Source organism: Coffea eugenioides, chromosome 1, assembly GCF_003713205.1.
Source record: "Coffea eugenioides isolate CCC68of chromosome 1, Ceug_1.0, whole genome shotgun sequence".
NCBI lineage: Eukaryota > Viridiplantae > Streptophyta > Magnoliopsida > Gentianales > Rubiaceae > Coffea > Coffea eugenioides.
In genome coordinates this window covers 41,505,584-41,630,161 of record NC_040035.1, presented here as the reverse complement: position 1 = coordinate 41,630,161, position 124,578 = coordinate 41,505,584, and the positions used below count along the sequence as shown (strand labels likewise).

Genomic DNA, 124,578 nt, shown 5'->3' with positions numbered 1-124,578 from the left:
AATGGTCAGCATTCTAGCAACTATTCTTGGCAGCAAGGGTTGCTCAAGCGGAGGGGCAAATTGGTGGTTGGCAATGATCAGTCTTTAAGGAACATGTTGATTGCCTTGTGGCATTCAAGTTCACAAAGGGGCATTCTGGAATGGAAGTCACTTACAGGAGACTTAAGTAGGTTTTGTATTGGCCGTGCATGTTCAAGGATGTGGCCCATTTTGTAGCAGTATGTGACGTTTTTCAAAGAAATAAGTCAGATAATACAGCTTATCTGGGCCTATTACAACCTTTACCCATACCTGAGAAGATTTGGTCTGACATCTCTATGGATTTTATTGAAGGCTTACCCCTCTCACATGGCAGGAAGGTGATCTTAGTGGTGGTGGACAGACTCAGCAAATATGCTCACTTCATGGCTGTGGCTCATCCCTATACCGCCATCTCAGTTGCCCAGCTATTCATGGACCAAGTTTACAGGTTACATGGTCTTCTTCAGACCATTGTCAGTGATAGAGATCCCATTTTCTTGAGCTCTTTCTGACAGGAAATTTTCAGGTTGCAGCGTGTCTAGTTGAACATGTCCACTTCCTACCATCCTCAGAGTGATGGCCAGACAGAGGTAGTTAACAGATGTTTAGAGAACAATTTGAGGTGTATGGCTGGTGATCATCCCAAGGATTAGAGTTTATGGCTGCCAATGGCCAAGTACTGCTATAATACGAATTTTCATTCCCCTACCAAATTCACTCCTTACGAGATAGTCTATGGCCAGCCTCCCCCACTTCACATTCCTTACCTACCTGAGACCACGGCAGTTGAATCTGTGGACAGGAGCCTACATGTAAGGGAGAAAGTCATTCACTCCCTGCGGCATAATCTGTCCAAGGCTCAACACAAGATGAAATAGTTAGCTAATAAACGCAGGTCAGAGAGGGAGTTTGATGTGGGTGATTGGGTTTATGTTAAACTTCAACCTTACAGGCAACAGATTCTACGCTCTCATCACTGTAGAAGTTATCTCCTCATTATTTTGGTCCATTTCAAGTGTTGGCAAGGATAGGAGCAGTGGCATAAAAATTAGCCTTACCATCACATGTTCGTATTCATGACACTTTCCATGTTTCCCTGCTCAAGAAGAAGGTCGGCACAGGGTCTATTCAAGCTTAGATTCCTGCTGGAATCACACACTAGGGACAGATACTGTTGGAACCCATTGCAGTTCTGGACCGACGTTTGGTCAAGCGTGGGAGAGTTGTTACTACCCAGGTGCTGGTTCAATAGAGTAACAGCTTTCCTGAAGATGCTACCTGGGAGTACTTGCAAGACTTACGGCTATAGTTCCCTCATTTCAATCCTTGAGGCCAAGGATTGTTTGAGGGGAGGGTATTGATACACGTGAAATGGATTATGCGTGAAATGGGTTGCATGTGCGTACATGGGGCTACATGTGGCTGTGCATGGAGTTAGTTACAGCTGGAGTTAGGTACGATAGGTTAGTCAGTGATTTGTAAAATCTTATGACATTAGTCGACGTCATAAGTTTGTTAGCCTACTTAAGATCACCGCCTGAGTCACTTATAAAAGGTGAAGTTGGAAATCTATGGCGGTAGTGGATTCCATTTGTAAAGTTGCTTTTTTCACATTTCCTGTAATCTCTTCTGTTCATCATTCAAGGTAAGAAATCTTCTCTGGTTTTCGAATTACTTCTCCATCATTTCTGTGGTCCTTAGACCAGAGATTAACGACCTCCACTGCTATTTGCATCAGACCAGTTTCACAATATCAACCCAATGTGGAAGTTCCATCCCTCCAAATCGCCTGAGATGGGCAGCACAAGCCTTGACAAAGTCAAGAGGAGAGACGCCTTTTCACAGTCCTTGCAGTCACCATTGTCGAATTTGTCTCTGCAGCAGCTCTGTTGGTGGCTACCATTGTCGAATTTATCTCTGTAGCAGCTCTGCTAGTGCGGCCTAGGATTTTGAGAGCAAAATCGAAGTAGATGTGCTAGGGTTTATTATTCGGGGAGTTGTTTATGAACATAAACTTCAGCCAAAAAGTTAAATCGATGATTTTGCCCCTCAAAAATTAAGCATGGAAGTCACGTGACAAGAATTCCGTTTGTCCTAACGATTCAATTACACGAAATGCTACAAAATATGCATTTTAATTAGTTCAGTGATATTTTTGACTAATATATTAGTTTAGTGACCTGAACAAGTACTAATGTATAGTTTAACGACATTTTCCGTGATTTGCTCCTACTTATTAAATCCTACACTTCCCTTGTTAGAAAAAAAAAAAGAGAAAGTATTAGTATACAATATATTATAAACAACTAGGCTTAGGGTATCAAAGCATTTCTTCGTTAATTGTGTACTCCTTGGTTAGAGTTGTGTATCGAGGGACACTTTTATATCTAGAAATACTGAACCTTTTTTTTAAAAAAAAATTGCAGCATTGACTTACATCTACGTAGAACCCCTTTAGGTCAGAATATTTTATGCTATAAAAAGTCATCACGTGAGCTAAATACTATGGACAATGAATTCCAGTACCATATACTTATCAATGACTGGATTGTATTCTCATCAGACAAGGGATCAAATTAGCCAAATCATATGGTTAAAAGTAACAGTGTTGAAATGATTTAACAAGAATGAAAAGAAAACAATAATAAATCCCAAAATTAAAATTTTTTTTCCCACAACCTTAACAGTGATTAGGAAATAACAAAGAGCTATGCCACTGAAGCAGCGGTTTCATCTTCACTATGAGCAAATTTTTGACTCATAAATTTGGCTAGCCTAATACAGCATTTTATATACAGATAATTTCTATGCCATGCTACAAGAAATTATAGACTCTTCATTTTGTATTAGAGTATTCATATCCATAGCTCGTCTATATCCGAGTCCAAGTGTCTAGGAATTGTATGAGTTTGGACACGTGCGGACTGTATTGTAACAACACTTTCTACAAATACCCTTCGAAGCAAAAAAAAAAAAACCACAAAAATAACAAAGACGTGATAGTGAGCATAACGCTTTCTACAAATGGCGGGAAAAAGATGGGAAGCAGGGTCAAGGCAGAGGCAGGCCGCCAGCTACTATATAAGTATCAATAATCAACGGGTATATATAAGAGAGCGCGCGTGTAATACGTTTATGTAGGAATGGCGGAAAAAGAGAAAGAGAAAGAGAAAGCGAAGGAGAATGGTGAAGTGACGACGGTGACGGAATCGGCGGCTGGGGAATTAGAGGAGTTGCCGAAGACAATTGTCCGGCGGCTGGTGAAAGATAAGCTCTCTCAGCTCTCTGCCGAGTCTGAAATCACCGTTTTCCGCGAAGCCCTGCAGGCCTTCTCCGAAAGCGGTCGCATCTTCATCCACTACCTCACCGCCACGTGAGTTCGATTTACAGATTCATACGAGTATTTCGATGTATGATAATTATTAGTTGACGGACAAGTATAAGAATTTGTGCTTTCCTAGGGTTTGAAGTTTTCTTTTTCGGCCAAAAATATTGTAATTCCGAGCAATTTCGGGGATTCACTTCTAAGATCTCCGATTAGTCGATGCAATTTCGAAAGTTTTTCAAATTAGAGAAAACTCAAGCTTGAAATAAACCAAGAGAATGCATTTGTTGTTCCGAGTTTGTACACTGTTAAATCTGTTTGTTAAGTGAAGTGTGAGTGGGTGATATGTTTTCAATGAACGGTTTGTAGTGCAAATGATATATGCAAGGAGTCGAATAGGCAGATAATAAATGCCGAGGATGTTTTGAAGGCGCTTGAGGAGATAGATTTTCCAGAGTTTGTTCAGCCTCTCAGGGCCTCTCTTGAAGGTCTGTACCTCTTTTATGTCAATGCAGTTGCTTAATTATGTTTTTGGTAGCAAAAGTCAGCATTGTCTATATCTGGAGTGGTTAAAAGCTGCCTTTCACTTGGGGACTTCTATGGCCTAACTTTATCCATTTGTCTGGAGGAGCATCTTTTTTTTTTTTTTTGATCGAAATGATAGATTGCATATATTGGTTAAAAGTATATACAGTTCGAGCAAAGGCTCGAATGTACTGTTGTGCATTTAGCACAGTAGGTTGGGGTTGACCCATTCTACATCATGATAATTGCTCAAGGCTTGAGCACTAAGATAATAACTAAGATCATTCTTGTTTACATCATTCAGACAAAAGGAGCATTTGTAAAACAAGTACTCAGCTCTTATATTAGATTGTGAAAAATATGAAAATTCGTGCTCTACAAGATCTCAAGGCAGCTAAGCTAATTTTTTTTTTTAAAGATGTCACTAATCTACCATGTTCCATCTCTTAGTGACCAAATTGCAGGAAATGCCCTGAAGTGGATGTATGGTTGCAGGTCCTGTAGGTATTATGCCTTTCAGCAGTTGACCATGTCCTAATACTGGCTTGAAACAAGCATATCCAGAGAGTTATGAGATGAAACAGACACAAAAATCCCTGCTTGTGCATTAGCTTTAGAAAGAGTCCCTAATATGTCTATATTTCTCTCATATTGAAGCCATTCTCCCTGATCATTCTTGCATTGCTTGCTCCGAAAAGTCATTGGAAGTGCTTAATAATAATTAAAAAATTTGACAAACTTGTCTTGAAAGTAATGTATCGATGTGCACTAAATCACTTGAGCATGAAGAAGAATTAGTTGGAGCATCTGTACTAGTTCGTTATCTTGCAACCAATTGAAATTCATTTAGTTTCATCAGTTGAGAAGTCAAAAGTCAATTATAAATCTATAAAGATGCTCGCTCTCAGGAATTGCAGTTGTTAACTTTGATTCAGTTTGTCTGACTTGTATCACTTTAGATATCCTTAAATCCTATGTAGCGGAGTCTATTTCTAGTAATGCATTCAATGGATAGAACATCAGACAACCAGTGTGTGCTTAAATTCATTAGGCAGTATTAGTCATTTGGTGCTTTGGCAGCAAAAGTCCTGTCCATTAGCTAGTTTTTTCCCCACTTTATTTTTTGTTTCAAAGTTTCTTCCTTGTAGAATTTGCAACCAAGATTTGGCCTTGCTCATGTCATATGAACTAGCTGTTTTGAGATTAACCTGAGCTCTGTATATGCATCCTATTTTTTTTTAACTGATCTGTGTTCTCTTTTTTTTTTTTTTGAGCCAATGCCATATGTGACTGTTGGAGATTGCCTTTGTTTTCTACCTTGGTTTTCCCTTTATTCAAGACATTCTGCAGGACAAATTAACTCTTTCAGCGCATGAAAAAGCATTAGCAAGACACTCGTTATTGGACTGAAGTTATGCTTCCACAGTAAATTGATCATGTAGGGATCACCATATTATTTTATTTTTTATTGTATCCCTCGATGCTGCCATTCTTCATACATATTTAGCTGAACAATTACACGTAACTGGATGGAGAAGTTGTGTTGCCTGGTAATTTTTCAGAGATTGGAAGAATTCGAAAATGAAGAAAGAAAGAGTAATAAATCTCTTTATAAGACAATTATTGGGTAGCTTGTGAGTGGTGAGCTTACTGGATTTCTTGCATTTTTTTTCCTTTTCCTTCATCAAACAGAATTTCGCCAAAGGAATGCTGGAAAGAGATCAGGATCTTCGAAGGCCAAGGAAGCTGATAGAAAGGGCAAAAGGAAAGAGCCACCTACAGCAGAAGCGGAAGATGAGCAAGATGCAACTAAAAGTGATGAAAGTGAAGATGGTGCTGATGACTGAGGAGATTTTTCCCCAAGTTAGCATAGCCACCCCCCCCCCCCCTTTCCTCCTCCTCTTCTCTCTTAAGAAGGTAGCCAAGCATAAATTATAGTAATACGGTCCAGATGGATATATTGGGTATGCTTGAGCGTGTGTAGCCTAAGCCTACTGAAAGTTGACGTGGTTTACAAAATTGGCATTTTTGGTGCAGTTTCACTTGCTATATTAGGCTTTTCTTTGGTCTTCTTGAAAGCTGATACTTGCGTTAACTGAGTCTACCTATTGGCCATCCCTTTTGCTTCTGTCCTCTAAAGACTGAATTGGAAGAAGGGAGAACATTCAGTTGCAAAAATATGCTATATGATGCTGAAAGCTACTACTATCTTTTAAATGCTGAAAGCTACTTGGAACAAAGAAAATTCCGTTCACTATAGAAGGCTATTTTCTCTGTAAATTCACCTTGGTTGATGTTTATGTTTCATATCAATATTTTCCAGTTAAATATGGTGATCTTTTACTGCCATTTTATTTGTGTGCGATTTTAATTGACCTTCTCTGTACCGAGTTGACAGATTAAACAAATTTAGCACTACTGCCTTGACCGATTATTTGCCTGGCGAATGCACCAACATTTCCGTCATTAACGTGGAACCTAGGGTGAGGCTAGTGCAATAGTCTGTCTAGTTTTGGCTTTTCGGTATGGAGGCCCTAGACGTGAAATTGAGCTTAATAGTATCCTCACAGTTTTTCATTTTTTATTTGTCCAATTCATTGTATAATTTTGGTGAACATTACAAATTTCATAGAAGCATTCGAAAGAATTTTGGCATATTCAGCTTTTCCCGAAGGCTCAAAGCCTCGAAGAACATCTTTGACCTAAGTAATTCAGCAATGTACTACAACACCAAAAAAAAAAAAGCTCAAAATGCTAGGACTTAGATGAGTAGAACAATTCGCCTAAACATCCAACATATTAAGTCCCAACTTTTAACTTAAAAAGCCCAAGAAGCACACGTCTGTAGGCTCCAAAAAAAAAAAAAGCAGCTAGTAAGGCCGATATCTACGCCCCTGGCTACTATTGTTACTCTGCCTACCCCTGCCTGAATTGCTGCCACTTTTGTTGCCACTACCACTGCTAATCCTGCTGTCAGCTTTCTGCTGTGGGGGTGTGTATGGCTGAGCTCCTGGCTGTTGCCTGCAAGACAAAGAAAGAATAGTTGACATCCTTCTGTGGATATACAGTTAATGCCTCGTGCAATAGAACAAAGGACCAGATTTACTTTATTCTTCATCTCATATCTGCTCCCCTAGGCTCCGACTTGCAATTCCATAAAAAACTCTGAGGAAATCAACCTTATGCACAACCAAATTTATGCTTCACCTACCCTCTTCCATTTTATACACCAGGTACCAGTTAATTTGCTTTTACAAGATTTCCAATGTATATAGCCTAGAATTGAACCCAAAGAGTACCCATTACCAAATTGTCGAACATCATATTATTAGTACTAGCACCCTTATTATCATGCCAATAATCACATATCTAGCGAAGCAAAACCAGAACTACTGGAACAAATGAAAAATAAAAAAAGAAAACCTCCAAAGTTTATGGGCCTAATTCTTAAAGTAACATATCAGAGTTAGTTCAGCATGCAATCTGTTTATCTACTGAGAATTACTCAAATCACATCTGATGGTCACATTTGCAAATTCAGAGGTTTCCCCAGATGAACATAGAAAACTAGCATTCTTTCCCAGGTTAATAAGGTCTATACAGGCCAGTTAAAAACTTGGCTTTCAACAATGATAGGAAGAAGTACTTGGTCCAGATAATCAGATTATGTTTTTACTACAAGTTATGGAAGTATGCATACTGCCATAGTGAATATACATACCAGAGCATGGCACATAAACACCAAAGAACCATAGAACCAAAAAAAAGTTAAATAAGAAGCTCACTCTAGCAACAAGTCAACTGAGTATAACTTTATAAAAAGACAAGAAACTTTCAGTAAAACACTTACAGAACATATCCTATCCGTCCATCAGGAAGAAGCATTGGCATCATGGCCATGCCAGCTGGTGATGGTCCCCTGCCATAGATGAAAGGCTGCACCATAGATACAGAAGAATGTTATAAGAAGGCCAAAAATGTGAAAATAACCAGGAAAGAGATTGAACAAAAAAGTCAACCCAACGTGTAGAATTTATGACTATTTAACCATACAATACCATAAATCAGTTTTCAGATACGATTATGTTCCACAAGATGATAGGCATAACAAGAAAGATGGGACATTACATATTTTAAACAATTCAAGTTTAATGTTCAACAAGGCACTTCTGTCTTCAGTTCACCAGCAAACACAGTGAATGAACAGGTTTTTTTTTGGGGGGTTTTTTTAGGGGGAGGGGGGGGAGGTTGGGGTGAAGATGTAGTAACATGGATAGCAAACGTTTCATAACTACAACCATAAATGGATTTCCTGATAAATTCCAATATGTCTAGAATTCTTAGAATTTCAAACCAGTAAAACAGACATATGAGAATACAGAAACTATAATTTGTTGGTTTTCATAGATCAGACACAGAAAACAATTCAGATGAAGTGGGACATGTCTATAAATATAAGAAAAGATCATGTTTGGTTTGCAACTGCACACATACTGTAAACAATCACAAAAAGTATTTCAATCATTGACCCAAATGACATAATCCTGACATAATCCAATCTCCTCCTAAATCCAACCAAGAAAGCAGTATACTTATCAGCGTACTGAGTACTTTCACATACAAATACAAAAACATAGAATCATTCACTTTCTTGGATTTTAAGAAACCAAAGCCTATCGGCTGCTCGGTCAGCTGACAGAAAATCTAAGTCTTTCTTTTGTCTATTTTATTTTACTAATCCATATTTCCAGCAACAATCTATTTAGTAAACCCTTTGGTTTACAAGATAATGTTAGGAACAGAAATTAATAACAGAAAAAATTAATGGTACTGAACAAACAATAAAGTGGAAAGTATAGATTAGGTAGCACCATCTTTCACGATCAGCAAGGGAGAGAAAGGGAATGAAGGAAACCATGGATACAAACATTCATACCTGAGCAAAGCCAGTCGTACCAAATCCTGCCCCTACTGCACCATATGCACCACCAACCAAACCAAAACTAACAGGGGGTGCATAACTAGGCAGCAAAGCAGACTTCTGTACATTTGGTCCTCCAGTAGGTTTTTGTTCTGCCTGTGGTTTTGCAAGAGAGCACTCGACCACTTGTCCTGGCATTCATCAACAAATGATGGTTTATCAGCATTTTTGCTGAGAATAAAATAGCAAGAAACTAGAAAAGCTGACACAGGCAATACCATTAATCTCATATTTCTCAGTGTTTTGAAGTGCTTTCATGGTGCTTGATCTCTCTGCAAAGTGCACAAAACCGATTCTGTTCTTTTCCTGTCCAGCCTTTGCTGGTGGCAGCACAATTTTTGTGATTTTCCCATGGTGTTCGAATAGCTTCTTTAACTGATCTTGGGTGATATCTTTAGGCAAGTTTTTCACATAAACTGCCTTCACCTGCTGAGAGAAACACGGACATATTACTCTTGTATCCGCAAAAACTTCTACATTAACAGAATTGATGTAACAACTTCAGAAACCAGAGAGGCTGACAAAGTAACCAGTTAATAAGAAGCCAAAAACACAAAATATTCCAGAAGCACTAGATATGTACTTTCTAAACTTTGATTGTCTAACTTTGTGGGTGTGTATGTGTGTTAATTGTCAACCATAAGAAGACAGATTTTGGCCGCAGCTCTGAGGGTCCAAGTCATTACCCTAAGGTTATACACTGCAGACAATGCATGCTTATGCAGATTTTCTGAAACCATATGTGAATCCACAGCACACATGCATATGCGTGCAGACTCCAATAATTTACTAGTAGCAATACCCTTACCCTTCTGTCTATCATGCAATACCCCTCCTTAAAGGTGGATAAATCCATATAATATTCTCAAACCTGTGAAGCAGCTGAAGACTCGGCATGTTTAGGATCAGCCCAACTGACAGTTGGAGCATTATTATCCAGCTTAAAATTTGGGTTGATCATCTTTTGCCTTGAATATTCAGCACATGCATGATTGTGATATTCTATAAATGCAAATCCCCTATTGTTTTGTGAATTTTTTATGTCCTGCATATAACAAAAAGAGGAGTAAATGATCATGGCTTGGGTAAGACTTACAAAAATTATATTACCTGCATTAAAATTTACATGCTGAAAAATAACATGAAATGAAGAATGAAGCCATATATGATACAAACCTTAACCAGTTCCACAGAAGTAACACCAGGTCCCACCTCCATCACAGCCTTCTTTAAATCTTCATCACCCCAGTTCCTTGGAACATTACCAATAAATAAACGATGCTTCGCTTGAGATGTAGAACATTTGACTTTTTTGCCCTATGAGTGAGAGAGAAATGGGAAGAGAAGAAGAATAAGTTAAAGAGCAATCAGTACTTCCAGCATATAGAACATTGTCAAGCATAAAACACAAACAGCACAGGAAAGAAGTAACAAAGTGTGTTGTGAGAGTAGAAGCAATAGCTACGAGTATTGCCATAGTACCCACGAAATCGGCTCAACAATATGTTAAAATTACCTTGAATTCAGTGTTATTAAGATCCCGAATTGCTTTGGTTGCAAGCTCAACACTTTTAAAGGTGACAAAAGCATAGCCCTTGTTCTCACTGGAATCTTTCCCTTTCATTATTCTTACCTAAATGCAACAAGAACAACAGAATTAGATGTCACGAGAACCAACATCAAAGTATACCTAAAAAGCACAAGAACCTTACCTCTGTGACTTCTCCTATTGATTCGCAAAATCCCCTTAATTCCTCTTCAGAAGCATCTCGAGAAATTCCGCCAATATATACTTCTGAACCATGAGGAGGAAGAGCAAGTAGCTCAGCATGCTTTTTATTGTCATCTTGTTCATTAACTCCTGAGACACCACTGATGGACCCATTAGCAGCTTCAATTTCCTCCTCTTCGTCCACCTCTACTTCTTCAACCTCTTCCTCTTCATCATCTTCTATCTCTTCCACTTCCTCTTCTTCTTCCACTTCTTCATACTCAACTTCTTCATCCATTAGGTCTTCATTGTCATTATCACCATCAAAGGCTAATCTCTCGTCAGAATCATTTGATTTCTCAGGTTCACCAAGCTTCTCAGCTTGTTCCAATGCATTTGCTTTCACCTTTGGCATCTTAGTATCTATTTAAGCTAGCGTTCAAGGCAACTGTGAAGAAGGTACAGAAGCCAGAAGAATTCATCGGAAGCACCATACAAATAATGACTGGTGGCAAGAAAATGAAATGCCAAGGAGAAGTGTAAGGTTGAAACCTCAATTTAACGTGACATTGACTCCAAAGAATTCAATGTGAATGATTTGTGCAGCGAAAATTTAGATATCATGGGACTAACAGTTTAGAGTAGAAAGAGAAGCCTGTATGATAACAGAAAGGAATATGAAGGAAATGCAAAAAACCAAGAAAGGTCTGTTTTGAGACAGGAATAAGGGTGATGCCAGAGAAATAATCAAACCTAAATTTGCAAATTGATGTCATTGAAAGGTACATGCAACGCGGACAATGTTGGGGTATAAGAGAAGTAGCATGTAGGAACCAAGAAGTAAACAGATAATTATAACAAAAACAGAGAATTTTAAAACGAAACATCATCAGTTATAGCATGAATCAGCCTGCTGCACAAGAAAGGAGCCAATCCACAAACTCTCCACTCTCACAAAAATAGTATCAGTACCAAATTACGTACCAAATTGTGCACCTTCCTGCAATTGGACAAAATAGAAATAGTTAAAAACATCAAAAAGGTTACAAAACATGGGGGATTAACAGGTGGGGGAGAGAGAGAGAGAGAGAGAGAGAGAGAGCGAGGGAGGGAGGGAGGGAGAGGGAGAGCACCAAAACAAGTAACTAAACAAATAATAAAACTTATTTAAAAAAAAAGGTAGAGCTTCTTAAAACAAAGAATAACAAAAAAGGCACTTAACCAAAAGGACTTGCAACCCAATTGGGAAACCTAAGTATAGAAATCACAGGGTTTTTGGCATGGGATCCTCATATCAGGAATGGGTACCAAACAAGTGACATCCATGCTGCTGTTCAGTGAACCACAATTGAGGCCAATCTACGGGAAGTGTTAAACTGGATGTTTTTACCATACCACACATGGGACTCGGGTTGCCATTTGATTATCCCCTTATTGGTAATAAAAAGCATTGCAGTTCTAGAACAAAACACAAGGAAAATGATATAAACCCATGCCAATCGTGGGGTTTATGATTCTCAATCCGATTCCTATTACCAAATCAGCTTTAAGATATTTATGCAAATTCTTGATCATGGGTGGATCTATCTCACAACAAATTCTCCAGTGACAGAACAACCACAAGGAAACAACACCAATCAATTAAGCATAGCGACTGACGAGGACTGCATGTTCCAGTGGTAAGTGGAAACTCCCACCTCACTCTCTCACTACACACAAAAACATGTACACTGACACAGATATGAGCCTTTTTATGAGCATGACTTGTTCTCAAACAAACCCCTACAAATAAATCATACATCTGTCTATTCTCCTGCTTGTGTTATCCGACCATGTCACTGAGGCACTATTATAAGACTATATCACTCAGATTCGATAACATGACTTTCTGAGTTTTTCTCAGCCTTATAAATGCTCTTCACTACTTCCCTTCTTCCCAATCCTCCTCATCCACCGCCATCTACCCAAATAATTCTTCAACACTCAACGGTACTGCCTAGGGAAATTAATGATGGATTGTAATGTGCTTACACTCCTTATCAGGCTCTGAAAGCTCCATTTCCCTCTTAGCAATGAATTCAACACAAACAATTTCAATCAGCCTCAGAATTTCTAGTTGATCTTCTCTCCAGCATCATCATTGTCCATTCATAGTACAGTTCCAGCACCGCCCTTCCATCAACCATCCTCAAACCCAATATCAAATATACAAAGCTCACTACGTATCTCAAAAAGAATCCATTACAGAGAACATAATGCATAAAAATTTATCAAAAACTTACCTAAATCTGCATCCTCAGCTAAATAAAGCTTTCTGAGGAGGTCAAATTTTCGTAATTCAATCATTTTCTATCCACACTACTAATTCCGCACAATTTAGTTTTTCAGAACATTTAAAAAGAAAGAAACCCACCTTCAGCTTATAAAAGGCCCACAGAATAATCAACAGAATATTTATAACTTTTCTACAACAGCAATAAAGCCGAAATCTGGTAAATTGATTGATTTTCCCAAACCCCCTAGAAAGATACCACCAAAATGCCAACACATTTAAACCTTTCAATGAACTACCTTCCCTTAAATTTCAATATAAAAAATTCCTATCACCTTTTACCTATTAGAAACAGAGAAGACGAAACCCTAGTTTTCAATTTGCTACTTAAACATACAGACCTAGAAACATACGGAAGCTAGCTTCATTGACGAAAATTACCTCATTGGAAACGTATGAAATCACGAAAGAAACGTTAAAAGCGTAGCATAAAACGATGCAGGTAGCAAAGAGAGAAAGTACCAATTCTTTGGAGCTCCGGCGACGTCCGAAGAGCTGTTCAAGGAGAAAGTGAAAGAAAGCAGAAAGGTCTCGTCTCCTTCGGGCAGTTGGCCACTTTATATAATTTGTGTGTTAAGTATAAAACTTGGGTCCCCCCTATTATCACTCGCTTGCACATAGACACATTTTCCAACCCACCTTTTTATATTTTTAATCACCTTTTTATCTCACATACATCACATCACAAAAAGTGTTACAGTAATTATTCCAAATAATATTTCAAATAATACACTATCCAAACACTCCCAAATACGAGAATGGCAAAATTATAAGGTTGGTGTAAAAAATACGAGAATGGCAAAATTATGCAGATAAATCCACACATGAATAATATAAGAAATATATTGGAAAGTTATGGAATAAAAAATGTATAGAATTAATAAAACATTTTTTTAAAGATTATGATATATTAATACCAATTTTAACTCTTATCCATGCATGTTAGACATTAAACTAGTTGAGATTTTATTGCCTTATTAGTATTATACACATTAATCTATAAAAACTGTGATGTATAATTATGATATACCTTGTTGCTATTTTGTGATAACTCAAAAAATATGTCATTGTCTTACATAATTTATAAAGCTTTTTAAAAATTAAAATATAATTCATGAACTTCAATAGTTTATTTCTACATGTTTTACACAATTAGATGAAAAGAACAAGTATTTTTTATACAATATTTTAAAAATACATAAAATACAAAAATTTGTTTGAGAATTTGGAAGGCAAATTTTGCCTAATTTTTCTTCTCCCAGTTTTTTTAACTACTTCAACTAAGAATATCAAAAAAAATTTCAAAATTTTTAAAATATACTTATCAAAATATCTAAATATACAACAAAAAAAATTCCTTCTTTCCTTTCTTCTCCTTCGTCCTCTTCCCACCTCAACTCACTACCAACAACTCCGTTGCCGACCATGGTTGCCCTGCACCTCCACCGATGTCTCCTTTTTTCTTTCTTTTTTTTTTCGTCTCCTCCTCCTCCGTTCTCCTTCTTTCTTCTTTCTCCCTTCTCCTCCACCTCCCCCTTCCCTCAATCCCTCTCCTGCCTCTCTCTGGTCATGCAATCAGAGGAAAGCGCAAGAGGGGAAGGGGGGTCGAAAGAAGGGAAAGCCAGAGAAGGAAAGGAGAGAGGAGAAAGAGAGAAGGAGAAGGAACAGAAACGGAGGAGGAGAGGGGGGGGGGGAAGAGGGCTAAGGTGGTGATGGCTGTTAGTGATACAACTCGAGATGTGGCGGGAGGGAAGAAAAACAAGAAAAAGAAAAAGAAAAAAAATTCCTCCAAACCTTCAAATCTAAAAAAGATATTCTATAATTTTTACAATAAATTACAGTAAAATTTCATACAAACATCCAAAAAAAAACTCACTATCTAAATGGACTCTCATTCGGATGATGCACATGAGCGCGATATCATACAAATGTGATCCGACTAATTTTAAGTTTTGGCATTACTAAACCTTGATCGTCGAAGGGTTCTCGCCTTAATGAAGACCAACCTTGGTCATCGAAGGGTTCAAGAGTCCAAGTATGAGCGGAAACATACAAGGAAATAATATAGAGATTTGATACGACTAAAATTTATGTCTCAAGCATTCAAACTTTAACATTGCAGAGATTATTGATTGCAGAATAAGACCGCATTCAAAACACTTAACTACAATCACAAAGAGGAATAGGCCACATGGACTATGTCAAAATAAATTGAACCAAAAAAAAAAAAAAAAAAAAACAATGGAGGCAATATAAACATGTGCAGACAAAATTCTAATTTTAGGAAAGGGAAAAATGGATTCCCTCCTTTTCGCGACTACAGCAAATACTTTGGATGGAACTAATTTAGTACAAGAAGACAGCCTCGTCTCTTCTGCTTCAAGACACGCACACACTCTGTCTCTCTCTCTCTCTCTCTCTTACTGCAGCTACAAAGCACATCAGTATACTCTTTGTTTGCCAAGTGATCCTGTCCTTAATTTTACATCTAACTGAGGTATGATGCGGCTCACTCATTTCAGATATTCCAACACGCCATGATTTATCTCCTCCAGGAAAGAAACGAAGCCCATGACACTAGTGAATCCGCTGCCTTCAACGTCTTGTTCCTCTATAAGATAGTTTTCAAAAATTGTGGAATCATCCTGCCCTCCTCTTATAAACATGAGTGTTGGTGTAATGCATCGCTCTTGCTTTAACTTGTTTATGGTAGTTCTTAATAAGCCTGGCAGTGAAAAGAAAAATGAAAGTGGGCAAAATCGAAGCCAACCTTAATTCATTGGATAAAGAAAAACCACAATTCTCATTGTTATAAAGAAACAGTTATGGTTATCGAAAAAGCATCAAAGCAAGGCAAGAAAACTTACAGTCTTGAGGTGGAGGAAAAGGAAGTGCAGGGTCTGCAGTAGAAGAATAGAATACAATGAGGGTAGTGAATGCATCGAGAAAAAATATTGGACTTCCACTTGTGATCAATGCAGCGCGACTCAAGGAATGGCGTGGGAAGGCTTGTTTATCCGGAGTGGCAAATGATGTCAAGATAGGATATATAGCTCGGTGAAGAGATGAAGGTCCTAAAGCACTGCATCCAAAGTTCAAAACAGTGAATTGTGACGTAATATCCAAAATTTTCAATCAACTCAACAACTGGCACAAGAGAATTAGAAGAGCTCCCTTGGCAGTTTCAGAGAACCAAAATTCCATCTCCATGTGTATCCTACCTTGACAAATGCTAAACTAGTCAACTAGATCATGGCAAATTGACTAGACTGAAGAAAACATTTACCTAGTGCTGGATAATCAACCATAAACATTTTCAGAACAAAAATAAGGCAAAATAATGTTGAGAGTTGATCAATCTTGAATCAGAAATCAGCTAAAGAATATTTGTGTCACCCTTAATCAACCCCATTACAACCTGAGATTAAAAACAATGATCCTATATTATGATGACCACACAGCAGACACGTGATTTAGGCACAAAAGCAATTTTAAGAATCACAGTCCATGCAATCTTGTGTGGGTTTCCCTCTTGATCTAACAGCACTTAAATCATGCAAGAAATTTTTCAACTGCTTTCTTCAATACCAAGGAGGGCAGATTAATATATGAAACATGGCACTTCAATCCAATCTTATACTTGATTAGCTGACCTCCTTACCTTAGTCTTTTACTGCAAGGAGAAACTAAAGAAGCATATACTTGCAACGCAACACAAAACAAGCTGCAGTTTTACGCCTACTTGCATCTGAAATGACTGATTATACCTCTGAGAAGTCTCAGTAACTAAACTCCTAACTTACCTGAATAGACACTGAAGATATATTCGGTAATCTGGATGAACACCTTCTTCATGCAGGCGGAGTAGAGGATTTCGCAACAAAGCAAAAACTAAGCGGGGCAAAGGGTGAAGCTGTGGGCACTGGGAGAATGCAACATCAACATGAGCTGTAGCTGAATTTCCACGCTCAAATTGCAGAAGTTTGCAAGCATCATTATATCGAGCTGTAAGGAGTACAAGCCAATCATTAAGTAAGACCCTGCCTTCTCTAACTCCTTGCTCCAATGAAATCAATATGACCTGAGTCAAAAATATATGAACAATCAGCTAGAAAAAATTAATGCCTCACTTCCTTTAATAATGACAACATCACCTTCTATTTATCAACAACAAGTTTCTACACTTGCTGGAACTGCAGGTGGTATTATATGTCTTCTATGTTCCATGTCATCGTATTACTGATTTTCAACTATGCGATATAGAAGGCAAGCAAAAAAAGATTATTTATTTTAACCACCGCATAGGTGCATATTTATGAATAAATTGAAGCTAAGCTGAACTACAATTGAGGGAGAGAAAAAAAAGGCAAACAGTTCTAAAGGAAAACAAACTGATCATTCAAAAGCAAACAGTTCTAAAGAAAAACAAAGTGATGATTCTAATTTATCATTTTCTTTGTGAAATGAAAGAGAGAGATATGTAAATGATGTACAAAGTTTGTAGTTTTCTCTTCAAATGTATAATCCTGCCAAGTGTGCACCAACACATCCTGACTATAATAAAGATGAGTGTCTAAGTATTAAACCGCAATAGCATTGGGCATCTTCCTTCCACCATCACTTCTTTTACAAACTAATAAACTTTACAAAATCTGGTCATAAAGCCATCCTCTGATTTATTATTCTTCACCCTTTTCGCCCATCTTGTATAGTCTTTTAAGAAGATGTACACAAAGAATTCCTTCCAAATATTGTAATGTATAAATAAATCACCATCGAAGTAAAATATAATTACCTTGTGCACAAGTATAGAAAGGACCACATCTGGATCAACACTATCGTACACTTCATTGATATTATGGGCAGTTGTAAATTGCAAAGTATGGATCCTTAGTCTCCTCTGAAGGGAATGCTTGTTTCTTCAGAGTAACAAGATTCAAGATTAAAATAAGATCTGTAAAGTATATTGGGAGCTGAACATTTCTTTAAAACTAAATGACAAGAAAACAAAAGACAGCACACAGCAATGTTGCTGTGACACCCGAAAAAAAAATATAGGATCAATCACTTCCAGTAAAAGGATAATAATTGTCAAAAATTGCTTATGAAACTTAAAAATTACTCTGATATGCAAGATGATATATGTTTATGGTTTAACAGATTTACTTAAAATTACAGATGATGCCACTGGATTTATCATTCTTCACAAATGGACATCTAAATGAAAGGGGGAAAGAGTGTCTTACCAGCAAATTACCTAATTGAAGTTTCATTCAGCAATTAGTTGGCATACCTGTTTGCAGAACTTGATGTTGATTTTGACAGTTCATCAGGGGGCACTACAATGGTGTACTGAAAAGCAATTTGCAACATAGGAAGTTCTGTAGTATGTCTGCATTGAGATTGAACAATACAGTATCAATTTTATATCTACTCCAGATTAGAAAAATACTCAAATAAAACCAGGAAAATAAACCAAAGAGGGGAAAACGAAAAAAAAAAGGGAAATATGAAGCAAGCCTACCCCCTAAAAATACTGAAGAATTAAAAATTCCAAAAGCTTTTACATCTCATGGATTCTAAAGGTAACAAAGTATTGAGACATGTTCGTCACCAGCTACATACTCATATAAGGTAGCAAGATGCATCATTTAGTGAAACAACAGACATGATCAAGCCGCACAGTAAGTAGGAACGACATGAACCTAAAAGTAGATATTTAAAAAAAATATATACGGAAAAGATTCTTTTTACCTGGAAAATCCAGAATCATTTGCAAAGTCAAAATCATAAGCATATGTGGCAAAGGAATCACAACAAATGATATGTTGTACATTCTCATATTGAGGATCTGGGAAAAAATGGCCATACTGTATGAAAACAAAATGCCAATGTTATATATAATCACCAATCACGGAAGTGAATAGAATTGCAAAGACAGATGAGCACTTACTGAATTACCAACTTTAAACTCAGAAGATGTTCTCAACCGGAGCACACAATTAAAAGCATAAGGACGACTTAACATGCGGTACCTGTAAAACATCATCATATCACCCAGACTCGTAAAAGATCCCCAAGAATTAGGTAGTTAAAATGTAGAGAAATTTGACAGAAAAAAAAATTAGTTCCATTTTTTATTAAAATTAGACCAGTACTCCTTTTCAGACTAAATATAGGCCTGGTATCACCTTCAAAATACAAATAAAGTCAAAAAATTCACTAGCACTCCTACTCACATGTCCTGTGGCAGTGTTGAGTTGTCAGTATTTGTATATAAAAACAGTGAGCCCCCACTCTCAATACTGAGAAATTTTAGAGATGCTAGATCTGTGTACTCATTTGTAACAGCAAATATGTCCACACAAACACCTGCTTGAACAGCGACAGTAGCCTGTGAAATATATGTCAATGCTTTTCCATAAGAATAATTAAACATCCATTTAAAACAACATGAATTCTATATACCAAATCTTTATAAAATGGTGTCTGTTCTGGAAGTAGAGCCAGGTCTGCATCCTCTCCTTTACTGGCATATTGCTCACCATACCTTCTAGTATCCAGCTCTCCAGCACCAAAATCAGGTGGACCGGATAGAAAAGCAAAAATTCTTCCTGCACTTCAATTAATGTGCAACAATGTCAAAGGATAAGATCAACGTCACATCTCTGATAAGCACATTCAGAGACATTAATGACCTGACATTTAAAAAAAAAAAAAAAAAACTCTTGGAGCACGATATATAAGAAATTCTGAGACCAAAAAATAATTGCAATTCAAGAATACTAAAAAATTAAAAGAACCCAAAGAAAAACAGATTGTACAAGTAGAAGAAATTATAAAATCAGTACTACCTAATGCAAAAGTATTTCCATATTCTGAACCAAGATAATTAAGAAGAGCTTCCATTGCCACCCCAAAGCCTCGCCCGCCCAACAGAACCCCATCTACTCCTTGACCGGCAGCTGTGGTCCTCTCCCACGAATTTGTGGGTTTTAGCGCTTCAAGTGCAGATGCAATACGGTCCTTACAGGTATCAACCTGCAAGAGAGATTAGAGAGACTCAGGCCCACAATTTCTTCAGTAGCGTAACAACCCTAATGGAAGATGTTCCAGATTCACCCTAAAGCTTGATATGATTTTGCTTTTACAAGAGAGAAAATCGCTAGAATGATTATGTTAACCAACGCACTGGAGCCAAAAATGAAGACAAAGGCATAACATCATCAAGCTCAATTGGGAGGCTGCCATCTGAATCTGGAGGAATGAAAACATTTTTCACCACTGGGATTGGACCTTGAACATCGAACAAACCAACTTTGTGGCTAAAAGTAGCAAGCCCAAAAAGTGATCCAGGTCCAAGGGCTGAAGAAAAGAAAAACAAAATATCAATGTCTAATAGGGATATGTTTCTCCAACAGATTGCAAAATTATGAGCAAATCATCCAAAAAAGTCAATCACCTTCTAAAGCAGCTAACAAAGCACTTTTAATAAGTTCCAGAAACTCTTCCGAGGCTGCAAAAGAGTTCAAGTAAGTAATTAAATCCATCACACATAACAATAGCTTGACAACAATTTCAATAACACAGAGGCCTTCCTACTAGTGTTAAACTACAAACAGGACAAAACCATAGGCATTACTAGGATCCACATATCAAAAGGTCAAAACCACTCTAAAGAAACACTATCTTATCATAAAGCCACCAACCAATTTCCATTGCCGGTTGTAAATTGTCCTCGACAAGAATTACTCATTTTATGAGAAAGTGCACCCAGAGAGGGAGAGCAAAAAGGTTAAGCAGTAAAAATAAGTCAAATTCAATACTGGCATTACCCCCATAACTTCAGCACAAAAAGTTACACAGTGAAGCCTAAATAAATGGCTGTTCTTTATTCTTAAACTGCATATAACTACCATCCTGTTTATTCTTTATTTGTCTTTCAACCTTAAAAATCATTATGACTGGTAAAACCATTTGTTAGTGAAAAAATGCAGTACAACACTGAATTAGAAACTTGAACTACGATCATGACAATTGCATAGGTTCCAGCTTGAAAACACAAAGGAACCCCAACGTTTCCAGTTCCTCTAGCAAAGGAAACAGTGCAGACAGAAACCTCAAAACAAGTCTAAATTGGAAAACTTTAGTGTTTCAATGAAGAAGATCTATTAAAACCTATTTCTACATGCACAAACCCAAAAACCTATGGAATCCTCCAATATTAAACTATTTTTTCCATGTTTCTGCTGACAGTAACTTTCAAATTGTTATTGCCAAGCAATTAAGTTCTTATGACCTATTCACTGAACCATATAGCAAAAGCTCAAGGTCTGTTAAACTTCTTATCATCAAGGATAGCAAATCCAATACCCGACCTTTAACTACTGTTTTACACATTACAACAACAGAAAAAAGGTAAAATTAACAATAAAAAAGAAGAAAGCACACAGGAGACTATTCTTACGACCAGTTAAATCTTACATGAAAGATCCACAGCCGCCACATAAACAAGTCGTGCTTGCATTTCCTCAGATTCATCTACTGCAAGAACAAGAAAACAACATAATTCAACAAACCATATTAAAAAAAGCATAGTAATGCAAACGAGATACCCATGTAGGATCTCATTTCTTGGTAACCGACTGGCAATGTATGAGATATCTCATTCAATATAATTGATAACACACATCCTACACTATCACCAAAAGCTTAAGTTGGAAAACAACTTTAGAACCTAAATTATGAGCAAAAGCTGAAACCGGGTGAATTAACATATACATAAGAACTTATACTCGCACGCTATTTAACAACAGAACAATTTCCACAGACAACTGACCATAGAAATGCAAAATTAACCTTTGCCCAGTACTGGAAAAAGGTCCAGTGAAATGCAAACCATAATCATGATTTAGCTCCAATCCACAATTTAATCAATATACACAATCCCAAATGGAAAAATCATATTGGGTGCTGTCCTGAATCCTAAAACCATCAGCAAAAACTTCAACCTAACAAATTAAAAAAAAAAAAAAAGAAGAAGAAGAAGAATACATGGCAATTCGAGGTCGATGAATGAGGAGAGATTCTCAGCACAAGAGTGGGGAAGAGAATAACGAGCGATGGCCTGAGAAGAAAGTCCATTGAGGGTTCCACAAAGCGCACAAGTCCAAGCCCACTGCTCTTGGTCGCAGAAAGTGTTGTAGTAAGCCCAGCAATTCTCGCATCGGGGCAAAAGGTTCCCGTCCGATCCGTACGCCGGTGGGCTCCCGTTCTCGTCCTTCCCGGCGAATGGCGTCACGGTTACTCCCCATGGTATCCCGCTTGATTCCAACGCTTCCTGGTTCTCCGGGAACCGGCCCACCGTTGCCCGCACCGCCATGGTGTGTCTCAGTCGCCGGAGCTGGAAATGGAGGAAGAAGATTGAAAGTTGCAAGGTTTTTTGGAGGGTTTTTTTTAATTTTTACACGTGAATCTAGCTAATAGTGGCTTGCCACCTCAGCTTTTGAGTTTTTTTTAATTACTGAAAATCATTCAAAACGTGCCTTCATTTTGTAAAATAACTTTATCGTCCCTCACTTTTAAAAGTATATTTTTACGTCCTTTACATGTTCACATTGATCAAATTTAATCTCTATCAAATTTCCGATTAGTTTTTTGTCGAAATCCATCACGTACCTTGCACATGATCATTTTTTAATGACAAAATTATCAAATCAAAATTTATATAATCCAATACATAGTTCCTTACATTTTACAAAATGATTTTTTTTCAAAGTTATTTGTACATATAATCCAATACATAGTTTTTTTTAACTCATGTATATATCTATTTTTTTCACTTGAATAATACGAACAGTATGTAATATATTTTTATTTGATTTCGCCTGAACATACTGTTCATATGAAATTAAATAGAGATATACAGAAGTTTAAAATAATTTGTTAGTTTTTCGCTCATGTTCATTTCCTTTTACTCGAAAATTGAAAATAAAGAAGATAATTAATCTTAAACATTATCAAGTGTTTATATCGAATTAAAATTAGACAGTGTCGCGCCCCACTTTTCGAATGAATGAAGTATGGTGTGTGGTGTGTAATGTGTGAACGTGTGCAAAGTGAAAAGTAAAAGGCCATGGGACTTAGAATGCGACGATTTGGCCAAGTGAAGTTCAAAAGGGTTTTTTTGTATCAAAAAATGGAGTCGCCACTTGGTATAGAGTTAGGGTGTACCAAGTCACCCAAAAATGATTTTGTTTTTGAATAAAAAAGTAAATAAACCCTTTTTGAAAACTTTTGGGTCTGCGTAACCAAAAGAGGGATCGGGGGTCACATTTGTCGAAGGGGAAGGCAAGGATAAAAAAATCCAAGGCACCCCTTCGACCTAGCCAAGGCTAGTTGCGTGACTTAAACCAATTTTTCCTAATTTTTCTACCCAAGGTATGTATCGCATATTGGATATGTCTATATGAATGCAAAACCCTAGACCTAGGGGGATTGGGGGGAAATTTCTCTTCAAAGGTTGAGTGGTGCCAATCACATTAATTGTGAAGCCCAATAATGATCCTTTTGGAGAGGTCACACCTAAACCTAAATGACGTGAAAAATGAGTGGAATGCATGCCATGTGAAAGTGTGTATGATTTCGTCCTCAGTCATTGGTGGCTCGACTTTGGCAGCTATTTTCCTCCATCTCTTGGCATAAGTCTTGTGATCCTCGGAGGGTTTTCTTTTTGTTCCTTCCAACGTGGTTCGTGTCGGAGCCAACTCGCAGTTATACTCATATTGCCTTACAAAAGCATTGGACAAGTCAATCCAGGTTTTTACTTCTTCGGACTTCAAATTTGAGTACCAATCGAGGGCATCCCCCTCCAGACTTTCCGGGAACAACCTTAGAGGCAGGTTCTCGTCGTCTACAGGCTTTCCTAACTTGTTAACAAATAGTCGGAGGTGTGTCTTGGGATTACCCGTCCCATCGTACTTGTTAAACTTAGGGGTTTTGAACCCCTCGGGCAATTGCACATTGGGAAAGAGACAAAGCTCGTCGTAGTCCAGGACTCCTTGCTTGTTCAACCCCTGACTCTTCCTCATAAACTCATCGAAACGATCAAGGCGTTTGAGCAGCTTTATATCAACGGGAGCAGAAGATTCCCCCATTTCTGCCTTGGTTTGAACAATATGGTCCGGCAGGAATGGCTCAGCAGCAGGGTAATAAAAGGTATGTGGCTCAGGTGGTATATTTGAAGTGATTTGGGGTTGTGGACCTCGCATGTGAGTAAGAGAAAATGAAGGATGAGGAGGGTAAGTGTATGGCAAATTTGTGGTGGGATAGGTGAAAGTTTCTTCGGGTGCAATAGGAAATGATGGAGTAACAGTGGCATGGGCCGAAGGTAGGACAAACGGCTCTTGCTCAGGCTGTCTGGCGGGTACAGGTTCGGGTTGAACTCCGCTGCTAATTAGCTCATCATTCAACTTCCTTTGGGCGGCCATCTCATACGCCATCTCTCCAAACTTGGTAAGCATCTCAGTCAACTGAATCCCCGAACTTGCAGTCTCGGGTTGAGCGGTAGTAGCAGACCTATCTGACTGTTCCGGTTGTGAACTCATGTTTACACGACTCCTCTGGGCTTGACTACGGGATCGCGTTATGATGGGGCTTCGACGAGAAGCTATATTTAAATATTACCTGAGAATTTTGAAAGGAATTGTCTTTAGATTCAACCCTTGCTTAGTTATTCCAATAAAAATAAAGAAAAGGAAAAGAAAAAGGCAAGAGTTAGTAACTATCCAAAAAATTCGGATGCATGTCCTATTGGGGAGCCCTTTTTATGCCAAGGGTAGGCCTAGCATGAAAATGCAATCCTCTAGGGTAAGCACTATACCATACCTGACGGATCTGATCAATTCATTGAGTGAAAAATAATTTGAAAAATTTGACCATTGTAGTGACGAGGGATTTGTCAAAATGAGGACAAGTCCGAATAGATTGATCACCTTTGATTTGCAAAACGCATGGGTTTGACCTTGACGAACTCCTATCGAAGAGATTGGAATTTGTCGACAAATTTCCTCAGTGAAGCATGAGTCAAAAACCCAACTGATTAAATAGTTGGATATGATGGATGGTTTTCTCAAAAATTGACTAGATTTCCCAATTTGGAATTTGATATCGAAACCCTAATTGGTCAATTGACAATTTATTAAAAATTGACTGGATTACCCTAAAAGGGAAACAGGTCAAATGAATTAAATGAAATTTAATTTATCCAAAATTAATCAAATCACCCTAACAAGGGTAAATCGATCAAATAGATTGAACGAAACTTGATCTATTCAAAAATCGGCTCGGTTGCCCTAAAAATGGGTAAATTGGCCAAAAGACCCTAAAAAGGGTAATTTGGTCAAATGAATTGATAATTTATTCAAAAGCGACCGAATGACCCTAAAAAGGGTAAATTGGTCAAAAAAAACCCTAAAAGGGTAAATTGGTCAAATGAATTGACGATTTATTCAAAATCGACCGAATGACCCTCAAAAGAAAAAAGGGTAAATTGGTCAAAAGAAAAAAGGGTAAATTGGTCAAATGAATTGGATGAAATGAATTTATTCAAAAATGATTAGATTGTACTAAAATTGAATGAATTGAAAAAAATGGATTGGATAAGATGGATGATTTGTTCAAAAATCGATTGAATTATTCGCCCACTGGGTGGTTTCAAGAAATCATTACAATGCCTTGGTCTATGAGCCTCTAAAATCAAAATTTGGCCTCTATATTTATCGTCTCAACAATGAGGAATCATTTGTGAATTTTCTTCGAATTAATGTCCTTTTACGCAAGGGAATTTTACCAATTTTGAGAAAATGGCCAAAAAGTGATTATTAGATGCTCATATTCCAAAAATTGCTTCATGAAAATGATCGGATCTTACCTTACCTTGTGCACTACCCCTTCGGATGGTACGAGAAAGGTAAACGTGCAAGTCTCATTTGGATTATATATCCGAGACATGGGGTGGTTTATTCCTAACACGGGATCCCCTAAATGGCATTCCCTTCCTAGGGTTTATGCGTGATGCCAGTTTATTAAAGCGATATAAATATGTGACAAATATGGCCTAAAGGATATAAATAATGCAACGGGGGAAAAGGTCTAAACATGAAATGTATTTATTGAAAGCTAACTGCAAAAAACTGGAGTTTAAACATGCGAGTTATCTAATAGGTAAGTCGCTAGAAGAGTGCCAAAGGGGCTTCTTATTACTAAGGTCACTAAAAGAGTGCCAAAAAGGCCTCTTATTGCTAAGGCATATGAATGCAAGCCAAGAAAACAAAAGAATGGTTAGTGCAATTGATAATACACATAACACATTGGGAGCAATTAAAAAAAGAAATACAATAAAAACAAGTAAAAGGGGTGGAACCCCTTCCCTCGTGCCTAATGTGCTTAAAAGAGGGTGAGGCTGACTCTATCCTAGGGAAATGCTAACATGGATGCATGAGGTTGGGGTTCACTAATGCGACTAGACTCGATAAGGCTTAAAAGGTCCCCAAGCCTTCAGACCTAAGGGAATGGGTCATCAATCCCAAGACCCTCGGTCGGTGGCTCGAGCGGTCCCCTAGGTATTGCTATGGGCGCAAAGCACACCATCCACATACCCAGAGAAACCATTCCTAGTCCTACAAGGTGGTGTGGGAAAGAGCCCACGAAAAATAAAATAAAATGGGATAAAAGCAAGTAAACGTGCACGTATGAAGTGTTTCCCCTATTTTGAGGGAAGGGGTTGAGAACCACGCGAGGCTCTAAAGGTGACACACACCCCCTCCCAAATGCAATGCAAGCGCGAGATAAAGAAGTAAATATACATCCAATCAACCAATCATACGTACGTGAGTGAAGGAATAGTTGAATACGCGCGCGAGGCAAAAGGCCCTAAAAATGGAAAATGCAACCCTAATATCCAAAATGCAATGCATAAAAAGGGTAGAAAAAGGAAACGAATGGCTAAGTCAAATGCTTGGACCCACTTAGGAATTCCCCAGTGGAGTCGCCAACTGTCGCGCCCCATTTTTCGATATGTGTGAAAGTGTGATGGTGTGTGAGTGTGTGTGATATACATGTGAACGTGTGCGGAATGAAAAGTAAAAGGCCATGGGACTTAGAATGCGACGATTTGGCCAAGTGAAGTTCAAAAGGGTTTTGGTATCAAAAAATGGAGTCGCCACTTGGTATAGAGTTAGGGTGTACCAAGTCACCCAAAAATGATTTTTGTTTTTGAATAAAAAAAGTAAATAAACCCTTTTTGAGAACTTTTGGGTCTGCGTAACCAAAAGAGGGATCGGGGGTCACATTTGACGAAGGGGAAGGCAAGGATAAAAAATCCAAGGCACCCCTTCGACCTAGCCAAGGCTAGTTGCGTGACTTAAACCAATTTTTCCTAATTTTTCTACCCAAGGTATGTATCGCATATTGGATATGTCTATATGAATGCAAAACCCTAGACCTAGGGGGATTGGGGGGGAAATTTCTCTTCAAAGGTTGAGTGGTGCCAATCACATTAATTGTGAAGCCCAATAATGATCCTTTTGGAGAGGTCACACCTAAACCTAAATGACGTGAAAAATGAGTGGAATGCATGCCATGTGAAAGTGTGAGTTTGTGTGAAGTGAGAAAAATGATAAAAGTAATAAGATAAGAGTGAAGGTGTGCAAATGAATAAAAATATAAATGCTCGTGTGCAAGTGAATGAAAATAGTAAATATATAAGTAAAATAGGTGCAATGTGTGAAGTGAAAAGTAAAGAAAGTGAATAAGTGTGTGAATATGACATGTGGATTTAAATTATATAATTAGTGAGGAAAATAGTGAGAAAATGATATGAAAATGCATGAACTTAGAGGAATGCATCAGGTCGGGTACGGGAATGACCTCTAGTTTTTGTGATTTTAATTTTCCCTTTGATTAGAAGGAAAAACTAGCGTGCTAAGGCTATTTTGAAGCCACACTCGCTCGTTTCCCTTACCCAAGGGGGTTTCTCAGGCAAATGGACCCTATAACTAGCATGAAATGCAAAGGCCTAAAATGAAAGGGAAAAGGTTAGAGGGACATGCCAAATGCCATAAAAACTAAAAAAAATGCATGAAATGTAGTGGAGCATGCGAATGTGAACTAGCGAGGAGGGTCCCTAAGGGTCTAGCGTTGGACTAGCCCATATCTAGGAATTCCTACTAACGTTTGGACTAGAGGAATACGGGACAATGAACCACCACTAGCGTTGGACTAGTGTGGTGACGTACATTCCATTCACCATATTCATTGATAAATATAGAAAGCAAGTAGACATGCAAAATCACTTATAACACGTAGCACATAACACTTAGCATGCTCGACTAGATGCAATAGCTTAATAAAGCAAATTAAACACATAGCAAACCAAATAATACCCCAAAAGCAAATGAAACTATTACATGGGCTAACTAAAACAAATGGGGGAAGGGAAAATGGACCAAATTACTTACTACGCCCTATCTATTACAAGCCAAGAGGTGTACACATACCCCATTAATAAAAATCAAAAGTAAATGAAATAAATGAAAAGAAATAAGGAGAGGCTAGGAAAGCAAGTAGACATGCAACTTCCAATTAGCACATTAGTCCACATAGGAGAGAAACAAAAGGGGTAAAAGAGATTATACCTCCCCGTTGGTGATACTAAGGAAGTAAACAAACTCAACTTGGCTAGATTCACCCAAGAAAAGACTAACTTAGGCTAAAATCACCAAAAACAAAAGATTAATGCACCAATTTAGTGATAAGATATAAACTAAATAATCTGAGCCCACCAAAACATCAAACTTTCTTCAATTGCAACTTAAAAATGGCCAAATAATGCATAATTCTCAAGCAAAAACGAATCATTGATCCAATTTCTAAAATAGCAAAACATCGAGGACCCAAATGCAACTATTACCAAACATCCAAATCCAATTGAAACATTTAAGCATTTCAAAGGTCCCAAAAATAATAAAAGCCAAATAATGGTTCAAATTGCAAATACCTTAGGACTCAATTGCAAGAAAACAATACATATTTGGGTCTTTGTAGAATAAAAGGGAATTTGATGGGTCAAAGTGCTATTATAAGAACTCTTTTCATGCAAAAACATGCAACCTACGAAGGAAACTTGTTTCTTTGGTATATAAAAATCCTCCAAACACACACTAAACCCCTTGGAATACAGATTTTCCATCAACAAGGGTGTCAAAAAAAAATGAAGAATCTTAACACCTCCTTAGGACCTTTTGAGAAGAAAATAGATGTAATAACATTAATAAAAGTAGACTGCAATAGATCCCTATTAAAATCAAGTTTGACCAATTCGCTACTGTGAGTCAAGTATCTTTCTCCACTACACTCAAAGGAAGCAGGTAATAACAGCAAAAACGAGAGACAAAGTGCAGCAAACATCTTTTCGGCAATTTCTGGTTCCAAATGCAGATTTCAGGAGTTCTTTGATCACAACTTCCCATCTAATCTCCAAAGAAACTTGAACTAAGCAACGAAGCACATATCTTTCACATCCCAACCAACACCACTTATAAGGAAATCATGCAAGTTCTATGCAGGTTCATGCAAGCTACGTGAGCAAACATTCTGCAACCAAAACAAATATTTCTGCAGCCAAGAAACCATCGCAACTTGCATTCTCATGAACAGATATCAACCTCAACACTCATTTTGATCAAAAATCTTTCAACCAAACATTCAAAGTTAATCTAAACATCATAACACACACATTCAGAATTCAAACAAACTCAAATATAGAAGAAAACTAATGCAAAGACAGAAGGCAGCTTATGCATTCAGCATATTTTTCCAACCGCATCTTTTCTTTCCATTTCAATTGTGCAAACCAGGTTTATAATTCAAATACAAAGCTTTGATTAGATATTTCTCAAAACAACATCTTAACTCTAACTAATTAACAAGCTGCTTAACTTAACTCCAAATCAACAAGAACAACGAAGGAGCTAATCATCCAAGGTAGAAAGAAAACTAAACAGCAAAAGAATGAAATAGAAAAAAAAACGCAGCAAACTTTCTGCAACTCGGCACTTTACAAAATCCAGCTTTCAAACACAATCAAATCCAAACACAAGGCTTTAAACTAGGCAGCAAGCCATCATCCAAACAAATAGAAAGAAAAACTGAGCAAAATCCAGTGCAAACACAAATAAAATACGTTCAGCAAGTTGAAAAATCTGGAACATATAAAACTGATTTGGCAAGTTGAAATGCATTTTCCAGCAAGTGCTTGGGCATGAATCTGAATTTACCTCGGTTGAATCATTATGTTAAGAGCTTTTTATTTTCATTTCATTTTCTGGTTTGGACATGCTTATAAACTCTTAAATTCCTTATGCACGTATCAAGCTAGCATATGAATATTTCCAGCTCAGAAATCAAGTTCAAATAATATCCATAACCATCAAAATTTCCAGAAATTTTTCTGTTTGGTCCGGATGATCTTGCCTTAAGGCAGATTGCACTTTTGAATTTTTATTCCTCTGTTTTATCAAACTGATTGGCTACATGCAGGGCCTAAGTACTCATTATTAGCTGCATATTTATGATTATAAGCCCAAATTACAAAAATCAAAACCAATTTAAGCTGCACTACTCCAAGCAAGCTCACGGCAAAATTTTCTAGCCAAGACAGAATTTTCCACAGCTTTGTTTTCACCATTTGATTGCGAAATTTAACACATGCAAGACTCTAATCCTGATAATCATCCAAAATCCAGTTAGATAAACATCTTTCATGCTCAGGTTGTCCAAATTCAGACCCATTCAGCAGCCAAAATAAAACAAGTGCATCAAGCTCACGGCAGGAGCTTTATATCTAACCAGAATTTCTGCAGGCTTTCACTATGCCATCCGAAGGTACAAATCAACATGCATGGTGGAAATCATCACATTTTCATTTGGCTAAATCCACTTAAGTGCTCAAGTCATCACAGGAATTCAGAAATAGAGTGCATTATCATCTCAGCTTTCGGATGGTACCTCAATATTCAAAACAGAATTTTCTAATGATTCAATTCAACATCCGACTGCTCTAACATCACATGCATATTACTAGATAACTCAAATTACCTCAGATTTATCCTAAAAATGATCCATAAATTACCTCACAACTAGTCAAGCTTTCACACGAAAATCTGGAAAATGTTTTCCTCCTCTCGGCTCACAAGCACGCGACAGGTTTTCTGTTTTGGGTTGGTGTGGCTGTGGTTGTCGGTGGAGATGGTTCTTTGGTTTCTCCCTCAGCTTACGGACAGGACAGGGACAAAGTGTGATGCAGTTCGCGGACAGCACCAGAATTGGAATTTGCAGATCTCAACTTCCTCCCTCACTCTCGGCTATATGGTGCAGCTCAAGCTTTTTTTCTTCACTCTCGGTCGATGATCACGAGGTGAGGAAAAATGGTGTCGAGTAGTTGTGGTAGAGGCTGGAATAATGAAGTCATTCGCGGTAGTGGAGGTTGAGTATATGTGTAGAGGAAAAAGATTGCACTTCGGCAGAAATGGAAATGTGTAATGAGCAATTGTATCCGAAGTGTTGTGGTGATTAGTAGTTGATATAATGGTGTGTGATAGTGGAGAAATAAACCGGCACTAAGGATAGAAAATACTAGAATGTGAAGTGGAAATGGATTCGGCAGAAATAGAATTGTGATTTTTTTGATTTTTTTGATTTTTTTTTTGATTTTTTTTTGAAATTAATTAAAAATAGATAACAAACAACAAAAACAACAAAAAAATTTAATTAACATTGGGTAGAAACTAAATAAACTAGAATCAACAAAACACAATTTTCCATTTTTCATCAATTTTCATCATTTTCCTTTTTTTCTTTTTCTCAACTTAATAATTTAACAAAAATAATAGTAAAACTAAATAAAAACAACAATTTTTAATTACAAACACATCAAAATAAACAAACTAAAAATAACAAAATTACCATTTCTTTCCATTTCCTATTTTCATCGTTTTTTTTTTCTTTTCTTTTCTTTTTTTTTTTCAAAATAACTTAACAAAAATAAACAAAATGCCAAAAGATTGAATTTAGAAGACATAAAACATATTTTGTGGGCAATTTTCTTCTTTTTTTCTTTTCTCTCCTCTTTTCTTTTTACTTTCTCATTTTCATTCATTTTCCAAGAGATTCTATGCTAACAGCTTAAAAATAAAAATAAAACTAGAAACTAAAACTAAAAATCGAATAAAACTAAAATGAAAAAATTAAAAATAAACAGCAAATGAAATTACACCAAAATTTGGTGTCTACAGACAGAAAAAATAAACAAATAAAAAGTATGACAAAAAGAAGTAAGTGATTGACACTTTCAAATTTTAAAACAATCATAAGGTAAGAAATTTAATTATTGGTCTTAAAAGTGACAAGTAAAAACTCTAGATTTAAACTGTAATTTGTTAGCATGACTATAAAATTCGAATTAGAACTGATTAATTAGATGATTTTATTACACAACTCGATAAAATGAATTATTACCAAAAAAAAAGTTACAAATATTGAATAGATTTACATTGTGAAATCAAATATATAGATATATATATATATATATTTTGGTTTAAAACAAAATTGTTAGATTTAAACACATTTATATATCTATTGAATAATATATGTACAACTACAATTAGTCTGTTTAGGTGAAATCAAATAGCATTATATTACATACTATTTGTACAATTCAAGTGAATTTAAATAGATATATACATGAATTTAAATAAAAACTATTCGTATACATGGTTAATGAGGGATGAAAAAATTCATTTTGTGAAATGTAAGAGATGAAACAATTCATTTTGTGAAATATAAGAGACTATAAATCAAATTATATAAATTTTGATTTGACAATTTTGCCCCTAAAAATTAATCACATGCAAGGCACACATTGAATTTTGACTAAAAACTAGTCAGAAACTTAGGTAATGATCAAATTTGATAAATGTGAATTTGTAAGGGATATAAAATTACATTTTTAAAAATGAATGACAAAAAAAAATCATTTTACAAATTGTGAGGGACGTTTTGAACGATTTTACCTTTTAAGTAACCATGTATCACAATTATATTTTGGATTATTATCATTTTACCCCCTTAATGTTTGGCTTTACTATCAATTTCTCCCTTAATGTTATTTTTAGTCATTTTATCCCAAAATTAATGGTTAAACTTAACGGAGTTTTTTATTAATTTAAGTGATGAGACATATTTAACATTTAAAATTATTATTACTTTATCCCCCATAAATTATAACTTTATTATCAGTTTACCCCATAAAGTAATTTTTTAAATAATTTATCCTATCATTAAACCAACTTAAAAAGTTAAAAAACTTTAGAAGATAGACACTCTTTTTTTGTATAATAAAAATAATAAAAAATTTAGAGTGGCTCTTCTCCTTTTTAGTATGAAGAAAAAAAAAGTCAAAATATTAATCTATTTCTTATTGGCAATCTTATTTATATTCAAAAAAAAGTAGAAAAATGGGTGACGGAGAGAGAGAATTCAATTCTTTTTTTTTTAAATACAAACAAGAAAGGATTCAATATTTTTATTATTTTAAAATTATTTTATTTTTCTGTTTATTACCCAATTTCAATTCTAATTTAGAGAATATTAAAGTAATACGATAATATTAGATTCTTCCTTATTTTTCCCTTTTTTTGCAAAATCTAATTTTCCATTTCCTTCTGTCCTATCTCCTTTTCTTTTCCAAGTATTAATAAGTGTGAAAGAAGAAATTTGAGAAAACCCTTTTATTTTTATGTTTTTTGAATCTTAGAGTGGAAAAAAGAAAGAATAATTATTCCAACTTTTTATTTTTAATTATATATAAAAAAGGTAAATGCATTTAAACATTTTTTAACATACTTTTTATATTAGCGATAGGGTAAAATATCTAGAAGAGAATAAAGCGATTATATTACTATAATTTAAAGGGATAAAGTGATAATAATAATGTAGTAATGCTATAAAATAAAAGAGTATTTTTGTCAAAATTTTATTAACGTGCTGAGTTGAATTACCTATATGGTGAAGTAACTAAAAGATAACATTAGGCGGTAAATTGATAATAATGATATAATTAAAGGGGGGCAAAGTGATAATAACGCTTATCTTTTTACCCTACATACATTAAATGACAAAATCGCTACCATATAATTTTTGTATAGAAAATTCAAAAAATATTAATCCAAATGGAACATATTTTTGTAATTTGAAAAGTGAAGGAATTTGTTGCTACTAAACTTGGGAGTGCTAATATGAATTCACAAGAATTCAATTGATTGCACCATTTGAAAAACAAAAAGCATGATATTTAACAATATCATAGGACAAGAATATGTTTTAAATTAATTCGTGAACCAATCAAAGTAAATAGCAAACAAATTTTGATGCTTAACAACTTTTACATCAACTTTTAAGGTTAAATTCTTGTTCAGACTAAAGTTGAAATTCTAAAAATTAGAGATCTTAAAATTTTTTAAGAAAAGGTTAAATTCATGCCCAATGAGATATAGTAACAAATTTTGAAACTTATGTGCAAATAAATCTAAGGTATTCATGGTGTACTAGATGATTTTAGTTTGATGAACATCCATTTTTTTAATGCTAAAATTCGCACATAAATAATTATGAGCTCCTTAAGAACACTAAAACCAGACCTTTGTACATTGATTTTAGTTTGATGAATATCCATTTTTTTAATGCTAAAATTCCCACATAAATAATTATGAGCTACTCAAGAACACTAAAACCAGGCCTTTGTACATTGAACTTCTTCAATTTGATTATCCTCGTTTAGGTTACACCAATATTAATAATCTAGCAAGATACACTAAAAAATATGATTAATTTTTTTGTATACTGCTAGTATACAATTTTTTTACACTAGCATGTTTAAACCATGTTACATAACATTAATTTAAATTTAAAAGTCAAATCATGTATACGTGGCATGTATTCATAACTATTAGTGTAAAAAATTTACCACAATGTTAGGGCATAAAAAGTTAATCCAAAAAATATAGCACTACAAATTATCCAAAATATATTTTCCCAAGATAATTTAATATTAGTAGTTCTTAATACTGAAAACTTGTGTAGAAAACGAAAATGCTGTTTGTGGGCTTTGTATGTTCTAAGCCCAGAATGGTGTTGGACCGGTCCACAAAATCAATTCCTTTCTTGAGCCGGAGGTATTGTGCTTCTTATTAAAAAACTACTACTAATCCGCTAGTACAACTTTCTAGTCTGCTGACGTATTTTCTTCCCAATCTATAACAAAAACCCACGCAGAACTCTATTCAGCTACTCTCACAATTTTCTCTCAATCCGAATTTCTTGGTAAGCACCCAACCTCTTGATTTTTTTTCATATATTTATTTAATTTCGAGTATTTTTCTGATTTTTTTTTCGCATGCATATCCTGCATTATTAGTTGAAGCGGTTCGAAATCAGATGAATTTATTTTGATTGTATGAAGTTCTACATTTTGTGGATTCTGGCTTGTGGGTTTTGTCTCTACATTACTAATATTCTCTTTTGTTGGGTTTTTTTTAAGGATTTTTAATTATTATTGTTATACATGTTTTTTCGTTTAAAATTCATTGGCAAAAAATTTTGGATTGTTTAATTTTTGTTGTGAATCTATGATGGGATCGATTCATTTTCTTGATTATATGTTTAGATTTCGGTTTAGTTTGCTAAAGCAGTAGGTTAGTGTAGTCAGTGGAAGATTTTGTAATTATCTACGTTTTTGACAGGGAATTCTTATCAAGGCAGCTCACAATGGCGAGTAGGATGGCAATGAGATATGTTTCTCGCAGGTTCTCTAGCAGTGGCAAAGTTCTCAGTGAGGAGGAAAAAGCTGCAGAAAATGTCTACATCAAGGTTAATAAGTACTGTTGTTTATTTGGGATATTGGGTTTCTTTTTCCTGATTGATCTTTTGGATGTTGCTGCTGGGTTGCAATTTACTTACGCATTCAGTTTTGATTTTTAGTTGCATATTTTTATGAAGGTGCTGTATCCTTTTTGGCATTTCCTGATTGTGTTCTATTTTCGGCATAGTTATCTGAGCTGCTAGACAGTTTGTATCTGTTTCTTGTTCTGTGTCTAGAACTGTATCCATACACAGAAAGGATCATACATGTGCATTATTGTATATTATCGGCTTTGGTACCTAAAGCAAATGATTAGTCGGAAATGTCAAAATTCTGAATGCTTATGTTTCCTGCAGGAGTTGTAAGTTGTTTTTTATGTTTTTTCTCGTATGCTTGACTAAATCTTTATAGGAAGATCGCATATTCTGGTTCTCAAATGCTTGGGGTTGGGTATATTGAGTACTCTGACATTTGATGGTATTGATACTCCTCAAAAGGCTTCATGTTTCGATGGTTCTTATTTTGAGTAAAATCTAACAACTCCAGATCCCTCAGTTATGCACCTGGCAAGCACCAAGTCATATTCTAGTGTTTGTTGTGTGATTCTCAAGTCTAAACTAGGTCATGAATCTTCAAACAGTGTTGAATTCTGTTGGATGTCTAGTCTAAGAATGGCTCTTATGTGGATAAAGCATGTTTAATGTGTTTAATAGACATGATCACAGGTAGGCGTTCCATTTGTTGGGCTTCTTAGTGCTAGTCTAGGGTTTACTGTGCATTTCTAGAAACTTAAGTTTGCTGTCTTGACTCTGTCCCTTTTCCTGTTCGATGTTGATTGGTCACCCTACCGCACAAAGGATTTCAGATTGAAAAAAAAGATATTTATGTCTAGCTCTCTCTTGATGGCACTTGAAAATTGATCTTATTACTTGGTCTTTTCTCCTTTTACTCATTCTTCTACTCCTAAGGTTAGGAAACTAATTTCCTCAGAGCCGTAACGGAGGATAAATGTATGAATTCAGAACTATTTATGATGTAGTTATAATTATTATACATGAATTTCTGCTTCTCTATGTTGACTTGATTGTTCATTTCGATTTCCTTTGTGTAGATCAAATTCTTTAACTGCTGAATTTGTTTGTTTGCTCTGCAGAAAATTGAGCAAGAGAAGTTGGAGAAGCTTGCACGCAAGGTACACAAAAAAATGGCTATGATTTTACCTTGGTGTTTGTGAACTATTAGTGGTTCAGTTTATACACTTTTAATTCAAAATATTCTGCAGAGTGGAAAGAAAATTCTCAGTTACTTTGACACTAGGGAAAGGAATCGTCAGATTAATTTGCGACATGATAATCATCTTGGTGATTGAATATTTGCTGCTTTGGTGTGTTCTAGCCAGAATTTGTTTGGACTTTTAGTATGTTGCATATTCTCTAGCATAACATTTTAGTTTGCATATTTGTAATTCATTCTCATCAACGTGTTATCCTATGTGGTGATATGATATGTGGTGATATGATAACCAATTGAGGCGAGATTTAAATGTGTTCATACTGTGTTTACTTTCTGCTGTTATGAGCTTCATGATTTCACTTCTTAAAACTTCGTGGCTAATTTCTAACAGGGACCAAAAGCAGAAGAGACAGCAACAGGCTCAGGGGGTTCAGGATCTGTTGCTGATGCTAAACCTAGTGCTCAGAGCTCCTCAACACCTGGTGTGTCAACTGACAAGTATAGAAACTATGCAGTTGTTGCTGGAGCGGTGACTCTTCTTGGTGCTGGGGGTTGGTACTTGTTGTCAAAAGACAAGAAAGCAGAAGAAGTGCATGACTAAGGCAAATTTACACAAAGCTATGGCTAAGAGGAAATAATGCAGACTAATCTTTGATGTGTTACCTCTTCTCTTCCCCCTTGTAACGAGTACTTTTACACTAAATGGTGGATATACAATGTGAAGCTGAGATATAATAACTTGTCTGCTACTTTGTGACGATTTTATCCATGTTAATTCTAGTAAACTACAGCTCTTTTAGAGGAGGAGGAAGCACACGCTGATACATGCAAATGATTTTTGATTTGATATGTTCTGATTGGTGATCTGTTCCCTCCTTTCTCCTACTGCTGCTTTATGGTTGGAGACCCTGTACAACATCCGAAACCCAGGTTTATGAAGCAAATTTATGGTATTCGTTGTATGTATCCACTGCATTTACAGGAAAATGCTGGGCTTCAAGTTGTGCCCTGTACCCTTTGCAGAGGAATGTTAAATATTAGGCCTGAAAATTTTAGAAACGGAAGGACGTAGATGGTGGATCTTTTAGGATAGGAAGATGAAGGCAAATTGAAAGTTTAGAAGGCTCTGGGTCTCTTGGCAGACTTTTTTCTTCCCTCAAAATGAAGGGATGAAGCCTGAAGTAAAGGAAATTACAGTGCAGTGATATTAATTTCATTTTTGTCAAGGGGGAAAGCTTGAGATCAATGTACAATTTGTTGATTTGAACGTGCAACCCAAAATGATTCCTTACAGCTTAGTCTATTGAAAGAAAGCTAGAAGTTGATGGCTTGACATTCCAGACTTGGGTGAGCGTGAAAATGCAACAGCAGATGTGACTTCAAAAAACTTCAGAAGGAGAGAAATTTATGCCTCTTTAATCTTCTTAAGCAAGTATAGCTCCAACCACAGCAATCACCACCCCTGAAAATAGAAGGGTGGACTTGAGGTTATCAGGCATCCCATGCTTGTTTTCTTTCCTTTCTGCATCAGGTTTTTCATTCTGCAAATTGCCAGCAAGTTCAATGTAGTAGTAAATGAAGTCAACCAATACAAGAACAACTCAAACACCTGTGAATTTTAGGAAAATCATAATTACTTTTGTGTTATTTCTGCAACATATACATCTTTTGGGTTAGTTCTCAACTGATTCTTGATCTTGGCAACATGTTTTGGCTAATTTTTGAAGTCGGAATCCTAAAATTAAGAACCTCCACGTTTTGGGCCTCAACCTTAGAATCAGAATAGCACATAATTACAAAAAAGGTGGCACTTAATTGTAGCCAAGTCAAGGTGACAAGTTAAGATTTAAGCCATGGTACATAGCTTTGTTCTTCAATACATAACAAAGCTATATAGTACATTTTTTTTTTCTCCTTTTGGGACATAAGCAAAGACAAAAGCAACACAGAAATTAGAGCTTACAAAGCATGAAAGTTATAAAAAAACATAAAGGGTCAGCAAATTTCATACCTTTAGTTGTTTAGAAGAGGTGGGAATATCAGGATTAAGAAGAAAATCAGAATCAAGTTCTTGCTCTATCTCTCCATCACCTAATTGATCATAAGTCAAGTCATCATCTATAGCAGCTGCAGCCATTTGATCAGCTTCTTGATCAGGAGTACCAGCCATAATTGCACTTCTTGATTTCCTTAAATTAACGCCTGAGGTGCAAATGAATCTCTAATCAGTACTAGGAAGCAAAAGAATCATCAAGAATAAATATAGCAGAAATTGTACTTGAGAATTTAAAAAAAAAAAGGCAAAAGAGAAACTATGAAGAGGAAGCTAGAGGGCATATGACACGTGGATTACATGTGTTTTGCTTCTTCGGCTTCACGTGTCTTCTGGGCTAGTACAGCACAACACCGTCGCTGCAAGATATATAATATAAACTTTTTGATGGATGTAATCATGTTGTAAGCTTTGTCCACTACTTCTACTTCATATTTTTTTTAAAATTTTTTGTTCAAAATTATTTTGGGTTAATTACATTGATCGCCCGTGAAATTTGACATAATTCCAAAAATCTCCCATGCATTGCTACACCTTGATTATGTTTCCCTCATTGTATTATATTCTCTCTGTTTCATTTGATATTCTTGTTTTTATTTTTCATCCATTTCTGTTGAAAAATATACTAATTAACTTTTAATTTATCTAAAATACCTTTATTTAATGTACTTTTACTGTCAGTGAGTGTAATTCACCTTATTCAATAATTGCTCTGATTCATGCCTTGAATAGTGCAATTTTCTATTTAGTATTATTATTATAATTAAAATAAAGGTATAATGATTAGTCATACTCCTAATATTAGCATAAGGGTATTAAAAAAAAATAGTATGTTAGATTTACTCTTCCAACAAAGTTAACTAATTTTTCTTAAATTATGTGAAAAAAAAAACAAAACTATCAAAATGGGATGGTGGGAGTATTATATGCAAGGAGATTTTTAAATTGGCATACATATTTTTGTTGGATAATTTAGCCAAGAAGGGCAGTCATTATAAATTCTATAATTTGGAAAACTACTTGAGAAATCTTCACCTTTAATTAAAAAAAAAAAAAAACTTAGAGGGGCAGCATTTTACATCTTGGAAGTTCAAGAGGAAAAGCTTATGATGTCCCTTTTTAAGGTACTCAATCCACTACCTAAATATATAATGAGACTAGGGAGCACCCAAAGTGAGAAAAACGTAATGATTAGAGAGCTCCATCCTCCTTTAAGTCGTCTTAATTTTGAGTAAAGATGAATCTGGCTTGGCAAGTTAATTATAGATTCAATATGATACTCAAGTAGGCTCAACTACATTTATGTCTATTACCACATACATCTATTTTCACTCAGCAATGTATTTTGAATGGGCATAATTTCCATCTACCAAGTTCATAAAAGAATGAAGAAATGATGCCCAAAATCCCTTTTCATGGTAACCGGAATTGGCACAAATCTACCACGATCAGAGGAGTATATGTTACAAATTCACTATCTTTGGCATTAGATGTGAATAACAATTAGAACAGACACCAGCAAAGACTTGTAAAATGCACTTGGTAAAACTTATTGCGCATTTTGCTTTGACATATAGTAGTATGTTTTCCATTGAGTAAAGATTAAGCGTAAGTAAGGGTAATTTACCAAACATGATTATCAATCCAAGAAGTTTCCTAGACTTGGTATATCGATCAGAAGTGAGAAATGACTGGCGTTTTGATGGTTGCATGATATGATTGATTCTTGACCAAAATCATTGAGATTAATAAGTTAAGTTGGTCTCCAATCAAGGTGAAGGTTGTTATGACACATTTATTAGACTAGTAGTAAATAAATTTTCTGTTGTCCTGCTTGAATTTGAGCAAGCACATGCAATAATTAACTACACTTTTAAATCCGACAAAATTTTGTGTCAAGTAAATCATGGCAGGGTCAGAACTAACAAGTAATGAAGCTGGTGCGAGGGTAGTTGTAGATGAATCCAGCAAGGTACCAGGGCAAAAATTGCTGTACAATAAGGGTCATTTGTTATTATTATTTTCCTTCAAGGATCATTACAAGGATAAAAACCAAATTTCAGGAAAAGGGCAATGAGTTTTGGTGATTGTGGAGTTAAGGGTCAAAACACTGATGAGTTAGAGTTAGACAGTGGATTTATTTGATTCATGCGTTTAAAACTTTATCTTGAGATAAAATGTAATATTAGATATTGCAAATTGATCCTCTAAATTGTAAGAAAAGAGGGATATAACCATATCTTCAAGCAGATAAGCAGTCATCTTGCTAGATATATATATATATATATGGCATAGCATGATTCATTGATTGCTCTCATTTGGGACCCTTGATATGAATGAACCATCAATTGCTATCACCCTATCTTTTGATCCCAAAACTTGAGCAACATATTACTGTTGCATTATTGCTCGAAGAATATCCTTGTTTGGATTGCATTTTTTTGGATTCTTTTTATAGAAAAATTATTGCAACGATTTGATATATGTGAGATAAAAAGGTGATTGAGAAATGTGTTCACAGAAAACGTATCAATTTCTCTTTGAAAAATTGCTGTCCAAACAAGAAAAAAAACAGAGAATAAATGAAGAAGAAATTACAAATGGATGCTTGAAAATGAAGAAGAAAAACAGAGAATAAATGAACTCTGGAATGCTTTTTCTCAAGGGATTAAAACTGAATTCAATGAATTGAAAGTTGAAAGAAGAAAAATTAATGACATCAACTTTGACCCCAAATGACAAAAACTGATCTATATATTTCTGATGTGGCATAATATTACTGGACACACCAAGATACCAAAAAGAATATTAAGCCAGAGTAACAATAACGCCAAAAAGACCCCTGACGAGCAGCTCAGATGTCTGATGAGATATTGGGATCCAAAGCAAGAACACATCTTCGCGATATCACCTTCTGAAGTGAATCTCCCCAAAACCCAATTTCACACACTAAACACTTGCAGACTCACACATACACAATACACTACTATGTCCTAGATTTATATATAGGAGCAGTATAATATATATAGATAGTAATTTTGTTATGCTAACTTTATGGCATTCCCCTCCTCACTCTCCATTTCCTCTTCTCTCTCCTCGAGCACATATCTGATTTCTTCAACGCTTCCATCATTCAAGAGCAAGCCAGAACAGAGCCAACAACACAAGAAAGAAACGTATACTAATAAAAAATGGGAAAAATTAGTCATCAGTCAGCGGTTCATGATTCTCACGTCCCATCTCTCCTCCCTCCTTACCATTCCTTCAATCTAACTCGTGTATAACTGCTACCCCTTTATACGAATCTCTCGCAGTATTCCATTTTTCTTCGTATTATTCATGCATCCCATTCGTTGCCTCCCTCAAACTATAACCACCAGTCCACCACCATATTGACATTTTACATCAAGATTGAATCTTTCCACCCCATTTCTTCCATTTTTTTAGACCCTTTACCAAATCTTCAAGAACCCATATTTTAATTCTCAAGAAAAAGACGAGATTCTTGCTTTGTTGATTTTTTTTTTGGAGAAAAAAAAAACCCATTTTTTAGTTCTGCTGAAAAGGCCAGCCATGACAGAGGTACTCCACTCGTCTTCCTCCTCTTCTTCTCCTTCAATTTCCACCCCAACCGACAATGGGACATTGTTTCAGTCTTTTCTGAGAAGAAGAGAAGAAGAGGAAGAAGAAATTATTGCTAGAATTACCGGTAGTGAGGGGGAAAGTGAAGAAGAAGGAGGAGAAGTGAAAGAAAAAGAGAACAAGGAGACAAGGGATCATCAGCTGTCTTTACTAGCTTTTCTGGTGACATTGATTAGGAAAAGTTTTTGGATGGCTTGCAAGACTACTACTGGCGGTGGTGGAAGAGAAGAGCTTGGTAATAGAGGCGGAGGTGCTGCAGGAGGGATGGAGATTGGGTGGCCTACTAATGTCCGCCATGTTGCACATGTCACCTTTGATAGGTTTAATGGCTTCTTGGGTTTGCCTGTTGAGTTTGAGCCTGAAGTCCCCAGAAGGGCTCCTAGTGCTAGGTACATTCTTTCTTTCTTTCTTTCTTTCTTTCTTTTCTTCCTTCTGGTTATTTATCTATCCTGAAATGTGGACGAATTTTCTTTTTCTTGGATTTTGGAATTCTCCATTTGTAATTTGTGCTGTTTGTTCGTGTACGTGTGCATTTTGGGTTCAGGGTCTTGAACTTGTGAGTCTTTTTTGTTGGTGAATTGTTAGTTGTGTTTAATAGGAAATTTTGGAATTGGACAAAATAATTTTTGTATCAATGAGCACTTGTGTAGCTGATTCTTTTATTGAACGTTTACTAGCTTGATGGTTTTTCTTGAACGCAATTCTGTAAATTTAGGTTTTCCTTGCTGCTGTTTAACTGGCTGTACGTTTTGCTTATGATTCTATCAGTTCATTTGGCACATTAGATATATGACACAAAAGTTGGAGTACTGGTTCTTCCAAATTGAGATCTAGCTTCAGTCAAATGGTCTAGGGACTGAAACTTATATGCGAGTAGAGCTTTATAAGTAAAAATTCGTTGGTTGAACACCTTTTATGATACTTCAGTAATTTATTTCTCAATTTTAATGTGGGTTAAGGTATATGGGAAGGTGTGGACTTGCTATACTTTACCTCTGAGATATTAAAAGACAGGATTGATTAGTTTTCCTGCATTGAGTTTCTTCTCAAACTGTAACTGGAAAAGATGTTTCCAGAAATATGACCAGAGTTTCCTTATCTTGAAAAAGAAGATAAGCTGGAGTTAGGCTTAAACCCTGGCTTCTACTAATCTATATGCTTATTCTACTGTGTTTGTACCAATTTACTTTCTGAGAGAACTCATCTTTTGCTGTAACCAAAAAATGATTTCCTGTCAAAACTGCATTTATCCATCTTCTTTTTGTGATGAGATACAATATGTTCCTCCACTTTGAATCAGTGCATGAATCTACTTGTTCATTTGTGCTTTTGTTATCCTCTAAAACAAATCTGTATCTGCTAAGGGAGCATTTAATTTTGCTTTCTGCTGTTCTCTGTTCTTGTCCATTCAATATGAGTTATACGTCAACCTCCAATTGTGTATCAAGTAATTTGGTAGATGTCTCGAACCTTTCTTTTGTTGCAAGTGATAATGCACAAAAGTAGTTTGTATATCCTTCCTCGTCTTGTCTGTGAGCTACCAAATAACTCCCTTGTTATGTGCATTAGGAAAGTGTTGTCTATAAACTGATATTCATTGGCCAGAATGTGCATTATCTCATTCCCCTGGGACACTACTGTTTTCTGGACCTTACAACCTTGCTTGGACCAAGATGGGGCACCTGCATATTTGGATCTTTCAGATCAAGGTGTCCTTCATTTGTTTCTTTTTAATGGCAAGCAGGATTGGCATGGGATAAGCCCATTATGTGAAGGTTAACTGGAGACCCTTTTCTTTGGTGAACTCTCTTTTTGAAGATTGACCTAATTTTCTAGAAACAGGTGAGAAGATACTAGTTGATATTTTGAAAAGTTGGATCTGCTTTAGTTTGCAAATGACTTCTGGTACTTGCCCAATCTCAATTTTGGCAAATACCAAATACAAGGGGGAAGAGAGGAAGAGGTAGGGAGAGGGAGATAGCTTCAGTGGAAAAGTGGGTTCTTGAGATAAAGGTGTTTATGTTTCTATTAAGAGCTGCATATCTGGTATATATGAGCATATGCATTTTCAGAAACTTCCCATGTCTGGATGCCTGCCTTGGCTGGTTTGATCTTGCGTTTATGTATGACAAGTTTGTAATGCAATGTGTGTTATCCACCGGTAACTCATGTATTCATGGATAGAATTTAGAGCTATTTTATAGTATGCTGTTTGCTTATCTTTATATCAGTTGTAAATCTCTTTAATCATGCACCAAGCAGAATATAATCTGGACTTGGTTCCTTGGGGTGTCCAGAAGTTAACATCTTTATTTTCATTCCTACATATTTGTGATGTATCAATGTGTAGTTTACATCTTTGAGAATCCATTTTAAGTGTTAATCATTTTCTTAGCATGAGTGTGTCCTCACTGTTAGTGACTTTTTGAACTTGAACCAACAGTGCCACTGTTTTTGGAGTTTCCACAGAATCCATGCAGTTATCATTTGACTCCAGAGGGAACAGTATTCCAACAATCCTTTTACTTATGCAAGGACGTTTGTATGCTCAAGGTGGCCTACAGGTGAAGACTTTTTGTTAGGATCTTCTGTTTCATTCATGAAATACATTTCTCTGTATGGCTAGTAAACTCTCCACAACCTACCCTTTAATAAAATTCACAAGCTTTGAAGTTTAACTTTTCAACTTATGCAGGCAGAAGGCATTTTCAGAATAAATGCAGAAAATAGCCAGGAAGAGTATGTGAGGGACCAACTAAACGGGGGAACTGTTCCGGAAGGCATTGATGTTCACTGTTTGGCTGGCCTAATCAAGGTGCACCTCAAATGCATTTGGTATTCTGTTATTTAATAATGTCTTGTTCATGATGGCATTAATGGGAAAGCTAGGATGAATGTACATTAATGAAATTTTTATATGTATATTTACCTCCGTTTTTTCAGTTTCTCCAATGGCTGTTTAACTTTATTAGAGGGATATTTTGCAATCATCCTGACCTCAAAATATGAGTAGATATAACTGCCATATCCTTTTTTAGTTATAACTTTGCTTCTTCTGTTGGACAATATTAATGGGAGTGCATATTTATATTACAAGTTAGTAGATATGGATGGTTTATGTTAAGATCATTCGTGTTTATAATGATACATATCTTGTTAAAGGCATAACCTAGATCATACAGTATTGAGACTGACAGAGTGCTTGAGCCATTGATATCTATCCTAAGTGTTATCAAGCAGTTAAAAGTTGAACTAACCTGACAACCTGGTATATATTACTTCTTCTATTTTTTTTTTCCCTATATGCTAATAAACAATTACAAACCTTTGCTGGCCTTTTCGTTGTAATAAAGGTTCCCGCTTATTGTTCTTGTTTGTATTCTGGAAATGAAGCCCATCTGAATTACCTCTCATTTTTTGTGAATAAATTTGGGGAATTCTAGCTTGTTAAGTACTTCTCCATTTAGTGTATCATACATTTAATGGAATTACTGATTCTATTGGCCTTTGCTATACATGTATTCTTAAGTAAATATGTTCATTTCCCTGTGATTGTGTTTTGCTGTATGAAATCTTATATACAGAATTTTGACACAGTGTTTTGATACTCGCATTATGCAATAAGCTCCTTGATATAGCACATCCAACCTTGAAAGTTGTAATGTGTTAATTCGATTATTCTGTACCCTAGTGTCAGCTCATGCCTTTTATGATAAACTGAAGTATAACTTCTTTGTAATTCATCACCATACTGATGATTATTGTCAGTAACTGAATGATAAAGACCACCCAGAGTCCCATTAGCTTATTGACCAACAATGAAATTCTGCGCTAAGATGGAAGTTCAACATCTTAGGTAGTATCAATTAATCATCTTTTTGGGCTCAGTTTTGGGCATTAATTGACTACATAGGATGGAGATTGTTGGTTATGCAGAATGTAATTAGGTGAATATGTGGACTTTCATGATTAAGCATTAGATATGAAATCTAGATTATAAATCTCTACCAAATGAATTCTACTTGTAATCTGCTTCTGTTTTTTAATAGAGTACGAAGATTGTTTCAAATTTTCTTTTGTCTTCTTTATATCTGGGTTTGATGATTATATTCATTCCTGAAAGATCTCTCTCTCTCTCTCTCTCTCTCAAGTGTCTTTGGAGCAGAAGCAAGAAGAAATTCATCTTCTTGGGCCAGTCCAAATATCTTAAACAGTTGCATAAAAATGGATTGACTATATGCTTTGGAAAAAGATCTGTGTTTGGAAAAATTCTGATTAGTTGTACTTGCTTTTGAGTTTGCAACAGTTACTCTTTGCTCAGTAGGCATTTTATTTTGCTAACCCCATTGACTAGTAGTCACTGCAAGTTTTAGGGTTGACTTAATTTTCACATGATCCTGCAGGCTTGGTTCAGAGAACTCCCTAGCGGTGTATTAGACCCTATTTCACCTGAACAGATTATGCAATGCCAAACAATGGAGGATTGTGCAGCACTGGTGAGGCTTCTACCCTCATCTGAAGCTGCTCTACTGGATTGGGCAATCAACTTGATGGCAGATGTCGTTCAATTGGAACATCTAAACAAGATGAACTCACGCAACATTGCCATGGTATTTGCGCCCAATATGACGCAGGTAATGTTCTTGCAGCTACTTATCTTTTATAATGCTGTAAATTTTGATGGCATTAGGATGAGCATCTAATTTAACTTTTTTTTTTTTATTAAATCAACTTTGCTTCCTTTTGGTTATTGTGATTTGTATTAAGTTAATGATTCACTTTTCTCCACTGCATACCTGAAAACATACTTTGTTCTACTTAAAGAAAAGGTATAAGAATCAAATCTTAGTTTTTGTCCATTGGGGAACTAAGCTTCCAAGGCAGAATTCTTCACACACAAATGTCAGATGCTATGACAATATACCACTTCCAGGAAATTTGTTAAGCTTAAAAGGGAAAAACTTAGTGAGACCAACTTAAAGATACTTTTAAGAGAAGGAATGATAATTTTAGACCATTTCTATCATCTCTATGTGTGCATTACTATCTCATTCTGGCCCAGCCATAAGAATTTTGACAGCAGCATCATACTTGAAATTATGCATCTCTGAAGTGACAGTAGGGAGTTATAATGGGCATTTGTAACTGTTCCAACTCCACTGTACCTCCCAAAAAGAAAAAGGAAAAAAGCAAAACCTGTCCGAATGTTAACATATTTATGGTGACCTTATCTATATGGTGAGTTTCGCTAATCATACTTTTGCTCTTCTTGAATTTATTCTTAACATTATCCTTTGTTCCTTTTTAACTGAGTTGATTCTTTTTAATTCTTTTTCCTTCTGCAGATGGCTGATCCATTGACTGCATTAATGTATGCAGTCCAAGTAATGAATTTCCTCAAGACTCTTATTGAGAAGACCTTAAGAGACAGAGAAGATTCGGTTGTAGAACAAGCTTCCATGTTCCACCGTGAACCCTATGATGAGAATGGACATCAGAGTCCAGAGGTTTGTGTGGAGGATGCTACTGAGTCAAATGAAGAGCCCGAACCTTTGTTTGTGGCTGGAGAACCTGAGCCAGATAGTGCTTCTGAGTGTCAGCAAGTAGATAACATTAGCGTTGAGGAGTATGTCAGTTCTTCAACTTCTCCTGAAGAATGTTCTGATGAAAGTGTGTCTAGTGGAACTCCCATTGGTCCCTATACAGCAACCAATCTAGCAAGTGGTCCAAGGAATGACATCAAAGAGAGCATCCCAGAAAGCAGAACTGGCCAGTCCAGTGATTCCATTCAGATGAACTGTACTAAGAGAACAGAGGAGCAGCATATGGTGGCTCTAGCTATTGGAGTTCAGAATAAGAGCAAAGGAATCAGCAATTTGAGCCGTATAAACTCCCTGACAGAGAGAATTGAAGCCTGGCGTTAATGATGCCCAATAACTTAGCAGAACTGACTTCATGATGAAACAGTTCTGCGTTCAGTTTGATACTTTGATATGTGAAAAATTGTGAATTACCATGTAGTGCTACTCAGTGGTTTGCGACAGCAGTTTCACTTCCAAGCGTACACTTCTTAATAGCTTCTATCCTGAACATCAAGAAAATGATTTTCATGTGTTTGGTTTCAGTTGGCATCCACGGATGTCAGCATGAGATGGATGATGGTGCTTCTTCTGGAGCCTAGTCCGCAGTTTTCCCTTAAGATTTCAAAGGCAAATTCTCATATCATTTTCTTGTGGATGCTGGTTGTAGTGCATGCATCTTTTGATGCACCAGGACCACATCAAAGATATGGATGTTGTTTGCACCACTACTATCTGATGGTGGTAAATTTTCAAGCCAATAACACTGGAAAAGCAAAATATCCTGTGGATTTTAGATTCTCACTAGCTGCCTCAGTAGCAATCCTCATCCTTGGATTCTTTAGACAGCCCAGAGATCTGAAAGATCCAGCAGGGTGGCCAGTAGTTGTTGACCAATATGGAATATTCTTTAGGCACCGGTGCTATAGACTTGGATTCATCAAAGCCAAGGATAGGCAACACTAAAGCCAATATAGCATACTTTTCGTTTGTCATTTTGGGTAGAGATGGAACTTCGAGAAGCCTAATGCACATAAAGTTCAAATACTCCATTTCTTGAATCTACTAGATGGGAATATTACTGGGATCTGATGGTAATTGAAACTAATGGTGTCGGTCGTTATATTTTCTTTTTTGGGACGACAATCCATCTATGATGTAAAGTAAACTGTAGTGACCATCAAAATTTAGCTCACAAAACAGGTTCAAACAGTCGAGGATCACATCAAGAAAAATTGACTTGATGAAGCCTTTCATGACTCAGTACTAACATCCATCCTGATAGGGAAAACTTGGGAGGTGGGAGTTGCTGATATGCTAAGAAGTGTTCGTTGTGGTTTTGGGGTTTTAACAGATCACATCAGTATGCTCTGTAAAGCATTCTGCAGTGCCAGTACAGATTAGGAGTTGCAATAAAGTTGCTGAGCTTGTGATCCCATTTATAGCACAGCCCTCTTTGCAAATATCATTCATCGTCTTCAGTGGTTTGCTAACTGCTTTTTAAACCTTCCATTCGCACTCCCAATATGTGTACTAAGTAGATGCAAATGACGAATTCTTTAACCTTCACACGCAAGCAAATGGATTACCTATGAACGGAGAAGAACTCCAATTTCGGCTAAGATAAGATTTTTATGCCAGAAAAGAGTACCATTTTGCCTTTGCATGTAGAATTCAAGAATATCTATTATTTATCTATCTATCTATCTCTTTATTACCATTATAAAGATACCATGAGTGTTGGTGTTTTGAATGTAAACATCATTAGGGTCTTAGTTTTCCTTATCCTCGTTATGTCCTTATTAATTGATTGAAGTATCATATATTGCCCTTATTATGTAATAATCATGACAAAACACTATGTGATGCGTGTTGGTTTAGAAGTGTTAAATGAGAAGACAAAAGATCATCAATGATGAAGCAATGGATAACCTATGAACGGAGAAGAACTCCAATTTCGGCCAAGATAAGATTTTTATGCTAGAAAAGAGTACCATTTAGCCTGTGCATATAGAATTCAAGTCCTTGTTGAATTCAAGAACATCTATTATTTATCTATCAATCTCTTTATTACCATTATAAAGGTACCATGAGTCTTGGTATTTTGAATGTAAGCATCGTTAGGATCTTAGTTTTTCTTATTATCATTATGCCCTTATTAATTGATTGAAATATCATATTATGCCCTTACTATTTAATAATCATAACAAAAACACTATATGATATGTGTTGGTTTAGAAGTGTTAAATGAGAAGACAAACGATCATCAATGACGAATGAGAAGAGTAAAGGTTAAATTGAGAATTAAATTCACTGTATTATAGCATATCGATTAAGAAAATGAAAAAAAAGCTAGAATAATTCAAAAATACTAAAACAAAAGGGTTTTTTTTTTGAAGGAAACAAAAGGTTTTTTTTTTTTTTTTAACTGCAATTAACCTTTCAAAATTGTGCTTAATGCACCTTTAGCAGATACTAGTAGTTCCTATATCTATGCGTATATTGTGTAACTTTCAATGATGCTATGTTACAATCTTTCAGATATTTGGCACGCATAAAACGTTGGTATATGCCAAATGTTATCATCTGGCAGGAAAGATAAGGCAACTGGTGACTTCTTTACAGTTTCTACACAAAAACTGTGACCACCAAAATTCATCCAAAGTTTGATAACCACCCATCCTTGTTCCACTCCTAAGTTAGAGGCACCCTGAAACCAGCATCCCCAAATAAATGGCAACTTTCCACTCTTGACTTTATCAGCAGAACCATGCCCTTCCCGTGCATGTCTCCCTCTTAGGCTTTGCTGTTTGCTCTCTTATCTCTCTCTCTTTTTTTTTTATCTCTGATGCATAACTCTTTTTGTGCTTAGTCCTGTCATGTTTTCTTTCTCGAACCATCTTTTCCACAAGACAGTGGAAAGTACAAACTATGGCTACGGCCTGTGGAAGCCTTCAACACATATTTGACAGGCCATTAGCAGAAAGTCCAACTCTACTTGAGCCCTTTCCTTCATGGAAACAGATTAAAACCATGAACCCAATCCCAGATTCTTCTTTTGCAGAGATTTTTGGAGAAGTACATTTCAAGGAGAATGAAGTTGTTGAATCTGTTGAGTCCCCCTCTTCCTCTTCATCTTCTCTTGATCTCCCTGCTGAATCATCTTCTTGCTCATCCTCATCGTCACCGTCATCGCTGTCCTCTTCATCATTGTTGGCAGATATATATCAACAAAATAGGATTGAAAGTCCACTTGACAAGGAGGATGACAGCAGCAAAAGCCCCGCATCAAGCTATTGTCCAACGCCAAGCCACGAGAATTATTACAAGCACAGTAACAGCTTTTCTTCCGTGAATTCGGAGAGTTTATCATTATGCACGGAGGGTCTTGGATTTGAAAGCTCTGACGATGTGGAGGATTTGGGAAATGAGACTAGTTTTGACATTCAGCAGGAGCACCAGCCCCCAGAGGAGAAAATATGCTTTTTTAAGGAATCAAAAAGGTCAAGAACAATTAAAGGGTCATTTCCTCCACCAATTTCTTGTATAGGAAGGACAGGAAGGCCTTGGGTGTCTTTTAGATCATATAGACAAGACGGCAGGTTTATTCTTCAGGAGATTAGATTTCCGACTCAAGAGTTTCTGCATGCATGCAGAGAAGATGGACGTTTGAGGTTGCAGCTTATTCAATCAGATGATGAAATTCTTGAGGGTGAGGAGGATGAGGAAGATGAAGAGGATTATTATGATTCTGAGGATGTAAATTTGGAAAACGATGGTGATGATAGCGATGATGAGCATGAGCACCGTTAGAATATTGCAGACAGAAGAGAGATTGAAAGAAATGATGCTGGAAAGCATGTTCTAATCAGGACCAACAATAACCAACATAGCTCACAAAATAGGTAGAGAAGCTCCCAGTCTTGTTTGATTCTTTCTGCAGCCAAAACTTCCAAGTTTGCGGCATGTTTTTGTGATCTTAATTTGGAAATAAATAGAATATTGATATAGGCAGATGGTGAATTCACCTTTAGATTTTCCAGCAGACAATTTTTGTTTCTTTATTTTCTCATTTATTTCTTTGCAGTATTTCATTCTGCCATATCTCCTGGATTATTCTAACTCCTATCGGAAATGTATTCGTGATTTCTTGCCTGCATCTCTTCCTCAACTCAACGTACAAGAAAAAAATTAATCAAGATTGATCAGAAGAGTGTTAATAGCCAAATTCAAGAGCTTGTTGTGCCTGAGCAGTAATCATAAGTGTACTCTGATTAAGTTTTATAACCACATGTAAACATCAAGTGCTAGAAGCAAGCTGATATCTAAAAAAAGGGGGAAATATTTAATCGTGAATTCAGAAGCCTGCTTCCCATACACTTTGTGAATAAACTATTGCAGCAGTCAAGTTCCTTCATATCAAAAATTTGAATTTCTCTTTTTTCTCCCCTTTCTTGATACAGTAGTTCTTGATATTATTTGTTTTTCCAATTCCATATTTCCCTTTCTAGGATCCACCACAGAGAGGAAGAAAAGCCAAAAAGCATGAAAAAAACGGCGTAAGCCAGCCCAAAACTCGGTATCCTTTCTTCTGATGGAAAATGAAAATCACAGACACTTCATCCTATATCCAACCCCAGCTATTCAAACTTTTGCAGCTGAAAATGAACAGGAGCAGTGTTGAAATATTAGTGCATTTTTACTGTGACGTTGTGCGTAGAAATATTAGTGCATTCTTACCCACTAGCCCTACTTGGTCTTGAAACACACATAAAAAATGATAAATGTTTCCCAACTCAAAGCTTTGTGTCATGCCATGCCTGATGCTACCAAACTAACATAATAAAACATGAGGGCTGATAGAAGTCAAGATTGCCTGCATAATACCCTTATTTTCCAGCCAACTTCAATTATGGGTAGCCACTATACCAACTAGAAAAGAGAAAGCACTAGAACATTGACTGGAAACAAGACCTACATAGAAACTGTTCAAAGCCCCGGAGGCCATTGATATTTTGGTGAGAATAGATTCTGAGAGTTATTTTCAGCTTATTTCTGGATAAAAAAAGTAGTAAAGCAAAAATATTGACAGGTACATCTACGGAGACGCTCTTCTGAGGTCATATTGGATTTTGTTGACAACCAAATAAGTCTTTGTTCATGTCACACATGGCAACACATCAACCAAGTCTTTGAACACTAAAAGCCATCTGTCTCTTGGCCTGAAAACGGGGAGCCTGCTGTAACAGCTTGCTGCTTTCTTGACAAAAATCTGAGGCCACTGTACTTCCAAGTTGCCGTGGAATAATTTTTTGAAAAAAAAAATATTATAATTTTTTTGATGTGATGTATATAGAATAAAAACATCGAGAAAAACGTAACCATCCATGATATAATTTCCAACCAAGTTGGAGGGCCATCACCAAGCTTATCGACACATCTTTTTTCCTCCCTTGGACCCAATAATCCCTGAGGAAAAAGTTCTGAGACTTATGTTTACACTTTAACTCAGGTACACTAATCCATATGCAAGAAAAGGGTAGAACAGTAGCTTTATTTCGGAATGCATTACAACCTTGTCAAATCCTCTGTCTAAGCAGGAAAGGATAATCAGATGCTGTGGGCCAAATGCAGATTGATGAAGAGACAAATGAAGTGAACGAAATACTACTAGCTTTTTTATTCTCCTTTTTTGTTTGGGTGGGCACTAGAAAATTTTGGCAACATTTGGCCTTCACGTCAGCTGAGGACCCAAAGACAAGCTAATGGTTAATCAGATTGCAAGATATACTATTACATAAAAGATACCATGGACCACCTTGTACAGATACATCACTTTGATGACCAAAAAAAAACACCAATAACTGGTCCAAAAAATCATTGAATATCTAACACATGCAATCTTCCAGAATTTGATCCTCAAGTGGTAAGTCCTATACTGTTAACACAAATGTTCCACGTAGCCACTCACACAGTGACAGTGCTCAGAAACCTTGATCTGAGGCTCAGACTTAGATGCTTACTAAGACCAAGATATTTTAGATGCCAGTAGTGTATACAACTAACGTATATAGAGCAGGGTGTAGCTTTTGGAAGTAGCAAAAGATATGCTTGTATCTCTAAAGAAGTCCAATACTGAATACTCTACTACTCTTGCTAAGCTCCTACGTATTGGTTCTCTATCTAAAGAAATACCCAAGTCTCAAAACAAAAACCAAACTCCTCTTTCATCAAAAAATTGAGTACCATCTCATGATTTCAAGTGTCTCAGCTAAAAATTGTAACAGCATAAATTACACAGGTGGATTGCTGCCATCTAATGTCAATAGCACCTTGTATAAATCTGGACGTCGATCGCGAAACACTCCCCAACTATATCTCTTGTATTTGATTTGATCCAGATCAAATTTTGCCACAAGAACAGCTTCCTCTTTGTCATCAGCATTTGCAACAATTTCTCCAGTTGGTCCTGATCAGAACATCAATGCTCAAACTCCTACTCACACAGATGATAATATGAAGAAACTTTTTAAAGGCCAGCAATATTCTAGTTATACTGGCACATAACATACCAGCTATAAAGGAATTGCCATAGAATATGATTTCACTTTTGCCATGTTCTGTCTGAATTATCTCTTTTCCGATGCGGTTCGAAGCTATTAAAGGCACCTGAATGTTACCACATATGTCAGCAAGGCCTCAATTTAGACAAATTAAAACATTTGTGTACTCAAAGGTATTAAAATTCTACAGTGAGGGACAAAAGTATATTCCAGCATATATCAAATGAGGCACAAAATGATCAGGAATGCAAGATTAAAAACTTAGTTCTATGCAACCTCCTAAACTAACAAATCTTACATTCCTGAAGTTCAAAAGCATCAGCTTTTTGTTCATGAACCAACACCTGAAATAGCCAATAGTCCAACCATCATGTATTGCTTTGATTTATGGAAAGGGTCCTTATCATTCAGTGGCTGTCTTATCACAAATTTCAGTGACCAGTCATGAATCAGTTATGCTAGATGCTCACTTCAATGTTGGAACTGGAATAAAAGGTAGAGAAACTCTTCGATTGACACTTGGATGAATACTCTGATGGCCCCTCGAGAAATGACAATTGTAAACAAAAGGTGACATTCTTGAACTGGTAGGAAGGGACAAGGTTCTCAAAGAGAAGCCTGAAAATATATTTCCTGGAAAGTAATATGCAGAGCTAGGGGCAAAATTTTTTACATGGCCCCCTGAATCAGCTTATACTCTTAAAACTTTCAAGTTAAACAGAAGGGGCCAAAAGATAGAAATCTTATTGCATAACAAAGTTTCTTCAGCTTTAGATGGACAAGAGTCAAATTATCCATGTGAACTTTTAGCAAAGCATTTAGCTCTTGGAAAGAAGAGACAACCATCTTTCCTTGGAAAACAGAAACTCTAAAACTGTTTGGAAAACTACGACAAAACATTCCTAGAAAAGGAATATGAAACAGAAGGAGATCTGTGTTATTGAGTGCCATGGGCTTCAAGCAACAAGAAAAATTTCAACCAGGATTGTTGCATTAGAAGATGGCAAGCTCAAAATATGGAAACTCTTGACACACAGAGTGGTGCTTGCAAGAAACCCTAAAGGATTTGCTGCTTAGCTAATGTGCATGTAGGAGACAGGAGTTTCCGTTTATGAATGAAGCCCATGAGAGATAAATTTAGAGCTTCTCAAGGCAAGGAGGGAACAGGACAACCTGGAATTAGCATTTCAATACTTCAGTTTTAAAGATAAACAGGTATCTAGTAACTCTGATAAACTTTTGGATACAAAATTCTCCTGTATAGTGTTAAGGTAGTGGAAGTGCTTTGGTGCCTTAGCCATAGACTCAGACTCAATTCTGAAGACAAGCATTTGAAATCATGTCCCACCTATATGTAATCTACCAGGCAACAGCAGACCAAATGCCATGACACTTCTTTTCATTGTACAAAAATGGGGGCAAATTTAAAAGAAGACAATTTTGGTTAATTGTGTATTGTATGGTCAAATGAAGTCCAAGATACTTAAGAGTTCTACCAAGAGGAAGTAAATGGTGGTTTGTTATGCGTTATACAGTGCATGCATATAGGTCCGACTCCTTCAAGACAAAATAACCAGAACCACTAACTTATGAACACAAAAAACATCTGCAACAATTACTGTGGAAGTCCCCACTAACATTTTAATCCAACATATAAACGTGTGCATCAACCAGACAAAGTCCAAGGTTAAAAACATCCTTCAGGATATGCAACTCACCAGATTGGCCCCAGCATGCCCTTGCATCACTCTCTTCCAGTGATCTCGAGAATCAAGGCCTTCATCTTGAGGTTCAGAACCAATAGCAGTAGGGTACAACAATATTTCTGCACCTAGAAGAACCATAGCTCGTGCAGCCTCAGGAAACCATTGATCCCAGCAAATTGCTGTCAAGCACAAGCAGCAGAAAACTTAGATTTCCTATTTCCTTCTGGAAGCTGATTGAATCATTTGTTTAAGCCTTCAATTCTTTCTACTGCTACCAGTAATTTTGAGCTTTGGAAGACACAGCTTCTATATCATTTGTTATGCATTTTGACCATGAGTGGAAACATCAATCTGGAACCTATGGGCACACCTCATTCGAAATGATTGCAGGATGATATGAAATCAAGGAAAAAGGAAGACTTACCAACTCCAATTTTTGCAAATTTAGTTTGGAAGACCTGGTCATTGTCACCATCATCAAAACATTAAGGTTATTAAAAAGAAATCACGATTGGTGTTGACAGAAGCAGTATATGCTCAGACCTAATCTAGCTAAATCACCTTAAAACCAGTGTCTCCTGGATTAAAGTAAAACTTTTCTTGGTACCCTGGAGAAGAAACATCACATATCAGACTTAATTTCTTATCAGATATAAACAAAATGAAAACATCACATATCAGATTTAAATCAACTATCACACTCGCACACCTGGACCGTCAGGGATGTGGGATTTTCTATAAAGCCCAAGATCTGTTCCGTCAGCATCAATTACAGCTACTGAATTGTAATGGGCATTGTTTGCCTCCTCAAAGAAACTAACTGGTATCACTACTCCCAGTTCTTTGGCGAGCTTCTGCATTCTGAGAAGCACACCATGCATAAAATATTGCTCAAGGAATGTCAATGAATGTGAAGCAAATAAATCATTTCTATTAAAACAAGCTGCTCCATCAGCCACACGAGTACAAAGAGGAAAAAATGAAGAAAAGAAGATTTTTCACCTTAGAATTGTTGGATGTCCCTTATAAGGCTTTGCTCGCTGAAAGAAATCCTCCCTTTGAGCTTGACAAAAGTAGTAACCCTCAAATAATTCCTGGAAATCCAAAAGGAAAATAAAACACAAGTAGCATCCACGACAAAAGATATACTATGACTACATCATCCAACTCTGTTAGGAAATGTAACTGGTTGTACCAGATTTTTGCCATTGCACACGTCATTTTTTGCCACAAGTGTCACAAACATGAAAAAAAAATGAAATGGCGGAAGAATTTCAAGATTGATTATGACTAGGAGGACTTCTGTTTGGAGCTGTATATTCCATGTATGAGGAGGACTAACCTGTATGAGAATGATATTAGCACCCTTCTGATAAGCTGCTCTAACCAATCTGCAAATAGGAACAAGTCAGAGATAAAAATCAATAGTTGATAAAGGTTTAATTTTCTTGTTCTCAAGGTTATTATCTCAGCAAAAGTGTTCTTACATATGATGAAGTTAAATTCTTAGCAAGCCCAATTTTGTTTTAGCAACATGGTTTTCAATAAAACAGTTGGTATGAAAAACACAAGCAGGCAATGTTCAACAGTCATGTTGTTTTCATCTCTTGGGTGATTAGCTCCAGATTATTAATACAAAACCACAAAAGTACAACCAAAGATGTTTTTCTACCATTATTCTAATATTTTTTTTCCAGAAACGGTAGATAATTTCATTGATATGTAGTAAGCTATACAATTGTCGAGCAAAGGCCCAAATTGACTGTACAAGTGCATCTTGGCACTAATAGTGGAACCACTCTTCATCAAAAGAAATGCTTAATGCATGCATACTGACTAAATCAACCCTTTCCTCCGTTAGATTAGTGGACAAAATGAATGAGCATTCCGTAAACATTGAGCACAGATTTCTAATATCCTCTAAGTGAGAGTGCATTGCCATGTCTTTGGATTTACTGGTTTGAATCATTTTCAGTAGCTGCTTCTGTTTAATCTTGACCTCAATTTTCTAATAAGGAACAGCTATTTCACTTATTATAACAGAAGAATATCTCAGTCTGCCAATCGAGAACTGCCCAAGAGGATCCTTTCACTCACACGTGCCATGTAATTATTTTGCCTAAATAGACAAACCTGCTTCATAATGCCCTGACCATACACAGGACCCAGTGTAAACCAAGTGTACATTTCACACAACCTTACAGTCATGCAGCCAAAGAATCCCCATGCTTTGAAATTTAAGCCTCCCACGTTAAGGTTTTCTATCCTTTTCTATGTTTCTAGCTGCAAATGAGCCACAGAAATTCATTCCTCTGAAGATTATGCCACGTTTTACTTCTTCCAAATTTTGATGGGGGTGACCCAAGGTAAAGAAGATGGCTAAGCTTCAATTATTGGCATTTACATCCACCAGATTCAATCTTAGAACCTCAAGTTTCACAGCTACTCCTTGACTATCAGCTAGTGCTAGAATTCAGCTACATCTAATCCAGTGCTTGGAAGTTCCAAACAAACAATAAAGCTCCAATCTTTTAGCTTAAAGGGATCTGACAAACACATTACTGGAAGAAAATTCAGCAAGGATATCGAAAAATGAATGGCAAGAAGATCAGATTTTTCAAATTCGCCAATCAAACTCAACGAAACCTCAATTACCCTTTTACTTAAAAACCTCAATCATTTGCACTAAGCCACCAAAACCCTTTTCACATCTTTATTTATGTCAAGAAACTCCTTGATCCCGATCCAAATTATCATCAACGGGTAAAAATTTCTTATGGGTTCATGCTGAAAGTTGCTGCAAGATGAAAAAAAAAAGTGGGGACCTTTCAGCAGTGGCAACGTTGGTGGAGACGTCATCAGTGCAGGAGAACTGGAGAGCTGAGACGGTCACCATCCTTTTCCCATCCTCCATCGGTACTACTTTGCAAAATCTCTTACTTCAGCAGTTCAGCTCTTTTCTGAGGACTGAGGAGTCGTTTAATAAACGACAGGAGTGAATTGAGTTAACGCACGGGAGTTGGGACCGGGAAAGCTTAGACCGGCACAAACTACAAAAGGGCGGTGGGCTGTGGGGGTTTTGTTACGATCAAACGACTCAGTGCGTTTGATTTTATTTTATTTTTTTTATTGGATGGATGATTTTTGGGAAAAGTTTTGTGGTAGAATAGAGCAAACGGAAAAAAAAAAAATTCACTAAACTATAATACCAGTTTTCTTATTGGAATAATATCAGAAACCTCCTCTCAGGTTTCTCTTAATATCACCTAGTATCCTTAAAATTTTAAAAATATCACTCATTTCCCCTATTTTTGTTATTTGTGTAACAAAAATTTTAAAAATTCTAAACTGCCCTTCTACTTGCTAAATAAAAATACTTTTCAATCACTTTGTTTACTTTAAGAAAACTATCATCTAAAAAAAAAATCTAATAGTACTACCCTATCATACTGTTATAGTCCATAAAAATATATATTCAAAAAATAAAAAGGCATTTGTAAAGAAATACATTTGACTAATTTAACTGTATATGTTCAAAATCGATTATTTATGAATTTAATATTTTTTTCAACATCTTCTCAATTCTTGCACAAATATTTAAATTATACCGATCATTATAAAAATCATTCCAAAATAAGCAACCAAATCATACCATACTCTATCATAATAATAAAAAGTAAAAGATATATAAAATTCAATTTATTATAATTTACAAATAAAAAATTGCATAATCATCCAAATATAAGTAAGAGAGAATGTTGGAGAAAAGGGAAAGAGAAGAAAGTGACTTTTATTTTAAAAACTTTTTTAGGTCCATTTATTTGATATGTGAATTATGTATCAAGTGAAAGTTAATATAGTTTTTTTACAATTAGTAGGGGAGATAAGTGATACTTTAAAACTTTAGGGGTACCAAGTGATATTAGAAGAAACCTCAAGGGAGGTTTCTGATATTATCCCTTTCTTATTTCGGTTCTTAAACTTTTTGTTCTGTCAAAATTTTTACTCAATTGATGAAAAAAAATATAATTTTTAGTCACTCAACTTATGTACAATTTTGATCATTCAATTAATAAAACATACACTTTTTACTCCAAAAATGTAAGCTTCAGTTAGTTGAATTATCATTTTGGTAAAATAAAACGGTTCACTGACCAAAAACAAAGAATTATGAATCTTGTAGTGATTATTTATTCCTGTCAGTCAACTAAATCATGTATGCAGGTTGATACACAACCATTTCTTTGAAAAAAAAAAAAAAAAAAAAAGAAAAAAAAAAAGGGATATATTAAGTTGGTTGTTGAAATTCACTGAGCTTCCCTTGCAGCAAGAACTTTTCTGCCAATTCTGCACTTTCTTAGATAAGCCAGAAATAAATTGACCCTCGTAACTGCGGATGCCAATGACTTGTTTAATTGCTGATACAGAAGCATCATTTCTGCATTATACTCTAACAATCCTCTTTTCTGCATTTTGATTTTTTGAACATGCAGTGGACACATCGATATATTAATATCAGACCCATCTCATATTTTTAATTTTCTTCTCAAAGTCTGTAAATTACACAATTGAAGATTGCAATGACAAATTCTTACCAGGGAGAACAAAAAAAATTAGGCATTAAAGAGCATCATTTCAGATTTATTTTCCTGGTCAATTACATCAAGAAAAACAGGGTCAACACTCACGTGACTGTCCACGTGAGCTTTAAACCTATGGTCCCACCACAGAACCTTAGCATCTCCTTCAATATCCACAGCTGCATTCAGCACCATCTCCCGGCGCGCCACGTCAGCCAAGAACTCCTTTGCGTGATGAGCCAGCTCCAGCCCGCTGAGCCGCGCCGGAAGGTGGAGGAACTGGCAGGATCTCGGCGGCTGGGAGCCCGCTTCCACCACCGCTGACCCCAGGAGGCAGCCGGCGTAGTAGATGGACATGTTCGCGGAGGAGTATCGGACGGTCGCGACGTTTGGGTTGCTGACGTGGACCGTCAGGATCATCTCTGCGTCCAAAACAGGGAAGTTGAGCTTTAAGGAAGTTAGGTTGATTGAGATTAGGTGGAAAGTGGGGTCACGCGGCTTTGAGGAGAGTATTGCCGACGCGGCTGCGGCGGTTGCTGCGCCTACTAAAGCGGAGGTCCAGCTCCATTTGGCCTTTTTGCCCATGGGTTCTTGAGAAGGATACGGAAGAGATGAGAGGTTCACGGCGATTTGTCCACGCAGAAGGAGATGATGAACGAGGAGGCCGACTATTGGGGGACTTTTTGTCATTGGAGTTGGACCTTCCTGACGATATTGCCCTTGATTAAGTTGCTTTGTTGGCTTTGGCCTCCAGGGCAGTGATGAAGGGTAGCTTAGAAATTTTACATGCTTGGAAAAAGTTCTAACATTTGGTGTCCAAGCGGTGCGCCAAATCGTTCAAACATCCATCATATTTCGCGTTCTTTTGTTTTTTACTTTTAGAATAGTAAAATCAAATCGGTTAATTTTGATTCCAATATAAGTTTTTGAATACTTTTTATCCAAAATTTATCACGTGATTGACACATAATCATTCTATTAGGGACAAAAAGATTAGATCCTATTTAAAAATAATAATAAATGACTTGATTTATATTCATTTTTGTTCTTAAAAAAATAATATCTGACTCAACTATACTCATTTAGGATTTGGTTTAATTTGTATTCATTTTTGCCACTAAAAAAATTGAGATCTAACTATTTTGTATATAAAAAATAATTGCATGTAGGTCATATGATGATTTCAAACTAAAAAATAGTCGGAAACTAAGGTTGAGATCAAATTTTGCTAATTAACTTGAATTTGTAAGCGGCGTAAAATGAATATTTTAAAAGTAAATGAAGAGAAAATTCATTTGACATACGTACGGAACGTTTTAAATGATTTTCCTGAAGGGTTAATCATAAAAATTCCCCCCAAGGTACGTTCAGAATTTGCAATATTTACCTCCTAAATTGTTTTTCCTCACCCAATCCCATAAGAGACAAAACTACTCCTAAAATATAGATTTCGAATGTGTTCCTAGATTTGGCGTATGTATACAATGTATGTATTGTGGATCAGATTAAGTCCATTTGTATTGAAGATTATTTGAAAAAATCATGTAGATTAATCGTGTATTACTTTTTATAATGTAATATATATGAAATAAAAAATAATTGAATAAATAAAATAGTGATTAAAAAATGTGTTTCAAGAACATATTCTAAGTTACAAGGACAGAACTTGGTTTTACATGTGTTTTCTTTTTCGTTTTTAACAACATTTTCCCTTTCAATTATTTTGAGAATATTTTCAAAATTTTCAAGGATACATTGAGATTTATAATTGCCACCAAGAGACAATAGCCATTTCGGTATCTCCTAGGAATAAACTGCACGAGATGGGATGATAATACTATACCTTAAATTTGAGCAAACTTATCCAAATAAATTCAGGTAGTGGAGCTATTTCAATATATTGGCATGTGATGATAGCAATGCAACCTCAACATCACACAAGTTTATTGTCAAAATAACTCTCCTTTCAAAACATATACCCAAAGTAACCTAATTATAAAATTTATTACTTTTATGATCCTTTTTTTTAGCCACATAAGCTCTATATGTGCCAAGATGAAGATAGATGCGTACTCCATTTCTCTTTTTCATCTAATATTTTCCCTATTTTTCTCTCTGAACCTTTATGCATTTTTTCCTTCCATTATCTAAAAAATGATTTCTCACACCTTTTGTTTGATAAAATGTCTATGAAGAAAACTACATAACAATATATATTCATATCTAGGATGCCTTTTGCTTTTTATACTTGTTGATTACTTATATAATAATATGGTAGTTTTCAATTTGTTATTGAAAACTTGAAAATTTTAGCTTGATTACTTTTTGCAAAAATTCTTTTCAAGGAGTAGGAAGGATAACATAAACAAATATGATCGCCTTGAAGTTTTTCTAACTTTTCCTTGTTATTGCTTAATTTTCATTGCAATTTTTGTACTTTTTAAATTTAATTTTTTGAAAAAAATATATGCAATAGGTTTGATACATTTAAAAAAAATGTAGAGACCAATAATAGTAAGGTCAATAATAATAGAATTTATTTTAAATAAATATAAGAAAATTATCGAAGTTATGCAATCTTTTTGCGCCTCCTCTATAATAACAAAAATTTAAATTTTTAGTTCATGTTGAAAACTATAGACTAGATTAAATCTTTTCTTTCTTATTATCCTATATGGCAATCAGGATAACTAGATGGTAACAATAACACCATTATGAAAATAAAATTTGAAAGTGTCATCGAGTCATTATACTTCACACTTCATGCAATTGTACTCGCAAGTGTCATCTATGAACTTTTGTTGAATTTTGAAGGTTGTCATACAGCTGGAAATGCTTATTGTTTTGTTCCCTCATTCAATATCGCCCCTACAATTTCCACAACACAGGGAAACCAGACCCTTCAATGGATTCCAATCTAGTGAGCAATCCGAGAAAAAGGTGTCCTAAAAAATCTGGATTCGATCAAACTGTTAAACCCGACCAAAACCCTCCTAGTGCTAATACTGTTGATGATCCTCACTATAAAGTAAAAACAAATAGCTTTGCATAGAGGGGTTCTTCAAATTGATCAAGAGCTGGCATTGGATCTAATGACAAAGGACACTGTGACTGCTATATAGCCCACTGCCCATGGTTGGGACTTCTCTAGTAGATTTGGCCAAGCGATAGTTAAAATGGGTGCTGTCGATGTCCCAACTGGAAACCAAGGAGAGATTAGAACATCATGCCGGGCTGTGAACAAAAAATCCAAGAAGTTTTGATCTTAATTCAAGATAGGGCTTCAATTGGGATTTGTTTTTTCAAAAGAATACCTTGTGAAGTATTAATTGTTTGAGTAACGTGGAAATTAATTCATATATTAAGATAAGATTTGTGTCCCTCAAACTCATTTATGAAGTCAATTTTACATTTTTCTCACTTGCATGAAAATATCAACATGTAGATTTATGAAAGGGAAAGCCATATGTGCATCCAAGTGTTTTAACATTTTTTTATGGAACTAAACTATTCTTACCTAAGTCACAGGGAGATTAGCCAAATAGTCATTAGGTTTTTGGTTCGATTCTTAAGTCATCTCCTTGCTCCTTTCCCTATTGTAAGAGTTAGAGTCCCCCATTAAATACCCAAAAAAAGAAAACCTTTCATTTAGCAGTTGATTCCACATCCTGTTAAGTGGTCCTATTCTTGTCAAACTTCAAAATATTTATGGGCTAAATGTGTTTTCTTGCTATTTTGGGACTGCTTTGATGCCCCCCAAAAATTTTTCCAACAAAGGAATACTTTGTAGGTTACAACTAGAGTTTTCAAAGAATTATTAGTCATAAACCCAGATTGCTAGATTGCACATTTTCAGAACAATGTGTGTGAATTGATTGGATAAACCATTGGTTGAAGATCAATACCTGCCCTCTAATACAAACATGAGAGTTTTTTTATAGTTTTTTTTTTTTTGAGAGAGAGAATTATATACCATCATGCATGACATAACAATAACACAGTACTCTTTGAAATGAAAAAAAGCCAAAAGCCAAAAGGGAAAGGGGTAGGTTTTAAAATAATTATTTGCTATGAGGGCAGGTATTTGTTAATTGTTAGGAAAGAGTCTGCCCCCTTGATTAAGCAATTCATCAAAGACTTTTCACAGCTAAAGGAAAGGGGAAAGGAACTTCTGCTGATTCCCTCTACCTTCTTAATTAGGCAGGCCAATCCTTACTAATTTTCAATTTTAGTTGTTAGTCTAATAACTCAAGAATATGCAGTTTAATTAGCTAGCTTCTTATTCTCCTTCCATAATTAGTTACCAGAAATGGTAAGCAAATCCAACAAGATTTGTAATCTAAACACGAATAACTTTCAAATAAACACTTAAGCCGATGCATAATAGTCCAGCTCTAAGTCAGCTAAACATGTTTAAAAAATAAATCCTTGCTCCCCAGTGGTACATTCTTTAGTGCAAATACATTATATCATGATTGCACGTTCAATCAATCACAATGAGAGGGAAAAGTTGTGCCAAATGGTTGTTAGAACCAAGCAATATTCCAAACTACGTGCTCATGTTTAAAGTTCTTGCAGTCACATATAAATAGATAGCAGAAATGTGCCATCTACATCGCAAAAAGTAACCAACGTTTCCAGATCAATTATACAAAAAATGTCGAAAGGTGCTGCAGTAACACTAGCCTTAGGCTTGGTTTTTGTGGGCTTGTTGGGGCAGTGCTATGGTGCTTCATCACCGTTGCAGGTAGGGTATTATAAGGGGAAATGCAAAGGGGTCGATGTTGAGGCGATTGTTGGCAGTGTGGTGAGAACGTGGTTCTTTAAGGATCCTACAATTACTGCTGCTCTTCTCCGCATGCAATTTCATGATTGCTTTGTTTTTTTTTTTCCAACAAACGGTATCATGTTATAGATATTATCACTTGACCATACAAGGATTAGTTACAAAAAAGGGGATACTACCCTCAACTCTGTCCTAGCTAAATCAGTCAGCCAAATTGGAAAATCAGTTTCCCATTCAATATCATGTACAAGCTTCACAGCATATTGTGCTAATTGATGGCTGATGTGATTTTCAGTTCTAGGTATAAACACAAAGGAACATTTTTCAAAAGTTAGACTAAGTTCCTGCACATCTTCTAAGATAGTTGCAGTCGTGTAGTCATACTCCTTGCGTTTAGTAATCTGCTCTACCACTGATTTGCAGTCTGTATGGACTATAATTTGTGTCCAACCTGCTTGGGTAGCCATCAGCAGAGCATTTCTCACAGCCCGAGCTTCCACTTCACTTGCCGATCCCTTTCCCTGTGTGACAATTCCTTTTGCTTTCAAAAGCTGCCCTTTCCAATTTCTTGCTATAATCCCTTGTCCAGTCCTGACTCGTTTAGCTGATATCGCTGCATCGGTATACAGCCTTATCTCTTCCTTCCTTGGCCGCACTCTCCTGGTAGGTAAGGCATCATTCAGCTTCCCTGCGATCTCCTTCTGGTCTGTACTCCCTACCTGTTCAAACTCAAGCCATTCCTCCTGTGCTTTCCTTACTATTTTTACTCAAGCCATTCCTCATGATTGCTTTGTTAAGGTAAGAGAATTTTTGCTTTTCTCCCTTTGCCGTCCTTTTTCATCATCTTTCCTGGAATGCAAGTATACAAGTCTAATTCCACTTTTGCAGTGCCTTTGAAAGTGTTGTCAATTTCCATCTTGCATCTTGAATATTTATTTCTAGGACATTGTTCTTTCTTCTTCGTCTTTTTTTTTTTTCTTAATAAATTTTACGTGTGTCCTGATAAAATCAAACAGGGGTCTCATATTCACTTAAATAATGTTCTTACCGGCTAAGTTGAATCTATGAGAATTCAAATAAATAGAATGATTTTCATAACATAAGCTTCCATTGATCTTTATTACTCTTATCATAGTGCATGTGCTTGTAGAAAAATGCTCCATATCTTAAGGTCTTGACTTCGCCATTGCATATAATCTTATGTCGTTGTTACGTGCATGCATTGCTCTCGAGTTCGCCAGCGTCATTAATATCAATTGGGACTAATTGACATGCATACAGAACTTTAAGGGGTAAAATTTCCAACATATCGTAAAAACTCATCGTGCACAGTTAGAATGATTAAAATAAATTGATTGAGAAAAAAATATATTGAATAAATTTTATATACATTGACAGTGTATACATTATCACCATTACATTCACGACACATGTACAAAAGTTGGATTTCAAATTCAAATTTTGCATAGTTACCATTCATCCAATGCTAACGATGTATACACTATTATTAGTGTAGGAAAGATTAATCCAAATATATTAGGTTGGTTGTTGACTTTCTGCCTATGATTTAAAAGGGTTGTGATGCATCTCTTCTTCTGGATGGAAGCAACAGTGAGAAAACTGCAATACCAAATTTAAGTGTTAGGGGGTATGATCTTATTGATGCGGCAAAGGCAGCTGTTGAGGCCATTTGCCCTGGTGTGGTCTCCTGTGCTGATATCATTTCAATGGCTGCTAGGGATGCGGTTTCCATGGTAAGATAATTCTTTAAGAGTTGTTTTCATTTTTCTAAATTAGTCAATTCCGGCTATATGCCTTTATTATCAAAAAAAGTCACTTAGAGGTGCTGACATTTGCGTTTGACTTGTACATTTAGCTCCAAAGAAGTTGACTAGCTATACAAAAAAAAAACCATTACAAGTCTAAGGTGGTAGTTAAAAATTAAAATAAGCGTTGAGTTTTAAGAACCTTAGAAAAATAATTGCTAATTTCATTTCTTGGACCAACATTTCTTTATTATTGTTCTTCTATTGGACAGTATCTTAATAGAATTACTCTTGCTTTGGTAAATGCAGAGTGGAGGAGGACGGTACCCTGTAGAAACCGGAAGGAAAGACGGCACGTGTCGCTTGCCACGCTTGTGAACCTGCCGCCACCCTTTATATCGGTTTCGGATTCTATCAAAGCATTTCAGCAGAAAGGGCTTAATGTGGTGGACATGGTTTATCTTCTTGGTATATACTTCATTTTGCAAATCTAATCAACTTTTCATTTTTTTTTAACTCTCCCATCTCTCGTCACATCTTTTCCACCCTCAACTGCCTTGCACAGGATCTGAATCCTAAATTTGACAACAGGAAAAACTCTAAAATCCTTCCGTAATCATTAGGCCAATCCTAGTGAATAATCAAGTTTTCATTGCTTTTTTTTTTTTAAAAAAAAAAGTTTCATTTGAATTCTAAATACATTCTGAATTTGCTGTTCTTGACAATCAGATTGTGAGTAACTGAACTTATTGTGTCTTTTGAATTTAGACCCTAGATAATGCCTTCCCTTCATTTGTTTGTATACATGCATCTCATTAAACTTGACAAGAATTATTAACATGCCATTAGCTTTATTAGAAGAAATTGTCATTTTACTATAAAATCAATTCATTTGAGAAAGTTTCATCATCTAATCTCTTTGCAAAATACTGGGATGGTACACCAATTGAGAAAGTTGTGATAAAATCTATACCCGCACAATTAATGGTGAACCGGCTTCCTTTCATTTCAATTTTTCACATGTCACTAACATCAACCACGAAATTGATTGTGAATGGTTTGATTAAACTTAAAAACATTTTTGAAATCTTATATTTCATAAAGAAACTAAAAACAGTCTTATAATCTTATATTTCATGATAAGTACTCACGCCTTATTATTCTAATGGCAAAATCCTTTTTTTTTTATTTAATGCAAATAGATTTAGTTATTCATTATTGGGGAAAAAAATCTTATTCGAAATATTTCCTAGGTGACTATAACTAATCTCAATTCTTGATTGAACCAAGGTGGGCACACCGTGGGAGTTGCTCATTGTTCCCTCTTCCAAGATCGTCTCTACAACTTCCAAAACAGTGGCCAACCAGACAATACCATGAGCCCTTTGCTGCGATTTTTCCTGAGAATCAGGTGTCCTCAAAATGCTACAGTTGATAACACAGTCAATCTGGATCAGAACCCTTTGAGCTCTTTAATTGTTGACAACTCCTATTACAAGCAAACAAAATTGAACAGAGGAATTCTGCAAATTGATCAACAACTGGCCCTGGACCCATTGACCAAGGACATTGTAACTGCAATAGCAACCAGGTTCGATTTCTCCACAAAGTTTGGTCAAGCCATGGTTAAAATGGGTGCTGTTGAAGTCCTAACAGGAAACCAGGGGGAGATTAGGAGTTCTTGCAGGGCAGTTAACAAAAAGGGCAAGGGACAATGACACCAGTGGTAACCAAGAAAAATGAATTAATAATGACGAAAATGGTAACACAGGAGGGAAATGGAACAATAAAGAGAATACAAAGCACTAGACAATATGTTCTACTGTGCTCAGATATTTATTTTCCCTTTTTTTCCAATTCTCATTTTGTTGCTGATATGTTTCTTTGAATTTTTTTATGGTTAATTTTGTTTTCCCTTCATTCCAAAATTTCTGATTTTAGAATTTCTCTTGATTAGTGATGCATTAGACATTCTCTTTTTTTTTTTTTGGGGAACTGTAATGAGGACACAGTCCAATATAAATAACCTTTAATTATATAATTTTCTTAATTTATATCTGATTAATGATGCCATCAGTATTTTGTGGACGTGTAACACTGCCACAACCAAATGTAAAAAACAATAACGTCTTGACCCTTTTTTTTTCTAAAGAAGATCAATCAATAGTGGTTCCTTGCATATTCTCATGATGATTTAAACTCGCGATCTATCAGTTATACGTGAAGCATCTCACCAATTAGACCGTACTTTGTTGTCTAATATCTCGACCTTTAATAAGAAATATTTCCTACTATCATTGAAATTTTGATATATGCGATTACGGTTCCAAAAAATGTCATAGCACGTTCAACCAAATTCAAAATCAGCACTTGCTATAAAACAATAGTATAAAACTTCAAAAAAAAATAATAGAGAAAGTGAAAAAGATTTGGAACCGTTTTTATTAAATAAATCCAGAAAACGTTGATGCTATGTGAACCTACAAACAGGAAGATGGATCACATTCCTGCCTCATAAAATTTAGAATGAATTTCAAGATTTAAAAGTAACATAAAAAACTTGTCAGTGGCCAATACACACGTCTTAATTAACGGAATTTCCTGTCATTCAGCAGCTATGCTTTTTAATTTTGAGATAAGATTGTTCCCCGCTCACTTCATTGGTTTCCTGTAGTGTTATATAAATCCGTAATGAATACTCCGATCCTATGGGGAAAAAAATAAAACAATAAAAACATTGGCTTGTAATTATTGTCATTAATTGCCTTTGCAAAAATTACAAGGACAAAAGATGCTACTGGGAGAAGAATAGAAACTATTGGTCAAGAACTGATTATCATTAAATGTGAATTTACTTGAACTAAATATTAATCTTCATCTCACTATTTGTATGTTGTTAATCATTTGCAGTCCGTAGGGAGTTACAGTTCTTAGGTATCCATCCCACGACCAATGTGAGTTACTTGTGTAATCATAAAATGGAAAAAGAAACAAAGTACTTATTGTCACTATGCTATTCTTTGTTGCCAATTCATCATCCTTCTCATCTAGAAGGTTAAAAAGAAAGAAAAATGGCATCCTCGTTATTCTAGAAACAGAATAAAAAATTGAAAAATGATACTTAACTTTTCGCTAATTAGACCACTTCATTCTAATATTTTTACAATATACACAAAGGAGATAGATAGAGCGCGATTAACAACAAGCAAAATTCTATACTAAGCGATATAAGCGAAAGAAACAAACTAGTGGATAACCCACCTCTTTAATTTTATGAATTTTTATATTTGTGTCTATTATTTGATAATGTCGCACTTTTTATAATTAAGTGAATTCAACAACAATACAAGATTAAAAATGTTGTTGTTACGCACTTTATTATGGCACATTACATGTCAATAATAGGTCCACACAATATGTACAAAGGGAAAAATTTCCAAATTTGACAACCAAATTTGAAAAAACTCAAATCTAATAAAAAAAATTAAAAAGATTACATAAAACTCCCACTAGTGAGTGAGTTTTCTTTCCAGATTACCTGATGTAAACTACTTGAATAATAGGTCCACAGATTCCGCAATACCATATCAACGTTTAAGATTGCCTTGGTGCTTATTTTTGCAAGCCTTGCTACATCATCTCCATATGCCAGCCATCCCTTGTCCATTTTTTTTTAATAAGGAGCCCTCTCGTCCAGTACTTTGTTGCATGCCAACACTTAGGTTGAGATTTTTTTTAATGTAAATAGAAGGAATCGAATTCGAAACCTTTCATTCACACACTCTCTCTCAAACCACCTAATCTAATCCTCCCCATAGGTCGAGTTTTATAACAAAGAGAAAACGGTAAAGGCAAATCTTTGTTAAATGTTCGGTTTAATGATTTATTACACATAACCTTCTTTAGCTGGCGTAATTCCTACAGTCCTTCCAACTTCAAGGGTACGGGATCCATGCATAGAGAACCATGAATCTCCACGATCATCATTCTTCAGCAAAGATAATTAAGTCCCAATAAATCATTAAACAAAACCAATTTCTCCAGATTGATGACTTCCGGGAAAACCTGTCCCTGCAGAAATAAATAATTCCTCAATTTTGTTGACTAGAATTACTTATAACATATTAAAAAGGGTTAATGCTCTAAATCATTAAACAAAACTAATTTCTCCAGATTGATGACTTCCGGGAAAACCTGTCCCAGAAACAAATGATTCCTCAACTTCGTCGACTAGAATTACTTAATTATAACATATTAGCATGGGTTAATGCTCCCTAATCCCGTGTACTTTCGTGCAACTAACCATCTGGTTGTCTGTTTACATGAATGCACGTTCTATATATTATACTAATTAATCAATTGATTCCTTCTTGACTTCATAGAAATGGTTGTGCCAGGCATGCATTCCAACCTACCTACATTTCCTTCACTCACTCTTTAAATAGATGGCATATATCTGCATCTAAATTCGCAAAGGGAAAAAAAAAAACAGGAATTACCAAAAAAGAAAAACTAAGAGCTGAAAAAAATGTCGAAAGTTGCCTCTGTAGCACTGGTCCTAGGGTTCATTTTTGTGGCATTCTCCGGCCAATGCTACGGGGCTTCACCACCACTTAAGGTTGGTTTCTACCAAGGAAAATGCAATGGTACGGTTGATGTTGAGGTGGTTGTTGGTGGAGTTGTCAAAACATGGTTCTCTAGCGATTCTACAATTACTCCTGCTCTACTAAGGATGCAATTCCATGATTGTTTCGTAACTGTACGAAGTTTCTTCTTCTTTATTTACATTTTTGATCTTTTGGTAAATTTCTCATTAATTATGCTGGCAATTTGGAAAACATTGTGTTGATTGTTGACGTTCTGACATTGTTTACAAGGGTTGTGATGCATCTCTTCTTCTGGATGGAAGCAACAGCGAGAAAACTGCAATACCAAATTTAAGTGTTAGGGGATATGGTCTTATTGATGCGGCAAAGGCAGCTGTTGAGGCAATCTGCCCGGGTGTGGTCTCCTGTGCTGATATCATTTCAATGGCTACCAGAGATGCTGTATCCCTGGTAAATAGATATACGTACCCTCTCTCTTTAATTTTTCTATTTCTGAAAAGTTACATACCATGCATAATTCTCAATTAGACAAAACTAGAAAAGATTAACTAGAACCATTAGACTCCTAGCGAAGCTCAAATTAATGTAGCATAACTACGATATCACGTACAACTACGTGCCATGAATACGTTAAACTCTTACTTTTAATTAAGATTGAGATTACAAGAATTAGAAGTTTTGAGTTGAAGTTTCGCGACATGTGAATTTCGTTTCATGATACGTCATTGTTCATTCCACCAATTGTGAGTTTGTTTGAAATGTTGTTGAGTTATAATGTATTAGTGTTTAGTCGCAATCTGATTATGTGTTGCTCAGGATCTTATAAAAAAAAAATTGCTAATATTATTAGAACTCTACCTTTTACCCTCTCTGATTTGATGCTTTACCACGTAACATGACCTGGTTTAGCATGAAATCATCTCTCACCAAGCTCAACGTGGGCAATATTGATCACTCAATTAATTCCTGTAAATGCAGAGTGGAGGAGGGCGATACATTGTACAAACTGGAAGGAGAGACGGGACAGTTTCGCTTGCAAAGAATGTGAATCTCCCAGCTCCTTCAATATCAGTCTCAAATTCCATCAATGCATTCTCCAAGAAAGGGCTTAGCGTAGTGGACATGGTTTATCTTCTTGGTAATTACTTCACATTTCAAACTGCATGCGAATTCTACTCCACATATATTGGACATGCAAATTTTGAAAACTTCTACTGCTACTAATTAGTAACAAGACCTTCTTTACTAACATAGTAGCAATTTGACACTATCCCTTAAAAAAATGCACAAGCTGCTTGTGAGTGTAAATTTATCCCCAAAAAATTTGTATATGGACTCGAGCAACAAATCTAAAAGTTGATCAGAATAGAAATGGAAAGTATCAGAAGGTTGATTGATTTTTTTTTTTTTTTTGTTTATATAAAGGTGGCCATACTGTGGGAGTTGCTCATTGTTCCCTCTTCCAAGATCGTCTGTACAATTTCCAAAACAGTGGTCAACCTGATAATACCATGAGCCCATCGCTATTATTTTTCCTGAGAACGAGATGTCCTCAGAATGCAACAATTGATAACACAGCTAATCTTGATCAGAACCCTTTGAGTTCGTCAATTGTCGACAACTCTTATTATCAGCAAATAATGTTGCACAGAGGAGTTCTTCAAATTGATCAAGAATTGGCACAGGATCCATCAACCAGGGGCTTAGTAACTGCAATAGCAAAGGGGGTCGATTTTTCCACTAAGTTTGGTCAAGCCTTGATTAATTTGGGTGCTGTCCAAGTCCTCACAGGTACTCAAGGACAAATTAGGACGTCATGCAGGGCAGTCAATACGAAATGACAAAATCGACAAGTTTTTCCAAAAAAAAAAAACTTCCTGCAAAATTTTGTGTTTTTTTTTTCATTTCTAAATTTCATATTGTTCCATCTGGTTTCTTCATTCAAGAATGTGTAATATTCATGATTTTTTCTCCTTTTAAAATTGATGGATGATGTATTTCAATTATGTACTTTAACAATGTTTCTGTCCAATACAAACAGCAATAAACTCTAAACTTACGTTTGCATTTGTTACATTTTCAACTTATTTCCTTTGAAAGCTTCTGCTGTGGTATCGTGGGACAATTAGATATAATTTGCAAAATTAAATCTTCATTTCAGATTAAGAATATGGCCAACTGTAGCCTTCGACCGACTTCTATAGTTTATGGTTTGAAAATTTTTTCTTCTCAGGCACAAAACAAACTATAGCCGAACATTTCTTCGACCAATTTCTACAATTTGTTAGAGTTCTCTTTTTGCAGTTACAATTATTTTTCTAGGTTCAATCCATCAAAATAAATATCTTATTTAAGGAAAACCCGTTAAAGGACCACAACAAGAAGAATAAAAAGACTAGTGGATAAGCTCAACATACAGATATTAATTACAAAATTTATTACTCAATTAACATCAACTTGTTACTTCGAGATCAAGAAACGGTAATCCAAAATTCGTCCTTGACATCCATAAAAGGAGCAAATTGAGATTATGTGCTACTCCCTCCGTCTCAAAATTTTGGTTACACTTTGGGAGTCTAATTTTTTATCAACAGTATTTTGATTGTGATGTTTGGATTTTTCTTTTCAATCTTATACCTAAATTTCAAATTTTAAATTTGAATGTACCATGCATTTGACTTAAAGTAGGAACAATACTGGAAAAAAATACCAAAAAAAGTTTTTAACTTTCTACACATGACAAACGCCTTAGAACATTCTAAAATGAAAAGTGGGACAAAAATTTTGGGACGGAGGGAGTACTTTGCAAGACCAAATTGAGACTTTTTCACTTTTGAAGCGACCAAATTAAGATATTTAAGTACTTTGGAGGGCCAAGATGATATTCTGTAGAACCTCGTAGGACCAAAACGTAATTAACGCATAAATCTATTTGACATGTTGTTCTAAATTGTAATGGCAGGCCACCACAATTGCGTACCACAAACTCCACCTCATCTCATCTAAAGGGCACGGCACTGTTAAATTACATTAAAATTCCTACGCAAAATGTGGTACCGGTGCCAGTGACACGACACGCTCAGTTTACATATTGTCCAATTGTGCCAAAATCAAATGTCCCTTATCTTGATTCTCCACCATATAATTCTGAATTCAACAATAGGGTACGCTCAGCCACATCCATATTGTACATAGCAAACATTTCGGTACAAAAATGGCATGGTCAGTCTGCTCATACCATGGAATTCTGCTACCTTCATCCACACCTGAGCAACAAAGGCTAATTTTCCCCAGCATGACAACAAGCACATTGAATATGAGCAGAAAGCAGACAAATATTGGAGGTGGTGGAGGGCACTGTGGGAAGACAAATGTTGCATGTAATGTTAGTCTAGAGGACTTCATTGGAGGCGATCTTCTCAAGTTTGATTTAGGCCAATGGTTATCAGATGTTGAAGAGCACAAAGCCTTAGCCATCTACTCTCCCCATGAGGGTGGCTATGAGGGTCGCTACCTCAACAGGCTAAGATATCAAGGCTATTATTTCTTGGACCTCACCGCTCGTGGACTTGGTGATCCTGAGACCACTCTCACTAAATTTCACCCTGTTTGTCCGGTAAGCCCTTTTTTCTTTTTTAATTTAACACTGATTGGTTGAAAAGAAAATGTATTGTTAGCTTGAGTCCCAAAAAGGGCAAAACTTATAGTCTTGACCCTTGTTTTAGTTTACAATTTCCTCTTCTTTTTCTTTTTTATTGTTGACATTTTAATTTAGTGTGGATGAGATTTTAATATAATTGGAATTCTTGGAAATACAATAATGTTGCAGCCGCATGTAGGGAAGCAGCCAATTGCTAGGTGGTATTTCCCACCAGAAGTTGATTATAGGCTCTCGTTACTTCCACCAAATGCCAAAGGACTTGTGGTTTGGATAATTGAAGCAAAGGTGAACAGAAAATCTTTTGCTCTTGATAGTTAAGACTCCAATTATTTGATGAATTTTCAGTTAAAGTTATTAATTGGCTTGGATCTTCTAGGTTTTGTCAAAGGCTGAACTGCAGTTTCTTGCATTACTTCCTACTTTGAGGCCTAGAGTCAGAGTGATTGCAGAATGTGGAAACTGGTAAACTAATCCACCTTAATCGCTCTGTTTATACCTCCTGATATTTTTTTTTTAAGCAAGGCTTTAATCTCCTTTAAAGAGAAAGAAATCACAATGTTTTATAGGGACGTTTGTAATCTTTATTCGCTATTAATTTATTAATCTATACATGGTGCAGGAGGAAGTTCATGTGGAAACCTCTCAAGGAAATTGCAGGATTACCAGCACAAGAGGGACCATAATCCCCAGTCAATAGGATTATTGCTACTAATATATACTGCAACAGGTTCAATGATCAAAATCAGCATAAGGCCCCATTTTACCTAAAATTGGCCTTTCATGGAACGTTCCAAATTTGGGGGTTCATTGAAAATAAAACATTTTGTAGCGTAAGATAATAGAATGTAACCGTTTATGTAATCCCAGTTCAAAAAAGATACGCTGCTGACATTCTTTTCTGGCTTGCATATGCATGCAACCTCGTATGTACTTGTTTATAAATTGTTTTGCTTCATCCAAGATATCCGATTAAGGAAATATACATCAAGAGTTGCATTGGTGACCACCATTTTCTTTAGCTAGCTCATTGGAACCTTTAATACCGTGCGCTTTTATCATAAACTAGCGGCAGTACGTTTATATTACCTTTTCTTGAGGGTCTATTTTGAGTTCTTGATTGAACCCGAATGCTTCGGTTCCTTGATTATGGGACCATTAGACCTTTAATAATAAATATTGGAGACATTCATATTGGGAGATTAAAAACAGTCGTGTTGTAGTCAAATTCATGACAAATTCTTACGCATAGGATCTGACCTATGAGATATGACAGGATCCCAACATTTATATTGGGAATTTATTTACTATATTTTAGTACTAAGGGGCTGCAAGGATCAAATTCAGCATCGAGTTAAGCTAAAACCTGGGTGTTGCAAGACCACTCTTGAGTTTCTGAATGGTAGGAACATCAGTCTTGAATATCTTTGCGAGAATTGCATCATCAATACCAGTTGCAAACAAAGTTGTAGGAAGTGAAACTTCTCCAGGACTGGCACTACCAAAGAAAGAAACAGCTGACGCTGATGCTCTAGCAAGAGCATTGTACTGATAGTGTACTAGTCCCTTTGGGAACAGAAACACATCCCCAGCTTGAAGGGGTTTTGTGTAGAGCTTGTTAGCGGTATCCACAAGACCAACCTCAACCTTGCCTTTGGTGACAAGAAATAGCTCAGAAGCACGAGGATGAATATGAGTTGGATATGCGCTAAGTGGAGGGAAAGTATAAACAGCAAGTGAAACACCTTGGCCATTAAGAGCTGGGAACTCATCCATTGTGACATCGGTTTCTCGTGCGTCTGGACCTCCGTTTCCAGTTGTGTTAAGATGGTAGGTAAAGAAGTCACTGGTGATCTCACTTCCAGTCAGATTTGATGGCACTATGAAATCTGTTAAAGTATCCGGATCTCGTGCTATGGCCATCCAAGAATTGGCGAAGATAGCCAGAAGGCTTAGCAGAGTAAACTTGAATGAAAACGAGGCCATTGTGAGCAGGTTACAAGTGATGGTATTAGCAAGTTGATATGGGTTGCACTTGCACTCTTGCAGGGACACAACACTTGGCCATCAATTTATAAGTCCATAAGCGCACACTGCCCTATGGTGGAATTAATTTTCACTGCTTGACTGAGATTTCCATTTCCTCTAAAATTGTGCTACAGCTAAAACTAGGTTTCTAGCAAGCCCGTTGCCAGATTAATTTTCACAGCTTGACTGACATTTCCATTTCCTCTAAAATTGTATAGTAGCTAAACCTAGGTTTCCAGCAAGCCTATACACCTTCTGCACAATTTCAGGGTTAGAATTTGTGACTTCTCTACAGATTTTTCTAAATTTTGTAGCACTAGGATAAATAAAATAATTGTTGAATAAGTCTAGTTTTTCGGAGTCATTCCACATTTTTAGTATTTGGTTATTTTTAGTTTGTCGAAATTTTCAAAATTTCACAAATATGTTTTGGTTGAAATTTGCTAGGAGATATCTGTGGTTGGTTTGCTACCCTACCTCTATAGAAGAGAAAGTTGGTGAATGAAAAAGAGAGCCAATTTTTTGTAGCATTAACAGTTAAAGTGTTGTTTCTTAGTTTATACCCTAAATTCCAACAAATTGGTAGTCAAAATCTTTAAAGCGGTATTAAGAGCCTTTATCTTAAAGGTTCGTGATATTTTGTGAAGGGCATATATGGTGCGGATCTTTTATAGATAAAACCAAAATGGTGGGAGAAACTTTTGTGTCTAATGCTCTAACTTAGTAGTGAAATTTGCCAAATTTGGATCATAAAATTTTGAAACTATATGGTAATCAATGATCTTTGGGATCTAATAAAGAGGAATTATGTTCTAGCACTATTTGAAGATCCGATTAATACACAAATTAGAGATCATGGAGTTGCAGTTAGACAGAAATTGAAGGTCGGCATTCATACATCATTTTTTGATATCGTTTTCACAAGAATAATGGCTTATGTTATTTATGATTTAGTTGAGAATGAATTGTTCTTAATTAATATAAAAGAAAGAAATTTCACTTTGAATTGGCTGGATTTTGACAATTCTAAAGTGGAGTATGTTGAAATTGAGAATTTAGATCTTGAAAAATTTAGGAGGTGATTATTGATAAGTCCAAAGGTATCAAACTAATTCCTAATATTTATCAAGAATATAATTGTGATTTTTTTTATCTACAGGTATTGAAAAATCCTCAAAAAATTTAGACTATATTGTGACAATTGAAGAAAAGTCTAAAGATGACGATGATAACAAGGTTTATGAAGAGCCATGCGGAAATTTTGGGAATTTCATAATAATTATTTCATGTGTTTTACATTTTCTGTTTAGATTCAACTATTAGAGAAGGATATTCCACTTTGAACTTATGAAAATGTTATTTAGATACGTCAAAGAAACCATCTTTTATTTTGGAGTTTGATGCCAAATTAAAAGAAGTATTTTGGTGTAAAGCTAATCATCAGCTTGTACAAAAAGTCGAAAGAAAAAGCTTGTTGCAAGGCTAATTGAGAGTTGGGAAAATGGCCAATTTAGTCCCTATACTTTTTTTTACTGTCAATTTAGTCCTTACATAATTTTTTTGGCTAATTTAATCCCTATACTTATTATCGGTTCCAATTGAGGAACTCCGCGGCGGCGCCACCTTATAATTTCGATCAAACGTCTAATTGAGCACTTAAGCAGGGGTATTTTGGGTACTTCACTGTCGGGCTCCTTCTCAGAAGTAAAAAACAAAACCAAAAGTTACCAAAATGGTTCAATCTGAACAACAATAGCAGTAATGCGAAAATGGTAACAAAAATAAAATAATCGCAAACAATAAAAGTCGTCAATGGTCGCTAGCTAAATCTAATACAAGAAAGCCAAGGCAATCGACAAGAAAGTGAATGGCAACGCTGCTACTGCAAAAAATGGAGCAGAGTTTGGTGGAGGAGGAGCTGAGACACCAGCTGGAGAACCAGACGGAGATGGAGTGGTAGAGCCCGAAGGTGACGTGCTAGAAGAGCTAGAGGGTGGTGGGGTGGAAGAGCTGGAAGGTGGAGTTGCGCCGGTCGATGAAGGAGCAGGAGCGCCGGTCGACAGTGAAAATGTCTCAATTCCGATGAGCATCCCTCCCTACTTCTGCAGTAGTTTAAGAATCCCCTCAATTCTCATTGACTGAGTAATATACTCAAGAAATTTCGTACTTCGAATTAAGTGATGCGAAATGTGGGCTCTGCTACCGTTGTGGACATTTATAACCTGTTGTCTCCTTTAGAAATAATTCTCTTTTTTCTTTTTTCCCTTAAATAGTCTTCTGCTTTCTTAATATTTATGGAATGTGAACATTGCATGTTCTAGTGGGCTCAATGCCGAAATCATTTGATACCAATCATCTTAAAGTTGTTGTTTCCTTCCACTGGTCATCCAGTTTTTGTTTGCTATGTAGCAAAGCACAGAAAATTTCTTATTGCCCATAGCCTCAGAGACAAGGCCGGATGGAGGCCTGGTGGGGGCCGGAGTTGGTGATGGAGTGGCAGCAGTTCCAGTGATGTTGATGGCTAGCTTTTGGCCGAGTGAGCAGTGTCAAGGGAAGGTGCATATGTAGAAATGTTGACCTGGGTTGGTCAGGGTAATTCTGGTTGGACGGGTGTTCATTGTGGTTCCGGTGGCAGAGGTGTTGCCGGAATCATAGGCTGACTTTGATGTCCAGTTGTAAAGTTGAACGCTGCATTATTAATGCAATATTGCGAAATAGATACATGTCAGTAACCAACAGAAAATTTCTTGCAAGATTTCAGTCGATTTCAGTCGATTTTTGCAAGAAAATGTTGAGGTTTTAGGTTTGGGTTTTTTTCAGTGGTGGTGCGCTGGTAACTTTTGGTTTTGTTTTTTACTTCTGAGAAGGAGCCCCAGCAGTGAAGTACCCAAAATACCCCTGCTTAAGTGCTCAATTAGACGTTTGATCGAAATTATAAGGTGCCGCCGCCGCGGAGTTCCTCAATTGGAACCGATAATAAGTATAGGGATTAAATTGGCCAAAAAAATTATGTAAGGACTAAATTGACATTAAAAAAAAGTATAGGGACTAAATTGGCCATTTTCCCTTGAGAGTTTTACAAAAGTCAAGAGAGTTTTTCAGGTTGCAGATATTTTCCAAAAGTCTTGTCCAAAACAAGTTTGATAAGACAATTGAAAATCTGCAATATAAGTAACAAAGAGGAATATTGTTAGAATATGCAACTTCTCTACAAATTTTTTTCTGAATTTTCTAGCACTAGAATAAATAAAGTACTTGTTGAATAAATCTCTAGTTATTAGGAGTTTTTCTACATTTTCAGTATTTGGTTATTTCTCATTTGTAGGAATTTTCAAAATTTTGTTGAAATTGTTTAGGAGATTTATCAGATGATGATGTTGAGTTGTTAACAAGTATTTTTTTTTGTTGAGATTTGTCGGGAAATATTTGTGATTGGTTTGTTATTCTACCTCTATAAAAGGAAAATTGATGAATAAAAAGATGACCTATTTTTTTATAGGATAAATGTTGTTTCTTAGTTCATACTTTGAATTCCAACAAATTAGTATTCAAAGTCTATAGCTTTTAGCATTGCTACAAGTCTAAAATTGTTGGAGCTTCCCGCGTAGGCCGAGCTTTTAGAAAAACAACAACATCAGCATTAATTTGATTTTCGTCTTCACAGTCGTAGTCAAACAATTAATCCAGCATAAACAAGCCAAATAGTTTAATTATCTTTTTTTTTTTTTTTTCAATTGAAGCTCAAACTGGGAACAACATTTAAAAATCACTAGTAGTAGCTAAACCATTAAGTGGCCTTTGAGAAAAAACTATGGGAGAAAAAATGTAGTAGAGCTTCCATTGTCAAGGTTCAATAAAGGGCAGAACCATTTCTCGCTTTACCCTAGCTCCTACACTAACGTTAAGTTTGGGAGTTTTGGATAGAAAAGAGAAGAGGGGAAAACTTAAGTTATGAGAGAAGAGAAGGGATTGTTGTGTTGTTTGGGAGTTTTGAGATCTAGTGAAATAATTTTGGATATAAAAGTCATTAAATATTTGTTCAAGACATTTTTAAGGATAAAATAGGTATTTTAAAGAACTTTTATAAGCTTCCTCCAACTTTCTCTCCAATTTGGGAGGAAAATTTTTACTTACTATTTATCCTCTTAAATCCTTCCATTTCTCTTCTTTTCTTTCCTAATAAAAACTAACAAACGAAGGAAATGCTCACTTTCTCTTCTTTCCCCTTCTTTTCTCTCCAAATCATCCACTCCCAACTGTTTGGATCATTGCATAACTGAGCAGGACAAAGAATAATCTACCCCTTCTATCCACTGAAAGTATCATACATTAATATATTTTGAAATATTCAAAAATATTTGTCATCTTACTAAAATTAAAGTTACTTTTTATCTTTATTTTCAATTAATGTTATCTCCATCTTTATTTATATTTCAGAGGGCGACTTGAAAAATAAGTTCACTAACATCGCTATCAAGTTACTATTCTTAAAAATTTGAAATCCGAAATGCGACAAATAATTTGAGACGAAAGGGAGTATTTTTCTTGTTATTCTTATTGCTATCCATTACAAGTTTGCTTTGAACCCTAGCCTGTCCTAATTCCTTCTTATTTAGCTTGGTCAAATCAGTAGTATGTCCAACTTTAAATTCATAGCCACCCTATGGCCAGCTACCTTAGTTGAATTGAAGACACCCTATCTATATATCATAGATGTGAAGAATGGAGAAAGATATATGGCATAGGTTGCTTCTTCAATGCAGAAGAAGTGATGTAGCTTCTAGTAATGTAGAAAGCCAATGAAATAGAGTCGTCAAATAATTTGAAAGAATTAATAGAGAGAAACCAAACGGCCGGCCCGGGTAAGCCTGGAAAAGTAGCAGCATAGGACCGGCAACCAATTTTCGTGTGGACCATTTCGAATTTTCTCCTTTTCCTTCCTGCATGGGAAATAAGACATTGTACAATTTCTTTATAAAATAAACCCAAAAATGAAACTTATATATTCATTATATGCATTAAGCTTCCAAAATCTTGGAGATTTTTATGTTTCCAAGTTGAACTTATCTTTCATTTTGAACAGTGTTTAGTTTTGATAAATGAAGCAATTTTCTATTACAACAGAAATCAAAAGAAATGGTGAGTAGTTGGCATGAGTGAATGCAAATTTTTTTTTTTTTTTGGTAAGTAAGAATTTATTAATACCCAAGAACAAACAAGATAGGCATAACCACAAAAGAAATAAAGAAACTTTATTAATAAAGTTGAAAATTTATTGTCTAAAACAAATGAAGAAAGATGGCATATATAACCACAAAACTAAAAAACAAACAAAAATGTGACACTCTTACTGTGCCTCAGCTTTTCAGGAAATGATAAAACATGACCATTATAGCGAAATTTTCTACAGATAAATGTATTACACCACCACATGAAAGCGAAAACAGCCAAGGCTTTCAATTGCCAAAAGAAGAGATGAAAGAATATCCAAAGGGCTCTTCTTCCTTGGGTGCATATGATATTATACTCTGCCTTTTTCCCCCCATCTGATGCTTGAGTTTGGACTCTCTTTAGTTCCTCTATAGGCCAAAAAACTAGTAAGTGTTATTATAGTGAGTAGTTAAAGTAGAATTTCCCCCTTTTTTTTTTTGTGTTTTTAGGTAGTTTTGTCTAGTCAAATAACGATGTGTATGTTTCGAGGTTAGTTAACAAAATGCTTGCAGCACTGAAGCTCAGATTCTGGAAACTTGCATATTTTCCACCTCCATGTCTTATTTTATACATTTAAGGACTCCATGTCCTCCAAATTTCAATCTGAAAATTGGGTACCCGTACCATTTATCTTTTTCTTGTTTTGTGTAGCTTTTCTGGTAGCACATCCATAGGGGATAAAAAATTTTCTGATCAAATATTGCATGGATTGCTCCTACACCCATTCTTTAGCCACGTATTCCATCTTTTAGATGACAAAGCAAGAAGAACTTTCAATAATGTCCATCTGCATGGTTAGAGGCTTAGGATTTAATCTCTTGGAGCTTCCAATGTGCGCAGTTTTCACAAACACAAAATCAAGGAAGCTCAAATCATGCAAAACTAAATACTAGTATACTGCTCCCTTGAAGGAAAAGCTAAATGAAATAAAAAAACCAAATGTAACTTATTTATGCCTTGGCCTCATTAGGAACTCACTTTTGGCCTTTAAAAGCAAAAGGGATGCTCAATTACCACCCTGTTAGGTTGCAAAATTTTGAAGTTTAAGGTTTTACAAATCATAACTCATTATACTCGGGTAAATCATATGCAGGAGCATATTCTTTAGGGCATGTTGATCAGGTATGCTTTAAAAAGCGCTTTTCTACTGCATATGGTCAAATGGTAGTTTCTTAAGGAAGTTTAGGGGTTGTCCATCTGGCGAGTGTCAAGCTCATCAGGGTAAATGTGAGGCGACACCTGCCTTGGACAAGGACAGTAATTCAGTCTCAATATTTTGACAAGAAGTTGCAACAAAGAATGGAATCAATGGATTGAAGAATTCGAGATCTGCCTCTGACAAGGACTGTACTTCAGCCTGTTAGTATTTTGACAAGAAGCTGCAACATGGAATCAACGGATTATGGGGGTGTCTCGAAACAAAGGAAATTCTTTCACTCTGCCGTTTGGAGGTCATAACCTTCCAAAGTACGACAAACATATAGTAGTAGCATAACTCTCCGAGTAAAATGCATTTTGTTCCTATCACTTTTAACCAAATTTATAGGAATTTACGCAGCTAGGACGAACACATTCCATTCGTTCATTAAAGTTCTATATATGAGTTACGAGGATTAACACACACAGACACAGCGTCCACCCACTGCCGCATACAGAATACTGGCCCCGAGAATAGAATGATACAAGTAGCACATCTACCCAAAGGCGAAGGAGTAAAAATGTCAATGAAACTGATCAAAAGATGATGATTAAATCACTATCTATAGAACAGAATATATTCAACAATCAAATGTCTGTCTCCCCGTCTTTTCAACCCAGCAATTGGGACGCAAATTTAACACAAGGGGGGCAACAGGAGAAGCAGACAAATCCAATTTCAGCAACAAACATCACTGGAGAAACTCGCAAGCAACCATTAAGGGCAGCTTTTATGTCACATAATCACAGCCCACAGCCTCACACCATCATGACCAAAGAAGAAAATGCACAATCCCAAAAAAGAATAAAAAGATCACTACTCATTAACACAAAGGGAACAATAGGAGAAGAAGACAATCCATTTCAGCAACAACCATCACTGAAAGGAGGAGAAACTTGCGAATAACTATTAAGGGCTGTAGGAGCCTTCCTCCACTGCCAGGTTCAGGGTCCAATTCCTGTGCTTGATAGTTGGGGTGGAAAGGGGTGGAGGGGGGGAATTAAACGCTGCTTTCATGTTCACAGAAAACAGCCCAAAAACCATCATGACAATAAGGAAAACACAGAATTCCTAAAAGGAAAGAGTTTCAGAAGTCATCAACATTGACAATATGCGTTCCATTAAAACACCAGCACCGCATAAGATCAAGTCATAGCAGAAAGATTATTATGGGGCAATCTTCATGCAAAGCCCATTAAAAAAACATTCTAAATCCAAGGTCACCATAGACCCAGAAATAAAGATCCAAGTGACAAGTTAAACAACAAATTTCCAGCAAAAATGTTTTCATCGAAGACTTGGTTGGTACTGCAACTTCAAGGTCATTCTTCCGGAGTATCCGAGCGGATGGCTGATAGACAAATGAATAATTGAGTTAGACAATGGAAGAATTATGTCCTGTAAAGAGAAACATAAGACTGAAAAGATAATGACAGACTTAAATGCACAATGACATCAATAATTGCAATGCAATGAATTCATTGCAGCTGAACCAAAAGGAATGTCCAATCATCACACAAAACACACACTGCGGGCATACCACATAACACCTAGCATTCAAATCCTTCATCAAGTATAAACTACTAGTGCAAGAGTGTTATGGATTATACGAAGTGCCATCATGAACCAGAAATAAATGTAAGTTTCGTCAAGCCTTAAAAATATCGAAAATCAGGAATAGGAACTTGCTACAGTTGAAAAAGAATGTTGATAATCTGAAATTCAAACATATGGAGACAAGGTTATGCATCCTAGGATTGCCAAGGAGCCACAAAGTCGTCCAGCCTTTCAGTTGTACGTCTCAAGATGCATGATTCTGGCACAAGGACAACTTCTTTCTTGCTCTTCACATATAGCTTAAAGATAAAAAAAATGCTAAACACTTAAAATAAGAAGAGAGAAGCTCTTATGATCTGTATTTCATTTGCTTAAAGCATCATGCTGACCAGTAATCCTACTAGTGTTTAGAACAATGCATACATATCAAGTGTGAGTTGTTCTCAATTAGACCAATCAAACACAAGCTAGAATCAAATTCTCATGTAAAGTTCGCACCTTTGTGCAATTAGACCAATTTAAAAACAAACTAGAACAAATCTCACAGTCGCTTATGCCCTGCAATTGCTACAAGGTGAGCTTGAATTTCCAAAATGGGGGTGACTCAGCATATTATCACCAGAATCAACATCCTTATCCGCGAAGAAAACCTTAAAAAAACCCCTAAATTTAAAAGCCCGTCTCCAATTATCCCAAAAAACCCACCTATCATCCATTAAATTATCTAATTATACCAAAAACCCACTAAATTATCAAACTTGACCCCAAAAAGAACCAAAATAAAAACGAAAATAACAGATACGGACCACAGTAACATTTGATTCAACGAAAAATAACCAACATCGACCCGCACAGGAAACCCTAGATCCAAAGCATCCTGTGAAATTAATAACTGAAAAAGAGACAAAAATGAAAAAAGAGCCATGGGATTGGAAAAATTACTGGGCTTCTGAGGCTTGCCATCCACCCATTTGGAAACCGAGAAATGGACCTTCTCTCGGGTCAGAGCTTCGGTCCTACGGGGCTCCTTGAGGCAATTCCTGACCAAATTCGCGCACAAATTCGAATAGGTGATGTATGTCATCCCGGCTGCCCTCCAGAACGGCACCGCTGCATTTGACGCCATGGCCTGCTCTCTCTTTCTCTCTCCTTTCTCAGCTACAGACTCCAATATCCCTTAAAGCGACACCGTTTCTACCGTGGCTTCTTCTTTTTCTCAAACCAGTGAAGGAAATACGATACTACTGAACTGAATCTTACATATATAAAGCGAGAATCCGCTTGTGAACAGTGAAAAATGAGCCGGTTATGTCGTTATTTTTGTGACATTGAGGGGCATTTTGGTCTTTTACCATTCAGTGGCAATGGTTCAGTTGGAATTTCACAATTTTGGCAGTCAACAATTGCTGGTGGTTAGTGGGCGGTGGGCGGTCTTAGCTTTTGCTAGCAATTGCTGCTGGTTAGTGCCTCAGTGGGCGGTGTCTTGGCGCTGGATGGGAGTGGTTTTGCTGGAAATTCACCGCTCTCCACGTGTTGTTCTTCAGCAACAACAAGTTTAGCGGTGAATTGAGGTAAGATGCAAGAATCACCGCTCGAAAGCTTTGCAGTTTCCATTACAGTCTTTTCTTAGCCTGCTCTACCGGTCCTTTTTTCACCTCGTCATCTTCCAATTTGATTGCCTCCTCCACTGCGTTTTCGTCCATAATTGACTTTTAAGTGTTCTAGAAAGAGTGGGGAAATTCATGGTGGCCGATTAAGTCTAGGAAGGAGCAAGTGACTTGGTAGGTGTTATTTGCAGGAGCTGGTTAATTTTTGCTGTTTTTGACAGTGGTGCGGTTTAATCTGGGGATGTGTTGAAATGTTGAAGTGGATTTTAGGATTTTTCATCAGTATTTAGGTGTTCTGCAGGTGTTCTATGTGAGCCTTACTTTGTTTTGTTGGTTTGCATGAATGGCTGATGTGTAACTAAGAAAGCTCGGCAGCGGATATATGAGGGCTAGCTGCTAATTGTGTTGGGTAAGGTGAGTTGTAGTCTTTTTTCGCATTTGTTTTTGTGTTTTATGATGCCAACAAGTAGCTTGCTAAGACACGACCTGGAGGACATACGGCAATTCCATGGCAAAACACTGATAAACTCTGCTTCCCACTCTTCCTCTTCCTCCTCTCTACTGTTTTCTATCTAAAATCCCCTAGCAAATGCAAAACCGGATCTTCGATTCTCCTATGACTGGCAGAGTTTGAAGTACCAACCTCATCAGTTTTGTTTTCCATATACCCACCTTATATCCATCTCCTCCACCAAGGGCAATTTGGTTTTGCTGATTCAATCCCTTTTTATTTTTCATATACCTGTCTTATATCCATTTCACTCCACCAAGGCCAATTTGATTTTGCTGATTCAATCCCTTTCTCTGCATCCTATGAGACTTAATGCCCATCAATCTCTGTTTTGGGACTCTCTCTTAATCTCCGGTACTTTGAACTGATCTTATGCTAGATATGAGGTATAATTGGTCTTGTATTATTCTGCTATTGTTGATTGTCATGCATGTGTGTTCTTCAATCATGTTGAGGTTTATATGAATTAGAATCTGGCTGGTATTTTGCATGCTGTACTTCGGATTCTTTCCTTTCAATTCTTATGGAGCCTGAGCATTGGATTAAGTTTTGTTTTTCTCACGGATATTTCTGAACTGGGATTGGTTTTTGGTGGTAAATTTGCATTACTACTCGTTACTACTCATTGGTTGCAAATTGGATGTTTGATGTTCGTATACAAGTCATGCTTTCTCTTTTTTTAGTTGCTTTACTTTTGTATCATAGTTATGCTTTTGGCTTCTGTATCATTGATCTAAGCTTAGCAATGTTTCTGATGTAAGATAAGTCAAAGATATCCATTGTACTAAGCCATGTCTCAAGGATTTGAAGCTTCCCCAATAGATGGTTTTAGGTAATAATTGAATCTTTTTGCTAAATTGTGTCTATTGGGATGATAGGTTTGTCTGTTTCATTTAGTTTAAGTTTATATTGCTCCTAAGGATCTTCAGAGTGGCTTGTTTTCTCTATGTGATTAGATTGTGTCTTGTTTTATTTAGATTGATTCTATTGCGTGTTATACCTTTGGGATATTTCCAATTGATTGAATGTCTCTATGGTGATTATCAGCTGACGTAGTAGTGCTTTAGCAGGAAGCAGTGAAGACTATCTCAGTTTTGGGACTTTCTCAATCTGCTGCATTTCCTCATGTTTAATTGGCAAAAAAAGGCTAGATAGATCTTGGCAAAATTGAATGCACAATCCATAGCATCCAGATCAGATAAATATGTTACTCCCTGAATTGTATCACCCTGAAGAAAAAAGAGATAGCTACTACCCATATGAAAAAACAATGATCCTTTTATATAGCAGCAGGAAATTGGCCACGTACAAAGAAAATCAGCACTACTTGGCAATCCTTTCCTAACTCAATCAACGCATTGGAATACAAGTAGCAACCCAACTCAGGTAAATTAGAAACCAAATACTGCAAAGGCATGCAAACAGGCATGCAAACAACACCTGGCTAACACCAGTACAACCCACCGCCACGACCTAACCTTTCCCTGCTGGCTTTTCCTGTGGGTTGAATAATTCTTTCTGCCCTCCAATTTTTCAAACTCATTCTAATAAAATATCAGGTCCTAGCTACCTGACGCATAGCGTCAGGGCAGAATACCTAGTAATACTCAAACTCTACTAAAATGAACCGCTCCAAACACGAGTACCGGATCGGGTCTCTTGTAGCTCGCGTAGGAAAGGGACTCCAAAGTCCGCACGCTATAGGGTATATACTCTCTCTCTTTTTATTTATTTATTTATTTTTGAAACAACACCTAGAGTTGTAAAAAAAGTCCAAAATCCAATAACCCATCCAACTTGTCCATTAATTTTAAAGGATAGGTTGGCTCAGTTGGATTATAGATTTTGTTGGATTGGATAAAAACAAGTCAACTTATTTACTAGGTGGATTTGATTATTTATTTGAGCACCCAATATTCAACTTGTTTAAAAATAATTCAAAACAATAAACACAAGATTCAATACACATTTGCCCGACCACTTATATTTAGATATGTGTTAACAATTTATTGACCAATTTGTATTCAAAATTCTCATATATAGTTTTTCAATCAAATTTTTATTTAAAAGAAAAAAGAAACTTGCAATAAAAACTCATGCTTATTTTACCTTTACAATAATAGTTAAACTTGCTCAACATTTATAATAATTTATTATGCCTTTTAAGAGTACGTTGTTTTCCTCCTTCCCTTTTATCCTCTTTTTTTTATTATTGTTCTCCAATTGCTACTTACTTCTATCTGTTAATATTTTGTATACTTAGAATAGAATTTTAAATTTATTTTAATTGCATTCTTTTACTTTTCTCTAACTTGTTTTATTTTATTGTTAATAATTCCTCATTAATATTATAATACAACAAATTATATGTCTCTTAATTACATTTTCGAGCATAATATAATCTAGCATTCAATAATTTAATTACACATAATATTACAACTTACAATAGAGCATATATGAATAGTAAAAGTGTTAAATAAGTTGTGACAAAAATAAATTTCAATCAATTAGTGGTATTAAAAAGTATAAAGTAAACAATTTTTTCTAGTTAATCTATTTAATGTACAATTTATTGTCTAAAATTCGCAATACAAGCAGTATAAAATATTATTCTATTTATGATGTGTTTCCAAGGAGTTTAAAAAGTGAGTGTGGGTTTGTGTATGTGAAAGTGTGTTAGTGTGTGAAAATTATTTATGTATGTGAAAAAAAATCTTTTCATATGTGTAAATGTATAAGAGTGTTTATGTATCACAATGTAGTAATTAATATGTTGGGTCATGAATTTGAGATGACACAGCCCAAAATCAATCTAATCTAAAGTTGAACGGGTTGGGTATAAACTATTTACGTGAAAAATCAATATCAACCCGCCCAACCCACCCAATTGCTAGTATATATAGAACATTTTGACTAGGACTTGTGATATTAGTATCAGTTATACAAGAATAAAATAGGTAAATAATATGCACTTTAAAATAAATCTTTGCATTTCATCTTGTGAACGCAAAAGAAATGCTAAAGCAGAATGCTACGAGTTAGTATTTTTGGAATGTAAATATCGCTTATGTTAAAAGGGTCTATCTAACCCTACGGCCAACCGTTAAGATATATTTCATGTGTCATATTTTTTAAAATGTAATATTAATTAGGGAAAGTAAATTAATACAAGGGAGAGTAGGTAAGAATAAATAAGAAAAGTATATAAATGTAAGGAATGGTAATAATTGTTAGTATGTGTATATATATATTATAGGTTAGGTGAATGTTAAGTGTGTTAATAAGTGCTCCAACAGCAACTGTTAGAAAAAATCCATGTTAAAATAAGCATTTGGCTAATGAGTGCCCTCTAAGAATGAAACTAATTTGGAAAAATAATGAGTGCCCTCGAGGCACTCAATTGGTAATAGTGAAACTAATTTGGAAATATATCTAAGTGTAGCAGAACCAATAAATGTGATTATATGCATTCATATTACCATGTTAAGTGTAATTTAAATGTCTTGCCAAATGTCTCCGAGGCATTCGGTTAAAAAATCTTTAAAACAAATCATACTATACGTGTACAGATCTTTTCCCACTAAGAAATCCATTTGTAAATAAATAAAACTACTCGTGCCTAGAAATCTGTTTACAAAAGAATCCAGTACCAGGTGAAGGTAAAGTGTAGTAAGCTCGAAACTACTCCGGTTTAATACTTGTTTACCGAGCAAACAGTTAGTAACTACAGTAATAAAGGGATAGTTGGATTAGATAGTAAAGTACGAGAAATTGTAAATAAGAGATTTTGAATTAAAAATCTTTCACTTATAAAAAAGATACAATAATAAGGGATAGACCAATTATTTGTTATACTCAAACGCCAAAATTGTAAAATTCCCGGTCCAACATCAAGAAAGTGATTTACTAGTTTCCAAATGAAGCTTTTGACAATTTTCTGAAGTCTTGAGTGCAAAATCTCTAACATCTTCCATTAACCATGTAGTATGCAAAGCACTAAGAACCAATGTTGTTGACCCGAATTGGATCGACCGGTTCGACCAATCTGATCGTGAACCGGCCTTCTTTCGAACTAGTATGTAGTATAAAATCGCTTTTGTAAAAAATCAATTAAAACCATAAAAAACCGGCTTAATTAGTGACCCGATTCAATTTGTTAGACCAATCTGATCGTGAGCCGGCCTTCTTTCGAACTAGTATGTAGTATAAAACCACTTTTGTAAAAAATCAGTCAAAATTATAAAAAATTGGCTAAACCAGTGACCCAAATCAATTTGTTAACCTGGTTCTAAAAATTTTCTTTCTTCTTTTCCGCAAACATAATTTGAATTATCTAAATTGTACACTTTCATTTATTAATAGGAATAAGAAAATGTCACCCATTTAGTGTAAATATCAAAATTACACGCTTTTCTAAATGATCTTTAAATCAAGATGTTTTCATCCTTATGATCTTATTAATCTAGCATTAGTGATTCCAATTTGCATTAATTTGTTTTAATTTAGTTTTTTCAAGTAATTTTGGAGAATGGACATATTTTAACCATGAATTTACATTTTTATGTATAATTGTTAGGTGTATATTTGATTGCAAGTCTAATATTTTTGGAACATTTTTCATGATTGGCCAAATATAACCAAGAACTTAATTTCAATATTTCTAAAATTTATAAAAATATATAATAATTATAACATCATGCTGACATCAGCGAATTTTTTAGAACGGTCCGACCGATTGAACCAGTTGACCCCCGACCCAATAGTTTAGCCGAATCGCTACTCGGTCCGAGTTTAACGACATTGCTAAGAACAGCATTAGAGTGTCAAACTTCCTTTTGCAAATCAATGTCAAACATCCCACCTCTTCAAAGTAATTTAAAAAAAAATAAAGAAAATGTCAAACCCCTGTCAAAAATGGAAAATATTTAAATATCTGTCAGAAACCACTCTATTGACATTATTAATCGTTGCAATAATAACAACATAGTCTGAATACAAATTGGAATTTACCTGTAAAGATGTTTTTTTTTGCTTCATTTTTAAATGATTTCCTGTTACCCAAGTATGCATTTTGGCTATAAATAAAGCCGGGCACCCAATCTCTATAGTCTATACTGTGCTCAACTTATTTCATCAAGTCAAACAATCCTTTTCTGCCATCATGGCACTAAGGCCATCCACCAACTTATTCTTAACACTGATACTCAATTTGCTTGCCATTTTTCCTCCAATGGCAATGGCTAGTGATGCTGATATCTTGACAGATTTTAATCTTCCACCAAATGTATCAAATGTGGATGCTACATTTTTCACGTATACTGCTGCAAGATCACTTGTAGGAGCACAGCCACCGACGGCCCTGAATTTTCTCTTTGCTGACAAAACTAGCTTCCCTGCCCTGGATGGCCAAGGTGTTTCCTTAGCCGTCTTGCGAATGCCTGGAGGTGCTGTCAACCCTCCACACAGCCATCCGCGCGCGACCGAGCTCCTTCTGCTCATTTCTGGCTATTTGGAAGTGGGATTTATAGATTCAACAAATAAGCTCTTCAATCAAACACTAAATGCTGGTGACATGTATGTGTTTCCTAAGGGACTCGTGCATTATCAGTTCAATTATGCACCTGATGTTCCTGCCATTTCTGTTTCTGCCTTTGGAAGTGCAAATCCTGGCCTTGTGTCCATTCCTTCCAATTTGTTCCAAACCGATATTGAGGACAGAATCTTGGCTTGGTCATTCAAAACTGATATCCCTACCATTCAGAGGATCAAGGCTAGCGTTCAGGGTAGCCCCCAAGCATAGAAATTGGCTGACAACTTCAAGATTTTGCAAACTTATAAAGAGAACAAATATTGTCTGAAATTTCTCTTTATATATCGATTGCGTACCAGTCACCATGTTGTTGGGGTTATTGCATCTATACTAGTTGTATCCCTTTACAGTTTAGAAAGAAAGATAACTCTCTGAAACTTTATCAGGGAGCAGTTTAAATTTATCGAATTTGATGCCAAAAGATTAATCAGATTGGCCGAGCAAATTTCTGCATTTTAACTTTTAAGGTTTAGATTGAAATTTAACATCAAAACAGATCGAAAAATCTATGTCATTAGAGCTCGTAACGGTTGTTCATCTCTGTTGGATCCGGCACGAAACATTAGATACGCCTAAGTTCCGGGGAGTAAAAACCAAAAAATGGGTCAGCACAATTAATGCAGTGCTTTTCTTTTTCCTACTTTTAAAATAATTTGGTTGGTTTCGACCCAGAAAAAAGATTTGTTTCAAACACTTGAAAAACTTTTTTTTTTTTTTCGTTTTCTGGGGTTGTAAAAGTTTAGAAGGAGAGGAGCAAGCACATTCCAAGGCCTAATTCACGTATCTAACAGCGGTAAAAGCTAATAAAAATATCGTTCAAAATTCTCCATAGAAACTATAAGTATTCTAATAATAGAGAAACAATGGACGGTTAATTTAAGATTTTTTAGCTTTTTCTTCTTTATGCGACTGGTGTGGCATTTCCAGCTGGATCCTTTGAAGTTCCGAGCGCGACCACAAAGGACTTTCGACCTAGTCAAGTATGAATTGACAATTCATTTGAATTTTAAATTAATGGTCGAGATCAATTCGAACTCGATTAGAACGTTCTCGACCGTCAAATTTATTAACCTCGGCCTAGTCAAACGCGTATTGACAATTTATGGGAATTTTAAATTAATGACTGAGTTCAATTCGAACTCGACTAGAATCTAGAACGACCTCGATTGTCAAATTTATTAACTAGGTTGCATTGCGGGGATCCAAGTCCGTCGTGGTAACTCATCATAAACAGCTGAAACAAGTTATTCAAAGACATTTATAAAGAGATGGAATTTTTTTTTCTAAAAGCTCAAAATTTTATTTCATCAGAAAACCAGAATTTTGTGCATGTTACAGATCTAGAGTGAAAAAAAATAGAATGATCAAATCTCCAGCTGAGGCTTAGCTCCCAATTTTTCTTTGCCTTAGCCACTTTTCTCCAGATCTAGAGTAAAAACTAGATTGATCAAATGCCCAATTGAGGCTTAGCCCCCACTTTTTCTTTTCCATAACCATTTTTCTCCAATTGTGCACTGCATGGCAAACATCTTGAACAATCACAGCTAGGGACAGCTTACTAAGCAAATTTGGAAAAAGATTTGGACTTTGCATAACAGCTCCTCCAAGCTTTTTCATCACTCAATCCATTGATCCAACAGCACCACGATACACAGCATTAGTAGCAGACACAAAATGTTGACAAAACGACACCTATAATTTTAAAAATCTTAGAAAAAATGCACACACACACACACAAAATCTATTCTTTCAATACTGCATCCCGCGTAGAAAAGATATGAAGGCTGGTCCATAAATTATTTGCGAAATTCAGTTCAGTCGGAAAAAGAAAAAAAAATAAAGAAATTAAATTTGGTCCTCGATGAATTAGTCTGTATCACAGTAATCGAATGCAAAACAAGAGACTCAATTTTCAGTTTCCACTAAACCAATTATCTATTTCAATTGCTATATATTGTCACAGGGCATAAAATTGGTGGAAACAAGTAATATAACACCAATGATTGTTGAGTCAAGTTGGTAAAAAAATTTGATGCCCCTTGACTAAGATTTTATGCCTACAATAAAAGTGCATAAAAAATTGGTTGCCTTTGATGTTGAAAGGGGTACTCATTATTTAATGGACAAAAAAAGCACGTAAATCCAGCTTAAATATACATACAAAGGTAAAACAACGAACTGGTCTATTCCCTCTATCTCATAAAGAAAAAAAAAGTCTACTTCTATTTTCACACAAATATGAGAAGTGCAAGGTAATATGCTTAATGCAATAATTTTTTTTTTGTATTTTTTTTGTAAATATTCCTCCGTTAATACAAGGACTCATATTATTCTATTCAAAGTAGTTGTTCATGTTCCTAAGTCATTATTGGAATTTTTCACATTTTCAATACTGGATGACATCAGAGAAATCATTTATTACTTGCACTTATTTCAGGAAAAAATAAAGAACAAATTTTTACATGAATATAAGGATACCGAAGGCGGTTATGGGTCCTTCCTCTGAATTGGTACTTTTTCTTGTCTCTCTTGAATTTATTCGGCCGCGAATTTTGTTGTTTTGCCGACCCGATTGATATACGTACGTCTGAATTTGTTCACCTGAAAAGGTCAAAAAAACAGAGAAGGATAATCCAAACGCAATAACACGAAATTTGAGGTTCCTTCCTAGGAAAAGAATAAACAAAAAAAAAAAAAAGAGGAGAATCCTAAACTTGGAGGCCACAATTAATACACTTGGGGTTATATAAGCTGGCGATTTACTATCATTTATTTTATCTTCTAGGAAAACATTACTGTCTAAATTTGTTATCCCCCCCCCCCCCCCCTTTTCCCAAAAAAAAAAAATGAAAAATGAAAGACTTTCCCTAAGAGCTTATCCCACTAAATTCTTTAACATTTTACTTCAGATAACGTTAAATACGTTGAATTTCTACATTAAATCCATGATAAGAATTTCTGCGGTTTCCATTTGAGAAATCAATCCACATCAAGCCATCAACAGCAAGCATAAATTCGAGTTTCACAAAAACAGCTTAAAGTCGAATGTGTTGTAGTAGTTTGAACTTTTGAATGGTAACAGCAGAGCAGTGCTAATCTGCTGTATCAACATTATAAAGGGATAATTGCAGAAACCTCTCCTGAGGTTTTTGATACTAGCACTCACCTCCCCTGTGGTTTAAGAAATAACACAGGGCTGCCCTAGGAGGAAATTGGGGTCTATTGCTGACAAAAGATTATGGGAATTTGCCTTTATATCCTAATTATTTGGAGAAACCTAATGAACGAATTTTGCAAAAGAAACATGTTTCTTGTTAACAAATTAAGTAACTAATTAAACTACCTGTTAGTTCTACCATGTTGCATAACAAAAATATAAGTTGGGGTTGTTTTCACTCTCAAAAATCTTCAATGTTACCTTTCAACTACAGCTGCAATATTTGTTCTTAATTGTGAAAGATGTTGGAGAGTTTTATGATCTTTCCCTATGGTTTGAAGAAGCCATTCTCTTTGCTGCAACACTTCACCTCAAACTGCCAAATCTAAACTCAATCAAAGTAGCTATCTTACCCTCACAAACAGCCACACACATTGCTAATAGAGAGTTTCATGTGTCAAGTTCATCCTTCATAAGCTGTTGCAATAACTTGCAAATCTAGCCATTACTTAGTTCATGATACTTTAGTTGTTTTATGTGAAGTAAAAGGATTTGCACTTATACCCCCTGAAATTTATTAATTATTAATTGTTTTGTGGTGTTTTGTCATTCCTTTGCCAATATTATTTGGCATGCAGCACAAAGGTAAATATGACACAACTTTCTCATCTCATTTCTTAAAACAATATTTTAATGGCACTTTTTTCTAGCCTGGGTTGAATATGCATCAGAATTAGTAAGTTCAAGGAAGGTCAGTGCTATTTCTTAAACTACAGAGGAGGTGAATGCTAGTGTCAGAAACTTCAGGGGATGTTTTTGCAATTTTTCCTATTATAAATATGTATTAATATTAAGATAATAGTTGTATCAGAGATGCTGTAATTTCCAAGATCACAAATGCGACGCAAACGTCTACGTCTGAGAATTCAAGAAGTTGCGAAAGTGTTCACTTTTCGGGGGCGAGTATATCTAAAATCTAAGAATGAGGTTACGATCAGATTGAAAGATTAATTTATATTAAAACACTGGGAATGGATTATAGTAATCTCAAAGCCAGGAATTTTTGTAATCTTGGTAACCTTTTTTTCTTAATATTATAAACTTGTAGGTGTAACTAGATGACACTCGAAATCCTTGGCCATGAAACTACATGTGATGATAAATGGTAGCTGGTCCATGAATTGATGACAAAACCATACATCATGAAACGACTGCAGTTGTCCGAGCTCGCTTAAGTCCAACTCGACAGCTGGGATCAATCCGACAGGAACCGTAATAGAATGTGAAAATTCTCAGTATTTTTTTTTTTTTAACTTAAGGGTATCTCAACCTTTCGATCAAATTAATTTTCTAAAAAAATGTAGATCTTTGCCCCAAGAATGCATAGCGAGACAATACATGAGAATCGATCACGAGACCTGCTGATAACTACTAGGTTACGGAACCAATCGGACTACCAGGAGAGCTCTTAGTATTTCATTTTAAATTCAAAAAATTAGGTAAAACCTTGACATCTGCTAAACCAGTCAAAGGTTAAAACTCAAAAAGACTATTATGGTCAATAGGTTTCAGTTCTATTAAGATTTCGTGATAAGTACTTACTAATTTTTGGCATTTTGAATTTCGACAGATTCTAAAATTAGTAAACTAAGCAACCAAATTAGTACTGCCGGTATTCTTAATTAGTTCACAAGTTTGATAAAGTTAAATATCACTTTTGCCTGTAAGTGTCAATGGCAGAACTAAGAGTGGTAAGTCATAAGCCCTTTGGTTCATTTCCAGATCAAGGATATGGGCATCCAACTGATTAAGGAACCACATCCCATCAAAAACATTTATCAGTCTTAATCAATTGCAGTAAAATTGTAACTAATCTGGTTAAGTTCCGAATATTAATGTTGTCTACATAAAATCTTGCTGGATAAACTAAGAAAAATAAAAACATCAACAACAACATGAGGAAAATGCACAGCTTGCATTTAGATAGAGGAAGAGTACTGGAATGGACGTGGCATTTAGAGTAAATGCAGACCAACAACCTTGGTGGTAAAGATTTAATGTGTTTTCTGATATTGGGCAGACCTTTGAGAAATAGACAGGGAATTAATCTTATTTTCCCCATATTTCGAACTTGTGGTTCACAATCTAAACTTTTATTTTGAGCAATTTGGATGTGATAATTCACATTCTAAACGTTTACTTTGGCAACAATTTTTAGAAATTTAGGGTGCAAATTATCGACTCCAATAGTTTGAGGGTCCAAAGAAATTGCACTGAAATTCAAACTCTCTGGCCTGAATTCATTCTCACCCTACCCTACGTCTTTGATTGAATTGCAAAGTTAGCTGAAGGTCTCTCTCTGATTGAATTAGAAAAGTCATTACTGGTGTTTTCTTGCTTGCTTTTCTTTCCCTTTTTGTATAGATTGCTACTAACAAAAGCTGCTTGGGCTTCAGCACAAGCTTGTCCGCCATGCTACTGACAATTAATAGCCTCGTGATCCGCCGATGAGACATGATTAATGGCTTTGCATGTAAATAAATTTAATCAAATCGAACACTCTAGCATTCAAATAAATTTATTTTTCCCTTCCTTTTTTTATAACTGACGTTTAAGATTTTGCACACCAATTTTGAATGCTAGAGTGTTAATTGGTAGAGTGTTCAAAACTTGGTTTATCGAACGAGTTGTTTAATCTAATCAATTGACCAAAATTTTTCCCATTAATCAAATCAATTTTGATTTTTATTTATCGAACCAAATTTGAACGAGTTGTTTATCGAATTTAAACATTATCCAATATAAAACATTATTCAAATTTGATTTGACTAGTTAGTGAATCAAACTCAAACGTGTTCTTATCAATCCAAGTTCGATTCGAGTATCGAACAGTTTGACTCACCTTTCAATTCTATGTACAATAGGTGGCCCAGAAAAAGGGCCTCAAGTGTTGGGAAAAATAAAATTTGAATAAAAAAAGTGTCTAAATATTAGAGATAATAAATAGAAGGATCAATCTAATGGGACTAAGCATCCGCTATGATATTTATATTATACCTGACTTATTATATAAATGTACATATTTGTATTTATTACATTCATTGTATTTTAAAACTTTTTTAAATTAAATTTATATTTATAAAATAATAACACTTGAAACCTTCCTTAATGAGTGTCAAATCCAAAATATAAATATGTGTATAGTCATATACTCCTATCCATTTGACACTCATTGGAAAAATCTTCACTTAAACAACAGAACCATAATTTTGTATTGTGCCCTCTCATCTAACATGCATCAACATCTCTATCATCATCAAGCCTTGTTTTTCATTCCATTCATCATCACCAAGATTGTGTGACTGTATTAAATACAAGGAAAATAAGCCTGCTTTTGCAGCTGGCATTGGGATGGATATGCATCAGTCCCAAGTCCCAGGTGCCTTAGAATATTTAAGGATTTCCTTTGAGTTGGGTCGGTATCGTTCTTCGGATTCATCAAGAATTTCTGCAGAATGGTAATTCTCCGTAGGAAAAGTTTGTTAAGCATTTAAAGACTGGAAATGGATATTCAATACAAAAATTCCAATTAAAGAACCCGAAATTAAATAATTAAAGAGATAAATTTAGTACACTATTTTTTTTTTTTTTACCCTCCCACCCCCTCCCTACACTCTTCCAATCCCTAACTATCAGACTCAATATTTGAATCCTAAACTTAATAGCAGGATAAATTTAGTACACTTAAACAAATGGGAAGAGAAAAATTTTAACCAAGGTTTCCAAGTTCTGGTACTGATTTTAGTTGTCTGCTGTATTTTACATTATCTAACCCCCACCGTGTCAAAGCCTATAAACTAAAAATGGAATTGGATCAGATTTTATCTAACAAAGATTCCCTCGACCACAAAATGTCAAAATCCTAAAAGGTTATCTAATTTTTTTTTTTTTTTGTCAATGTAAAAGGTTATCTAACGAACAGTGTAAATCTCTTACCGTACCAGTCTCATGCCCTGACCTTAGAATGCAATGACCTCCTTTCCTCGCAAACTTTTTTTTTTTTTAAAAATTTTTTTTTTCTGCATGGGCTGTTGGTACAGCTTGGTACGTACAAACTGGTAGTTCAATATTTGACCATTTCAAGTACTAACAATTACTAAGTCCTCCCTGGGTTAGCTCTTCTAGTAGCAAGCGCCTCTTCAAGTCATGTTTACCAGGTTTCGAGTTTTGCCTGTGGCTACCGTGTCCGAGAGGATAGGGCCTCCCCTCTCGGGTCGCGGGGGATTAGTCGGGTCGAAGATCCGGATACCCCTGTGTCTGAAAAAAAAAAAAAAAAACAAGTACTAACATTTACTATTCATGTCCCACAGATATCCGAGTGGTTGATCAGTGCCATTACGAATTCACCATAAACTATTCAAATGTCGTTGATTTCTAAAGATTTTTTGACATGCAATTCAAGGCACATTGCATTCTATAGTACCCAAGGAGTAAGGACTCTGCTGAATTTATGTAACTGCTGGCTTCATCCATACCAACTACCAACTCAGGCTTGGGGCCCTTCATTTACTATCTGCTTACTACTCTACCAGCACTATTTATAGCGTCCTTTGGCTTCTCCAATTTTTCATACTCAGTTTTATTTGTATCCGCCATCACCATGGCATCCTGTCAAGTTATCATAGCTCTCTTCTTCACTTTGGCTCTTGCAAGAATTGAACTTTCCACAAGTAATGTCCTTAGGGGCTCAGTCACCTGTCTAGACTGTGATGGCCACAGTGATCTATCTGGTTAGTCTATCAAACATTTGGGCTTTTTAGTTTAAAAAAAAAAAGGTTAGCCTCCAATACTTTTGGTATTTTTTGTGCATTTCTCTAGTCAACACAGTCGGTTCTTGCATGAATTGTCACAGATATTTATTCTTCACAAAGTGCGATAGAGATATAAATTACATAAATTCTTCTTCTTCTTCTTTTTTTTTTTATTTGAGGCCAATTCCTTTTTTGTTTTTTCTTTTCAGGTATTAAGATAGTAGTGAAGTGCAGCAATGTGAAGAAGGTGGATGTGGCTACCACAAAAGAAGATGGTACTTTTGAGACTGATCTTGCCAAGGGTACTACAACTTCTCCTAATTCACTAAAATGCCTTGCCAAGATCCTAGGAGGTCCAAGCTTGCTCTATACTTCAGGAAAGAAGACAATTTCTAAGGTTGAAAAGGTTGAAGGGCATGACTACTACACAAATACAGAGCCCCTTAACTTCTACAAATCATGCCCTGCAGAGAAGCATGCAGAATGTGCATCTGTAGACTTGGAATTTGGTTCATCCAAGACAGTTGATCTCCCTCTACCAAGGGAATGGGGACTGGCACCATCTAGCTACTACGTTCCTTTCATTCCCATTATTGGAATTCCTTGAAGTTTATGTTCGTAGCATTATGAACTCCATAAACTAAGCAGTACACATATATATGATATGTGTGTTTTTTTTGAGTAAAAAGAGAAGACTTGATGTCTTGCTCTTATTATCATCTTAGCTGTGTGTGTGTGTGTATAATGTACTGATTTTGAGTTGTTGTATTTCTATGTGTCTCATTTCTACTATACATTTGGCTTGCATTTTAATATCTCTCTCTGTCTCTCTCTCTGTCTCTTTCATCATGATTTGATGAACAAAATATTTTGCATATATGAGAAGTTGTCTACTTGTTGCACATTCTCTCTTGCACCTAATTTTGAAATGACAAAAGAAATCTTGAAATCTCCAAGATGCACTTGTTGGACAAAACTTTTGAACTTCTCTTTATCTAACAAAACTTCTTAATAGCCAAGAGTACTGCTTGCAAAATATTTGAAAGTTTGCTCACGGGAAATAAAGAGACTTTCTGAATGGAGGAAGGTCTTAAACCATCCGAGTTGGGCATACACCTATTATCTACAGACTGAGCAGGATTTTCACTTTGAAATGAAACATGCAAGAAGTCTGTACAGAATATTCTAAAAGTTCTGAAGGAGCACATCTACAAATTCAAAAGTTTTTATTTTTTTTTTTGCAAAATAATAACTTTTTTTTTGTAATATTAAAATTTATAATTGCTGAAATTATGTATAAGTAACATCTTCATGGCTATATTGACACCTCTTGACCAGCATAAAACGAAGGGTTCACAAGATGGTTGTTGTCTGCATTGAATACCACTTACACCTATCTGAGTACGATTTGATGCCTGCTTTGAGACGCCACCATTGGACATTGCCTAAGTCTTAATAGAAAAAATAAGTAGGTATCTATATGTCGTCTCCTACATGACTCCTTTTCGTTTCTTCTTTTATGCATTTCTGTTGTCAAAAAAGAACTTAAGGAAGCCAAAATGATCACACTACAGCCACTGTTGTTTGGTTCAGCTAATTGATGTATGCATTATTGAAAGCCTCAATAAATAGTCATTGAATCCTTTTCAAAAGGTTTCTTCAAGAGCATGGAACTCTCAAAACATTTCTACTAGAACCACAAACGTATGAGATTCCATTTCGATCCCCTGGCTACACTTACAAATTTGAAGTTTAGATAGAATATTGGCCCTATGTCTTTTTTAAAAATTTGAGCTAAGAAACTATCATCAAGACATTTATGTAGAATTTTCACTCCTTAATCCATTCCCTCCCCCTTTTCTTGTAGTATTGCTTGCTTTTATTTTATTTTTTTTGGTAAAAAGGAAAATTAGCTGATTTTAACGCTAATCACCATCACATGAGTAGGGTATGCTCTCTAATCATAAATCACTTGTAGAAGTTCTTATAGATTACCCACTTACATAACAGCTGCATCGATAACAGAGTATTACTTGCTTATTGTCAAGCACAACTGAATGGTGAAGCAGTAATATGTTCCACCAAGAAGTCAGTGACTACCATCCAACACAGTTGTTTTGTACCAGACTCAGAGCATTTTTAACCTTAATCTACACTAGTGTACGCTTATCATTATGATGCATTGATTAGGGATAAAAAAATGAAGCTTCTAATCACCTGATGGTATAGTCCTTGCTCCAAAGTATATTAGACAGATAACCCTTGGTCAACAGAATAGGGAAAATGAAGGTAAAGTAAGAATTTGTGCATTATCTGGATTTTGCTAATGCCATTAAAAAATTAAACTAACCCATTAATTGCTCCAATAGTGCAGCTAGGAAAAGGTGAGATTTTAAATGCTTCTTGTATAACCCGTCCGAGGAAAACTTTGCTTCGAGCATTTAGGGGTCTCTAACCATCCAAAAATGTGGGGTATATGATAGGCGTCGATCTATTTTCCTATTATATAGGGACAATTTCTCCGCCTATTATATTCTCCACCACATATATATATAAGGAACAATTTCAGAAACCTCCCTTGAGGTTTTTGACAATTTCACTCTGGCTTTCTGAGGTTTCAATAATTGCTTAGACCTTCCTCGGTATAATCAAATGATTAAAATGTCCTTCACTTAATAGTTAATTCATAAAAGGGCATCTAAAGGCGAAAAATACTGCTTATTATTCTACTTGTCATTTTCTAATTTCAAAAAAATAATTTTCATTAATTTTCTAATTTTCATATCTTCCTCCCTCCCTCGTTTCCTCTTTCATATTTTTCTCTCTTTTTATCCTACAATCGCTTCTCCCTCTCATCAAATATCACGCTCCATTGTTACCAATCACACCATTATTAATTTTTTACCATCTCCAAAATTTATCTGTATTTTTTGTCTTCCTGTCTCTTTCTTATTATAAAAATTTTAGACCCATTCTTTTTTTTCCAATAGTTTTACTCTTTACAAATGTTAGCCCATTGAAGTTACCAAATTAACAAGGTACAAACTATGGATTTTATTGCCAAAATAGGGGAAGATGAAAAAGTGGCAGTGATATAGGGAAAAAAATGAAATTGAGAGTTGGAACATAAAGAAGTGATTATTATGTTTGTTAAGCAAAAAAGTATAGCAATTACTCATTGGTTCTCTCTTTTATTTACCTATTGATTGTGGTTTTATTATAAAAATAGAATTTTGTCTCTATTTCTAAAAGTGTTAGAGCAATGATGAATTATATTCTTAGGGACATGGGGGGCATTTCTTAGTTTGATATTGGTAGTGGTGGTAGTGAGTTGCATTAAGCAAGAATTAGCAAATAATAAATTTTGAGATGAGTTGAAGTCACTGGACTTTGTTTGATTTAGTGAGTGTAACACATACAAGAAATTAAAGATTAAAACATTGTTTTGTTTTATCTTGTTCTCTAAAGAAAGGTATTTTAGGATATTTGTGAAAAATTATAAGCTATTGAATACATAAACCTTAAAAGCAAGGGACGTAGGTGTAATTTTTGAAACTTGAGGGGAGCTCTCTGTAATTGCTGGAAACCTCAAGGGAGGTTGCTGAAATTATCCCTACATTATATATATATATATATATATATATATATATATGTATAATAAGACTACCTCAGACATTAACTCTAGAGCTTACAATCTATAGCATATAACGTACGCAATTTGCTACTTTGTCCTTCAAAAAGCCCATAAAAAAATTGAAACTTCAATGGATATATTACAATTTTGAAGAGGTGACGAGTCAACGGGGTGATATATCCCAACTTCCTGCAATCGATAATTCATAATTTCATTTTTTGGGTCAGGACATGTACAATTCGTTTTTAGGGGCAATTAAGTATTTTGATAATGTATACACTATCACCGTTTGATTCATGACACATATATAAAAGTTAAATTTCAAATTTAAATTTTACATAATTATCATTCCTGATGATAGTGTATACATTGTCAATGTACGAAAGATTAATCATACTTATATACGTGAACATATATTGAATTGGTACATAAACAAAACTCCCACCTATAACGTAATCATTAAGTGTACAGTAAATCAATTAAAAAGGTATAACAATTATACCAATACTTCAATAGCATCCGTCCCATCATGTCCTTCATGGTTTAAGGTGCAATGGTAGAAAAGTTTATAATAGAAATTAGGATCTATCTAATAAGTAGCAATAGAGTATTCGTTAAAATGTAGTTCAAATATAAATATTTTTGAAAACATAAATATAATAAAAAAATTATAAATACAAGATAGGAAAATAATTATTAATATGTTCATTCGCAAAATAGCTTAGCTTAAATGTGATTCAGAATTTCAGATGCTTTAAAAATTGTCTATTAAGCAGCCGTTAAAAAAAAATTCATAAAAGTTAATCTCTTAGTACTAAACTGTCCCCCTATTCCAAATTTGACCTGGTGAGGCGGTCAGTAGCGTACGTGGTTGAGAACTAAAATTTTGCTCCTTTTTTTTTTTCTTCCAAGGGATAATATCAGAAACCTCCTCTAAGTTTTCTCTTAATATCATCTGGTCCCTCTAAAGTTTTAAAAAATCACTTACCTTCTTTACTTTTATTATTTGTGTAACAAAATTTTTAAAAATCCTAAACTACTCTTTTACTTGCTATTAAAAAATTTTCTAAACCACTTTGTTTACTTTAAGAAAATCGTCACTTAAAAAATAATCTCTAGTAGTACTTCCACATTATAATGCTATAACCCATATAAATATAAATTTAAAAAGTAAAAAAGATATTTGTAAAGAAATACACTTGCACCAATTAACTCTATATGCTTATAACCGATTTCTTATGAATTTTATATTTTTTTCTACTTTTCTCAACCCATGCACAAACCTTTAAATTGTACTAATTATTGTAAAAATCAAATCAAAATATGTAAATAAATCATACCCCACTCTATCACAATCACAAAAAGTAAAAGATAAACAAAATTCAATTTATTATATTTTATAAATAAAATATTACATAGTCATCCAGAAAATGAGTAAGACAGAATGTTGGAGAAAAAAAAAGAAGAAAGTGATTTTCATTTCTTTTTTATTTTTGAGCTCCATTTATTTTATATGTGAATTATGTATCGGAATGAGAGTTAATATAGTCTTTTTACAATTAATAGGAGAGGTACGCGATATTTTTAAAATCTCAAAAGTGTCAAGTGATATAATATTAGGAGAAACCTCAAGGGAGATTTCTGATATTATCCCTTTTCCCAATTGGTGATTACATTTATGTCCATTTGGCACATATAATTCTCATAATTTCCCTTAAAATCCGAGTGCAAGACTTCCTCTCCAGTAAGTAAGTCTGACTGATTCCAACTAAAGTTATTGCTATTTCACTAAGCACCCTCTTAATTGGAGGACAACAGCATATCATTTTCCCACTTTTTCTCTTCATTGCCGCGTTTATACCGTTTCCAAGCTTTATCTCAAATCCCACAGCAGATTTTCTCATTTCACTCGGAAACCGTCTTTACCGTGCCTTGTCCCTTTCTTCCCCACACGCTTTTTCCACTGCCTATATAAAAGTCGTGATCCAAAAGTGCCCACCAAAAATTAAAATTCTTAAAACTTTATACCACAACCACTTGCCAGCAACATCATACATGGATATGCAACAAGAAAAGCAAGAGGGAATGTCCAAAGAAACTATCCCAGGCTTTCGATTTTATCCAACTGAAGATGAGTTAGTTTCTTTCTATCTTCACAACAAGCTTGAAGAAAAGAGAGTGGAAGAACTCAATCGAGTCATCCCAGTCATCAACATTTATGAGTCAGAGCCATGGCAGCTTCCAAGTTCGAATTCTTTGGCTTCTAGCTAGCTTTCATTATCTACTTTCATTTCTTCACGGTTATCGGTATAAATTCGACTAAGTTTTTTTTTTTTATCTGTTTTCATGAAAAATGTAGAGCTGTCGGGGGAGTTGTGCAGTGGAGATGCTGAGCAATGGTTCTTTTTTGTACCGAGACAAGAAAGAGAAGCTCGAGGTGGAAGGCCTAGCCGGACCACGGCTTCGGGGTACTGGAAAGCCACTGGCTCTCCTAGTCATGTTTATTCTTCGGATAATAGAGTCATTGGGGTGAAGAAAAGCTTGGTCTTCTACAAAGGAAAAGCTCCAATGGGAAGAAAAACTAAGTGGAAGATGAATGAGTATAGAGCTATTAAGGAAGAATGGTCTACTTCATCCACTCACGTCATTCCTAAGGTACACCCGCTGAAAACAATCTGTACCACCTAAAGTCGCAGATATTTATTGGTCATTCTTTTTTCTTTTTCTTTCTTTTTTGCTTGCCACTTGCACCGCATAATTCTAATGGCAGACCTAAGGTAAATACGTTTGTGATTTTCGTGCAGTTATGCGATTGTTGTAAAAATTTTACTTGCATAAACCAACTCAATGTATAAATACAATACTGATGCATAATTGCACCACCAATCTCAATTATATCCGTCCCCATGAAGAACTATATCTAAGGCAGCTGCTAGACACATAAGCCAAACTACTTCTTTTTTATATATATATATATATGCTTAACCTTTAGTTTTTTTTAACCCTTTGCTTTTTCTGGTGGGCTGCAGTTAAGGTATGAAGTTAGCTTGTGTAGGGTCTATATCGTATCAGGAAGCTTTCGAGCATTTGATCGAAGGCCAGTAGGGGCAGGTACTTCTAGGGAAGCAGTAGTACCCACCATTGAAGATGATGATAAAGATGTTCGTTCTCAGACTCAGAGGGGAGCAACGATGGACAGAAAAAACTCAGTAGAAATTTCAGCCTCACCAGAGGAGGTTTCGGTTGATCGTGTAGATGGTGAAGGGAAGCACTTGGAGATGGACGGTGAATTAAGAAGGATGTGGGAGTGGGATCAGTTTAATGACCATATGCAGCTTCCCTAAATTGTGAACTAGGTTCTGGATAGGATTATGAGGAATTGATTTAGACTAATTAATTGTGAGTTCATGGGCTGTAAGAGTTCGTTTTGACATTATGTATTATTTGTTACTAAGAATATTTTGACATTTTGTATTTGTTAACTAGGTTCTAGATAGGATTATGGGGAATTGATTTAGACTAAATCGTGAGTTCAGGGGCTGTAAGAGTTGGTTTTGAGTTTTGACATTTTGTATTTGAAACTAAGAATATTTCGAAGGTCATCGTTTTGTGTATAATAATGGAGACAATTTTAAGTGTAAAATTTACTCAGTCGTTCGGTGTATAAAATCTAGGTTGAAATCCAACTGAGACGACCTTGTGAGGAAGGCAAAAGTCAACACATGAGCTCTTGAAATTTGCAAGTTGGAAGAATTTATTGCCTAATTAAGTATCATGATGAAATTTGTTATCCTCTATGCCTTTAATCTTTGATCATAAGTCAAAAAGGGCCATTTATTATGACTTTGTAATAATGCACCTACATAATTCAAAATCCGAATAAAAAATTGAGTTGGATTTTTCCAAAAGACATTATTGAAATGTCCACTTACTGCCCAACCATTTGACCTTATTGAAATGTTCTTCATATCATGCAACAATATCCGCGACTATTTACATAGAATTATTTTATATTTTTTAGTAGAGGAGTGGTGGAACTTAAGAACCGGGAAATATGAAATTAAAACATCTAATATCTGAATTTTTAACCTTAACCATTGATGACTATTTACATAACATGTTAGAGAAAGAAGAGGTAATTATGGAAAACATGTGATTTATGACAACATTTTGTGAGGCTAATCAATAATAAAGGGATTTTCTAATAGGTGACCTGCGTGCACTCGTTAACACATCCATATTTTCACCTAATCTATCATATATATACGCACGCTGACAAGTACTACTTTCTCTTGCATTTATACGATTTTTCTAATTAATTTTATATTTCTAAAAATTTAACACTTCAAATACATCTTAACTCGTGCCTATAAGGCATCCGTTAAACAGATCAAAATAACATGTAGATCTTAGACTAAAATGAACAAAAACAGTGAGGATCAAATTTTTTATCTTACCCGTTTACCTCACCACCACTTCTTGTTATGATGCGGTTTAGACTTCCTCAACCCACCTATCATTTTCGCACAGCTGAGCACTGAAAAATAGTGAATATATAGTAATTTTCAGCTTTGAGTTGGAAAAACAGCTAAGTAATGGGGCCTAAGCAACAAAATACATCACTTCTATCTTTTTCAGGATGGATCAAGATCAGGTCCAATTGCACGTACTCACCAAGCTAGTTTTTTGTCGCTGTGAACATGCACGCGATTTGACCTGTTCTATTCTATTGCCTGTCCCCCTTGTGCCGCTGAAGTAATCTGGACTCGTGTGTACCCCGACGACTTTAGCCTCTTCTTAGGTCTTCCTTCACTTATATTATATGATATCCTCTCCGACTTCTCTTGAAAACGGAATCTCAAGACCTTGACTTCGAGTCATGAAAAATTAGGCAACTCGTATTTCGTAGGGTCCCTTTGGCTCTTGATGGGTTGGATTGCTTCATTCTCCCGACAACGAACTTACGTAATCAAGAATGAACATTTTCGTTCTTAAGCGTCATTCTATTTTGGGTTGAAGTACAGAAAAAAAAAAATCCCTATAATTCGGTGTATATACACTTTAGTTCCGTATGATTTGAAAATCTATACTTTAACTCCTTATCATCGTTGTAATCTAAATAGAACTATTAGATTTTCAGTTAGATTTAATGGTTGAACTTGAATAATTGAAGTTTTCAAATAAAATTATTATGAAATTACAAAATCACCATTCAAACTAAGGTTAACATAATGTTCTAAATAAAATTTGAGGGCAAACTATATTCTTAGAAAATTTTGAGATAAAAATAAAATTTTAAAAAAAAGCTTATATTTGCTTCGTCTTTAATGCTATCACTATGATTAAAAAAACTCATATTTACTTTGTCTCATAAAAACAGCGAGAATAAATCGCGGTGAAAATACAAATTTTTTTTTATTACGATGGTAGCAGTCCAACAAATAGCATTGAAGATGAAATAAATATAAGCTTTTTTTCTAAATTTTTTACCTCAAAATTTTCTAAAAGTGTAGTATAAATATAAAGCTTAACCCCAACGTATATTACCCTTCTATTTTTCAGCACCAAAAGTCAAGAATCAATGCTAACAATTGGTTTAGGTGTTTTTGATACTTATTTAAGGAAGTAAATCAGCTTTGTGGCTGAAAGAAAACTAAAAACGAAATATGCCTATTGGAATGTAAGTTTATGAGAGTATGCTTTCGCCTTTTTCATCTTTCTTTGTTTTATTGTTATCTGCAACACTGGTGGTATATATTTGGATTGCAGTTTTTACCAAAATTTTTTAATGCTTTTCATGTATACATTTCTTAATTAACTTTTTATTTTACATATATCAAATTATTACAGTACATTTTTTTATACAAACTTCAGAAAAAAAAAAAAAGAAAACTGGAATCCAAACTGGACACGAAACTGGTCAAGGAGGTTTACTTGCTATCTTCGACAAACAAATGGAGGCAGAATTTTTGTGGCTCCCGGCCAGCTGGATGGACGGATATTCTTGGGACACGGGAATTTTCTTAGCCTATAAAATTCTTGACTTTTCTGCTTTTCGTTATTATAGGCTGAGTAAGATCACTCTCAAAATTGTTAAAGGAAACTTGAGCTGAAACTTCCCAAGTTAAAGAAAAACTACTCGCATCGCAGTCTATGTACCCCAAAGAGCAAAGCTTCACCACGAGTTTTGAAACTACCAGGCAATGGCAATTCCAATCACCATCCAATACCCCTTCAATGATAATGACTTGAGCAAAATTTTTTTTTTTTCCTAAAACTGATGTTTGATCCCTGCGCTAGAATGGAATCACCATCTCTATTTTGTTATTCTTTTCTTCTTTCTTTGGTCCCTCTTTCCATCGTCTTCGTCCTTTCTGCTATCTAGAAAGTCTGAAGCTTTCCATCACCAATTGTAGTAGCAATTCATGGCATCTCATGCTACTAAAAGTCTAAAACTTTCTTGACAGCCGCCCATGTCTCTAAACCATCAGAACCCGCAACAGTTAACTATAGATTGTTAGACTAAATATGAGCCAAAATTCGCAAAAAATATCAAAATTAGATCTTCAGTCAATCATAGTTATAAAATCGAACTTCTTTCTCTTTTCCATCTTCCTTTTGACCGTGGTCATTTTTTCTCAATTCCATCATGATTTAATCCTTTCAACTTTTCTTGAACACCAGCAAACAAATCTCTCCCCTCTTCTATTTCTCTCTTGTCTCAACATCTTCTTTGCGAGATATTCTATGAACCTCCAAAGCAAGAATTTAAAAAAGTTTGATAAAGAAGAGGTAATTGAACAGATGAATATTTTGAGGCAGGAGATGAAAAGAATGGCGTTTTTTCTTTCTTAAGCTTGTTTATTGTGTTGGGTTTAATTGGATTTTTTTTTTTTTTAATTTTGAGATGGGCCACATCAAGAATGAGTATGATAGTGCCCAATTTACTCTTTAATTGGATCTATGGGATTGGAAGAACTAAAAGTAAGGGGTGCTCAAATTACTCTTTAATAGGATCAATGGGATTGGAAGACCTAAAAGTGAGGGGTGCTTGGTTCATCCTCCGGAATTGAAATCGGATAGAAATGAATTATAAAGAATCAGTACCAATCAAGACCTCCTGGTTTTTTTGTTTTTTGTTCATTTCTCTCCAACTTCCAGTCATAACCCAAATGATGAAGCAACTTCACCTTCTCGTTTTTTCTTGTCAATTGATACAATGCAAATTGAGAACTTGTCAATGGCTTGGCTAATAGATTTAAAGGATTTTGACTGGGGTGACATTAACACAATCCGACGCAGTTTTTTTTTTTTTTTCCTCAAGTTGATGTTGAATCCCTTGAGATCGTGATGGTAAATTTTTGGTACTGTTTTGGACTTGGAGCTGAGGATGTGCAGAGCTTGGTGTGATGGATGAAATTTGGTTTGGGGGTTTAGGGTTAGGATTTTGAGGGTGAGGAAGGAGTGATAATAGTGAGAGGAAAGGTGGAAGTTTTTGAGATGTCATGCATCCTTTTGTTTGGCAGATAAGTTTTTTATCAAGTTTGTCTGTTACAAGTTTTTTAAAAACTTTAGTTACAGTAACTTTAAAAAACTTTTTAAAGTTTTAAACTATACACTTCAAAATATTAAAAACAAAACACACTTCAAAAATTTTTTTAAAAACTTTTACAGTAAGTTACAGTAAAATTTTAGACAAACACCCAAAAAACTTACTTGCCAAACAATGTCCATATGGTGTGTGAGGGCACTGAGGGGAAAGTTTTTAGATGCCATAAAAGAGGAGACGAAATCCTATACAAACAACATATGAATTAAGTGACAGAAACAAAATAATGAATAACTCATCTTCTTGATTTTAGCGATTTCATATGTGTGTAGCCCACCTCCTTGATTTTTAGAAATTCTCATATTTGTGCCTATCGTTTAATAATATTGTGATTTACTATAGTCATTTTTTGTAGGTAAATTCAAAAGACATATTTTATACAAATTATCTTGGAATCAAATTTAGAAATTAACAAAACCCACCAATTTACTCAAGAATTGAGAGTTGCTATTTTAGAATTCATTCCAAAATCTCCAACCCCATACCTATTATCTTTTTTTTTTCCCAAACGATATAAGCATTCATTACTTCAACAAAAGTATTACAAATCTGGAGCAAAGGCTCCTACATCATCTTTGGCTAGACTGATTAGCCAACTTGGAAATGAATCCACCCAAGCTATCTCACAAACTAAATTTAAGGCAAACTTTGTCAAATGGTGGCACACATTATTTCCTTCCCTCTTAATAAAAGAGAAGAGACGAGAACTAAAGTCCTTGCTAATCACTAGAATGTCAAATAGGACAGCACCTGCTAAATGGTCATTCAAGTTTCCCTCTCTCATTTGATCAATAATTCTCTTGCAGTTTGATTGGATTATAATATTCCTCCATCCATTCATCTTGGCAAACATAAGCGCTTTCCGGATTGCTCTCACCTCCTCAATAGCTGGAACACCATTTCTACCTTCACAACCAGCCCAAGCTCCTCTTAACTTCCCTTCCTTGCATCTAGCCACGACTCCCCATCCTATTTTTGCATCATTTTGTTTGACAACTGCATTAGCATTTAAGCACTTGAAGTTTTCTAGTGGTGGGTCCCATTCACATTTCCTTTTTCCACGCCCCTGCACCATTTTTCATCCTCTCCCTTTTCTGTGTTTACATTATAGAATTCTAGCCATTCTTGTATTGCCTTATTAATTGTCATACCTGGACATCTCCCTTCCCTATTAAATTGTATCTGGTTCCTGGATTTCCAAATCTACTCCACCAATGCCAAAAGCTATATATATATTCCTTTAACCCATCTCAGCTAATTGGAGCAGTCTTCCAAATTAGCTCTGCATGCTTACAGAAAAAGAACATGTGTTCAAGAGTTTCTATCCTTTCTCCACAGCAACAACACCTATCATTTCCTTGTCCAATCCTTCTCCTAATTATTTCATTCACTGGCAAGATTCTTTGAAGACATTTCCATACAAAATGTTTTAGCTTATGCTTTACGTTCAAGCTCCATAAGAATCTCCACACCCCTGAATTAGCTTCATTCCTGCTACTACTCCCTTGTTACTGACTTTCCCTTCTTCCTTTTCTCTGCAACTCTTTAGCCACCACATAGCCAGTTTTCACAATATACTCCCTTGATTTAGAGAACATCCATATTAGTCTATCCTTATCACCACACTCACTTATTGGAATATTAGTTATTCTTTGACAGTCTTCCTCATCAAAAATCTCTCTCAGTAATTCCTTATTCCAAGTCCCTTCAGAAATCAACTCATTGACTCTTTGTATATGACAATGTTGAGGTTTTCTCAATCTTATCTTACGATCTTATCTTACCAACTTCCAAATCTAGTAACCACTTATCTTCCCATATATCAATCTGCTGGCCATTCCCCATTCTCTTCCTCACCCCTTCTTCCAATAGCTCTCTTGCACTTAGAATGCTTTTCCATACCTAGGAATCCCCAGCATTAATTTTCATTTTCCAAATGGAAGATCCTCTAAAATACCTCCCCTAACAATCCTGCTAACTAAAAGATTTGGCCTTGTCAAGATCCTCCATAGTTGCTTAGCAAGCATAGTAATATTGAATTGCTGGAGATCTCTAAAACCCAAACCTCCCTTCCCTTTAATCTCAGATAACTTCCTCTACTCCACCCAATGAATTTTTCTATTTTTCTCACTACCACCCTACCAAAACTTTGCCATTTCTTTACAAATATCCACATATAAACCTTTTGGCAGTTTGCAGCAACTCATAGCATAAGCAGGTAGAGTTAAAATCACAGATTTTAAAAGGACCTCCTTACCAGCATTACTCAGTAGTCTCTCCTTCCATCCACACATCCTATTGATGACACGCTCCCTAATGTAGTTGAAGACTTGTTTTTTTGGTCTTCCTATAACCAATAGAAGGCCAAGATATTTGCTTTGCCTAGCTGCCTTCATGCCTCTCAAGATATCCAATATTTATACATTCACTTCATCTCCAGTATTCATACTAAAAAATACAGGTGACTTCTCAGCATTTATAACTTGTCCTGAAGCTTTCCCATACATCTTCAATAGCTTCATCACTTTATCTGCTTCTTCTTTGTTAGCTCTATAGAAAATCAACGTATTATCTGCAAAAAAGAGGTGAGACAATGTTGGACTATGCTGAGCAATCTTAAGTCCAGAGATTTCCTGACTAGACATATCTCTCTTAAGTAAACTGGATAATCCCTTATAAACTAGTAAAAATATGTATGGAGATAGATAAAGGATCTCCTTGCCTAATTCCCCTTGTAGGTGTAACAAGACCTCTTTTTTTCCCATTCAAATTAAAAGAGTAAACAACAGATGACATACACTTCAGAATCCAATCTCTCCATTTTTTACAAAAATTCATTTTTTTCATAATTTTTTTGCATAAAAAGCCACTCAACTCTATCATAAGCTTTGGACATATCAAGTTTCAAGGCCATAAAAGCATTAGATCCACATCTCCTGTTATTTAAACAGTGATTGAGTTCATGAGCAATAACAACATTATCAATGATTTGTCTTCCTGGAATAAAAGCAGATTGGTTTTGGCTAATACAAAGCTTGAGTAGAGGCTTTAGTCTATTGACTAGGATTTTAGATATGATCCTATAGACTACATTACACAAATTAATTGGTCTAAACCGAAACACTAATACAGGGGAGTCTATTTTAGGGATAAGAGTAATGATAGTTTCATTGACAATCCTCAATAACTGACCAGAATGAAAGAAACTGGATATGGCATTTATCAAGTCATCTTTTATCACATTCCAGAATTGTTGGAAGAAAACAGGAGTTATACCATCAGGCCCGGGACTTTGTTTGGGTGCAGTGAAAAAATAGCTTTTTTGACTTCCATTTTTGATACAGGTCTAACCAGCATTGCATTCATTTGGTCTGTGATCACTAGGGGAATTCCACTCAGTATTGAGTCAACCTGCTGAGGGTTATTAGAAGTGAAAAGCTCCTGAAAATAACCATTAATTTCATCCTCAATTTCTTGTTCTGACTCACACCAAGTTCCATCACCCTTCTGAAGACTTGAGATATTATTCCTTCTTTTTCTCTCTGCAACACTTGCATGAAAGTATTTTGTATTCTTATCACCTTCCTTCAACCATTTAATTCTCGCTTTCTGCCCCCAAAACACCTCCTTTCTCTTATAAGCCTCTTCCAGTTTCTTTTGAAGCTCTTTCACCCTTTGATTCTTATTGGCATACCCATCACCCTAAACCTCTGCAAGTTTTTGCTTCAGCTCCTTAATCTCTTTTTTTGCATTAGTATCTCTCTGCCTATTCCAGTTCAAGAGAGCTACTCTACAGCTCTTTATCTTTTGGTGTAGTTTAAAAATTCTTGAGCCATCCTGTTGTTTTCCCTATACCCTGCTAATGAGTTCACCTACTTCTTTATATTTTAACCAGTTCCTGTCAAAGAAAAACCTCCTTTTCTACTTCCTACCCTTCGAATCAGTATCCAACAGCAGCATAGTATGGTCAGAGGCATCATTCTGGATATGCAGGCATTTAGCGTTCTCATTTTCTCTCTTCCACTGTCTACTACATAAGACTCTATCCAATTTTTTCTTAATTTCCTTCCCCTCTTCCCAATTATTTGACCATGTCCATGGAATTCCTTCAAACCCAATATCAATAAGTTGATTATTGTTAACAAAGTCCCTGAATGTTTGAAAACTTCTTTCTGGCCTTCTACTACCTCCTCACTTCTCATCATTAGACAATATATCATTCATGTCACCTGTCAATACCCAATTCTGACCCCACAAGCTTTTCCTATCCTCTATAATCTTCCATTGCTTCTCACTAATCTCATCCTCACTACTGGCATATACACATAACAGCCACCATCTAGCTCTAGCACCATTCCTTTCCAGCAACATTTCAATAGTAAAGTTAGTATATAGCACTTTACAAACTTGCAGTTCATTCCTCCATATTATTGCCAGTCCACCAACTTTTTCCATTGGATCAATCACAAACAGCCTATCATACCTTAACTTTAGTCTCATTTTATTCATAACATCCTTTCTGTTTTTTGTTTCAGACAAGAAAATCAACTCAAGGGAGTGGAGTTTGACACTCTCCTCTAACTAGGGAACTGTCAAGAGGCTCCCTACACATCGACAGTTCCACACCAGAGCTTTCATTAAGACCTGGAAGCCCCATTAAGGTAGGACTCCACTGTCTCAGATGTTTGTTCCAGGCCTGCTTCACTTTCTACTGTCTCGCTCTTTTTCTGGATTTCCTCCTGTCCTCTGTCATTCTCTTTATCAGCATTCTCGCTCAGTTTCCTTTTCCTCCCCTTATTGTCAATTTCCATAACCTCATTCTTTTCGCTCAGAGGTACTCTTTTACTCACCTCACGAATTAGTCTTTTCCACCCTCTATTCCCCTTATACTTACCAACTCTCATACCTATACTATTAGTTTGATCATATTTTTTATTTGCAGGAACTATACCCTTCCCCCCTCTCACTTACATTGTTTTTTATAACAGATCCATCAATCCATATAGAATCAAAGTGTTCCTTATCGTTGAAATCCTCTCTCTGGCTACCTTTCTGTATTTCCCCTTCTAATAACATTACTCCTTCCCTTTAGTTCATCCCCCTTCTTTTTACATCCAGACTTCATAGAACTCTCCATCTTAGTAACTTCCATCAACTCAACTTGATTCCTATCCTTAGTTTCCTCCTACATGGTCTTCTTTATTATTGTGTCAACATTAACCTCAACTAGTTTCCAGGGTAACAAGAGTTGTTCCTGCTCCCTTTCTCCCCACTTCTTATTCAGTTGTGAGTCTTCACCACCATTACTTGAGTTATTCTGTCTTTTGGTTGAGCTCCTAGCATTACTAGCCCTTAACCAAGCTACATATTGAGCTTCCTTGTTTATATTAAATCCTTTCACCCTGCAGTTTCTCTCATTATGTCCCATAATCCCACAATAATAGCAGAAATTATGACATTTCTCATATCTAAATTCTATCCATCTAGTATTATCATCTAGGTTCACTGTAGTTCCCCTCATCATTGGTTTAGATAACTCCATCTCCACCACAATTTTTAGATGTTTCCCTTTCTTCCCCCCTCCCAATTTGGAATTATAACTTCATTTACAAAATTGAAAACCCTCCCAATTTTCCTACCAATTTTCTTGGTAATCCAGTGGATAGGTAAATTCCATAGCTGAACCCAAATCCAAGTCCTATTAAAAGCTTCATCATTCTGTTCTAACCCCTCATTCCAGGGTAATACTACCGACGGCAAATTATCATATATCCATGATCTCCCCCGTAGTACCTGCTCCATATCATGAGTATTATTGAATATAAACTGAAACATATTAACCCTAATCTCAACTACTTTTAACTTCCTTGCAAAAGGCACATATTATTCGTTAAACTTTTAACACCTGATATGTTTGCAGTCTTCTCCCCCACCACCTTTCCAATGATACTCATTTGACATTAGCTACTCCCTGAAACCATCGACCTCTTCTTCAGTCAGAACAAATCTTCTCAAAACGTCTTCTAATCCCTCAGTCATCCTGAACCAATATTAGAGTATTCCCCAGCTAAACACAGACAAAATGAAGATCAATACCAGTAACCTGTCCAAAAACAAAAACAGAAACTATGAAAGCATAAGAAAACAGCAATAAAGCCCAAAGAAAAATAGGAAAAAGATGACCGACACCGAGTAGCTAGATTATTGAAATGGAAAATGGAATCTGAAATAGATAATTGGATCTGAAATGGAAAATTGGACCTGTAAATGGTAATTGAACCTGGAATGGAAACTTTAACAGAAAAGCAAGCTCAAAAGAGAGATGATCGAAGCTTAGCTTAGAAATCTTCTAGATCGCCATCTTTAGTCATCCTACCATGGAATGAATGTAAATTACAGAAAGAAGAACACTAAATGAAGAGGATAAACAAACATCATGATAAAGCGTAATTACTCCATTGAATTCACCATTGATGTAGAAGGCAATGTGGATCTAAGAAGGTATATTTGTTTTGCTTTTTGCTTTTTTGTTTGTTTTTTGAAGGAAAGTACGAGAAATTTGAAATTTGAAAAAGCAAGTTCAAAACACCCACCAAAGGTGATTTTGGCTCCCTACTTAGAGAGAGAAAGTAACACACCTACAAAAAGGATTGATAGTAATTTGCTAGATTATATACCTATTATCCAAGCCTTTAAAAATTAAAATGGACATCATTTTAAATCCTGATTCCCATACCCTCAAACCGAATGCCCCCTAATGACCACTAAACCAAAAATTATGTATGGGCATCATTGTCCCTTGATTCCCATTGACGATGGCAAATCCAAGCAAGCGGGTGGTTCAAACTTTAACCATACGATAGGATGACTGATCAGCTTAGTTTTCTCCAATTGAATGATTCTAGAATTGATCAAGTTTTCTTAATCATTCTTAGTTGGCCGAAGGGGTTTATTAGAAATGATAATATTGCACTTTTCGATCTTTCAATTTACCCCTTCCATTTCTTTAGAAACCCGGTCCTAACATTTGGACATTTTTCTTCTTTCTTCTCTTTCCTTTTGAAAGTCTTTAACACGTGATACAGAGAGCTTTTTTTTTTCTTACAAAGAAGGAGTGATATTTAAGAAGCGAAAATGATGAAGAGAATTTAAACTCAGGAACTCTAATTTTTAAAATCTCAATCTTAGTTATCAAACCAAGGCACTCTTGGCGAAATGCTTCTAGTACACACTTAAATGTAATTAGCAAAAATACTTTATATTTGAAGGCATCCAATAAAACAATTCGATTTCTTCTAAATGTACCTAAATTGCAACATTGAAAATAAATAATTTGATCAAATAGCTATAAATACATTATGTACCGGTTACAGATCACATCTTCAATTGATAATTCATTACTTCAATATATAGGTTGATGATGAATCAATTCTTCATATTAAAAAGTAAGTTTTACGAAAAGGAGAAACTTAGCCACTAGGTAGCATAAGAAGAAACAGAAATTGCTAACAAAAAAAGAAATGAAATAAATGGCGATACAAAAGAATGGACAAGTACAAACAAAAAGGAAAGGAAAAAGAAATGGAAAGGACAGAGGGATGAAAAGGAAAAAAGAGAGAAAAAAAAAAAAGCAATCGAACCGTTAGAGTTGGCTAATGCAATTATGCAAAGGGAAAGGTGGTGCCGTGATAAATCCATAATACAAGGGTGGTCAATTACAAATTGGAGAAAAAAAAAACTTGAAGGACCTATTCAACACATAACCAAAAAATTGTGGACTAATTCGCAAAAATTTTGTTTGGAAACATTATTTGAAAAAAAAGAAGAATATGTTATTTATACTCCCCTTTTTGTTATTTGCACTCCCACTATCATTTTTATCATATAGTTTTCATCGATTAAACTATATGATATAACAAATGGTAGGAGTCCAAATACCATTTCCAAAAAAAAAAAAAGTTTGTCTAATTACCTTTTTACCTTGCATTTATCATATTACAAAAAATAAATCACAATGTCATTCCAATTTTTATTTCAGATAATCTTTTATCCAAACATACATTTTTGGCCTCCTAATTTTAATTTTTCGTTTCATCTTCAACTTATGTTGCCTACTAATCCTGCTAATTGGGTCTAAACTTCAACTTAGACACACTACATAAAACATTACTGTAGCTGTTTTTGGAGGTGTTTGGATTAGCTGTTTGGAGGTGTTTTTCAAAAACTTTACTGTAATTGTGTATATGAAAAACTTTTACTGTAAATGTTTTTTGAATTGTTTTAAAAGGTATTTTTAAAATATATTTTTGAGTATTTTTATAATTTACAATTTTTTTGGGATATTTTTTTTAAAATTTTACATGACCCACCACTATTCCCTCCTTTTTCCTCCCCCTGTCTCCTTTCTCTTTCTCTCATCCTCCCCTCTATTTCCTTCTCCTCCACCTTCCTTCTTCCCCCTCCCCTCCTTCCTCCCAACCCCAAACCCTTCTCCCACTCGCAGGCGATGGCAGCGACTTTAGCCACCACTCTAATCACGACCATCTTGGTCGCGGTTTCTGATCGCGATCAGATTTGATCGTAACTAAGAAGGTTGCAGTCAGTCGAGGAGAAGGAAATTGGGGGGTGGGGAAAGGGAAAGAAGAAAGGAGGAAGGAGTAGGAGAAAGAGGAGGAGGGGGAGGACAGAGGGAGGAAAGACCAACTGAGAGAGAAAGGAGAGAGGGTCGTGGGTATGGGGATGGTGGCGGTAAGGTGGTGGTTGTGGTGGTGGAGAGTGATGGGTAGTTGTGTATTTTTTTGGTATATTTGGAGTTGTTTTTGATATATTGTATGAATATGGTGTTTTTGAAATTGTTTTTGTTTGTGTATTACTGTAACATTGTAGATGAATAAATTATTTTTCAAAAAAGCCTAAATCCAAACAGAGCATATAGTAATTATCCTAATTGCTTAGCTCATTAAGGTGTAAAAACACTCAAGGTTTTGGCACATTTACGCTATTGTAAACAGAGAACGTACACCTACAATTGTGTTACTATAGTCATGTATATACATTTTTAATCCTTTTCATTTTTATTCAAAATAGACAAATTGATTAGTTTTAATACATTTAAAGAACCAAAAAAAATCTTAAGTAAAACTTAAATGCACAATAATCAAGGGTTCAAAGTTAGGGTTATCAATGGGTTGGGCTAACCCATGCTCACCTTGTTCAATCCATAGAAAGTCCAATGAGTCTTATATTTAATAGAATCAAGTAGAGTTTTTTTCTTTTTTCTAAAGCATAAAATCAAGTAAAGTTTAGATATATATAATAGGCCCAATTTAAATATGGGTCGAGTTTGGGCATCATTATGTTCAAGCCTGATTAAGGCCTAACCTGCTCATATGTATAATTAAAAATACAATATATATAATTGCATATTAAATGATATATATATAATTACACATATTATAAGATTAAAATATTAATAAATTATATACAAATTTATAAATATTAATATATTATATATAATTATATAGTTAATTATGAGTTTGAGTCGAAAATAATATAAGACCGAAACTCATATTAAATGATGAGTCGAGTTTGACTATTCTAACCTAGCCCCGAACTCGAAAACTCAAAAGTTTCATTTATTTTTTAACTGAGATTAGGCTTCTCAAAACCCAATTCATAGAGCCCGATTGACACTCTTAATTCCAAATTAAGACATGAATTCCAATAAAGCCCTAGTGTTTTTTGAATTGAAATTAGGTTTGTTAAAATCCAGCTCGTAGATCCCAATTGACACCATTTGTTCGAACTTCGAAGTTAAGACACGAATCCCAATTTTCCAAATAAAAACCGGCCACAACAAAGCGTATCAAGTGAATTTTTTTTTTTTCTTTGTGAGGAACGTATCAAGTGAATTCCAAAAATAATAAATTATTGGATGTAGTAGAAATAGAACACTGACTAGCCCGTGGAGGCGTGGACTTACAGCAGCCGGTGGACACCATCCCCCGATCTTCACTGTCCCAACTAACTTCCTCAAACCCAAATTCAAAACCCTAATCAAACCTCAATTTCCATGTATATGTATGTAAATTATACCATATAGATACATATACTTAAGTTTACATATACGTTTATTGAGTAGTAGGTAACGAGGACGGGCTACTTTGATGGCGATAGTCTATGCGGTGGTGGCTCGGGGGACTACCGTGCTCGCGGAGTTCAGCGCTGTCACGGGGAACGCCGGAGCAGTTGTGCGGCGGATATTGGAGAAGCTGCCGTTGGAGGCCGAGTCGAGACTCTGCTTCTCTCAGGATCGATATATTTTCCATATTCTCAAATCTGATGGCCTGACTTTTCTCTGTATGGCTAATGATACCTTCGGAAGTATGTTTATAAAGTTCCCTTTTCTGTGTAGTTTCTGAGGGTTTGACTTTTTTCTTTAATAAGAAATTCATTTTTCCTGGATTAAGGTCTTAAATTCATAAATTCTCGTTTTCTTTTTTGACTGGATAACTATTGTTTTCAGTAGGATATTGATGATAGAGGTATTATTTGTTGACGGAGTTGCAAAATTAAATTGGAAATTCTGGAGTCATTTCTTTTTGTTTATTGAAAAAGGTGGGATTTTTTTTTATATGTACAACATTTAGCAGCAGCTAATTTTCTTTTTGTAGGATTGGATGATGATTATGTATAGATTAGGCCATAGATATTTATCTTTTGTGCACAGACTGCTTCTTGTGTGATATGTTCTGAGGGTCGATTAAGTGCTGCTGAGGTGGGGTTTTCAATATTTGGAAGTTTCAGATTAAATGCGTACTCGTGATTAAAGTGCAATATCTTGATCGAGCTTGAAACTTGCATTTTGAGACTTCCTGATAGTATGAGGTGTGAAAAAGAAAAGACTTTAGCTTTCTGGGGTCCTTTCGGATTAAGCCCTTTGTGTATGTTATACTATTAAAAAAAAAAAGAATGGATCATTGGGTCGAGGAGGTGGTGAAAATATGGACGGAAAGCTTAGTCATCGCCATGCTTTGTGTGGACACAAATATATGTGATTTTGCTTTTATTTAAAGCTTCTAAAAGCATAATTTTCCTTTCTAGTTAATGTTGTATATCTTGAATTCTTAATGCCTACATTACGCTATTTTGCTTTTATATAAAGCTTCTAAAAGCATAATTTTCCTTTCTAGTTAATGTTGCATATCTTGAATTCTTAATGCCTACACGCTATTTAAGTTAGTGTCTCTAGGTATCATTTCCTCATTTTTGCTTACTTTTTTTCTGCTAAATCACACTTCTACATTGGTACTATGTGTAGGCTATGTAAAGTTTTCTAAGTTCTGATTTGAAATTTTAATGCATATTTGACCCAGGAAGGATACCATTCTCATACTTAGAGGATATACATATGAGATTCATGAAGAACTATGGCAAAGTGGCACCTTATGCACCTGCTTATGCTATGAATGATGAATTCTCAAGAGTCTTGCATCAACAAATGGAGTTTTTCTCAAGTAATCCTAGTGCTGATACCCTCCACCGTGTTAGGGGTGAAGTTAGTGAGGCAAGTATTTTTCTTTTACCTTACATGGGGTAATATGAAAACAGAAATTATATAAA

At 35.6% G+C, this 124,578-nt stretch overlaps 16 protein-coding genes and 1 pseudogene across 19 annotated transcripts in view; 11 read left to right on the top strand and 6 right to left on the bottom strand.

Moving 5' to 3' along the window:
- The first annotated feature begins 3,147 nt into the window (after window positions 1-3,147).
- On the top strand, window positions 3,148-5,949 carry LOC113779927 (DNA polymerase epsilon subunit 3). Its single transcript, XM_027325721.1, has 3 exons — window positions 3,148-3,394; window positions 3,716-3,834; window positions 5,564-5,949. Exons 1-3 carry the CDS (start codon window positions 3,165-3,167, stop codon window positions 5,716-5,718), a joined length of 504 nt encoding a protein of 167 aa, XP_027181522.1. The 5' UTR covers window positions 3,148-3,164; the 3' UTR covers window positions 5,719-5,949.
- A 527-nt stretch (window positions 5,950-6,476) lies between these two features.
- Window positions 6,477-13,443, bottom strand: LOC113750278 (heterogeneous nuclear ribonucleoprotein Q-like). Of its 4 annotated transcripts, none has more exons than XM_027294278.1 (10): window positions 13,358-13,443; window positions 11,548-11,563; window positions 10,565-11,011; window positions 10,369-10,485; window positions 10,029-10,169; window positions 9,724-9,897; window positions 9,071-9,281; window positions 8,808-8,983; window positions 7,722-7,807; window positions 6,477-6,892 (listed from the first exon to the last, which is right to left on the bottom strand). In XM_027294278.1, the coding sequence occupies exons 3-10, from the start codon at window positions 10,976-10,978 to the stop codon at window positions 6,742-6,744; spliced, it is 1,470 nt and encodes a 489-aa protein (XP_027150079.1). In that variant the 5' UTR covers window positions 10,979-11,011; window positions 11,548-11,563; window positions 13,358-13,443; the 3' UTR covers window positions 6,477-6,741. The 4 variants fall into 4 exon arrangements, with proteins under 4 accessions (XP_027150079.1, XP_027150094.1, XP_027150088.1 ...); XM_027294293.1 differs by having other exon boundaries at window positions 9,071-9,278; XM_027294287.1 differs by having other exon boundaries at window positions 10,565-11,068; window positions 13,358-13,415.
- A 1,558-nt stretch (window positions 13,444-15,001) lies between these two features.
- LOC113782515 (protein transport protein SEC24) lies at window positions 15,002-22,323 on the bottom strand. Its single transcript, XM_027328408.1, has 14 exons — window positions 21,950-22,323; window positions 21,380-21,439; window positions 20,358-20,411; window positions 20,088-20,260; window positions 19,750-19,936; window positions 19,364-19,509; window positions 19,135-19,289; window positions 18,849-18,930; window positions 18,650-18,765; window positions 18,189-18,287; window positions 17,691-17,814; window positions 16,699-16,976; window positions 15,763-15,977; window positions 15,002-15,620 (listed from the first exon to the last, which is right to left on the bottom strand). Exons 1-14 carry the CDS (start codon window positions 22,275-22,277, stop codon window positions 15,409-15,411), a joined length of 2,229 nt encoding a protein of 742 aa, XP_027184209.1. The 5' UTR covers window positions 22,278-22,323; the 3' UTR covers window positions 15,002-15,408.
- A 12,905-nt stretch (window positions 22,324-35,228) lies between these two features.
- Window positions 35,229-37,969, top strand: LOC113781526 (uncharacterized protein At2g27730, mitochondrial). Its single transcript, XM_027327480.1, has 4 exons — window positions 35,229-35,332; window positions 35,752-35,878; window positions 37,024-37,062; window positions 37,495-37,969. The coding sequence occupies exons 2-4, from the start codon at window positions 35,777-35,779 to the stop codon at window positions 37,702-37,704; spliced, it is 351 nt and encodes a 116-aa protein (XP_027183281.1). The 5' UTR covers window positions 35,229-35,332; window positions 35,752-35,776; the 3' UTR covers window positions 37,705-37,969.
- A 4,058-nt stretch (window positions 37,970-42,027) lies between these two features.
- LOC113759259 (rho GTPase-activating protein 5-like) lies at window positions 42,028-49,017 on the top strand. Its single transcript, XM_027301829.1, has 5 exons — window positions 42,028-43,187; window positions 45,242-45,362; window positions 45,494-45,613; window positions 47,202-47,432; window positions 48,144-49,017. The coding sequence occupies exons 1-5, from the start codon at window positions 42,730-42,732 to the stop codon at window positions 48,720-48,722; spliced, it is 1,509 nt and encodes a 502-aa protein (XP_027157630.1). The 5' UTR covers window positions 42,028-42,729; the 3' UTR covers window positions 48,723-49,017.
- A 2,031-nt stretch (window positions 49,018-51,048) lies between these two features.
- Window positions 51,049-52,533, top strand: LOC113762098 (protein FANTASTIC FOUR 1-like). Its single transcript, XM_027305373.1, has one exon. The coding sequence runs from the start codon at window positions 51,309-51,311 to the stop codon at window positions 52,188-52,190; it is 882 nt and encodes a 293-aa protein (XP_027161174.1). The 5' UTR covers window positions 51,049-51,308; the 3' UTR covers window positions 52,191-52,533.
- A 1,500-nt stretch (window positions 52,534-54,033) lies between these two features.
- Window positions 54,034-59,716, bottom strand: LOC113779192 (N-carbamoylputrescine amidase). The gene is made up of 9 exons (XM_027324695.1): window positions 59,472-59,716; window positions 57,989-58,037; window positions 57,649-57,740; window positions 57,356-57,507; window positions 57,208-57,254; window positions 57,071-57,104; window positions 56,659-56,825; window positions 54,950-55,046; window positions 54,034-54,846 (listed from the first exon to the last, which is right to left on the bottom strand). The coding sequence occupies exons 1-9, from the start codon at window positions 59,558-59,560 to the stop codon at window positions 54,671-54,673; spliced, it is 903 nt and encodes a 300-aa protein (XP_027180496.1). The 5' UTR covers window positions 59,561-59,716; the 3' UTR covers window positions 54,034-54,670.
- A 1,437-nt stretch (window positions 59,717-61,153) lies between these two features.
- LOC113776987 lies at window positions 61,154-61,939 on the bottom strand. The gene has a single exon (XM_027322041.1). It carries the CDS (start codon window positions 61,914-61,916, stop codon window positions 61,260-61,262), a length of 657 nt encoding a protein of 218 aa, XP_027177842.1. The 5' UTR covers window positions 61,917-61,939; the 3' UTR covers window positions 61,154-61,259.
- Window positions 61,940-65,883: 3,944 nt separating this feature from the next.
- On the top strand, window positions 65,884-69,496 carry LOC113772902 (annotated as a pseudogene).
- A 2,810-nt stretch (window positions 69,497-72,306) lies between these two features.
- LOC113772893 (peroxidase 60-like) lies at window positions 72,307-74,226 on the top strand. The gene is made up of 4 exons (XM_027317397.1): window positions 72,307-72,537; window positions 72,656-72,835; window positions 73,364-73,523; window positions 73,811-74,226. The coding sequence occupies exons 1-4, from the start codon at window positions 72,307-72,309 to the stop codon at window positions 74,224-74,226; spliced, it is 987 nt and encodes a 328-aa protein (XP_027173198.1).
- Window positions 74,227-75,512: 1,286 nt separating this feature from the next.
- On the top strand, window positions 75,513-77,052 carry LOC113760694 (NAD(P)H-quinone oxidoreductase subunit N, chloroplastic). The gene is made up of 4 exons (XM_027303375.1): window positions 75,513-76,001; window positions 76,215-76,331; window positions 76,423-76,508; window positions 76,666-77,052. The coding sequence occupies exons 1-4, from the start codon at window positions 75,600-75,602 to the stop codon at window positions 76,727-76,729; spliced, it is 669 nt and encodes a 222-aa protein (XP_027159176.1). The 5' UTR covers window positions 75,513-75,599; the 3' UTR covers window positions 76,730-77,052.
- A 192-nt stretch (window positions 77,053-77,244) lies between these two features.
- On the bottom strand, window positions 77,245-78,046 carry LOC113751367 (putative germin-like protein 9-2). The gene has a single exon (XM_027295357.1). It carries the CDS (start codon window positions 78,027-78,029, stop codon window positions 77,403-77,405), a length of 627 nt encoding a protein of 208 aa, XP_027151158.1. The 5' UTR covers window positions 78,030-78,046; the 3' UTR covers window positions 77,245-77,402.
- Window positions 78,047-85,528: 7,482 nt separating this feature from the next.
- On the bottom strand, window positions 85,529-87,291 carry LOC113761554 (ATP synthase subunit epsilon, mitochondrial). Its single transcript, XM_027304605.1, has 2 exons — window positions 86,980-87,291; window positions 85,529-85,831 (listed from the first exon to the last, which is right to left on the bottom strand). Exons 1-2 carry the CDS (start codon window positions 87,161-87,163, stop codon window positions 85,803-85,805), a joined length of 213 nt encoding a protein of 70 aa, XP_027160406.1. The 5' UTR covers window positions 87,164-87,291; the 3' UTR covers window positions 85,529-85,802.
- Window positions 87,292-93,316: 6,025 nt separating this feature from the next.
- On the top strand, window positions 93,317-94,007 carry LOC113772885 (germin-like protein 9-3). The gene has a single exon (XM_027317386.1). The coding sequence runs from the start codon at window positions 93,317-93,319 to the stop codon at window positions 93,953-93,955; it is 639 nt and encodes a 212-aa protein (XP_027173187.1). The 3' UTR covers window positions 93,956-94,007.
- Window positions 94,008-101,517: 7,510 nt separating this feature from the next.
- On the top strand, window positions 101,518-102,528 carry LOC113757706. The gene is made up of 2 exons (XM_027300865.1): window positions 101,518-101,692; window positions 101,923-102,528. The coding sequence occupies exons 1-2, from the start codon at window positions 101,563-101,565 to the stop codon at window positions 102,318-102,320; spliced, it is 528 nt and encodes a 175-aa protein (XP_027156666.1). The 5' UTR covers window positions 101,518-101,562; the 3' UTR covers window positions 102,321-102,528.
- Window positions 102,529-107,367: 4,839 nt separating this feature from the next.
- Window positions 107,368-108,990, top strand: LOC113783015 (NAC domain-containing protein 90-like). Its single transcript, XM_027329023.1, has 3 exons — window positions 107,368-107,592; window positions 107,707-108,002; window positions 108,377-108,990. The coding sequence occupies exons 1-3, from the start codon at window positions 107,403-107,405 to the stop codon at window positions 108,689-108,691; spliced, it is 801 nt and encodes a 266-aa protein (XP_027184824.1). The 5' UTR covers window positions 107,368-107,402; the 3' UTR covers window positions 108,692-108,990.
- Window positions 108,991-122,833: 13,843 nt separating this feature from the next.
- The window catches only part of LOC113782372 (vesicle-associated membrane protein 714), a 4,629-nt gene continuing 2,884 nt past the window's right edge, over window positions 122,834-124,578 (top strand). The window contains exons 1-2 of the mRNA XM_027328267.1: window positions 122,834-123,339; window positions 124,332-124,522. Coding sequence (XP_027184068.1) covers window positions 123,123-123,339; window positions 124,332-124,522 — 408 coding nt within the window. The 5' untranslated portion in view covers window positions 122,834-123,122. The remainder of the gene's footprint in view (window positions 123,340-124,331; window positions 124,523-124,578) is intronic.

What these genes read in the sequence shown, in the direction of transcription:
- LOC113757706 (XM_027300865.1), top strand. Translation starts at nt 101,563, where the DNA reads ATGGCATCCTGTCAAGTTATCATAGCTCTCTTCTTCACTTTGGCTCTT. An exon ending in TGGCCACAGTGATCTATCTG is followed by an intron (nt 101,693 to 101,922) that starts GTTAGTCTATCA and finishes TTTTCTTTTCAG; the next exon opens with GTATTAAGATAGTAGTGAAG.
- LOC113761554 (XM_027304605.1), bottom strand. Translation starts at nt 87,163, where the DNA reads ATGGCGTCAAATGCAGCGGTGCCGTTCTGGAGGGCAGCCGGGATGACA. An exon ending in TGGCAAGCCTCAGAAGCCCA is followed by an intron (nt 85,832 to 86,979) that starts GTAATTTTTCCA and finishes TTTGTCTATCAG; the next exon opens with CCATCCGCTCGGATACTCCG.
- LOC113783015 (XM_027329023.1), top strand. Translation starts at nt 107,403, where the DNA reads ATGGATATGCAACAAGAAAAGCAAGAGGGAATGTCCAAAGAAACTATC. An exon ending in AGAGCCATGGCAGCTTCCAA is followed by an intron (nt 107,593 to 107,706) that starts GTTCGAATTCTT and finishes TGAAAAATGTAG; the next exon opens with AGCTGTCGGGGGAGTTGTGC. An exon ending in CCACTCACGTCATTCCTAAG is followed by an intron (nt 108,003 to 108,376) that starts GTACACCCGCTG and finishes GGTGGGCTGCAG; the next exon opens with TTAAGGTATGAAGTTAGCTT.
- LOC113779192 (XM_027324695.1), bottom strand. Translation starts at nt 59,560, where the DNA reads ATGGAGGATGGGAAAAGGATGGTGACCGTCTCAGCTCTCCAGTTCTCC. An exon ending in ATTTGCAAAAATTGGAGTTG is followed by an intron (nt 56,826 to 57,070) that starts GTAAGTCTTCCT and finishes TGTGCTTGACAG; the next exon opens with CAATTTGCTGGGATCAATGG. An exon ending in TGGCAATTCCTTTATAGCTG is followed by an intron (nt 54,847 to 54,949) that starts GTATGTTATGTG and finishes TGTTCTGATCAG; the next exon opens with GACCAACTGGAGAAATTGTT.
- LOC113750278 (XM_027294278.1), bottom strand. Translation starts at nt 10,978, where the DNA reads ATGCCAAAGGTGAAAGCAAATGCATTGGAACAAGCTGAGAAGCTTGGT. An exon ending in CAATAGGAGAAGTCACAGAG is followed by an intron (nt 10,486 to 10,564) that starts GTAAGGTTCTTG and finishes TGTTGCATTTAG; the next exon opens with GTAAGAATAATGAAAGGGAA. An exon ending in TTAATAACACTGAATTCAAG is followed by an intron (nt 10,170 to 10,368) that starts GTAATTTTAACA and finishes TCTCACTCATAG; the next exon opens with GGCAAAAAAGTCAAATGTTC.
- LOC113781526 (XM_027327480.1), top strand. Translation starts at nt 35,777, where the DNA reads ATGGCGAGTAGGATGGCAATGAGATATGTTTCTCGCAGGTTCTCTAGC. An exon ending in CAGAAAATGTCTACATCAAG is followed by an intron (nt 35,879 to 37,023) that starts GTTAATAAGTAC and finishes TTTGCTCTGCAG; the next exon opens with AAAATTGAGCAAGAGAAGTT. An exon ending in TGGAGAAGCTTGCACGCAAG is followed by an intron (nt 37,063 to 37,494) that starts GTACACAAAAAA and finishes AATTTCTAACAG; the next exon opens with GGACCAAAAGCAGAAGAGAC.
- LOC113760694 (XM_027303375.1), top strand. Translation starts at nt 75,600, where the DNA reads ATGGCATGGTCAGTCTGCTCATACCATGGAATTCTGCTACCTTCATCC. An exon ending in AATTTCACCCTGTTTGTCCG is followed by an intron (nt 76,002 to 76,214) that starts GTAAGCCCTTTT and finishes ATAATGTTGCAG; the next exon opens with CCGCATGTAGGGAAGCAGCC. An exon ending in ATTGCAGAATGTGGAAACTG is followed by an intron (nt 76,509 to 76,665) that starts GTAAACTAATCC and finishes TACATGGTGCAG; the next exon opens with GAGGAAGTTCATGTGGAAAC.
- LOC113762098 (XM_027305373.1), top strand. Translation starts at nt 51,309, where the DNA reads ATGGCTACGGCCTGTGGAAGCCTTCAACACATATTTGACAGGCCATTA.
- LOC113782515 (XM_027328408.1), bottom strand. Translation starts at nt 22,277, where the DNA reads ATGGCGGTGCGGGCAACGGTGGGCCGGTTCCCGGAGAACCAGGAAGCG. An exon ending in CATCGACCTCGAATTGCCAT is followed by an intron (nt 21,440 to 21,949) that starts GTATTCTTCTTC and finishes TTGTTCTTGCAG; the next exon opens with TAGATGAATCTGAGGAAATG. An exon ending in TTTCTATACTTGTGCACAAG is followed by an intron (nt 16,977 to 17,690) that starts GTAATTATATTT and finishes TTTTTGACTCAG; the next exon opens with GTCATATTGATTTCATTGGA.
- LOC113751367 (XM_027295357.1), bottom strand. Translation starts at nt 78,029, where the DNA reads ATGGCCTCGTTTTCATTCAAGTTTACTCTGCTAAGCCTTCTGGCTATC.
- LOC113772893 (XM_027317397.1), top strand. Translation starts at nt 72,307, where the DNA reads ATGTCGAAAGTTGCCTCTGTAGCACTGGTCCTAGGGTTCATTTTTGTG. An exon ending in TCCATGATTGTTTCGTAACT is followed by an intron (nt 72,538 to 72,655) that starts GTACGAAGTTTC and finishes ATTGTTTACAAG; the next exon opens with GGTTGTGATGCATCTCTTCT. An exon ending in CCAGAGATGCTGTATCCCTG is followed by an intron (nt 72,836 to 73,363) that starts GTAAATAGATAT and finishes CTGTAAATGCAG; the next exon opens with AGTGGAGGAGGGCGATACAT.
- LOC113772885 (XM_027317386.1), top strand. Translation starts at nt 93,317, where the DNA reads ATGGCACTAAGGCCATCCACCAACTTATTCTTAACACTGATACTCAAT.
- LOC113759259 (XM_027301829.1), top strand. Translation starts at nt 42,730, where the DNA reads ATGACAGAGGTACTCCACTCGTCTTCCTCCTCTTCTTCTCCTTCAATT. An exon ending in ATGCTCAAGGTGGCCTACAG is followed by an intron (nt 45,363 to 45,493) that starts GTGAAGACTTTT and finishes CAACTTATGCAG; the next exon opens with GCAGAAGGCATTTTCAGAAT. An exon ending in GTTTGGCTGGCCTAATCAAG is followed by an intron (nt 45,614 to 47,201) that starts GTGCACCTCAAA and finishes ATGATCCTGCAG; the next exon opens with GCTTGGTTCAGAGAACTCCC.
- LOC113776987 (XM_027322041.1), bottom strand. Translation starts at nt 61,916, where the DNA reads ATGACAAAAAGTCCCCCAATAGTCGGCCTCCTCGTTCATCATCTCCTT.
- LOC113779927 (XM_027325721.1), top strand. Translation starts at nt 3,165, where the DNA reads ATGGCGGAAAAAGAGAAAGAGAAAGAGAAAGCGAAGGAGAATGGTGAA. An exon ending in ATCCACTACCTCACCGCCAC is followed by an intron (nt 3,395 to 3,715) that starts GTGAGTTCGATT and finishes AACGGTTTGTAG; the next exon opens with TGCAAATGATATATGCAAGG. An exon ending in TCTCAGGGCCTCTCTTGAAG is followed by an intron (nt 3,835 to 5,563) that starts GTCTGTACCTCT and finishes TTCATCAAACAG; the next exon opens with AATTTCGCCAAAGGAATGCT.